General features: G+C 39.7%; 1 protein-coding gene across 1 annotated transcript; it reads left to right on the forward strand.

The window, feature by feature from the left end:
* Positions 1-2,915: 2,915 nt before the first annotated feature.
* slc2a9l2 (solute carrier family 2 member 9, like 2) lies at positions 2,916-88,738 on the forward strand (the record flags this gene model as incomplete). Its single annotated transcript, XM_079218757.1, has 12 exons — positions 2,916-2,945; positions 3,137-3,238; positions 9,371-9,531; positions 10,684-10,808; positions 12,451-12,596; positions 30,793-30,925; positions 42,595-42,782; positions 43,675-43,785; positions 48,189-48,290; positions 48,775-48,850; positions 72,384-72,511; positions 88,496-88,738. The coding sequence occupies 12 exons, from the start codon at positions 2,916-2,918 to the stop codon at positions 88,736-88,738; spliced, it is 1,545 nt and encodes a 514-aa protein (XP_079074883.1).
* Positions 88,739-128,779: the final 40,041 nt, after the last annotated feature.

Consider the following 128,779-nt stretch of genomic DNA (forward strand, 5'->3'; position numbering starts at 1 on the left):
CTCCTTCACCCTTCACCTTTGCTGTTCATATGCAAATCGAGCATTGGTTTGTATGAATATCAGAACATCATCTCACTATATTCTCAGTTTTTTGTAAGTATCAGAACACTGGCTAACATGCCGCTCGATAGTTTGTATGATATCAGAACATCGGTTAACTTACAACCCATATATATATATATATATATATATATATATATATTTTTTTTTAAATACCCCCCTCTATGCTAATGCTACATTTAAACACTCCCTCCCCACCATATGCTAATTTTAAAAACATACCTACTATTTTTTCCCCTCCTCCTGTTCCCTGGGTCCTGTTTTAACAGTATGTGGCCCCCATCACCCGGATCGTACCACTGGATGGATGAGATAGAAAAAAAGTGCTTCCGCCCCCACCCCTAGACCCCCTCCTGAGCCCTCACACCTACATGTGACTCACCGCCCCTCCCCCACGTGCCACCAACTTTGAAAAAAAAATAAAAAATGGGTTCCGTGTTTTTTATTTTTTATTTTATTTTAAATATGACGTAATTTGGTACGTTTAGCGCCATTTGGTACGTTGCGGCCACATGCGGTACTGTACCGTACCAATAGTATACTACTGACCCGTATGGGGCTAGCGCTCTTACGGTGGTGATAGTTTTACAAGTTTAATGAATGTATTTTGACCCAAGTGTTCAGATTTCCACATCAGCAATGTTTGTTTTACCATTTGAGTCTCAAAAGTACCCCGGCTGGTCATCCCATACCTGATACGAGCTGAAACAGTGATGCTTGAGGAGCCTCAAAAGTTGATGTTTGATGGGTAAATACCAACCCAATGCCTCCTACATCTATCCACGAAAGGCTCTTCATAGTACTTCTTTTTAACAGCACTGACTCCACGATCTTGGCGACGCTCTAACCTCCTGGCGCACACGATCACACCGTTTTCCAATTCTGTAAGATCACACTTCAAGACAACTCTTGGGAATCAATTATGATGCAAACACAGCGTGGGAAAAGAGACGCTGTTGCTTATGCCTTTTTAAGTGAAAAAAAAAAGCAAATGGAAAAGGGGATTGTACCGGGGGAGAGCTCCACTGGGACTCATATATAAAGTGCATATTAAAGGCGTACTTTTACCAGTGAGCTACAACGGACATGGGCAGAAACAACATTGATTTTGCAAACTTCCTACGTAGTATGGTATAACTCTCTAGGCCAGTGGTTCTTAACCTTATTGGAGGTACTGAACCCTGCAAGCTTCATCAGTGCATTCACCAAACCCTTCGTAATTGGAAAAAATAAATATGATTTCTTCAAAGCATAGGTATATATTTTGTTTGTGCACAAAATGAACTATGCATCAGTTGCATACAAAATCACTGTGTTCAAAGAACACAACCAACAAAACATGAATTTCACACAAAAACATAACTCAATGAATAGTTACTGCAAATTAATGTGACTTTTGCTGTTGCCTTTCAGATACAAGTTCAGTCCGACAGGTAACCAGCCGGCAGGGCAGGAAACCACATTCCACGAAAAAATCTTGTCTCTGAAGTCATCCACGAGTTTCTTCACATTGACTAAAAATACAAAATCTTTCTTTATCTCGTCGTCTTTCATATAGCGCACAAATACAACAAGCTGGCTTAGATTGGAAACGCCGGTGGTCTCGTTGAGTTGGAGGCTGAACTTTGCTGGGCTTGAAATCAGATCTGCAACTACTTGAGCAAAGATGTCAGCACTCGTGTGAACCGGGCTATACTGTGTGTGTGTCTTGACCCCTGCTGAACCCCTGAGAGTGACTCGCCGAACCCCTGGGGTTCGATCAAACCCAGGTTAAGAACCACTGCTGTAGGCGCTATCTATTGGGTGGGCTGCTTCTAAGTTTACTCACTGTTTGAAAAAGGTACACACTGTTAAAATAACTTCCAGCAGCCATGTTCTTCCACTTCACATTCAGCTCCTGCTTTTGCTCTGTTGGGCACATGCAGTCCTTTCACTCAAATGGTTCCTTTTACTTTGTAATCTAACAGATCAAATCAGATTGAATAGGCCATACACTGCATAGGACATCTGCTCAACCCTGCACAGAGCCTGCTCATATAGCTGGAAGTGCCTAATTTACTTCTTCAATGCGAGACAATTAATTACTTATCGCTGACAGCTGCAGCATCCCAAATTTGAAAAAGCGGACATGGAGAAACTTTAAATGAACTGCACCTTGATTTGCTTTGCTTCACTACATTTTTACTCATAACATTTTGTGCTCATTATGAAGCCTTAACTTTGAGTTCAAAGTGATGATATCAGACATTACCTGAAAGGCAAGCCTTTATCATATAAATTATACCGATTATTAATATTCATTATGCACAGAGGATGATCCCCAGTGATTCTGCTCTTCGCTTTACCTTTAATTAGTCATACCAGGCCACATTTGCAACCTGTATACAGGATATATTAAAATTGAGTGGAAATTAACAAGACTTTCAGGCTCCCCAGAGGATGAACCCATTACATTAATACTCCGCACCATCTTTTGGCCTAAATGTCAACTTTGCATACAGGATATTTCATAATCTAATTGGTTCAGTTTTATGAAATTACAGGAAGGTCATCCTCCCAAAGCGTTTACATGGCTTTGAGTTCTTGACATTGTAGCTTTTCCTGTTTTGTCTGTGTAGCAATATATTCTTGATGGTTTTTGTTCTGTCCGGCTCTTTAGAATTATGAGCTTTAATTAACTTATTGTGTGACTTTTATAATTTTAGTCTTGTTATTCATTTTTTGTACCGGCACTATTCAAAGCATCCTTACAATCCAATAATAGACCTATTTCTCGGCGCTATCATTCACTATCATTTATTTTTAATGACAACTACAGCATACTGTCCATTTAGTTCAGTTCTTGCTCTCCAAACATGTCACCCTATGTCAAACACAGCATGCATGTTGGGTAATCAGTGACACACTCGAGGGCAAAATGAAGGGAATAACCCAGCTTCGATACCTGGGCCTGTAAATATCCTCTGTTGAATTTCTGCAATTTTGGTCCGACTTCAATCAACAACTATGTGACTGCCGCCTGTTCTTGGCTATTTGTTTATCATGACCCTGTGTGTTGTGTGTGCTCCCTCTTTAGCAGCCAGTCACAGGATGTCTCTTGAGCGCAGCCTTCTTCGGTGCCCTGGGGTCGTCTTTCATTTACGGCTACAACCTCTCTGTGGTCAACGCTCCTGCTCTGGTGAGTCAAACCGCACCATTGATGTCTCTCCGTTTGTTAACACTGCAAGAAAATCAATAAACATTCATTTCAACTGTGCTTCACAGCACAAAAACCAGCACTAAACCCCATTGCAAAGTGCATTCAATGCTGTAGAGTCTGTGATGTCTATTTCTTGGGGAAAAACAAAATCTTCTGTTTGCCTACCACACAGTGTGACACACGATATGTATGGAGGGAGGGGTCCTGCTGGGTTAAAGGTTTCATAGTTTCTCCCGTTTTTTAAAGACACATTCAACAGAAGCCTGTTCTGAAACAAAAAGTTTAGATTAAAGTTTAGATTAAATGGTCGACCGCTCAATCGGAGATAGCCTGTTCATATTCTATGATATAGCTCAGTGCTTGTAACATTTTGTTATTATAAATTTAAAAAAAGATATTTTTTTGTGTTTGCGTTTTGATTCATTACAACATCTCTTGTGATCCTATCTTTAGTCTCAGGTTGGAGAAGAGGGAATGTAAAGTGAATGTGTTTACTGCATAGATCAGGCCTGGCCAACCCGCGGCTCCCGAGCCGCATGCGGCTCTTTGCCTGGTTTCATGCGGCTCTTGCGTTCATATCGAAGTTTGTGGGTTTTTTTAAAAAATTTTTAATCTTTTTATTGATTTTGCAAATACTTGACCACTGGTGTCGAACTCAAGGCGCGACGGCTTGAAAGCCATAAAATCGCGGACCCGTTTTCAGTCATTCGCGGACCCGTTTTCAGTCCGTCAGGACAGTCATTTTACATGGGAAAAAGAAAAAAAAAAATCCTGTGCTTTTATTTTGAAGGGATTTTTTAATGCGGCAGAGTGCAATTTATTCAATTTCAGTCATATTGATGTAATGTGTTGTAACTCTGTTGTTGTTCATTCTGGTCACATGACATATATTGCTTCTGTCCATCCGGGGAGAGGGATCCTCCTCTGTTGCTCTCCTGAAGGGTTCTTCCTGTTTTCCCTGTGAAATGGTTTTTACTATCTTTATTTGGGGAGTTTTTCCTGATCTGAATGTGAGGTCCCAGGACAGGATGTTATTTGTACAGATTGCACATTTTAATTTGTGATTTTGGGCTATATAAAATAAACTGAATTGAATTGAATATTCACACACTCCTCAATGCTGCGTTCACAACACACTTTACTTACGTGAGTTTACACATCGGACTATTTGTGATAGTTTGCTTCATTCCCCACCTTTTTTTTGTTATGTTCAAAAAGGCTGAAGTTATAACATTATTATGTGTGTTGTATTACCTTGTATCCTTAAGAAGCACTTTTGGTTTTTTAATTGAGTGTGAAAGGGAATATTTCTGTGTTTGGCATACTGTGATACTATCTCAGGTTCAAACGGTGCCATATTTTCATTAAATCAAATTGAGAAGTTGAAAATGTTCCTCGCTTTGGTCACGGCTTGTCATTCAGGGTGATGGTGGGTCCTGCAGCCAGATCAGTTGAACCACTGCATACACTCAAAATATTGGTAACTACACTACTTAACTAGACCTCAGTAACGCGCGTTCCTACGTTACTCAAGCCATTTTTACCAGTCCAAAAAGTTATCTTTTAGTGGCGCGCGAGTCACACGACACTTCCTGCATGAACAGTCTATCACAGAACTCGATCTGAGTGATTTGAGTGACGTAGCTGCTGGTGCGTAGAAGGAGGGAAGCGGGGAATGGAGGAGACGGAGACGGAGTGCCTGGATCCAACTGGGAGGTTCTATCCAGGTTCCCTAGGATTAAGGATATTGCAAAGCAATACAACACTCCAATACCATCAAGTGCACCTGTCTGTAATGACGTGGAGCTTCTAATGAGGACAAGACACGTCTGGTATGAACGGAATCACTTTACTGGTGAATTGCAGTATTACAACTGTTAAAGCATCGAGAACGCGCTCTTACACCCGACATGTTTATATTTTCCACACGTAACATCAACATTAGTTAGCGTCAACAAGCACGTATCATTGTACTTTATTGACCTGAATGTCCCCACCATACATAGCCTCTTGTTTCCTGTTGTTTGGATTTTAAAGTGAGGCATATTTCTTTGGTCAGACAGTGTGAACAGGGTTAATGTTCGTTCAAGTTAATGGCTGAGTTTTATGTGCCATTTGTTTTACATGTTTACAATACACTATGTGGAAAGGCTAGGAGATGCCCTTTATTGAAAATAAAGTGATGAAAGGGCCATGATGTTTGTCAATGTATCTTTGCGGTTAATTTGGACATTTGCTTAAAAAAATGGAAAGTAAAGTAACTAGTAGTGAAGTTACTTTTCAAATGCAGTAACTAGTAAAGTAATCTAGTTACAATTTTCAGAAGTAACTAGTAACTTGCAACTAGTTACTTTTTCTGTGTAACTACCCCAACACTGCCCCTGGCATAGATAGACCATGTTAGTACAGGGCCTCCTGGAGGAAAGACATCAGGCGGGAAGACAATTATGTGTCTTTAGCTAAATTGGAAGGGGGCATTTTCAATATGTTTTATATGACAGCATTCCTTCACTGAAACCCTGAGAGTGTAATTCAGTCACAGAGCAGTGGGGTTCATAAGAGGATGAAAGGGAGAGAGCAGAAACCTGGAAGATCTGACCTAGGATTCTGATTGGTAATTGTGTGAGCTTCAGGATCAGTCCAGCAAGGCTATGTTGCACACCATCATCACCAACTAAAGGTGAATGATCGAAAAATACAGGTTTGCTAGACACGCCCACTACTGAAATCCTAACCCTGGTCAGAACCTGGTCAGAACCGGCGCATCACTAGTACCTCTGTGCTAATACTGAGAAAACTAGTCTCAAGTGCCCTCGCTAGAGTGTCTCTTCTCTTTTGACTCTAACTTTTTATTATTTCTGAAAGGGGCCGATGATGGGCTCTTGTTTACAAAAATAAATACATCCATTTCCTTTCAGTAGGACCTGGTGTAGCAGAACCAACGTGCTTCACTGGAGATGAATGACCAACCTGCTAATGGGCGGTTCAAGCTTCACAATGCATTAATATCTAATATCTAACTCCATGCTGAGCTTGCAAAAAAGATCTGGAAATGTTTTTGTCTTAATTATGCTGAAATGTAAATAACCGACTGCAGGCTATGCTCTCATTTATCTGGAGTTCATCTGCATGTCCGTCCATCCAGGCACAGGGTCCTTCCTCAGTTGCTCTTTCTGAGGTTTCTTCTATTTTTGACCTTTTTTTTAAAGATTTTTTTTTTTTTGGAGGAGTTTTCCCCATGTATCTGAAGTGAGGGTTTAAGGACAGAGGCAGATTTGTGATATTGGGCGATAGAAATAAACTTGACTCGAGTAGAGAGGTTCACCAGAATACTAAAATGTAATACAATGATATAGCATTACATACAGAACACACTAAACAATAAACTATCTATGTTCCATTTGCCAAACAGTTGAATCAACCAGTTTAATAAAAATCCACTAAAATCACACAATCAATTATAAACCTGCATTCAGTTTTCCTAATGCACTTTTCCTCCAACGACGAGCCAATCTGAGAATTCTGTGAAGCTGCGATTTGTAAAGGAATATTAAAAGAACTGTTAAAAAAAGCATGGCCATAAAAGCCTATATGATAGATCTTAGACATTAAATATGTGATCAGACGGCAAACATCTACGGTACTCTTTTTAGCGTTGAAAGCGTCTTTTCTCGGGGTGAAAGCAAACACTTGCTATTCACATATTCCTCATTTTAAACTCCACTCCAAATCAGTGGGAAGGTCGTGGGGATTGCAGGTGATGGCTTCATGCAGTTACTTTCTTTTGAACCGTGTTTGTGAAATCTGATTTCTGTAGCTGGGTAGGGGATGTTAATGCGTACTAATTATTGGATGCCTGGTGTAGTGTCCGGAAGAACTTAGTCAAACAACTTGTCTCGTTCTCTGAATTTATTTTCCTTGATCACAAGTAGAGTAACAAATGCTGCAATCGCGATAGCAGGGAGTCGTCCAGTCAACACACAGGTTGACCGTCCAAAAACAACACCACAAACAGCCGGAAGTTCGGTTCTTTTAATATACGGTTTTCCGTCATGAACATCTAACATTTCTATTGGCTCTAACTTGTCTAAGAGGAGGAGAATCATGTTCTCATCTTTTCTCACAAGGCTGGAACGTGCAATGACCAGTCTGCGTCTCTAATGTCAATATACTGATAAACAGGTGTGAGTGTTGTGGTGCAAAGCGTGGAACCTTCAGGAACAGACAACCAGACTGTTCTCAAAGAAACTTCTCACAGAAAGTATTTGTTAAACTGACCTCACCACATACCTGAACTCTAATAGACATAAGAATAATGAAATGAGGAATATCTACAGAATATAACGATTTATATTATCAGGGACTAAGCCTGATTTACCCTGCCACATGCCTTTGCTTTAACCAAGTCTCTAATTAGCCTTTTCACATGTGCCAAAAACTTCATACAAGAAAAGTATTGTTGTGACAGCGGTGAAGAGGGATCAAAGGAAAGAAAAGTTCCTCACATTCAAACTCATTTAATCTAAAATGTGGCTTAAACTGATACTTGGCACTAAGTAGCATTCAAAAACATTTGCAGCAAGACAAACATGCTCTTATGACCCGGCCTGTCCTCTCTTTGTACTGTTGGCCCAAATGCGCCATCTAAAACACACCAAAACAGGAAGCAGCTTGAAAAGCACACAATAAATGAGACCAAACTTATGGAAAATTTAAAATGCTGACATAAAAACAAATCAACATGCGTTAAAAGCACGATTATTCTGACTTTTCAGTGTTGAGGGCAGCTCATGTAATGATAATAAGGTCTGCATATCAGATTATTTTGGCATGAGCAATATATTTCAATATTCAAATAGAAAATAAATGCAGAGCACCTATTCTATTTTTCCTAATGCATTGTTTTCTGATTTAGATTTTAATGCGGCATCAATAATCCATGTCACAATGTAAAACCCAAAAAATGTGGAGGCTGTTGGCTGAGCTCTTAACTGACTGAGCTTGTTGATTTGCACGCTGACAAAGTTTGTAATATTGATCTTTTTCCAAATAGAGAGAAGGGTTTAGTGAAAATGTAACCTGTTGTAGCCTCTTCGTTTCATACCAATAAAATAAATTATGACGGCACTTTCAGAAGTTGCATCAACCTTTTATGTTTACAAGGAACCTGTTTGAATCTGCTTTGGTGGTATGATGATTGATGCGATTTTCTTTTCATGGCCCTGAGCTGCCAAACAATAAATGGCATGGGTCTCAAATGTGAAACGCAAGATTAACGTCCTTTTGTGTTGTATGCCGTCACTCAGTTTGCCCTCTCATGTGCACGATTGTACATTACATATGAAAGAGAGTACTTGGATGTGGACAATATTTTTGGCTATTTTTGTGGAGAATGTCCATTGAACCAAATAAACAGTTCAACAGGAGTCAGGGAGGGGCTGACGGGTAAACACAGAGGAGCTGAATGAGGGAGAGGACAGGAGGGAGGGTCAACATTTTTGCATTGCATTGCGTATTAGAATATGTTTTTGAATAATGTTTTACTTTATTGTATATATCTATATCTAGATATATAGATGTAGATAGCTGCCCGTCTGTCCATCTGAGTGAGAGAGGGGGAGATGGGCCACAGGTTGGAACCCTGGCCGCGGTGGGTTTGGTAGATAACAGCATTTAATATAGTTTTCACATAATATATCCTTTTATTCAGGGGATAACTCTGTATATTATAGTGTATTACCAGTACATTGAAAAATTAAAACAGACATATTTAATAAGTCTGTTTTTGTACACTTGTGAACTAAAGTTGGAAATGTGCTCGTCAGATAAGATAAGATATTCATTTAAAAATGTGTGTGTGTGTATATATATATATATATATATATATATATATATATATATATATATATATATATATATATATATATATATATATATATATTTAAAACGGCAAAGGATTTAGATTGGTTTCGATCATTTCCCCAAGCCTTTTTTCCGTATTAAACACTTAATATATACACATTCTGTATTGCATGATGGCAGCGTCTTATGTTTTATGAGTTGCCATTCATTTAAAAGTTGTCTTTCTCCCATGTCTCTTTTGTATTGCAGTACATTAAAGCTTTCTACAACAAGACATGGATCGAGAGATACGGTGAGCCTCTTGCAGTGGAGACGGCCACCCTCCTCTGGTCCGTCACGGTGTCCATCTTTGCCATCGGAGGCCTTCTTGGAGCGCTGTCCGTCTCTGTAATCATCAAAGTGCTGGGAAGGTTCGTCGACTCACTTGCACTTCTCATCAAGTCTCGTTCAAGTAACACGGAAGTAACACAGAAGTAACAGTCGTGCGATGATTGGTTCAGGTTCATGTTCAGGTGTCGATTCTCCTGATTGTTTGTCTATTTGCAACTGCTTGGACGCAGTTGATATCTCCTCTGCCTTATGCTGTGATCTGTGATCATGCTGTCAGACTTTATTTTTTTCTGAGTAAAGGGGACGCTGGTCACAATGTACAAAAGCACAACATCCCAATCACAACAGCTTGTTTTTAGTCTCTCCACTGACTATTTAATCATGAAGTTGTTTGGCAATTCTTGCTGGTTCCTCACCAGAATTTCAACCAGCAGAACTGAGAGGAAACAAAAGAAAAGGAAAGGGATCAAGGGCTGGTGCTGTTAACGAGAGGTTCTAAAAGCACATCTGTGCGGTACATACACACACATTTCAATCAAATGTTTGTCTCTATGAATTACAATTATAATTGTGTTTTCTCAAAACCCATATATCTTCAATCTTAATAAGCGTCTTATTATATCTCAGGGTGAGGGAAAGATCATTGTTTGGGTTAAAATAAATACTACGTTAAGGTAAGTGAGCAACCATGATGATGCTGGGAACATGTAGGTTGCATTAATGCACCATGAGTTTGAGTCTCATGAGAAGAAGAAGAGGCTCAGATACAAACTGGCCTTTAGGTCTCCTTTTGTTATCCTCTATTTTTGTAAAGGCTATTTGTTTTGCTCCAAAACACTTTGTTGAAATGTCCTCTCTTAATGCCTTATTTATTAGGAAAGTATTTATGAGTATTTAATGTTGCCATTTCACATTTTTAACTTCCCCTGTTTTTTCATGATCCCTGTGTTGTTTATATTTGTTTTTGTTTTTATCTGTGGTGCTACATAAATACAGTTTATTATTATAGTAATTATTACAAACATGTTTCTTATTTTTATTTAGATTAACTAGCTGTGATTGGTTCTGCTATTTAGATATTACATTATAATATATTATATTATAATATTATATTAGTCAAAATGAGTGTGCTCATTTTGACTAATATGTGAATAAATAATCTTTGTACATTGTGTATGATACTTTTAACTCGTACCTATATATGTGTTGTTTCTCTCTCTTTTTGACATTAGAAAGGGAACCTTGCTGGTGAATAACAGCTTCGCTCTAATGGCTGCTCTGCTGCTGACCCTGGGGGAAAGGGCCCAATCTTTTGAGATGCTCATCATCGGTCGGCTCATAATCGGGGTTGACTGTGGTAAGTGTTTCATTCATTAATGGCAACAATTTTATAATGTAAAACAAGTACAGAGCATGGCAGAATACTGGATGGTTTTATTATCAACGTTGCACAAAAAAACTTTAACTGTGTGGGTGTAATTGGGCTCCTGAGAATGCAATACATCAAAGTTCCCAAAATGCAGATATGCATCTTTACCATACAACTTAACTAACTTTAAACTTCAGGTCACAGCTGAACAGATCGAGCAGCCTCCAAACATACAAACATATTTTACGTGTACCTGAACACCTCCTCTGAGAATCACTGTCAACTAGGCAGCTTCAAATGAAATCAAAAAACGTGGCTTTGTTCATGTGGAACATAAATGTGAAAGAGGCAAATCATGAAGATGAATACAGGCGTGTGGTAGAACGCCACCCGAAGGAAAAGACATATCTATAGGACTTGGCAGATATCAAGGGTGTGTTACGTGACAGCCCTAAGTGCACTGGTGATCAGTGAGCTGCCAGCGAGACTTTGATTACAGATCTAACTTTCCCTTCTGAGCAAATGTCTCCAATCATGGAGGAAGAGCTCAACAGTGCTCATTCATCCTTGTGATTGTGAGTTACGTGACCTGCAGAAACAAGTTTCCGGGAGATCAAATTGTGGCTACCAAAACATAGCCAGACAGCGGCTTGAATTAAACCTGCTGCTGGTAAAAAATGGTCATGTGTAAGTGAGAGACTTATTTTGCTGGTCTTGATAAGCATTTGACTCCTGACACACCAACCAAGTGCTACAGTACCTACATCCTCAATATGTCTGAGGTCTCAATGTCAAGGGGCTCAGACTCCAAGTGTCTTACCTAAAGAAATATACTTGATCACAATTTCAAAGCCGTGGAAATCAATGTGGGCGAGGGCTGGGCAATGCAGAGAAAATCAAATATTACAATATTTTTGCCTAAATATCTCAATATTGATTTTACAACAATATTGTCGGCTTGGCCATGGATGCTTTTACAAAATATATTGCATATATCACTAATTTAGATATAATGACCAAGTGGGTAAAGGCATTTAAAGTTCAGAAAGTTACATCTACTGTATTTAAAACCTTTTAAAACCAGGAAAAGACAACACATGGGCCATATTACAGTGTTACGATATCCAAAATCTAAGACAATATCTAGTCTCATCATGATATCGATCAGATATCGATATATTGCAAGCTCTAGTCTGAGGATTACATGTTCTACCAAAGCTGACCATTTCTAATGCACAGACCACAACACCATTAAAATCAGTCCAGCATTTCTCAAATCTTTCTGGATGTTGAATCCTGTCAGTGTGGGGTTTAGTCCGTTGGTATTCTGTGTGTCTGTCGAAAGACAACAAAGAGTGCGAGACAATTCAAACATTTTCAAGTTAAAAGAAACACAGAGATATGCTTTCTGCTTGCATGACAGCTCTCTCTCTCTCTCTCTCTCTCTCTCTCTCTCTCTCTCTCTCTCTCTCTCTCTTGTTTTATTGTTCTACTTGGTGGAGAGGGGAGTGGCATAATGTACAGTGAGACATGTCAGTGCCTGCCCTCTTGAGTTTTTATACATAACATTAAACATATAGGTCTTCCGTCCTTTTTATAGCATTTCAATATGTTGCTGTTGTTTCGACAGGTATAGCTCTCAGCGTCCTCCCCATGTACTTAGGAGAAATTACGCCGAGACATATCCGAGGTTCCATTGGCCAGTTCAACTCCATCCTCATCTGCTTTGGGGTGTTCACGGGACAAGTGCTGGGGCTGCCCGAGCTGCTGGGTCAGGTCAGTGCTGCTGAGACTGTATACCGCAGGACCATGTGGGAGTAATAGTTATGATGTTACCTATATGCCTGCATAGAGACATTTTGAAGGCTGGAGTTTAAATTAAGCTCTTCTATTACTGGAGCCTGGATGGAGCCCAGGAAAATATTTGACTTTGTATGTCATGAGAGAATTTTGTGCTTTTATGTCTTGACTTTAATAAGGTGCCAGCTTCTTACAGTATATGAGCTGCATCTTAAGGCTGTTGGTGGGCAATTCAAAAGGATTATTTATAATTCTAGCTACGTTGTGACATACTTCATCCAACCCATTTGTTGATGTATCCCCAGAAGTTTGTTTCCTCCTTTCCATAACATGAAAGTGATTAATTTAATAAATTCAGTTAGACTTGAAAATGAATAAATGTCATGCAGAGAAATATTTTTTAACGGTGGAAAGAATGTGTTGGAACAAAGGCAATGCTTTTACTTTTGCCTCTGTCTAGCAAATCAGAAAGGAATAACATTGTTCCACTCTATCCTGAATCAAATATGTTTGAACACACTGAAGAGCTGTAACATCCATTTAGACTTGGGTACATACATACATTCTGGTGCAGCAGCATTACGGCAGCTGACAAGAAGAGACTAAACAAGCTGGTAAAGAAGGCCAGCAGCGTGCTGGGGCGTCCTCTGGATACTGTAGAGGTAGTGGAGACAGGAGGATGATGGCTAAGCTTTCATCCCTGATGAACCACGCCTCCCACCCCATGCAAGACACTCTGGCAGCGCTGCACAGCTCCTTCAGTCACCAGCTGATTCATCCCCGGTGTCTGAGGGAGAGGTACCGCAAGTCCTTTCTTCCCGCTGCTGTCAGGCTGCACAACACACTGAGCTCTCATTAAAACATGAACACTTTGACACTTTTGGACACTTGGACAATTTATTCACTGTGGACACTTTAATTGCACTCACATGGTGCAATATAAATACATTTAAGTACTTTTACTGGCGCAATATAAATACATGTAAGTACTTTTAAATACTCTTATTCCGTCTGTATATTTAATTTAAAATTGCTACTGTACTCTTCTCTTACTGTTTTTACTACTTTTTTTTACTACTGTTTTACTACTGTTTATTGTTATCTTATTTATACTACTTGATTGTTTTTACTATGTAATAATAATAATAATACATTTTATTTATATAGCGCTTTTCCAGATGCTCAAAGATGCTTGACAGAGACAAAACAGAACAATACAAAACAAAAATATAGAAAGACAATGGAGCAAACAAAACAAACAATCCCAAAAAATAAAATAAGAAAAACTGGAGAAGCTGCAACGGAATTTGTCCTGCAGTGGAGGGTAGGGAGCAGGGGTTAGCAGGTGAAGGCGAGTTTGAAGAGGTGTGTTTTGAGGCTTGCTTAAATGACGATTGGGTGGGAGCCTGGCGGATGTGGATGGGGAGGGCGTTCCAGAGGGGAGGTGCAGCAGCTGAGAAGACCCTGTCACCCCAGGTTCGACGCTTGGTTTTGATGGTCTTCAGTGTTCAAATTGGCAGACCTGAGGCAACGGGTAGGGGCGTGAAGGGGGAGGAGGTCTGAAAGGTAGGGAGGGGGCAGATTGTTTAGGGCTTTGTAAGTGGTGAGTAAGATTTTAAAGTCAATCCTGTATTTGACCAGGAGCCAGTGGAGGTTGCGTAGGACCGGGGTGATGTGGTCATAGCGGCAGTTGGAGGTGAGCAGTCGAGCAGTCGATTCATACTTGAGCCCATACAGATTTATCTCATGCATTGAGAGAGGAGAATTTGGAGCGAACATTAAATCATGACATGAAAACACTACTTTGCTGTTCATTCATGTAGAGCCTGTAGCAATTTAAACTTTGTTGGTCAATCAAACCTCAAGGTCACAGGAGTCAAAATGATAAAAAAAACTTTAATGCAGTTTTAGGTAATAAAATAAACAGGAGAGGATTACAAGATAACAATGCCGATGGTGATATTAACACTTTCATGGCTTCATGACACCATACATTTAGAGTACTTTTGGTGTCCTTTAAATGTATCACTCAAATCATCAACGTTATAATTGGTGATAACATATATTGTAGTGTCACTGGTTGTCCCTAGGGCCGGCTAGGGTTGGGCAGTGCAAGAGAGCTGGAAGAACACACACACAGGCGATATAAATTAAAGTGAAGGTTTATTTTCCGTCCCACCGGCAACTTAGTGTGCTTTTCCTCCAAGTAGGTTTCGGTTCTCTTCCTGCTTGTTCAACTCCTTACTTGTGAACTTTTGGAGTCTGGACTTGGAGTCTGGACTTGGGAGTCCAGACTCTCAAAGACAGGAGAAAGCAGGACAGTCTTTCTGCAATTGGAACAGTAGCTGACTTGATGACGTCACCACCTCAGCTGTTGTTGTCATGAGTAACTCTGATTCTTCACTGTAAAGTATTTTTACAGTCAAACAAAATATGACAACCCTGCTCTTTTTGTACTGGTTTCACAGACATACACATATCATTGTATGTATATATATATATTGTGTGTGTATATATATATAAATAAACACACACACAGAGAGATACACATCTCATTATATATATTTTGTATTTATAAATATGTATTTTATATAAATACTTATATAGATATACATATAAATGTAGATATAATATGTTTATAAATGTGTTTTATATATACTTATATATTTATATAGATATACATATAATTATATATATTATATGTTTATAAATATGTATTATATATATATATATATATATATATATATATATATATAATTGCAAACAATTCGGTCAAAAGTAATAAGACACTGCTGTAGTTCAAAGTAAAAGTTAAATTAAAATCTTAAGTTATAAATCTTAACCTTTCCCTCAGTCAAACTGATTTAATGTGACTGTGAATAAATAATAATGATTGCTTGTTAAATCCTCGAAACAGAATTAAAACTCATGTTTAATCGATACGGAGACATCGGAGCCAGCGGATCATTTCAAAAAGTCCAGCCGAGATCAGGCTGCTCTCGGCGGGCAGCAGAGCGCTGACGGCCCGGTGCTGCGGGGCTCAGCGGTCCCGCGAGCAGGACCTCAACTCGTCGGCGTATCTTTTTAAGTCGGCCGATTCTTGAGAAAGCGACCACAGATTTGATGCTTAAACAACTAACTTCTCGCCTGAAAACATCATAAAATTAGACTTTGTGACTCGACAACGGTAGTATTCAGAGAATGTCAACTTTCAGTTATGAGTTTTCTCATCCGTCATTGTTCCCCGTTTGCTGGTCCGAAATGCATTCTGGGATATTGGCTCTCTCAAGTACGCTGAAGTCTGCTCTGATGCATCCCCGGTAAAATGGGCTGATCAAGTCACATCCGGGCATTTTCACCGTTCTTGGCGAGAAGCGGACTTTTGAATTGGAACAGTACTTGGGCCGCGACTGATGACTGAGACCCTCTACTCTTTATTAAGCTTCCCAGCCATGTCTCAATTAGCTGCCCTAAGCACCTGCAGCTGGGTGAACTGGATGAGGCTGTCTGGGAGATGTAGTGTCGACCACGACTGCCATTTTGTGGTGTGGGCACTTATCATGAGTGTGAATGTAGCGCCCCTCCACTACCTGTCCCCTTGTGATGCCACAATGTCCAGATAATAAGGTGATACACTTTTGGATTGGCATTGGATACTGGAAACTAAATCAGTTACTCTTAAAGGACTTATACTTCGTAGGGGCCTTCAGTGAAATATAGTGGCAGTTAACACAAGACATGTATCAATTCTCCCGACGTTTTGATGATAAATATGATACAGAAACATTTTACTCCCAGAAAGAGCTCCCATTTTTGATGATAAAAAATAAAAAATTAATCACAAAGCCCATAATACATATAAGTGTTTTCAAAGATATTTTTCTGAGAGGAACATTAACATTTTGTCAAACATTTAACTTCCAAAATCATCCAGTTTTGCTTTAAAAAATGAAACAGATACCTTTATGCATCCATAATTTACTCTCCAATGTCGCCATGCATATAATACAAATAGAGATAACTAATAAATAGTAGATATTGATGATGAGGAAATAATCTTGCATCTGCTGTCCAGTTTGGCACTTATTTGTGATTAAATTCAATGGTTAATTGTGAATCATACAAACAACAACAAAAACACTTTAGAAACTTTAATTTTAGGAAACTTAAGTGTAGCATCAAATAAAGATTCACAAATTGAAAACTTTGAATTGTGTAAAGGTACAGCTGAGTCTTGGGGGAAATTGGGATACAACGTGAATATACAGTTGGTTTATTTGGTGAATTTGGAGCCTGTGTCGTCGTTGTTCGCTGGCTTGTGTTCTTCCCGTTTGTCTTTTGCTGCTGATTACAACTCTGCTTGAGCACATTGTAAAAAGTACGATATTTACGTCTGAGATGTAGTGAAGTAAAAAGTACAAGGGAGTAAAAAGTATACGTACCTCGTAGATTTAGTGGAGTAAAAAGTACAATATGTACCTCATACATGTAGTGGAGTATAAAGTACAATATGTACCTTTATACCGCCACCTCACTTCTGTGTCGCGAGTATTATCCGGCGAGGATTGTAACCAATTAAATCAAGAGATACGATGGTGACTGGGCCCGTCCACTTACAGTCAAAAAGAAAATCCACTCGTGAGCTAGCCACAAAATATAGAAATATTTTGGAGTGATGTGAAAGCTGTTTGAGTTGCATTCAAGGGGCTTTGACAATTGTGCTCATGGATTTTTTAAAGTGATTTGCTGTCATACTGATATGATGCAAATGAGACGTTAAAATTAAAAAGCTTTTCCGCACAAGTTCCTTTCCATTTGTCCAATACAACCTGAGATGGCCGACGTCCTCCCACCAATTTGCACCTTAATTCTTGCAACTCTTGAGACTCTCATGTCTGCCATGTGATCTCAACAGCCTCATGTGACATCAAGGTGTGATTAGGTTTGAATGTCAAGGACCTTTCCATCTGTCACTAGAGCCGATGAAGCCTCATGGATAAGCGGCAGACCCCGCTCGCACTTAATGATTTCCCATCAATTTGTTTCTGGTGAAAATGAAGAGAGAGTGTGTGTCCTCATCAGCCACATCAGTTATACAATCATGTTGTTTTACCCTGCTCAGTATTTGATTTGTTCTATCTGTTCCTTGTTTCAATAAGATAGCATCACACCGTATTTACGCTGGAGGGAATAGGATCCACTCCCCCCCCCCTATCCGCCTTCTCACCTGAATGCCCACAACTTGCATTCTCATGGCAGCGATCCAGTCTTCACTCGACTATTCATGTGCTAGATGTTCAGTTTATCTTTTCGGGATGAAAACAGACGTTGTCTAATAAATCACCGGTTACTATGACATAGATAGATAACATTCTCAACATCAGCACGTTTGGTTTTGTTCTGTAATTAAATTGAACTTGTTGGTCGGAAGTCGGCTATAGTAGTAAAACCTACAATTAGATTGCTGTTCTTCAAGACACATTCACAGGAACACAAAGCACATTTTGTATACACTTACCTGTTCTCCCACGTTCCTCAATAATTTTTCAGAAACACAGATTCTCATTTACATCCAACTTACACTCGACACACCCTTACAATCACCCACAAGCACTTGTTTTAGAATAATTTATTTTAATTTCATTATTATTTTAATATTCTTACTTATTACTTTTTATATTATCTTAAAATATATTTTATTTCATCTTATCCCATTCCACTCACACAAAAACAATCATACACCAGCCACTAACCAAAATGGCAACCAAGCCTCTATCAAATGAGATGAAGAACATCTGGATCTCAGCCTTTACAACAGAGAAACCATGAAGTAAAGACTCAATGGAAACTTGAAAACTACAAACAAAAAGACCACAACAGCATAAAACATGACAGGAGCAACTACAAACACCAGAAAACCAAAAGCACCACCCAATCAACCCCCTAAGACCTGCGTCTGTACCACCACAAGCAGCTAGACAACACATCCAAAGCCATCCAAATAATCACCCTCAGTGAGCTAGATTTACTGCAGCTTGTCACACCATCAGGGGGAGCTACAGCACCACAGAAGAAGAGTCACAAACTACAAGAGACCAAATCACTAAAGGAAACACCAGCACTCTCGTCCACCCTCCACCAGCACAATGCAGCAGTAACCCCCAACTATACTGAACACACTCCACCAACTATTCACAGAAGTAAAAAGTACAATATGTACATCTGAGATGTAGTGGAGTAAAAAGTATGATATTTACGTCTGAGATGTAGTGGAGTAAAACGTATGATATTTACGTCTGAGATGTAGTGGAGTAAAAGTACAATATGTACCTCTTGGATGTAGTGATGTAGTGTTTAGTGGCGGATTGCAAACCTTCATACCGCCACCTCGTTTTTGTGTCTCGAGTAATATTTGGCGAGGATTGCAACCAATTAAATCAAGATACAATGGTGACTGGGTCCGTCCACTTACTGTCAAAAAGAAAATCCACTCGTGAGCTAGCCACGACATATAGAAATATTTTGGAGTGATGTGAAAGCTGTTGAAGTTGTATTCAAGGGGCCTTGACATTTGATACTGATATGATGCAAATGAGACATTACAAATAAAAAGCTAGTCCGCATGAGGAGGGGATGCATTCTGATATTCACCCACTCCATAAATTCCCTTCTCTCCCCCTGGAGACCCTGAAGAAATAAATGAAGAACTGGAAAAACAAGGCATCTCCATCAACAAAGCCCATTGCATAACCAGCAGAGCCGCTAGGTCTCCCTCAAGACGGTTTGAAAAGTCCAGTCCACTCAACATAGTTTCAACTGCAATTCAACCACATATCAATGCGATGCAAGAACCCGGTCACATGTCTCCGATGTTCAGGGAACTGCCCCCACAAACAATGCAATGAGGACAGAGCAGACTCGAAATGTGCCAACTGCACGTAGTTTTATCCTCCTTTTATGACACCCACCAACATAAGAGGAATAAGGAGAAACTAACGCAAAATGAAAAAAAATTAACTGAAAAACAGGTCAAAGTATAGTGTCCATTAAGCTGCGTAACACATTTAATCAAACAAGGCACAGATTACAGGGAAACCCTTCTTAGACCTCACAAAGGAAGAACTCACAAACACTAATTATATTACTAATATAATTAGTGTTTATGAGTTCTTACTAATATATGTTTTAAAATGTATCCACCACTCTTGTCCCAATGGAATACAGCCCTCTGAAAAGCTCATTAAAACCATCACCTATAACAAAACAACGTGTTAATAGGAGACTTGATGCACGAGGCTGTTAACTGTGACACTAAACAAATTAGCACTATTAGCAAATATTGGACGCATCCAGCCTCACTCTCTAAATAACGACGAACCTGCACACCTTCCACTCTGTCTACTCCACCAGGTACTGGACCTGCCACCGTCATCAGCAAAGCTCTCAGCCGCGCTGCAGAACTTCAATGTGGGCCACTCCCTCGGCAGCAACCACCTCCCCATCCTCGCTATACATTTGCCCTCACGCTCAAGCACATGCCACAACAACTACAAATACAAACCTGGAAAACTACACGAAGCACTTTGCCAAAACAAATCCCGGACATCGATCAGATCCCACACGACCACAACTCGATAGACCGCTTGACCTCGAAAAAAGGATCAATGCTCACCCTAATGGGAATAGTTCTTAAATAAGCGAAGCCAGTCACACTGACTGAAGCAATAACACGGCACTGCCGCTGAATACAAATGTTCTACATTCACATTCAATAATTCAACCTCTGTGGCGTCATCTTGTGTGCCTTGTGATTCACCTGTCTGCAGGTTGTTGTTAGAGCAACACCTGAGGGTGTTCCTGGGTTATTTAAGACCGGATGCAGCTGGCAGCTTTCTCTTCTCATGTGGCTGCTGCAGCTCCAGCTCCCCCTTTTGATTTGGTTACGTTGGTTTAGTTCTCATATGCACCTTTACATCGCCCCACACTTTCCCAACACACACACGACTGTCTACCGATTCCCGCACTCACTGTATATATTTAATTTGGCTTGACTTTGTCACTCTTTTGTTGAACCAGGTCATAATACACTTGTCACATAACAATCATGGTTTCAACTTGGGTGGGCTTGGAGCTCTTCCCCGGGCCGGTCCCTGCCAGCTGATGGAGTTTCTGGTGAACCTGCACGATTATGTTTGAGTTTGCCGGAATCCGACCCGGTGGCACCGATGACAAGCTTTTAGTAACTGTAAACAGACACAGTGTATCACCTGAAGTCATTCTCAAAGTTTACCAGACCTACATCAGATCAATCTTTGAATATGCAGCAGCAGCCATGACCTCAGCCATACAATACAGACTTTAGCCTGCTATAACTGGTGCAACGGTGCTCAAAACAATGACCAGTATGTGAGTGATTTATATATATATATATATATATATATATATATATATATATATATATATATATATATATATATATATATATATATATATATATATATATATATATATATATATATGTATATATATATATATATATATATATATATATATATATATATATATATATATATATATATATATGTGTGTGTGTGTGTGTGTGTGTGTGTGTGTGTGTGTGTGTGTGTATGTATGTATGTATGTGTGTATTTGTACTTATTTATTCCCCATTTATTCTTTTTCTATGATCAGCACCCAATACATCCCCAGATGTTCGGACACAGACATCATCCTCACAAAGAAAAGCATACAGAGAGCCATTCACAACCCAGTAATGAAGCAGCCAGTCCATGAAGCACCGGCACATCCCTCTGTACAATCCTCAAAATAAACAAAACACCACAAACTGTCAAAATCCCCCCACCAACAGTAACTGGTGGTGGGGGGTTTACATGTAACTTCATCGATTTACATTTCATATGCCCCATACAGCTAATGTATCATCCTTCTTATTCATCATTGTCTTTCTCTCTCCTCCCTCAATTGATATACGAACAAATTACAGAAATAAATGTGTATTTTCACTTTCAAGAAAAGTTAAGGAAGACATCCATACTGTTTGAAACCCAAAGTATGTCCTGAGCTGTGAATCCCCTCATTTATATGTATTTTAAAAGGATTTGACCAGGTTTTTCTCTCCTCTCTTCCTCCTGTCCTTTTGCGCTGACATTTACACATGGGCATAATGGCCGAGTTTCCTGCAAAGCAGGTACTCATTTTTAATTTATAAGTATTGGTTTGTCCCGTCCATCATTTCAACCTGCAGACCACCTTCATAAATATCAAATGGAGTCTTCATGCAGCCACGGTTATGAGTTCATGCATCACAGACAACTTTGATATTTTATGATAATGCCACCTTTGCTATTTGTTGGTTGAGACTCATTCCTCTCAGTGGAGGCATCTGTCAATGGGAGCTGGTCTCAGATGTCCCTCTTTGGTCCAAAATGGTAATAAGCTTTGACAAATGATAATAACTCTAACCTTCATGCTTAGCCACTGACCTATTCCCAGTAGGGAAACATGTTTATGACATTACAGCAGGAACAGACCTTTGTCATGGGACTCCCCCGAGACCTGAACTCAAATGCATCTTCCACCAGTAAGATTAGACTCAGAGGCCATTATGTGCCTTTATCTATGTATCCTCCATCAGACTTGTCTTTGGCTCCAGAGGGTTGTGTAAGTGGGCAAAACAAATCAATGGATGGTTATATGTTTGGATGGTCCCTGTAATTCAATTCATTTAAGATTGTTGTGACTTATCAGACAGGTATCAGAGTAGTAAGGTATTCTAAATGACTTTGATATTGCAGGATTGATTACTTCAAATGTCTCTATGGTAAATGTGAAGTTAGAGTAGTTGTCTTTCACAAAAAGACGTGAAACAGGCTGCTGTCCAGTGGGTTTTAGAGGTTTCTATTTCTGAAAGCTGCTGCCTGCTGTGGCTGAAAACGACACTGGAAGACTGAACATAAACAGAAAGTTGCACTAAAGGAGCTTCAAGTTCAAGTGATAGTTCTCAGTACGTTCATTGCTCTTTCACATCATCTCACTGTTTTCACATTGTCATTTTATACATTGTTTCTATAAAAAATATCAATTACAGATTTTAGTACACCATGTTAACCATAATCTAATGTTTATGCTCGTGGTAGTAGTACGCTCGTGGTTACAGACCAAAATGCATGCATATAGTACACTTGCTTCAGAGATTGTTGCATTACTAATCACTCTCGACCGGACTTCTACTTATAGGTTTTAAGGTTTAGATACATTGTACTGGCTTTCTATTTTAAGTCAAACTAAACGTCTCATATCATCTTTAATAAGTGCCCATTTTCTATCTAAACCATTATCTCTATGAAGCCTTTACAGAACTGAAGCTGCACGTTTAATCATTATCAGTTCTATAACGATCTTCAGTTAAGGCAGTTAACAGATATACAATAATTAAATAAATAATTAAACCTGTAATTTGCTTAATTCTAATTAAATCCCATTATTCTCTTAAAATAAAAATGTGGCCCAAATTCTTAACATTAGCATTTTTACAGTCTGTAATAATAATCTTACCTCCAGCCGTTATTAAAGGGAGCATGAAGGCAACACTAATCCATTGATTGCACTTTTTGGGGGATTATGCTTGCTATTTCACATGAAAAACTAATCATTAGGTTATTCATTTTAGTATTGACTTCTGGACAATAAAACAAAGGAGGAAGGGATATTGGTTTTTCACTCTTGACACTATTTTGTCATATAAAAGCCAAATAAAATGTATATATTTCTGGTTCATATCCATAACACCCCTTTACTTCTCTGCCTTGTAGGTTTATCGAGACAGATTCTTGTCAATTCTTGTTAATTTATTTCCCCATAACATTATAAAAAAGCTCTTTTAATTTCTTTAAACCAATAGTCAGATATTTTAAGTGGAATCGACGATATCATGAAAGACAATCTGGTGAACACATGTATTTTAAGTTTTGCCCGACAAAGATAGAGAAAGTTCCCCAACTATTAGGATCTTCTTAACTCAAAGAAAATCATATTAGCATATAACCAAACCACAGAACAACATGTAATGCCCTTTTTAAATAATAATAATTTACAGGCTTTAAAAAAAAAAACATTAAATAAACATTCACACGGAGACCAACTTGCTCTCTTCCTGTTTTCAACATATTAACAACAAACGCCATTGAAAATAAAAAGTTGCTTGCATTTGTTTGAGCATTCCTTGTTTCATTACCAGGTAATCTATGAAGTCAGATGTGTGCTGTGAACACCAAGAGCTTCAGCTCGCCATCTTTCACGAGACCGCTCGGCCAAAGTTTAACGCCCCTCTTGTCAGGTGTGAATCCTCGTGGAATACCAGTTCCCCAAACAACAATGAGCAACACTTTAATATTTTAAGAATAGGACAGCAGGGTCCAATTTCCTCTTTTGACAGAGCATCAGGAAAATAGGTTTAAAATGGAGGTGGCATTCATTACAGCTAAAGGCAGAGGGATGAGAGGCTTTTCTTCTGATCCCGGCAGATTTCCACCGATATATTCCAAAGGCTGAGATTCTGGTGACGTGAGGTTTTTACCAACGAGATCTGTGTTGTGTTCATACCTTCTACCAACATACAATAACTGCAGAGACATGTTTATCTCAGGTAATGGACCGACTAATGAGACTTGAAACAACCTTTCAAGGGAGAAGCAGAATATTTGTGCACCAAATCATTTGGCATGCGCTATGCATTGCTGGATGGATACAAAAAAAAAGTTGTTATTACCAACCACTTAATTTCACTTCCAGGATAAGATAACTTTTTTTCCCCCACCTTGTAATGCACCTTTTAATCCATCATGCATTAGTCTCAAACCACGTCACTGTGAGTGACAGCCAATTAAATCTCACTACCCTTTCTGAAAATGAAAAGATTTGTGATGCGCTGTTGCTGCCTGCACCAAACCTAGTAAATGTGCACACTGAGCAGTCTCATTTCTCACTTGGAGAATGGTCTGGTGAGGTACAGTAATTAAGACTGACCCACCACAGATAATGTTAACTTGTATAATTGGATACATCACAGATGTGGGCCACCTGACATTTCCATTAGCTCTATCTGAGAAGTTATCTGTTCACGATAACCTCCTCTCTTTGTGGTGGTTTTCCTGCAGCATCACCCCGAGCTTCATGAAGGGCACATTCTTCGCTGTCTCTCAACTCAAAACAAAAAGTTAAAACATGTTTCATCCTCTGCTTTTGTTCAATCACACAATGGCAATGCACAGCCTGCAGCCTCATGCATTCTCAGAGGAGATAATTGAAAGGGAAAATGGAATGCAGCATGAACCATTTGTCTGCTGCTTTACTGTAAACAAGTCTTACTTCAGGTCACAGCAGGGCTTTCTGAGCTGCTTTATCACTATGGAGGTTGAGATCAGGGCCCAGGAGGGAAAGCAGCTATTGGTAGACACCATAAGGCCTGCGTTTAGTTTCTAAATTGTGTGTGTGTGTAGCAGATAAGTCAAACCTGATTATTAGGCAATGTACGTCAATGTTCGATTGTGAACACCCTCCTGTCAATGTTCTTCATATACTTTAAATCTACCTATTGTAAACCCTCCTTGATTAAGCACACTCAACTGTATTTTATTTTGTTGTGACTTGCCTGTTAATAGAAATACTCAGTCTGTGAGTGCATTCAATATGAGCAAGCTCTATGATATCCATTCCATTATCTGAACCGCTTATCCTATTAGTGGGGGCTGGAGCCTGAACATTCACACCTCCAGTCAATTTAAAGTCTCCAATTAACCTAAGCTGCATGTCTGTGGACTGTGGAGAGAACCCACGCTGCCACGGGGAGAACGTGCAAACTCCACTCAGCAGGAGTGCCCAAACCGGGAATCGAACCCTGGCTCCTCTTGCTGTGAGGTGACCTATATTAGATTAGATTAGATTCAATTATTGTCATAGTACATACTTTTACATACATACATGAAATGTATTCTCTGCATTTGACCCATCCTTAGTATTAAGGAGCAGTGGGCAGCCCTGATCGGTACCCGGGGAGCAATTTAGGGTTGGGTGTCTTGCTCAGGGACATGTGACCCATGGGGAGGATGGGGATCAAGCCGGCGACCCTGTGGTTGCAGGACGACCACTCATCCCCATGAGCTACAGCCGCTATACCACCGTGCAGCCCGCTGTATGATATCCTACCACTAAATTATATAGAGGTAAAAAAAAAAGAGATTTCTTCTTGAACAGTGGACAGAAATCAATGCTTGTATAACATTAACTCAGATTTGTTCTGTCATAACAGCCTCTGAGAAGTCTAATTTAGGCGCCTACGCTCATCTCCTGCTGGGATAAGACCTATAGCTCAGTGCAGCATGCAAGCGTTAACATAGCTCACCCTCGACTTAGTGCACAGTGCAACGTGAAGAGAATGAAGAGATGGACTGTTTGTGGAAGCCTGTGTCATCAGTCACAGGCAAAAATACCTACTTCATAAATGTTTTAAGTATTACTAGAAATATCTTTGAAGGGCCTTAATGAGCAAGATAGTGCAACATAAATTCCTTTTCTTGAAAGTATCTATAAGCTTCTTTTTAAATTAGAGATCAGTAATAGACATGGAGGTAGAGGTCCACATGAAAATAGTCTCTCCGGTTCATGTAAAGCATTTTCTTAGAACCTAATTATGGTCCCTAATTGTACTTACTGTATGTACAGTATATGTACATACACCACAAATTTGTTCAGTGCACTGCGCCACTGGTTCTCCTGCTCTCAATAGGAAATTAATAGAAAGGTTGTGATGTGTTGTCAGATATGGTGGGAATGCGGCGTCATATCAAGCGTGGGAGTGTTGCCTAAATGGCCCATTTGTGGGACATCAAGTTTTGAACATTTTAATCGTGTAACTGTCGCCAAATATGTGTCTTCCGCAATATCTAATGTATACTTACGGCACAATCGTGCATTTGTTAAGAACCTTAAGCACCGATGCCAGAAGACTTACTTTTGGAGTTAATTTGCAACCCTGATGTTATATCTGGAGATCTAAATCCTGTTGGTGGTTGTCGGATGTGTAACATATAACACATTTTGAGTTTTGGGGTTGTAATGAATAGTGGTCAATTGAATTGTTTGATTAACTATTATGTTGTGAGATTATAATGTTGCTATTTTATCATTGCTGTAAAATCTCCATTATTTGAATGAATTCAGATCACTTCTAATCTTTATCGTTACCATTATTTATTCACTACAATTTCCCTATTATTGTGGTTGATCTCATTATGATACCGATAGCTAAACGTTTTTGCTAATACGTTTGCCATATCAATTCTATAGAATAACAATATTAATGTGATTTTTACATCTTTTTCTGTTGCCCTCAGGTGGCCAACTGCCAGTTCTATTAATTCAGATTTCTTTGAGGTCTTTACATTTTAATCAGTTGGACTGTATATGTACATAAAGTATGTAAAGGTATAAAGTCTGCAACACTTGTCCACTGAGGGGTGATGACACTTTAAGTCAAGTGTGTGCTACTGTGCAGTATAATGTACCATATATATATATATATATATATATATATATATATATATATATATATATATATATATAGCACACACTTGACTCATTAAAGTGTCATCACTTCTCGGTGGACAAGTGTTGCAGACTTTATACCTCGCGAGTGAGCAGATAATTCACAGCTCAGGCTGACAACACGGGTCGTTAAAAAGTTAATTATACTTTAAAAAAAGTTTTACAGTCTGATTAAAATGTTCCTAGCCATGTATTAAAGGTTATAGGCAACCAAATCCCCCAAAGAGTTCTTCTGAGTTGAGAGCTGACATTTTCTCTCCAAATGGCATCTCCCTTCCACAGTCTCTGCATAATTGTCTCCCTCCCGTTTGCACGGGCGCGATCACGGAGAGTGCTGAATAGTGGGTGTCCTGTCATCCTTCTTCAGGGCAATGCTTTGTATGAGCTGCATCAATACAGTCTCTGTGTTTTTGCAACGCATGAGTAAGAGATCCTTCACGGTATGTGGCGGTGGTGACCTTCATCGACACAGACTGGTCTTCACACTCTCCTAGGAGCTTTCTGACACTGTCAGATTTTTGACAGACAGAATTGCATTCCCGGAATACTTTGTATCAAGTCGGACATGCTGTTACAAACTAGAAAACCTTTTCAGTGAGAATCAGGCAACCAGTATTTTCCAGGAATGATGATTGTAAAATCTAGCGTTATCTTCCCTTGGCTGAAGGAAAAATACCATTTTTACAGCTTTTATAAATTTAGCAGGCTTTGACAAATATTTGGCCTCTGAGGCATTTTGTGAACAAATCACCTTGCAGTGGAAGTGAGACAACCTCGATGACTAACAGCTTCCCCACTAATGCACTTGTTTGTCTCTGCATCACTCTGTTACTCTGCAGCCATGTTGTCTGTCACTTCATAACATAGGCCTAGTTGTGATAACGAAGCTAAAACACAGCTTCTTGCATTCCTACTGTAAGTTTTACTGTATTGACCTTTTAATCCGTTGATCATGTTGTACTTCACCTGTCATGGCAGTGACTGGGAAAACAGCTAACTAAATTGTTTGAGTTCATCGTCTATGAAGGCAGGAGCGCCCTTGACCAAAGTAATTTCCAAGACAATAGGAAGGTGCCACTTAAAGAGCCCTGTGTTGTAAACATACTAGAAATCAATCTGTAATGAGTTACCTCACAATAATTAGGATTTTGTATTTTTGTAGTTTTCGGGAAAAAACTGAAACCACAACACTTTTTAACACTAATTAGTAATAGTGTTACTTAGAGCGATAGCCTCAAACAAAAACAAATTCACCATCTGCCACACAGCACAACATACTGTTATGGTGTATTTATCAGAATCAGAATCAGAAACCGTTTATTGCCAGGAATGTTTGCACAGACGAGGAATTTAGTTGGGCGGAAGGTGCATACATTAGACATTAGACGAGACAAACAACAATCAACGACAGCAACAGTGCAAAAAGTCTAAATAAGATGAGGATAAAGTGCTCAGACAACAGATAACATTAATGTAAGTGTATGTTAAAGTGACGTGTGTGTTTAAGTTAAAGTTAAGTGTATGTATTAAGTGTATTAAAGTTAAGTGTATGTGGCATGTTAAAGTGACGTGTGCGTTTAAATTGAAGTTAAAGTTAAGTGTATGTGGCATGAGTGTTTAAATATGAATTGTGCAGTGGAGTGACCGGTAGGAGGAGAGAAAGGAATAAAAATAAATGGTCCGTGAATAGTCCTGTGATAGTCAGTCAGTGGGGAACCCGGGCTCTATTGATGAGCCCGACTGCCGACGGGAAGAAACTGTTTGTGTGGCGTGAGGTCTTAGTCCTGATGGACCTCAACCTCCTGCCAGAGGGAAGGGACACGAACAGGTTGTATCCAGGGTGAGAGGGGTCAGCTGCGAGATGGTGTGTTGCGGAGCTCTATGGGGAGAGAGTTCCAAAGTGTGGGGGCTGTCACACTGAAGGCTCTGTCCCCAAAAGTTTTCATTTTTGTGTGAGGGATGGAGAGCTGACCCGTGCCTGAGGATCGAAGGTTCCGGGACTGTGTGTAAGGGTGGAGGAGGTTAGATAGATACTGAGGAGCCAGGGCATTGAGGGATTTGTAGGTGAGGAGGAGGATCTTGTAGGTGATGCGGGACTTGACCGGAAGCCAGTGGAGGTGGATGAGGGTGGGGGTGATGTGCTGCCAGGGCCTGGTGCGGGTGAGAACCCTGGCAGCCGAGTTTTGCACATACTGGAGCCTGTCCAGGGCTTTGCTGGGAACCCCGGACAGAACTCCATTGCAGTAGTCCAAACGGGAGGTGACGAAAGCGTGGATAAGGGTTTCTGCCACAGAGTCAGAGAGTGATTGCCGGAGACGTGAGATGTTTTTGAGGTGGAAGAAGGCGGATTTGGTGATGGACCTGATATGAGATTGGAATGATAGTGTTGGGTCCAGGATGACACCCAGGTTGCGGACTTCCAAGGATGGGGAGAAGGAACAGCCGTCAACGTCCAGGTGGAAATCTCCAACCTTCCGGAGCAGGGCCTTGGGAGCTACAACCATGAGCTCAGTTTTGTTGCTGTTGAGTTTTAGGAAGTTTGATGACATCCAGATTTTTATTGCATGTAGGCAGTTTACAAGTGACTGTGGGGGTAGCTGGGTGGATGGTTTGGTGCTGAGATATAGTTGTGTATCGTCAGCATAAGAATGAAAGCTGAGACCATGGTGGCGGATGATCTGACCAAGGGGAAGCATGTAGATGGTGAAGAGGAGGGGTCCCAGCACAGAGCCTTGAGGTACGCCATGGTTGACTAGGGCCGGGGTGGAACTGGAGTCTCTGATGGTGACAAACTGTTTTCTGTTTGTTTGCCTTCTTTGTGATGGAGCTGATGTTCAGCTCCCACTTGAGGTCCTGGGAAATGATGGAGCCCAGGAAGCGGAAGGACTCCACAGTGTCGACGGGGGAGTCACACAGGATGAGAGGGGCGGGTGGGGCTGCATTCTTTCTGAAGTCCACAACCATCTCCACTGTCTTCAGGGCGTTGAGCTCCAGGTTGTTCTGGCTGCACCAGGTCGCCAGGAGGTCAGTCTCCCACCTGTAGGCAGACTCGTCCCCACCAGCGATGAGTCCGATGAGGGTGGTGTCATCCGCGAACTTCAGGAGCTTTGACGGACTGGTGACTGGAGGTGCAGCTGTTGGTGTACAGGGAGAAGAGCAGCGGGGAAAGAACGCAGCCTTGGGGGGAACCGGTGCTGATGGTTCGAGAGCCTGAGACGTGTTTCACGTCATTTAATGCTACCTTTGACTCATGGATATGTTTACATTTTTCTTAAGTAAACATATGCATTAATAAATGCATCACTTGAAGACCATACGTTGTATACTTAGCTTACGTTATCTTAAGCTTATGCCCTATTTTCTACAAGCACTGTAACGTATTGCTATATTGCATTTAAATGATAATCAGCATTGTTTGCAGGAATTCTAAATCAGAGTATGCTGTGCATCCTCTTATTCCGTGGAGCATCAGTTTTATCTCACGTCTTTGTATATCATAAACCATGACTGCTACTTAAAAGTAATTCTTTTGTGGATGTTTTGACTGCAGGAAACCAGATGGTGCTACCTGTTTTCCTTCCTGGCGTTGCCGGCAATGCTGCAGCTGTGTGTGCTGCCCTTCCTCCCCGAGAGTCCTCGCTACCTGCTGATAGAGAGGAGGGATGAGGCCAGAGCAGAAAGAGGTATTGTATGCGCTCCAAAAATCACCTGTTCTCCCTCAAGAACATGGTTAAAATGCATCCAGGCGACCACGAGAAGCTTTCTTGACTCAAATACATTTGCGTTTCGAAAGCAACTTTCTATTCTGTACACCAATCATGTCCACGCCCTTCTGGAGCTTGAAAAAAAGTATCAAGGTACAAACACTAGGGCTGGACCGGAATATACGACTATTCAGATATTTGTTCATTGTGTAGGTATTTGCTTTTCAGTTTAGGGATTGGGATTACAAACATTGTGGCAACCCGGGGGACTTGAAGGCAAGATTCAGAGATAAAACGGGAGACTCAGAGACAGTAGTACTGTAACAAAAGTGTCCTTTAATAAATAGGTTAGGGTAAAGGGGGGGTGGGGTCAAACTCAACAAAAGATTCCTCCCGGTCGGGGGTCTTTGACCTTTGGTCTCACGTCGGTTCTGTGCTGTACGTCTGTGCTCTGTCTGCTCCGCCTTTCCACCTGGTTTGACCACAACATGCATAAAACACACCAAACCTTTAGGAAAATGTTTTTTTATACAATAACGATACAAACAACAATACCATAGTATCCTTAAAAATAAGTACATTTTAGATAAACTGAAAGACGCGTGTTGTACCTTCTATTTAGAACAAAATAATGTCCTTCTTCCAGAGTAATGTCATGGAGACGAGCCAAGTCAGAGCCCTCCTTGCTGTTGCTTATGTTGGAGCGCAACCCATGCGGGGCTCGTGCTGAAAGGGCTGAGCAGAAGCCTCTGGAGGCTGCATTACAGTCTGGCTCACAGCCAGGCACGGCCGTAGAGACGGTGTGAAATATGCGGAGGCAGCAGCCTCAAAACGCTGTCGTTTAGGGGGGAGGGCCCACAAACGTGACCTAGTGCTACGTCTACACTCTCACACACACAGAGGGATGAGGAGAGGACACTATATGGGAGTGTGTGCATCATAGGCATGGTGTTGAAAAATAGAAAAAAATGTATGAGGGAAGCCAGAGTGTGTGACAGAGTAATTGTGCTGCATGACATCAGCCCATGCTGCCTTCTTTGTAGTTAAATTGCTCCTATGATCAAACCCCGGGATAGCCTCATACATTAACATCGTAATCTGCAGGGTATTGATGTTGTTTACCAATACCACAGACTCATTGATAGCTTTCTCATTGCTTAGACTTGTGGTTTTTGCAGTATATCTCACAATTGATTTGGCTCAGTTTCCCCCAATATAATTTAAATGGGAGAAACCATTTCAGGATAGGTTTAGACAATGTTTCAAGTCTATTTTTAAAAAAAGAACACTGTCATTCTTCCTGTTCATTGGATATTGCTTTAATGGAGACCTTAGACATTGTGAATATATCTAGGGCTGCAACCAACGATTATTTTCACTGTTGATTAATCTGTCGTTTATTGTCGAGATTAATCTATTAGTTGTCTGGCTTGTATGAAATGTCAAAAAATAGTTGATCAGTGTTTTCCAAAGCCGATGACGCACTGATGTCTTTAAATATAGTTATATTCTTGTTGAAGAGGAGTAAAGAAACCAGAAAATATTCACATTTAAGAAGCTGGAATCAGATAATTTAGACTTTTGTTTTCTTACAAAAATACTCAAAGTAGTTGTCAATTAATTTACAAATTGACAACTTATCAATTAATTGACTCATCATTCCAGCTCTAAATATCTTCACCTCGCAAAGTATGCAACGTTTTGTTCCTCACACATATTTCCCTCAAAACGATCCAATGTCGACGTTGCATGTGTGAAAGGATTTTGGTGTGTGCTCTCAACTCTCAACTCATCTATATGCATCCTCTTGCCTAGCTCCTCTTGCTTAGCTCAAACTGCACGAGTTAACGAAGCATGTAGAATAAAGTGACATCAGATATGACTTTGATAGTTTTTTCTTGGTTTGAACTCTTTGATGTCTATACTTTACGAAAGGGCGCTCTCTGAAGGATTGGTTGCTCTGTTGTTTGTAATGCAAAACGAACTTGCTTGATTCTCAGCCTGAAACAAACCCATTGTGTAAAACAAACACAGTGTAATAAGTGTAAAACACAAAATCACAGATTAAGATCACAGCCCCCTAATACATTTACAATATTTAAAATGTAAGACAAAAGGAAAATAAAATGCAATTGTTTTTTCTTTTGATTACTGTCAAAATGTATTCAGTGGCAGTAGTTCTAAATTACAGCTTAATGTTAAATGCTTTGCAGCATTGCAGTATACCTGTGGCCTTCTCTATTTTAGATGATGAAAAGCAGCATTTTTAAATAAGGACTGAGTGGAGCTAAAAACGATAGGAACATATTCAGTTGTTAAATAAGGCCAGGAGACAACAAAATAACTTTATTGAAGAACAATCAATGAAAGCCATAACCAATATGGAACCAAGCAACACATCCATATTTCTTCTGCTCATGACTCACAGAGAGCTAATGGACACACTGTACCTGCACTTCTGAAAAAAGCAATAATCACTTCAGTTCAAGAAGAGAGAACAACAATTATAGTCTCGTAGCATTTACCTCAAGTATGATGACAAAAACATATTGTGACTCTACTGAAAACTGAGGCAGTTTGCTTAAATACAACGAAGAAGCGCTGATGATGCAGTTCATAGTATCACCCACCTAACCCACAATAAGACACATACACATTTACTTTTTATTGATTTTAGTTCAGCTTTTAACACATATTTAATACAGGATCAAATTAAACTTTATTTTATTATCAAATGGTATTTCTCTTTCCTAACTAACAGAGCCCAACATGTAAAGATAAATAATGCAATATCTGACCCTAAATCTGTTAGCAAGGGCCCAAGGGTGTGTTAGCGCTGCAGTTCCCTTCACATTATATACAAATAGGTGTGTGAGCAAAACTCCCCAAAATTACATTGTGAAATTCGCAGATGACAATGAACGATCCAGACACATCCCTATACCACTTTGAAAGCAAACACTCTGTGGACAACATGCTATGCTGTACAAGCCAAAGCCAATTGGTGACCATAGTCTAGTTGAAAAGCTTTGTTCTGGGCTACAACAGAGGATGTCTTTTTTGAGAAGGCTGATGTTAACAGTAAACTCATTCTGTTTCATCAAATTATTTGTACGTTGATATGGCATACAAGTATGATATGGTAAAAAGAAATTCCATTTCACTGGGGACTAATACTGTGATTTGATTATGTATTATCTGTGTTGATCACACCTGGTTTTATTATTCTTAACTATTGTCGACGTGTATATTTAAGCATGTTTATGCACGAGTTTGTGTATGATCTATGTTGTATCCGTGCATGTGGATTGTGATGCTTCCAAGTGTATTGTGTGATGCACAACCAGTTTCCCAGGGGCACAAGAAAGTATATCTTATCTTATCACACCCAAACAGGCAGAGGTGTCAAAAGTATTCGCATTCATTACTCAAGCAGAAGCATAGATACTAGGGTATCAACTCAAGCTTTTTACTTAAGTAAAAGTGTAAAAGTACTGGTTTAAAAGTATAAAAGTAAAAGTAATGTAAGGGGATTTTTTTTCTCTTTCCATTAAGGACAAACTCTTAAGCCACGTCTCAGGGGCCTATAGTGCACTACCCCACCTCCCCCCAAAACAATCATTTTTATAAAGGCCATAATGACTATAATGTTTTAAAATGTTATGTTGAAAAATGTGAGATGGACTAGGCTACCCGTTTCAGCTGCATATATGCCCATTGAAAATTTTCATATATGCCCATTTAAAGTACCATATGTGTACTGAGCATTAACATGCGTTTCATGGAGCGGAAGACATGATAACTAGTTGCCTATAAGTATTATAATAGTGCAAAATAGGCGGCGGCGACGACTCCGACACGAACACTTAAAGCTGTGGTTCTCAAACTTTTTCTGTAAATAACATAATTGTGTGACTCATCTGTGCTTTTATAAATAACATAATAAAGACAATTGCAATCACTTTCAAGTAAATCAGATTGCCCCATCAGACAATGTTTTGTGTAAGTTCTATCTGTGCAAAAAATAACTAATATTTAGTTACTACTAAATAGTTCATTGTGGAAAACAATAAGCTTTTAATTTTTTTTGCCAAACAAAACAGAATGAGTGCAGATATGTGAGCCATCACGTTCTATCAGTATTAGATCAGATTTGGATCAGATTTGATACGGCCTCTCTCAATTCATGCTCACTATTGAGCTTAGATCTGTTTTTTTATTTTGAGAAACGCAACAGCAGGAAAAGACTAGCTCATGGAGCTCACGGCGTCGCGTCAAATCGCGCATGCGCAAGTGTAACCTGTTAACGGCACACCGTAACCATTTACCCGAAAGTACAGGCATTTGTCCATGTATTTATTAATGACTTTGTTTTATATCCGTGTACTTTGTACTTTTGTAATATGTGAAGCCAGCAGCTCATTGTTGGTAGAAGACACGAGCACCGTGGCTCGTTTCACCTGGAGCAGGAGAGCCGCTCCGGGTTCAGAGAGCCGCTACGGTGCGAGGAGAACTCCGGTTGCTCCTCAGATGAGAGCTGCTGTTGCATCTTCACCATGGGAGCATTTAAAACGCAGATATAGCGGTCTACTTTTCACGCAACATATTTTTCGCAGCGCTCTGTCCGCTGGTGTGTGTGCTCAGTGCTCACCTGTGTGCGCGCGCACGTATCTGTGCGCAACGGGGCGGAGAGGTTTTGTGTGTGTTTTTGAACGATGACGGAGTGAAAACAAACCAAAATTAAATAGTAACGAGGCTATTTTTAAAATGTAGGGAGTAGAAAGTACAGATATTTGGGTGAAAATGTAAGGAGTTGAAGTTAAAAGTCGTCTGAAAAATAAATACTCCAGTAAAGTATAGATACCCAAAATTTCTGCTAAGTAAAGTAACAAAGTATTTGTACTTCGTTACTTGACACCTCTGCAAACAGGTGTTGGCCTCATAAATGCACAAATGCAAGTGAGGCATCGCCTGCCGCATGATATCCGTGCTGAATGCGAGGTGAGATCAACCACACACGTCTTTGATATTAGTTGACGACTAATCATGCGACTTCGCCGGTCAAAGTTCACCCAAATTGATCCTCACAAATGTGAAACGTTGTATTTCACATTTGCCTGCATATCATGGAAGGGGACAAGATGTGACCTCGTTCTGTGTCTGTGACCTCTGCTCAGGTTGGATGGAGCCATGATGAGATTTATGCAAGGTCACCAGATCCCATGTACCAATAATAGTGATAAAAGCCTAGTTTGTCTAGCCCTGAGCTAAGCATAAGTAGTACATGCCCCCACAGCCTTGAGAGGAGGTCTAATCAGTCTAATAGTTGATTATTAGCTGTATGGGTCTACCAGGGACGTGAACTTCCAAATGAAAAATCTAATGTTTGATGTTTTGAATAAAGACAAACTTTGTCGTAAAAAACTGAAGCTGGACGGCAGATTTGGGAACCAATATGTTGACAGAAAAAATGTAAACCATCAGGACAGCAAAACTCCTTCCAAGTTTAGCAAATTTGCTGTTATGTCCACATTGCATTCTCTTTTGAGCCCCTTCTTTTGGCAAGTGGCACTACCAAAAGTATGCCAAAATGATCTTTTAGCAGTTCCCGTATGCAATGTTCCTGCGGATCTACAGAAAGCTATCACCAGATACTGGAAAAAAAATGGATGAACCTGATCATTCTCAGGCAAGTTCTGAAGTTATGCTATAATAATCAAGCAGAATTATGGATGTTTATTTGACGGCCATTGGAGTAAATGGTACTCGCCCGAGTGTAAGTCACACTAAATGATCTCATGTGATTACCATAACGTATATATGATATCACAATCTTTGCCAAACCAAATTATTTTAGTTGCTAAAGTGTAACTATAACTTAATAGTTAAGTGAGCAAACATTGAAGGACCAATCTGCAGTACATGTTTTATGACTTTCAGATTCAGTTATTACGCTCTCCTCAAAAGACAAGGAAGTCTTGAAACCTATAAAATAATAATTTAAACAAGCCAATGTCCTTTAAGGATTTAAGCACATACTCTCAAGACTAACATTTCTAGATATCTGAGACTTAATGAGGTCTTGTTGAATGTTAAAAGGACACGAGAAGGCACCACATGGGGGAGAGGAATATCTCAAAATGAAAGTGTTAACGATGCATGTAGCAACATGTGACTTCAGATATGTTTTATCCCTGGGGGGCTTGAACTCTTAGATGTCTTGTCCATTCATCATAGAGAGGCTCTCTCTGAAGGTTTGGTTGCTTGTGTTCTTTGTAATGTGGAACATCCAATGTAATATTTCATAACATACATACAATCCACGATGAAATGTTGAAATACATTTGAACAATGAGTTTTATTCTGCAGTATTGATCGTTGTAAAACTTATATTGGATGTTTTTTTTTTCCTCACTATGTATGGATATACTGTAACTTCTTGGCAATACAAATGCATCCAAAATACTCTCTACATATATAAAATAGATTAATTAAGAAACAAACTGGGAAACATTTTATGTTTAATTTCATGACATTTAATAGAAGTTCATCAAATTGCTACCACTGCACACATAGCATGTGTGATGTCTTGGTGGCATCTGTGGGCTGGTCCCATACTGGCTCACCTCCATCACCAACTGGCCCTCCCACTGACATCACCGGCTCCAACTATATTCCATGCTTCACAGAATACATTACATTTACTCTAATACCTAAAGCCAATACTTGCTGACACTCGACGACTGATATTTATACTACTCCTCACGATCTGTATTCACACTCATGAGGTCTTTTGGGTTGCAGGGAGCACTCCTGAAGACCTTCTTTGACTCTGTGGTGGCATCAGCCATCTTTTATGGTGTGGTCTTCTGGAGCATCAGCATCACAGCAGCTGACAGAAGGAGACTGGACAAGCTGGTAAAGAAGGCCAGCAGTGTGCTGGGGTGTCCTCTGAATACGGTGGAGGTAGTGGAGACAGGAGGATGATGACGAAGCTCTCGTCCATGATGAACCACGCCTCCCACCCCATGCAAGACACTCTGGCAGTGCTGCACAGCTCCTTCAGTCACCGGCTGATTCATCCCCGGTGTCTGAGGGAGAGTCCTTTCTTCCCGTTGCGGTCAGGCTGCACAACCAGCTGAGCTCCCAGTAGACCACTTTGAACACTTTGACACTTGAAGACTTTGAACTGAACTTGGACACTTTATCATTCACCTGGTGCAATATCCATTACGTGCAATACGTTTACTACTTTAAGTACGTTTAAATACTTTTTTTATATACTTTTTCTATTCAGTCTGTATATTTAATATTCTTCTTCACTGTTTCTATTAATGTTTATTTATATTACTTGATTTTCTATTTTTATTATTCTTTTATTCACTTGTGAGCAATGCTGCAGTAATCCTGTAATTTCCCCATTGCGGGACTAATAAAGGATTATCTTATCTTATTTTATGCACCTTGGAGTGTTACAATAGCAGTATAATTTTATTCCATGTGTCCATCCAGGAAAATTGGTGGATCCAAATGTTATTAAAAAAAACAACATATGATTTAAATTCTTTGTAAACACCCCAAATAATCTTAAGCGTATGGGTATTTTTCCAAGTAGGCGATGTATTGACTGGGCAACGCGCCGTGTAATGAGTGGGCCGGTCTGACAGTAACTCCCGGGCCACTTTTTCACCCGACTCTGCCACTGTCTGTAGAGCTGTCGGATTCACCTGAAGATATTAACATGCTAACATTATCTGCCCCGAAATATAATAAGACATCAAGAATAACACATGATGATGACACCACATGGTCTTACCATTAAGAGCATTTTGATTCAGGTATGAATCAGATGTAAAATATCATCCACAAATGCTAGTTTGAATCACAGACCTATGAGCTTAATTTACAATACGGCTAGGAGACATGATTTATCAATTTTGGAAAGTTATCACACACGTATAAAACATTTTTTCTTGTAATGGCGTCTCTTTAAAAACTAACTAACTTTGAGCAGTGAAGGTAATCTTGAAACTTTGTTGTTAAAGTATTTGGAATTCAAGGACGGTGCTTGTACTTCTTGTAATGGAGCACTTTTATTTTTAGCTCACTCTCGTTTTGCCATCTGTCTTTGTTTATAGCTGCTCTCACCAAATAAATAATTCCAACCTTGAGTCTGCTCAACAAATTGGCATCAGGAAATGAGCTTTTGTCTCTTTCCGTCTCCTCTCTTGTCGCGTCCTATAGTGGCCCTGACTTCCACTTATAGGTTGAAGGTGAGGTAGTTTTGTAGACTAAAGGCGGCTTAATTTCAGGAGCCTTGACTTTACTGTATTGAATATTTCTGAAGAATACACGAGAATATGGCATGAGGTTTCACCTTCACAACACACCAATTCAATCATAACTCTTCATGCATTGCAGTATGTGCTTGTTTCTTGACCTTTTCCCTGATCTCTAGTTGTTGTCATAGTGGCTGAAGGTCGGATGCCAAGGTCACTGGTCTCTGACCTGCATTAAGTCTTGGGATATAATCTAGCTGTTTAATTTATTGTTTTCCTTTGGCAGTTTTCAAACATATACGACTCCCCGTGACATTTATTTTGCTTGTCACTCTCATCAAATGACCTTGCGAATGCTATGTGTTATCCTTCTTAAACATTTATAGAAACACTTCTTGATTGTGCAGACATTAATGGACCAGCCAGCTAAGTTAAAGGATACGTTTGGTGAGGTGTCACTTTGTTTATGTTGTTGGAACTACAAACACTCCACATGTGTGTTGGCCTGCCATCAAGTGCTAATGATAAGTAGTGTGCAAAGCGGTACATTTTCAAATCTCAGTGTCAGTGTATATAATCTATTAAAAACACACAGATAAGCAACACCTGAACACCGGTTGGAATATTCCTTCATTGCCATGAACATGGACACTGTAGTTTATTTTGAGTCAATCCCAAAAAAACTGTCCAGGTGCTCTCAACAACTCTTAACAAATGTGTATTTTCCCCGCAGCTGAAAATGGTCCCCACAAAATACACATGTACACCGACAGTACTAGCTAATGGACTTGGGACTTGCGCATTATTGTTTTGGTCTTCTAATAAGACTTGTTGACGACAATAAAAATATGGAAAATGCCGCACTTACTCTTAAAATTTAAGCCAAAATGCGTCCACGTTAACCTTCTTGTCAGCCACTTTAAGGCTCTCTTTAAATATTTAGCACCTGTTTCAATGAAGGTGTGTCTATTGCCGCAGTAATAATGTAGTGTATATTCTCGAGCAGCCTGTCAATCAGGCTGCTGTGCGTGCTGGGAGCGCTCAGACCACAACGGTGTCATGTGACAGAGCCCCGCTGTCCTCCTGTAGGGAAAATAAAAAAAGGTTACCACACATCAATAGCAGACTCATGTACATACTAATATTGATGATAATTAAGTCAGATCTCATGGCAGGCAACTTATTCATTGTAACTGAGGTTCATTTTCGGATGATGAGTCTTTTCTCTTTTCTTTTCTGTCCTTACTTTCCACTTGTATGGTGTTTACGTCACTGTAGATTATTTTTTAAATAATTATTAATTTCTTTATGTCTTACAAATGCACCATGCCAGCCTGGACACCTTGGACCAGCTTTAGTCTGTCAGACCTAACTGCCTCCTGAGTGGTCACTGTTCACACTCCCACGTCCAAATGACCTACTTCTAGTCCCTGTTGGGACGTAGAGATGTGCTATTCTGGATCATGTCTTTACCCTGTTCCCACCTTGAATTCTCACAACCCCAGAGATAGGCTAAAAGATTGTGAAGAGAGATGTTTCTTTTCAGCCCCCTATTCCCTCCTGTCCATTACATCCTAGTTGCACACGCTCAAACAACCTTCAACTGGCCGAGCTGCAAACGATGCAGACACAGATATAAAATGTGTATGTGTTTCTGTTGTTTTCTTCCTTTTGAATGAAAGAAAAACATGTATATTATAGCATATGCTCAACATGACGTAAGTGCATTAAGTTGTTGCACAACAAGTAGGGCAGAGGGTTTTAATGAAAGTCATTGTTTTCATCATGAAGTTTGCCAGAATATGATATTTAGGATATTCGAGTCTATGACAAATGGAGAGAATTTAGTCTGTTTCTGTTTGAGAACAATACGACATATTCGAGCATTTACTACTTTAAATCAGTGTGATTGAGAGGCCGAGTTTCATCTGCATTGCAGTGAAATGTAATATTATGTATCCCGGAGGAATCATTGAAATTGAGAACATGTTGAGCTCAGAACGTCACTAATCTGTTTGGATACACTTCGAGGTATCCTGTGAAGTTTTCTCGTTAACTATTAGTCATATTTACAGGAATTGTTCTCATCAACTTGACAAATGTGTTTAATGCAATTCCATTAAACAGTTGCAAAGCCAAATATATAATAAAAATCACAACATATATACACAACTGGGACTCACTCAAAACATTAGTGCCACAATAACGCACTAAAAGTGAGTTTTAAAAACAGCAAATATGTTCGCCACTCATCAGCTTGAAGCATGCAGATAAATAAAGTAAACATTTCCAATCGAAACCTCGGCAGATTTTTGTTTTTCCATAAAAATGATCTACCTCGAAGTTAATGTCTGAGTACTTTTAGTATGGACAGAATCACATACCACCTGGGGGGCGCTGCAATATTAATTTAATACTCATAATTACACTGACCTGGGAGGTGATTCACATTGAGACTGCATCACCCAATACTTACTTTATGGAGGCCAAAAAAGCCAAAGAAACAGGCTTCATTCACGGTTAGAATACAGATTACACATCAAAGACAGATTTCTACACATAGACCCTTAACCAATAGAAAACCAGGCTATTTTTAGACCTCTGCTCGAAAATAGCATACCCAAACTAAAAAGGGTGTATCTCTGCAACCACTAAGATTATTTGAATAATTTTGGTGTTATAATAAAAGGCTACATGTGTGAGATTTATGTTACTGGTTAAGAGTAAATGAAGATGACACACAGCAAAAATGAAAATGTTTCAGGTCCGCCTAGAAAAAAAGCACTTTCAGGATAATTATTTCTTTGAAATGATGCAGCAGTAAGGTCTAACTCTAACCCAAATCATAGCACAATATGTGAACATTCTCTCTGCAAAGGTTGACTTTGATAAAGTGAAGCAGAACACAGTTAAAGAGGGTTTAAAACAGAGAAAATTCAGGCAACGTCTCCAAAATTTGCATTGGGGCACATTTGCACACATTTGCGCATGTCTGTGACATTGGAATTTTCTCATGTACCAAACCATATATTTCACTTGTATATTAACTATGGTGTTCAATACATCCAAGTACAACAGTTTGGGGCTTTTTTTCTCATAAAACAAGCAATGATTTACAATTTTACATAACAATCTCTTAAAAGGTAAAACTCCAGACAACTGATATCAGCTTCGTCTGAGTGAGTGTTTCGATGTCTACAAATTGATCCTCTCTTGAGACTATACATCCTAATCTTCTTTGATCCCATCCCAGCATGATGGTTTTTATTTGTGGATTTGTTTAACTGTGTGTGTGTGTGTGTGTGTGTGTGTGTGTGTGTGTGTGTGTGTGTGTGTGTGTGTGTGTGTGTGTGTGTGTGTGTGTGTCAGCCTTCCAGAGGTTACTGGGGAAGAAAGATGTGTCCCAGGAGCTGGAGGAGGTCCATGCGGAGGCTCGGGCTCAGGACAACCTGCACACCGTCTCTGTGTTCCAGCTGCTGAGGAACCCAGTTGTTCGCTGGCAGCTCATCACCATCGTCATCAGCATGGCCTGCTATCAGCTCTGTGGCCTCAATGCTGTAAGATGCAGCGCTGATTTCCATTTCCTTAGATTGTCAGTGGAATCCTAGTGAGTCATTCTCAGGATTTCTTTTTTAAATTGAAGACCATTTACGCGATAAGCATGCTGCATATCAGCATCAGCCCTTTTTCAAGATGCTCTGTTACACCTCATCACATCTGAAAATTGTCAATCAGTTTTCGACTCCAGTGGAAAGATTCGTGCCACGGCAGGAAAGTGAAATGTGTTTACCTCCTACTTCAGTGACTCAGACGAGAGAAATATCTGTTTGGATTTCTTTTTACCAGACCGTGCAGAACACACCCAGTCTGACCCTCGCTCCCTGATTTCAGCAAGTGCTATTTCGAAACAGTACAACATACTTGAAGTGACAATTTGTTTGGCCATTTGAGGGAAGCAAAACAAGTTAAAAGCATTACACTGGCAAATTGTTTCCTTAAACAGCTGTTGTAAACAGTTTTCTATGAACACCTTCAGCAGACATGAAGCAACATTAGTATGTATTTGTAACTCCAGTGTTCACTTTTAAAAAGTCCCATCAGTGTCAGTGGATCAGGTGTAGCAGCTCAATGCAGAACCCCCTGAGTCTCTACATGCACAGGTGTGACCCCATATGTGTTGGTTTAGTTTTTTTGTTTGCAACGGTTATATTTAAAAACCACATTCTGCATATTCACATTTTTTTATTTTATGTTTTTTTGTTATGAAAGGTAAAAAGCGTAAATATATTCAACATAAATTAGAAGACTCCAGTAAATATTATGGTGTGAGACAGCTAAGAAATAGTCCTGCAAACAGTGTGACAGCATCAATCAGTGCTTCAGCCCATCAAAGTCCATAATGTCTAACAACAGCCTATATATATATTATATGTGTATTACTTTTCATAGATCTGGTACTACACCAGTGGGATTCTTCGGGAGGCAGGTTTTGCAGAGAACATTCTCCCCTATATTACCCTTAGCACCGGGGCCATAGAGACTTTGGCTGCCATCATCTCGGTGAGTATTGTTACTTTAAATCAAACATGTCGGATTTTGGGCATCAGGCTCTATATCACAAGGTATATTTTGTTCGACTTATCTTGGTAAGTTATCTGTTTCACAATGCAGGAATGTAAATCTGTACCACTCGTAGTTCACTTCTGTAAGATTCGTTTTAATCTGCTCTTTAGATCGAGTCATCCTCAACTGCCATTGCTCGACAACATGATATAAGTGATATATATTGCTGATCATAATAAGTCGCTCTTTAAATTTGATAATCTACGACTAATGTGTGTATTCCAGTCAAACCAGGCCCGGCGCCAGGCACTGATTTGCGGTGTGACCTTACGTTGCTTTGGGGGGGGCACTTTTTTTTTTACAGCCTATGGTAGCATAGTAGTTCAACTTTTCACCTATAATCGAACTCCGGCACAAAAAGGTGACAGACGGTATTATTTAGAATCTCACAAGCTAATAAATAGGCCAGCTGAGCAGGTAGCCTACCCAATAAAATTAGACATGAACCGTAGGCCTATGGCAATCAATCAACACAGCAATCAAGCAACACATAAGTCCAACAATATATTGTATTGAAAGATCAGTAGATAGCAGATTCAGCCACAACAAGACATTTAAAAAAATAGGCCTAAAAAGGTCTAAAATGATTAGGCTAACACATCCAGCAACAACATTAACAACAACAATAACGATAACAACACACTCAACAACAATACACTGTCCGGTGTTTGTCCGAAACAGAGCAGAGCGCAGCAATGACGAAAAGGGCCTACCAACAGCTAGCCTACAACAGAAATTAAGAAGACATTGCTTTGCATTTCATTTGTGGAGCATCGACTGTCTGCGATCAAAATGATTTTGCTCCTTTTTTCAGGAGAAATGTAAAAATCTGGCAAGTATTTGTCATTATTATATGTTATAAAGGCTTAAAATACTGTGTAAAAGGTTAAGAAATATATTTGAATTTGTATCCTATTTCTCTACTAAACAATTGAAAATTAACATGACCAAAGCTTTTGAGATTACAGAAATGAAATGCAACCTATTTTACATCTTCTCAAACTGTTTTGTTTGCATAGAGCATTCAATGTCCATGTTATAGGCTTTTATATGTGTCCATGTCCAGGCGTTTCAGAGATTTGTTCATCTCCCTGAAGCAGTTCCGGTCCAGCTGAAGACAGAACCCATTATTGCCCTCCTCAAACATCCAGGCAGGCTTTTAGAGGCAGCTAGTACAGTGTTTCCTCCCCAAAATGACTTTCTGCCTGTCCTTTTCCCACTGTCCTTTTTTGTGTTTGTGTGGACAGAAAAGTGGCCTTTAGTGAGGATTTTAGGTGGGCTAGCAAGTGGCAGAACTCTCAGAAACTATACTAATACTATTATTTACAACCACAACATATTATTTCCAAAGAAAACACCACTCAAAAGGCAGTGAAAAGCCAGTCAAACTCTCTTCCCTGCTCTCTGCTGCTGCTCTGCCCTGCTCTCTTCCACCCCTCCCCCACAGACAAACTCGCCGCCGTTTTTCTATACTATTACCGTAATGTACCACTTGACATTGGAAAGCTACGCTTCTTAGCGTTCAGAATCCGTTGGAATTACGTCGATGGCGTAAATATTCGAGGAGTCACGGTAATCTTAGTTTTGCATCATGTTTGCATATTACCTCCTGTGACAGCTCCTGTCGCCGGCGACAGAGAGTTGCGCTCTTTTTTTTACGTGTGATAAGTGACTGACAGGCTTGTCCGTCCAGGACGGGCCCAGCCGAGTCCGAGGGCGTACACTTTTCTACAGTCGACAGACACTTCACTTTTGTGCCCACTTTTTATCTTTATATACACACACACACACGCACACAGACACACCTTCAGAGACCGCAATAAGCTGTGGCTTCGCTGGTGGTTGGTGTATTATTGTGGGTGTACTTCTGTCTGTATCACTGTAGAGAAAAACATCCTATGCTTTCAGGGAGCAATGGAATTCCTGAAGATACACACACACGCACACGCACTCACACAGTGTAAATTCCAATGCTTTTAAAGGCAATCCATGTCATGACCTGCTGCCAACGTAAAACTGTTCAAAAAAAGAAGCACTTCTCCAACACCACACATACAAAAACACCTTAAGTTATTTTTTCCAACCCTGTTTCCCCTGCAGAAGCCCCTCGTTGCATGTCGTACAAATAACAGTGACCTCTTTTTCACACTTTGGTGAAATTCCACTGGAGTTTGAGGGCAATGTTATGAATACTTTAATGCTTTGAGGCCACAATGAAACAGCTGCTGTGGCGAGGGATTTGCTTGGCGCTCAGTCGGGAGCTTGGCCAGTAATGAATCTCATGTCCCACACTGCATCTATGACGTGCATCTAAATAGAGCGACACCTGGGTGTGAGAAATGCATGTGGGATTATTGAATAGCCACATGCAATATTGTATGAGTACATTTGTATTCCTTATACTGTTTGGTGCATTATGTATAGAGTTTGAAGGGTTAACCAAGCAAATGTGATGTGCTACCTCTTCCTTCAGCAATTCATCGCTTTCTATGTTTGTTACCATATGGCGCACACAGCATGATATAGAAAGCTGAGAAAATGCTCCTCAAATAGATTGTAACATGTTGATAACACATCTTCGTGTTTCTTCGTGGGGTAATTGAGAAAACAATTATTTGTGTTGTTAGAAGAGTAAGTGTCCGTTCACACTGAAAGTAACTCTTCATGAAAACAATGTGAGGCTGTGTTGGGGGCAGTGTTGGGGTAGTTACTCAGAAAAAGTAACTAGTTACAAGTTACTAGTTACTTCTGAAAATTGTAACTAGATTACTTTACTAGTTACTGCATTTAAAAAGTAACTACACTACTAGTTACTTTACTTTCCATTTTTTTAAGCAAATGTACACATTAGTCGTAAAGATACCTGGACAAACATCATGGCCCTTTCATCACTTTATTTTCAATCTTCAATAAAGGGCATCTCTTAGCCTTTCCACATAGTGTATTGTAAGCATGTAAAACAAAATGGCATATAAAACTCAGCCATTAACTTGAACGAACATTTACCCTGTTCACACTGTCTGACCAAAGAAATATGCCTCACTTTAAAATCCAAACAACAGGATGCTGAGCGGACTGATCGCTGTAGTTTCATACTAGAGTGAAGACGATCACAGATTAAACTCAAGTTGTATGTTAAATCTGTTAAATTATTCACCATCTGGTTAAAATATGTTCATTGTAGGTCTGAACTACAAAAGGACCACAAACTACTGTCTTCTAAGATTGTATCTGTTGTTTCCCTCAATAACTTGTATTATGTATGTCATTAAAATCAGAGAGCTGGAGAGAGGAAACACTTTTTACAACACGTAATGAAGAGAAACTATATTTATATTGTGGGTTATTTTATAATGATGTCACAATCAGACTCATTACGCCAGTAGAAATGGATCCTGCGCGTATAAGCAGGACACATCACAGTATATAAATACTCAATGCAGATTATTAAACGGTAACAGACGACAGAGAAAACATCTCCACTCTGACACTCATGATAACTGTGTCTTTATTAATGTAAGTAGTAGTTTAACACCATTAAATCAACTATTTTAAGTGCATTTTTATTGGAATGTTCGCTAAAAACTCTCCGGACAAACCTCCGTCAGCTGTTAAAGCGACTAACAGCTGATCAGATGTGATCTGCTGTCAGTCGGTTGCAGTCATCAGAAACCTACGTCGCTTCACGTGACGCTTCAGAGGAAAGGACGTCTCATGTCTATTAAAACATATTTCCTCGCGTCTTCTCTCCGCGCTTGGTTGAGGGAAACGGAGATGCAATTTAGAGACTTGGGACGTACCTGTGATAGACTGTTCATCAGGAAGTGTCGTGTGACTCGCGCGCCACTAAAAGAGAACTTTTCGGACTGGTAAAAATGTCTTGAGTAACGCAGGAACGCGCGTTACTGAGGTCTAGTAAAGTAGTGTAGTTACCAATATTTTGAGTGTAATGCGTTACTTTACTTCGTTACCTATAATAGTAATTACGTTACTGTAATCCGTTACTTTGTAACTCGTTACCCCCAACACTGGTTGGGGGCGCGTAGATTCAGGTCCCGGTGAGACTCTCAAATACGATCCAAGAAGTCCAGTTGGTGGAGCAGATTAATGTGTTTTAGACGGCATTATATGTAATATAGAAAGGATTTTACAACCCAACAACAATTAACACAACATGGCAAAAATATTTCAGCTTTTGTCCAATAGTTAGGATGTTTCAGTCTGGACAAAAGTGGGAGACTGACATTACCATCGCTAAAACAATTAGCTTCATAATCAAGCAGCCATTGTACAGAAACCCCTTGAGATTCTTCTAATCTTGTACTGCTTTGTCTTCCCAGGGCTTAGTGATAGAACAAATCGGGAGGAAGCCACTCCTTATCTTTGGGTTCTCTGCCATGGCCGTTTTCTTCAGCCTCCTCACTGTGTTCCTCAATTTCCAGGTGAGCCACCTTTCCTCTTCTCCACTAACCTCGCTATAGGCGCACTGCAGGCGAAAAGGTGTGTATCAATACACAAGGGTGTTCTGTGCTGCAGTCCAATTATACTGCGAGCAAATTACCATCCGGGCTCCAACTGAGAAAATTAGGTTGTTATACTGTACATCGCTTCTCCATGACGTATGCAATAAGCGTGAAATATGTGATATTTCTCACATTTTCAACAAAGATAACTTGCTTAATTAGCACTGATCAGTGGATCTTGCACAAGAAAATAAGAAATGTAAATTACAAATGTATGGATTTAATTTTCCTGGATTTATTTGGTGATGTCTGTTCAAACAAAAGCTGAATGAAATAAAGGATGTCGCTATTAATTATTAATTTCCCTGATATATTTATCATGTCGTATTCCTGCCGAGAGATTTTTGCTAACATAATGATTATGGCCATTGCAATATGACATCTCTCTCACTCTCTTATTTAGGACAGTCTGTCATGGATGCCCTACCTCAGTTACATCTGTATTCTGGCAGTGATTGCATCCTTTTGCTCTGGGCCAGGTAAAACCACTGACTCACATAACTGATTGAGATTTCTCCTTTTTTCTTCTTCTTCTCTCCGTTCTCAGTGCTGCACTTCACTTAAAACTACACTTGAAAGAGATTTAGTGAACACCATGCAGATTTTTATCAGATTGCGTCATTCACAGTTGGCTGTAATTCAGTGGTTGTTGAATAAGATATGTGACGGAAACAACTCTGGTCCTCACTTTTAAAACTGGCAGAGGAACACAGATCTGTATTTACAGTGTTTTTTAGACATGTTAGCATACTACATACAGTGTGTATATATATATATATATATATATATATATATATATATATATATATATACAGTATATGGCACGGCACTGCAGATGCACAGGGGACAGTGTGAGTACAGTGCGTCTCGGTGGTTGGTTGACTTTGAGTTTCAAGGTGAGGCAATCGCTGTCATCACACATATGCATCCATTCTGAATAATAATGTCTCCGGGGAGCGTTAATCCAATGAAGTGCCTCAGTGTATCAGGATGAGATGAGAACAATTCAGTGGAGAAAAGTGAGACTTATAACAACAATCACATGCAAAATGCTGCAGGAGACACATGTGATGTTCCTAACCATAGGGACCATGTCTTTTAATAAAGATAAGAAAAAGAAGACATAAAACATCACACAGTGCCACGAATGCCCCCTGCTACTGTGCAACAGCAGCTTTTAATCATCGGCGCCTTGCTCAGGTGTACTTCTGTGGTAATCGTTGAGGGAAGAGAGACATTTTCTTGTTTATTTCCACCTCACAGTGATGATTTATGGCCCATAGAAATAAATGAAGCCCCTCATTGCTTTGGGATGGTGAATGGCTGGGAGGGGAAGAGGAGAACATTCACATACTATAAGGGTTGATCCCAGTGGGGCTTTGAGCTTGTGAGCGGATAAATGCGGAGCCACAATTCCTCTGAAGGCAATTTACCATGGCCCAGATATATCAGAGTTTTACCAAAACTCAAAGATATTGCTTTCGACATGATGAATTAAAGGGCATAGTTACAGTATCTTTGTTTGGTATAGTGCTAAGTTATCAAATCAGACACTGACCATTTACTACATCTTCTGTGAAACACTTCCCTGGTAATTAGCCTCCTACCTGTAGATCTCCTGTACAGATGGAAGTCTGCATTTATACGTTTGGCTGATCCGACACACCTGTCAATAGCCTGGTTATTGAACTAAATAAACTGCCTTTTACTCCACCTACCTTTGTCCAGGTATCACAATGCACCTGCAATTGTGATACACTTTGAAGTCAGATTTAAGTTTATCATTCTATAGTGGATAGGTGTACTTTGTACGTAAGAAATCATAATCAAATGTGAATCTTACCGTATATTATCTTTTCTTGGGGTTCAGTATTGTGCTCTATAGGTCCGGCTATATACTTTGTGTTGTGGGGGTTTTCTCATATGGTTTTAGTGCCTTCGTATCCCCCTGGTTTGTATTATATTTAATTTCACCAAGTCTGTGCACCTTCTGTGCACCAGCCTGCTCCACCAAAACAAGTGAGAGGCTCGTATTATTTGTTTGTCTGTTGAACACGGCTGTCATGAGCAGTAGTGCCGTTGTCAAACTCGTGCACTGTCAGCAGAATACGTTCAACACCTTCACATCAAGAATGGTTCTCCAGTGATCACGACACAAAACTGGAGAGGATGGTAATATGATATTCCAGGAGTGCCTGTATAAAACTCAAACAAGGCACATCCAATGCCATATAAGAGCAGCCTGGTTACCACCCTCACAGTGCAGACTGCAGTGAGTGTGCTTGTGTGCATGCTTGTGTGGCTGCAAAACAGCCAATTAAAAAAAGGCCTCTCATAACTTAATGCAGTGTTTTTCAACCTTTTTTGAGCCGCGGCACATTTTCTACAATAAAAAAATCCCGCGGCACACCAACAACCCAAAAAGTTACAAAATGTCACATTGTAGCATAATACAGCATATATGGTAGGTAATTATTATTAATGTCCCATTGTAACATAATACAGCATATATGGTAGGTCATTATTGCGCTACCCACTGGCATGGAAGAGTATTCAGTGTTTCAAGTAAACCAGATTTCTCCATCAGACAAAAAAAGTGTTTTCACTTTGTTAGAAAAATTAAAATAAAGTTATGCAAAAAATAGCTAATATTTAGTTACTACTAAATAGCTTATTGTTGAAAACAATAAGCTATTTTTTGCAAAACAGAATGAGTGCAGATGTGTGAGCATCACGTTGTATCAGTATTAGTGGCTGCAGTGAGCTGCTTTCCTCTACAACTCTTTTATAAACGAGGTAGTAGATTTAATACGGACACTCAATTCATGCTCAATGTTGAGAGACACAACAGCAGAAAGCCGACTTCACGGAGATCTCATAAATATCGGCTTGTGGCAAAATGACAAGAATCGCCGAGTTGCGCATGCGCAAGCGTAACCTATTAACGGCGGACGGTGAACATTTAAAATCAGCATTTCCTCTTGCGCCCCACCTGTAATAAATACCGCCCCAGTTTGATCAATACTGACTTAAAGGAAATATGGTGTTCATTTATTTTATTGACTACCACAAAGTGTGCAGGCTTTGTTACTGCTGTGTGTTTTTTTGTGTGTGTTTTTTGGGCTTTTGAAGGATATTTCCAGAGCCTCTCGATATGCAAAGTCAGAAACGTCATTTATGGCGCTCCAGGCTGCAGCCTGTTGGATGTTTGTCTTGACCTGCAAACACATGAACTGTTGGGCTTTAAAAGTGAGAGTTCGTAGCTTAAAATAGTGAGAGCTGCAGCAGCAAATCCCATTGTGAAAAGCACGCAACATATCTTTTGCTGCTCTCTCTCTCTGTCCACTGTGTGCTCACCTGTGTGCAGCGCATCAGGGCGGAACTCCGCCGTGCGCGATACAGAGCAGGGAAGAGTTGTAACGCGACCAAGAAATTACCTGCTGTCTGTAGATAAGATCAATAACATACGGCCGTTTAGTTTGTTTAATAGCAGAACAAGGTGTAGACCTGTTCTATATTACTCTGCCAGCCACTATATTGCAGCTCAGACGCTCAACAATGGAAAATCATTTGCGGCAACTAAATAATATTTTTTTGCACCAATTAAGTAAAATTAGACATTTTCCCGCGGCACAGTGGTTGACAATCACTGACTTAATGACATAAATCAGATTTTTTTTTTGCAAATTACTTTACTAAATTTGAATAAATGATTCTGTTTACATGATGCTCACACACATTAATACACTGTGTACTGATGCATGGGTGTTTGGTTTACAGTACGAGTGCTGTATAGTCTGTTTTGCTCTCAATGCAGCGTTATCATATTTATATATAAATATATATATATATGTGTATATATATATATATACTAATTTTTTTTATTCTGTGAAGCTTCAATCAGGAGAGACTTGTTTCCGAGTTTAACAATAATTTATTACAATTGCATATATTTGAATAGTGCAAAGTCTTTGGCGATTGGACTCCATCCTCCTGGATTAGGATAAGCAAGGGGTAGTGATGCTGACATCTGCGAAGGCAGAATTCCCCCTGGAGTCCAGACACTGGTGGTGGTGTTGAAGAAGGGAGTTGCTGTAACCCGATGATGACTGGTGAGCAGGACTGATGCTGACGGAGGTGCTTGTGGTGGAGGAGGGTCGCATCGGGTTGCGCTGAAATGACAACTGACAGCAGCAGAGAGGAGAACCTATTTTAAAAGTTTGACAACAACGCTGTGATTGTCTTACGGAAACTGCGCCGACTCGGTTCATTCAACATACATGCCCCCAATCAGCTGATGGAATAATTGCTGTGAGACTTCGAGACTGAGCTTATGAAGACCGGAGAGTAAATATTGTCTTCCTTACTGAACGTACGCTTGAGCTTCATTTGGTGGGTGTACTGGAGTGTACTGGAGTTAGCACTGGACTTGTGGCTACTCCTTCACCTACTGAGGGATTATAGGGGAGAGTGGAAACCGTTCAGTGTTTCCCACAGGATCTGGTCAGACTTTGTCGGAAAGGAAAATGTGTACATTTAAGAATTAAGGGCATCAATCTGGTGCCAAATTAAAAGGCTAGATCTATGTTGTGCTCTAGCAGTGGTGGAGTGCAATGTACATATAGTACTGTACATAAGTAAAATTTTGAGGTACTGCACTTTACTTGAGTTTAAATGAAATGATTTCCACCTTTACCAGCTGCAACATTATGATGAACACATGAATGAATGCATCAAATTATAAATAACATAGCTTATGTTATTCTGAAATGGGCCCTTCTGCAAAGTACTTTTCCTTTACATCTTTTATGTTAATATATTTGTACTTTTAATTAAAGTTACTGTGAGGAACTTTCAACTGGTTATGAAATAGTCTGAAATTAATACAGATGCCTCTATATGACCTACACAAGTAAATGAGACCAACAGCAAGAAAATAATTTATTTATGGTTATTCTTTATGCTTGTGATCGGTGCCCCCGGGTTGGATTTCGTGTGAAATCAGATAAAGTCATGCAGGTTCAGCAGAAACAGTGACCAGCGTCTCTGAGACGGATCCGGCTTCACTTTGATCTGTAGTCAAAGCACCGGCAAGAGGAGGAGAGTTCTGAGCCCGGCAGCAGTGTCTCCTCCTCCTGCGAGGAGCAGAGCGTCACCTCGCTGCTCCGCCGGTCCCAGATGAGAGCCAACACCACGCTGCTGGAGGCCCATATTACTGGGCCCTCTAAAGGGCATGGGGGCACGGAAAAACCTTGACCAGGACTGCACGTAGCAGGCTGTCCAATACTGCTGCAGTAGAAAAAAGAGGCTCTCTGATGCTTGGAAATTACTGTTTTTGTCCACATAGACAACCAAAATCAACACAAAATAAAAGCTCCTTGTGATATCTTCATGTAACCTTTTGAATGCAGGACTTTTACTTGTAACACATATTTATATATAACGTAATAACAGTTTTGTGCACAATGTAATACGTTATTCATTATGAGAAAGTTATTACATGATGAACAAAAAAGTGGAGTCCTGGATTCAAAGCAACCTGACTGTCAAGAGAACATTTTCATCAATCAGTTGCAGATTGATGAAGCCTCCTAAAAGTGTGATCAAATTAAGGACTACAAGATATTGATTGACTTGGATAAATGAGAATGTTTATGGACATGATTGTGATTCCGAGCGTGTAAAACAATTCTTCCATGTGTAATGACCACGTTAGTTTACTGAGTTACGTCTTTTTGGCAGAAATGCTCCCTCAGATGTTTTTCTGGATGGGTGGATGGATGCTGTGCACCTGTCTGGTGTACGGGGTTTGAGACTCAGTGCCATATCAACGTAACTAGAAAAATAATGTATGGCACAGTTATTTCACATGCGAAGAATCACCCGGTATATTAAATTCAGCATCATCCAGCTTAACACGTTTTTCTTTCGCGTGGAAGAAACGTGGCAAACTACTGTATAAGTGCTGTTTTTGCCACGCACCGCACTTTTAATTGTTGCTGGAGGGCCAGGTGACAAATGTTTTGCAAATCTCTCACAGACAGATTTTCAGATGGTTTGAGTCAGATGATTGGCATGTGTAACCGCTCTCTGCTGAGCCAAATCCATTCTTCTGCCAAGCACCTGAGCCAGTGATGAGCATGTATGTCTGTTGGAGGTTAATTGGGTCCTTTCGCTGCTGGAGGCTGTACCTGGGAGTCACTATAGGTTCCTGGAGCCAACCATTTGTTTGCCTGTCACCAGAAAGACTGCAGTGCAAATGGTATGGAGATCAAACTTTTACGTTTTTAGACGTGGCAATAGTTACACTACGGTTGCAGAATAGTTCCATTCCTGTTTTTACATTTTCACAATTTAGTTGAACAACAATGTGCTTTCCAAATTTTCTCATACAGTTTTGTTTTAAAAGCTAATATTTAGACATTTTTTATTTTTGATCACTAAACCATTGAACTATTTTAAAACTGAAGATAACAAAACGAAAGTTCTTGGTTTGTTATTGAGGCTTCTTCTAGCAGGCTAACACTGTCATCTCATTAACTGAAAACTCTTGCTTTCTGGCTCTCCTGTTGAGTGAGTCAGATTCTGCGGCCTTGTCAAACCCGAGAAAACCACTCTACCAGAGCTGTTTCAAAACACTTATAATTATGGTGCCTATAAGAAAAATCAGCAAGACCAGAAACAACTGGTTTCTGCATTCTGGACAGGGAATGGGATGTTGAAGGAATCACACTTGACAGAATTCAATAAATATTGACCTTGAGAATCTTTGACGCTTGGATTTACCCGCAGTCCTCAGAGGGCTGTTTCTTCTATGCTGTCGATAAATAAATAGTATCAACACTGAGCATGTTGTCACTGTTCCCGTGTGGCACATAAGAGACCGATACCTCCCCAAAGATGCATTGATCTGTTTATTACATTGTGACCAGTTGCTTTCCCCTATATCAGTGGTATTCAATTACAATTCAACGAGGTCCATTTAGATTCTCATGCAAAGGTCCGAACATCACGATAATGTCTAAGATGTTGTCCCGTAAACAGTTTATTGAAGTAGCCAACAGTTGTATTTATCTCAACAATATGTATTGTCAGTGTTTAAATTGAACTGCAATAATTATAATCCAGTTCAGTTATCATTTACTAACACTTTATACATTATCTTATTAATCATCTATAAGTCCTTAATTAATACTTCATTTACAAGTGGGGAATCTAAAAGTACCCAAAGTATGAAAACCCAAGCTTATTAATCAAGAATGAAACATTTATAACTGTGTTCATGAATTGCATACTAATGAGTGTTCATGCTAAACAATGCTTTATAAATGATAAATTAAGTGTTTAATCATGCTAAATAGTGTGTAGTTATTATAAAGTGATACCAATTTGACTGAATTGCCTTGCAGCTCTAAATTTAGTTAATGCAGGTGTGAAGTGATGTCACCCAAAAAATACCACAAAATTGTATTCTTGTCATCTTTTAATGAGATATGTGTATGCAGGGACTTTATCTGTGGTTCTTGAAACCACTATTCCTCTCAGTTAACGTTATTTTTGGGCCGTGAATTCACGTGTTTGGATAACATCACGAGAGCGAGGCGGACACAGTTTTTAAAGTTTTCCAGGCGAAACTCGAACGAGCCTAACCTCACTCGCGTCAGGAAGTTTATCGGAATACCATATTGGTGATTGATTGGCTGAGTAGCATCATGTGGTATGATTTACAACTCATGTAATTGGTCGGTGTGTTTCCTGGACCACTGAACGTGTGCCGTAAAGGCCGTAACAATACAACAAACAACAAAGTTCTTGTTCTCGATATTTTGAAGATTGGAGCTGTAGTTTTCCTAATGTTAATGTCTCAGTGGCATCGGCATTGTGTAAATTCACAATAATTAACATCCTGTGAATGTTCTTCCCATTCATTAGGTGATTGTGTTTCATCAACATTATGTGGAATAGATGCAGTTAAAAACAGCTGCTTCTGAACGTTTGATACATCCAGCATGAGTTTGAGTCACAATTTTTACATGCAAATGTAGTCACAAAATATGATTGTTTCATAAACAAATTATATTTGATTCATACTGTCTGCAGTGTGATTCTGTGGCAGCCGTCTCGGCTTGCGTCTCACTCAACATTTGGTGCAGCTACATCATGCTTTATGGTCCTGCAGCTGTCTGTGACAGCAGTGACTCAGCTGCAGCAGCTGGTTGTACCTCCACAGTCTGAAATCCTGACATTTACATCTCAATCCTTGTTCTTCTTCTGGAGACATCATTTGCATGGCCAAAAAGGGGGGTGATGGGTGTTGATGATGTTGTATTTGTTATAGCTGAGTGAATGTCATACTAGCAGATTAAAGGTTTATCGGCGAAACAAAGAAGTTAAAACACTCACAGATAAGATTTGACACTGACATCGCTGCCAGTTTTTGTGTCTCACTCCACTTCAGCGAGCCCGCTTTGTGATCTTTTTTGCCAGCCTTTCTGTTCTGTTAAGGGAGGGGGATCAATGCAAGCTGATTTGATTTGAATGGCCCTCCCAGCCAAAGAAGACTATGTGTTATCATGATAAAGAGTCAATCACTCAAAAAAGGATGCGCTCATAAAGTGCTTTAAAAAGCACAGTGACAGCGCAGTCAGATAAAAGTATATTGTGGCCAAACATTCTTTGAGTTTATTACTCTGACAAGCACTCATTTCCTGATCCATAAGAGGAAAACGTTTTTGATTTAAACATAAAATGTCTATTTGATGCCAGGTTGTGTTTTGTTTTTTTGCTCTCGAGCACCTACAGTGTCTGTCGCATTCAACCTCCCACTCACTGCAGTGAATTGTGGGATACACAAAAGCATGGAAGCTTTTTTTTTTACAGCACTCTTGCTGGAAAGGAGTAAAAACTATACCGATAGTCAGACAATTACTTCCATGGGTTTATATGAATTGGAAATTCATTTAAATTAAATTTCAGAGAATTCATACTACAAAATGACATCAAAGAGCAAACATCTTAAGGCTGAGATGCTCTTCATGTTGTCAATAGATTGTGTTTACTGGATTTCTTGTTTGCTCCGACCACCTACCAAGCAATTTTACTCACAGCACACACAGTTGATACCTGCATTAATTATTAAAACCTTTGGACACACTGAGACAAAACACAGTTTCACACGTATTCCAGCTTTATAAAGATAGTTTGTGAAGCTGCGGTTCTCTTTACTTTAAAACAAAACTCAAAAAATACATTAAATCTGTCGCTTCAGCATCTTTCAGATCTCAGCCGGCGCTCTCCTAAATGGAGCTCCTGTGGGTGTTGTATAGTCTCACAAAGTCGATCAGAAGAGGAAAAGCAAAACCGGCCCCATGCTGTGTTTAAACACTCCTCTGAGAGGCCCGGCTCAACAACGTGCACAATGAATGTTCTGCTTCCAAAGCACACATGCACTTGCCATTTGTGATTAATATCTAAGAGATATTAGTATAAGCTCGGAATTCACATGCACAAGAAACACAAGATATGATAATATGTGTTCATTATAATTATAATTATAATGAATGCACTGTTACTTTCACGACGAATGCTTCACTTTAAGATCATTTATTGGTTTATAGGCAGGTGGCTGAAAAAGGAAGTCAACGGAGTTCAGTGCTTTTGGGCATCAGATAAACTGTTTCACACTGACTACATTCACCTGGTGTTTATGAATTTTATATATGAGACATAATGCAAATCATTTTATTTTGTGCGGTTTGTCGCTGACTGTAGTTGAAAATGAAAAGTAACAGAGCCTGTCACGAGATGCACGTTGTGCAGGGATAATTGTCGTTCCCTTATGGTAACGATATGGCTTGGTCCTCGCTGTTACAGGCAGATCTCAAGATACAAACGCTGCTCTGGTTTTGTTTTCCCTTTTCCTATTCTTGAATACATTTTCCCATCAAAATAGTTGCCCCGTGATTTATATAAAAGTAGTTGTGCACTAATAATACAACACTTTATTGCTTTTGACAATTAACTGATGTTTGAAGAAGCAGCTTAGCTATTCAAGGAAATGATTTACTGCTGCTTTTCCCTCATCAAAGAGTTGAGTCGTGCCATGGTGAGCATTTTCATTGAGCTCATAAAGCTGCCAGCAGTTTGTTGGGATCTGCAGTATTTGAGCATCTCTGGCACATTACAGTGAGCCGTTCATTAATAAAAAGCAACTTTAAGCTTATTCTTAATTTGTGTAGATCTCACATACACATATCTGATGCACTGTACAGTACATATACAGTCACGTGTACAAGTGGTGGCATGAAATGAAGTACATTTTCTACCACTGTATACTTCCACTACAATTCAGAAGGAAATATTGTACTTTTTACTACATTTATTTGATAGCTTTTGTTCCCAATTAAATTACTTAGCACCTTTGAAAAGTTTCTTTCATCCATTACTTCCCATTAGATCCCCCACCTAATGTGACACATCGTCTGCTGCTCTTTTTCTCTCCCCACTTCCCAGAGTGCATTGGGTTACTACTTGCAACACATGTCTGGCATTGAGTCGGCAGAGTCAGATAAACATACAGAGTTTACTACGTCTTCAGAGTAGGACTTGCTTCTTACACTCTCTCAGCTAGTAGTACAGTAGCTGTTTTTATTTAATCGCACGTATTATCGTTAATTCAATTGTAAAGGTATACGCCATTCTGAGACTATGAGGTGATAAGTATGAGTGGTGGTGTAAACTGCTTGAGCACACACTTACAAACACTTTTGAATGAGTGAGTTTTTGCTTAGAATGCATGCACTTTTTTGGAGTCATTGTAGTCACAGCATGGTGGAGCAGACGGTCGTGTCATGTAGTTCAACTAGGAAAGACCAGCCAGATAAAGAAAGGATCATTGTTTATTGTTAACAGATCATATGCGATGATAAAGTCTCAGAGTCTTTGGCGCTTGGACTCTACAGGGAGATTTTTAATTGAGAGCCGTCTGCCCCGATCAGCAACAAGATAAGTCCCCCGATGGAGTCCAAACCTGGTGGTGGTGATGATGATGAGGCTGATAGAATGATGAGTTGATGAAGCTGATGGATCTGTGAAGACTGGGCGGAGATGAAACATGAACAAACTGAAGGTAGAGAGACAGTCATGCTTAAAAAGAGACGGCAGCAAGATGATAGACTAACAATGTATTTGTTTCGTTGTGCTTATTGGATCGAGGAGACCAGCTGATCTACACAGCTGGTGTCATGATTGACGGCCATAGATCTTATAAATGGAAGGAATATAGTGAGTTACAAAGTGCTGACAGACCGGCCCGAGAGGATAAGACAGGAGTCGACTGAACAAGATGATTCAACTTTCATGTGGGATTGTGGAAACAAAATTGTTGGACAGCTGGACTTGCTGTTTGGAGAGTTATCAAGTACCGAGAGGAGAGGTGAGATGTGAACCCGCCCTGACAAGAGGGGCATCTGCTGCTATAGGAGCCACGAGCAAAATACACAGGGACAGAAGATATGAGAGGAACTCAAGCCAATGTCAAATTGAATGATGTGTGGCAGCCAGAAGATTAAGATTCAATTGGAAGAGAAAAAAAAGTGAAGGAAGAAGTAAAGGCTGATGTATTAAGACTTTGAGGGTTAAATGGTCTCTGAAGACCTGAATATATATGTGTGTGTGTATTCGCGTGTTTGGTGGCTCTAATCATCTTTGTGTATATCACCTCATTTGCTTTTGTTTTATAATTTCCTGACTATTTAATATTCCTGCCTTGTCGTACTGTACGCAGTTTGAATAATCTATAATTTAGAGTTATGAGTGAAATCATCAAGCGCCTATTTTAATGTGCACTTTGCCACATAGACATTTACTGTAAAAAACATGAATTTGTATCATAACTCCTTCTGTAATTCTTCGTTGTCCCTGTTTGATTGTATCCCACATAAAACTGGAGCCTCCTGAGGACCAGAGTCCTGATTGCCTCGTTTGCTGTCATTCTCATGGCCAATGTCTCCTTTGAGACTGGCTTATGTAATATTCCCCTTGTGTGTACAGACCCCTGAGATGTGTTTACTAAAAAGCAAGAAACAATGTTTTCCTCATCCACTTTTTAGAACTGTGACATTGATCTTCTGTCAGGAGCACGTCTTCTGCAGGGAAATATTTATTCTCCTTTGGGTCCTGAAACATTTGCTATGGAAGAGTAGATTTGAGACGTCCTCACTTTTGGATTCATCCCATGCACTCCTTAACCAGTGGAGCAAGTTTTTCATTTATTGGAAAACTGTATCAGTTTTACACAACATCTGAGTAAAGAACTGTGATCCCATGCTTCCCTGTAAACATTATATATCTCCTCTAGAAACGTACGATTTGGATTATACTGCAGGAGTTGTATCGGAGTTTTGATAGAGTTTGTCTGTCATCAAATGCGGTCTTGTTTACTTAAATTCATTAAGACTTTTCTAAGTTTTCTTCAGGAGGTCAAGGTAACACTGAATGAGTAATTTATATACAAATGGTCGTTTTGTGGGTGAAGTAGTCCTTTAACACATTGCCTTTTTATAGCTGCCTCTCAATACAGCCTTACTTTTAGGACATTTACAGTTTTCAGGGCTGATATCTGAAAGTACGAACATGAACCCGGGAGTGCAACTGAACTCCAAACCACAGCAATCCAGTTACGAGTTCACTGAGGTACTGAGAGTTGAATGGGTATGGGGTTGCATGATAATCTCCTGTTTAAATGGTTTTACTTGTACAGCACTTTTGTTCTCGTCTTCCAACCTCTCACAGCGCTTTGGCACTACTTGTCATCATTCACACTCATTCATACACTGATGGCCATTAGGACTAACTAACATTCATGCAAAACAGCTACGAGAGCAATTTTTGGTGTTAAGTGTTTGGGCAAGGACGCATCGACATGGACTAGCGGAGTCAGTGGTTTGAACCGCCGATCCTCTGATTGAAGGACGACCCTGCTCTACCACTGTATTTGTTCACGAAAACTGTGCACGTAAACAAAACGTGTACGTGGTGATGCCAGCTGGCCTGTCCACATCGTTGTTGCCTTTTAAGCTGTTATGAACAATGCCCTCCAAGGGATTCTCCAAATATTTGTTTTGGTTTATTCAAATGAAAGGTTTTCATGCTTATGGCAACATACTCAGCACGTGAAGTTATTGCTCAAAAAGTCTTGACAGTAACTATTTGTTCTTTGCAAACATCTACGTATACGATTCATTTCAATGCTCTCAGAGGAACGCTATAGTTTCACACAGAGTTTAAAGGCTTAACAGGCCTTTTGAAGAATGAATGTGCAGCATCATTATTCCCAAAGTTTCTACTGACTATCCCTGACCTGAAACACTCATTTATAGTGGAGGACGCTTCTGAGGGGGAACATTTAGTCCTTTGTGACTGCAAGCTCCACATGTGCTCAATTAAAGTCCTCCAAGCAGTGTCCTTCTGACTTCTCTGTGCCCAACCCCAGGAAATCTTGCTCTTATTGTTACTGGATTTTAATCCTGGGATTCCTCCCTACCGCAACAGTTTATTCTAATATCATCAGTGTTGCAGACAGGATCGTGAATGCTGCATATTTTATCCCGAAGCCTGAATGACCATCAGCAAGTTAAACACCCAGTGTGATTAATCATTGTGTTTTCTGTCTTCATGGACTGCCATGTGATATTTCTTTCTAATCAGTCTAATTAAAATATGACCTTGACACCCTGCAGTTTTCTGTCACAGACCTCAGAGAACTGCAGGGTGGACTGTGATCCAGCGGCTCAGGAGTTTAAGTGCTGCTGTTCATAGTCAGCAAGACCACTTCCAGTTTCTGGAAAAAAAGAGCAGGTACATCCTGTTAATGGGTCCGGCTATCAGCATGTTATATATGAGTATCTATTTAATAATACGATTATTGTGTATTGAATGTGGATGTGGATTTTTAAATCTGGAATGTGCTGCCCTCTCACATTTGGTATTTTCATTGGATTTTGGGTCGAGCACTCCACAGTGAATCTTAGCTCAGTAAGAAGGACATTTTTATCTCCGGCCCCCTTCCCGCCGTGGCATCGCCGTTGCATCTTCACATCTAGCTGCAGATGTAATGTTGTCGTTTACAATTTGGCTTTATCAACAATTGTATTCTGTTCGGAGAACACTCTTTTATGTTTAAAAGTTAATGCTGCAAACATATTTTATCCCAACCTCTCCAACTCCTGTATCTGTGCTCTGGAAAACCACACATGTGCAGGTAGTCCTGGCACTTAATGACGTCCACAAGGGCTTAGTGCTCTCAGTTTTGATTTCGCTATAAACTTCACCACTTTGACTGTACGTTTAGCCTAACCCCTTTTAGGCCTATTGAATCTATTATTAAGATCCACGGACCTGGCACCTTAGCACGACTTCCCCCGACATGTAAAGCTTTTAAAAGCATCCGTCTTTATTATAGATGTAGTATGTAGGCTAATAGCAGGTATCATGCTTCCTGTGCTTAATACACATTTCTAGTACTCATGTTGCAAATGCTTTTTTACAAAAAAAGGTCTCTCTTAAATAAATCTTCTATTTTCCAGGATTTTAGAGAAATCTATAAGAAAAAGAAGTTAAAAATGCTAGAGCTCTGTATTTTTCGATCCTTATTAAAAAGATCCAATAGCACATGACTCCTCCAAGTGTCAGTATGGATTTCTTTCCGTAGAAATGTGAAGAATCTTTCACCTTCTATGTCAACGTCTCAAGCATTAGTATGCACATCCTCCTGCACAGGACACAAAGATGTATACTGCCTTCTTTGAGTGCTTTGACACAATATCTATTGACACTCTCGCTTAGCCGATTAATAAAATGAAGCCTTCTTTGTGTGCTCTCAACATGCTGCCTTAGAGATTTCTAAAAGGAGTTTATAGATCAGTTAGTATTATCTCCATAATTAACACGTCATTATGACTCGGTTTCTTTTAATGTAATTGTTCAACCTCTTCTAAAAAAGAAAACTCTTTAGCCTGTAACATCCTGGATAATGTCAGATCAATATCCAACAGCCCTTTCTGTCAAAGGTGCTAGAAAAAGGTTTTGTTGGACAATGAATCGCTGTTTAAAGATATTTCAGTCTGGATTTCTGGCTAATCACAGTACAGAGACTGCACTCCTCAAAGGGATGAATGGCATGTTGGTTGCAGTCATTCCTACGCAGGTGACACTCAGTTATATCTCTCTTTTAAACACAATAATTTATATCAAATTAATACACTCGGCATCCTTGACCTCAAATGCTGGATGGCTCAGAACTTCCTGCAGCCAGATATTGTTAAGATTGAGGTCATTGTTATTGGCCCTGGCACAGTTGATGCTTATACTTCAAAACATACAACCAAGACCGTGACATACAGCAGTATACTGCGACGGAGAGAGCCTAAATTACCAGATGTATTGACATTGTGACTGTCACGAAGACCACCGACCCCCAGGCTAATTCAAAGCCTTGGAAGCTGGAATGAGAGGTCCGTAGGCTGCTGAGGACCAGGAACGCTACAGCCACCAGAGCTGGTGACACAGCTGAACTGAGCACAGCCAGAGCTAACCAACACCGAGCTTCTGTTTGCCAAAAAGACAGCCCGTCATTTCAAAGACAGTAGAGGCACACTGAGCCCGTGGCAGGGGATTCAGACCTTCACAGCAGGCCTATTACAGCAACGTGTCTCTGTGGAAGCAACTCAACAATTTCTTTGCACATTTTGAAGCTCTAAACAACACACTTGCACAGAGGACAACACTTCCTCTCAAAGACCTTTCCCCAGCGAGCATGAAGAAAACAGGAATGATAAATGCCTGCAAGGCTGCTGGTCCAGACAACATACTCGATTGTGTGTTTAAAGATGGTGCAGAAGAGGTCAAGGATGTCCTCACGGACATTTTCAAAAGCTTGTTGAATCTGTCTGTTGACCTTACTTGCTTCAAAGCCACCATTGTCATGCCCGCCCTGCCAATAAAATGCTGATGTGGGTCACCTCAGCAATGACAGGAGAAACTACAGGAATGGGATGAACCAACTGGCCATGTAATGTAAAGATAAACATTTGTTATTGATTTCAAGAGAGCCGACACCCCACACGGTACTGCTCAATATTTTGTATTATTGTGTATATCACTGAGGACCTCTTCTGGACAAATAACGCTGCATCACTGGCCCAGAAAGTCCATAAGCATCTTTACTTTCTCTGGAAATTAAGGAGAGCAAGAGCCCTGGCACCTATCATGTGCTCCTTCTACCGAGGCATCATGGAGAGCATTCTGACCAGCTGCATCACTGTGTGGTTTGGGAGATGCACAGCCTTCAGCTGCTAGTCCCTGCAGCACATAGTGAAGGCCACTAGGAAGATCACTGGTGCCTCACTCGCCTCCCTCTGGGACATTTACAACATCTGCCTAGCCTGCAAAGCAGCAGTCATGAGTGACCCCCATCCATCCCTCACACAGCCTCTTCAGTCTCCTGCCATCTGGGAGAAGATGCCGGAGCCTTAGGGCCTGTTTCACCAGACCTGGTAACAGCTTTAAACATCAAGCTGTCAGGATGCTGAACTCTCCTCCCTCTGCCTCTAAAAAGCCGGACTGTAATTTACCAATCGCCACACAGCACTAGCCCTCAGAACTTTCCTTATACATGCACACACACACACACACACACACACACACACACACACACACACACACACACACACACACACACACACACACACACACACGTCTTCATACTATTTGATTAATCTTGAAAATGTTGTACAATTTGGTTTTCATCTCAGTATTTTTTTTAACTGTATTTCGATCCTGTCTGAGACTTTGATCATAACCTCAACTTTAATAACGATTTATAACGTACACAGACTGGTGGTTCAATAGAAGAGTTGATTTTGCAGGAATGACACTATGTATCTGCTGAAAGTAAATACAGTGATAGCAGCAACACCCTAATATTTTGCGATTGAACCCGGCCTGTCAACACAGTTTCTCAAATGTTATGTGCCCCATTTATAATTTAGGGTATTTGAATGTATTGTATATCCATTCCTAACCTTCTCAGCCATTAAAAAGGATTGATGTTACACTGATCAACGAAACAGATGAGTTAGTTAAAACCGCTGTCAGAATCAATTGCAAGTGCAAAACGCAGTGGCCTCTGGTGCTGCCTTCTAATCGCTGTCCTGTCATCTGTGGCTCTCTGCCTGAGGCACAATGTATCAAGGCTCTGGCCCTGGTCGAGTTCGGGTGACCCCTGTGGAGTTGTGATGTCTCAAGAGGTCAAGCTGAAACAGAAAGCATGCGCATAATAATATTTTCTGTCTGATATTCTCTAATTATGTATGGGCTTTTAAATCTGGCACCACCAATAGTTATCCGTTATAGAAATTGTGTGTCCTTTAAAACTAGTTCTGATACATATACATACATCGTGTATATTTATTGAATGTCTTGATTTAAATCAGTAATGTATTTTTACCTTGTCGCTGCTGAATTGACTGAGTCGCCAAATTAATTTCGTTGTATTGAGGTCAGAACTTTGCACCAGCAAAGCAACATTTGTACGTGGGAGTTGTCTTGAACTTGCATGTCTTGTTTTGTATTGTGTGAATCGATGCATGCATTGCCCACCTGCTCGGTGTTGCGCATGCAGCATGAACATATTCTAATCTGAACATCTCCAGCTGTTTTAATGGATGATGCATTCACCAGTTTGACTTTGATTTGAATCCCTCCATCGGGAAAATAAATATAGTACGTACATGTCTCAGTGTAGGCATTTATGCATGTCGCTTTGGTCTAAATTAATCTATAAAAAAATAGACAACAGCAGCTATAACACTTCCCATCGTTTGTAGAACAAGTGGGCACATACATAGGCATATAGGCTTTTTAATTCCTTCAAAATACTGATCAATTATTGGTTAATAAGGAGTTTTGCACCAAAGCAGACGTTTCATTTAAATTGTTTCATTACGTTCAGTGCTTTGCTGTTGTGTTAAGTTGAAGGCAAGCCTGCAAACTTTCATCTCATGTGATTCAACACATGCTGTTTCCTCTGAGGCCAAGAGGATACGCTGGACAAATTACATACATGGTCTAATTAGTGGACAGTCCACAAACTGTCAAACCAGCAAGATGCATTTGGCTCGACATGGAACATGCTGTGTCAACAAGTGCATTGTGGGAAATATGACGAATACAGGATGCAGCTAGCATATCAGGCTTCTATTTCTAGCGGAGGCCTGATTGATCAGCGTTTATAAAGAAAACCCCATCATTTGAGTTATTGTATTCTCCTGCTTGCACACACAGGCTTCACACATCATTAGGTGCACAAGTCCCTGGAAAACACTATTTTGTACTGAGCGGATTATTTTCTGAACTGATCTAAAGCGAGCACTCACAAACCGAACACACACACACACACACACACACACACACACACACACACACACACACACACATACAAATTGGCCCCGTGGGCTAGCCGCCCCACCCTCCTCCCCGCAGCATGTGCGAAGCGGATTTGTCCTCTTCCGGCAGAACTGAGAGCTGTGTCGTTGTGGCTGCACCCAGAATATCTTCCTATGAGATTTCCTGTTTGCTGTTTGTCCCGCTCATTGATTAAGGTTGGATATCCTTCATCAGAGGGACTCCTAACAGCCGAGAGAAGCACGACAAAACACAAACATCTTCACTTGACTTGCAGTTTTGTAGTTAATTAATTATAATGTATTGTATTTGGTGTTCACAATGTAAAACAAATCAGATTAGAGCAGTACTATGTCAATAACAACTGCAGCTGACATTTCAACTTTTATTTTGTTGACAAAATTAGAGGAAAACATCAGCTGTTCAATGCAATATCTGTAAATATTGTGAGTGATTTTATGTTAATTAGAGGGAAACAAAAAGGAAAATCCTTGCAGGTAATTTTTAGGTAACTTGGGCTAATATCAGAAGCTCTTATGTTCAGTTCAATATTTGTATTACCAGCTGCTTCTGTCTATTTTGGTTGATTCTTGAATCTTAGGCTACAGTACTTTCTCACCAAGCCAGCTAAACTTGAAAATAAATCTCAGTTTTATATTTGGGTGAATCTGAAAGTTCTGCATGCTAATGATCAGTATGTGATCGGATTAGACAGAGCACATCTTTGTTGAAAAGTCTGTTCATCCTGCCCAACTTTGGATATCGAGATCCAATCACAATGCTCCGGAGACAATGAGAATGATTTTATTATCACCAGGTACCAGGTGTAAATCCAGATAGTGTGTCCAGATACAGATCACTTGATAATAACAGTCTAAATTGTGCCTTTGTGTGGAAGTAGAAAACGGAGCTTCTCCAAAACGTACTCTCGGCTGCTGTGCAGCTTGAGTTAAAAGGACTCTTTTCTGTTTCTTCTCACATTCTCTGTGATCAGAGGTTCAGCAAACCCAAGAGTCGTACACTGTCGGACACACACTTCCGACAGTATACAGTGGAAAAAGAAAATATTAGCCACTTGTACATATTGCTATTATATCACATATCTGCACTGCCTGTGACCATTCATTTAAATGATCGGTCTGTAATATGCCATGATTGCTATAGTGCAATCTGGCCAACACACACACACACACACACACACACACACACACACACACACACACACACACACACACACACACACACACACACACACACACACACACACACACACAGTCACTTGTAATCAGCTGGTCACATTTGTTTCACAGCAAGGCATCTTATACATATAATGAGATGGTTTATTATTGCAAGCAATTAAATGTAAGAGAATGATGAGGGGTGATGTGAGCCATAACTCCCTTCATTCAGCTCCAAATGAAAGGGCTTCTGTTGAAGCAACAAATAACCTGTTGTGTAGGTATAATGCAACATCCATAGATTTAGAAGATGTTTTTGTGCTTTTTTCAGATGGTAAAAGATAAATTGCTGAACTAACGCCTTAAGTCATTTATACAAAGAGGTTGATGTAATCAAACAGACTCCGCCTGGTCAATCAGTTAATAATCAGTTTACTTTTATTCGTGTCTCTTCTTCTTTATCTTGTTGTTTGTGCAGTTTCAAAAACATCACCGTTCACATGTAAATGCAAATTTTTAAATGCTATCAGTAAAATATTCAAGCAAAACATTTCACACCAACATAGACCCGTTATCTTGCTTTTTTGTTTTTTCTTGTTTGAATAATTTCTTACTGACTGAATCTTTTTTTTATTTTAGACATTAAACAGCTGCCATTATGTCCAAGTATAAAATAATGATTCTGCTTTTTTTGGGCACAAAGGAATAAATACCTCCAGTATCGCCATGACCTGCTGCTTATGCTGTTCTGACCTAAATTGCTCGATAACACGGCCTGTCATAAGCTATTGCATAAGTGTTCTGCTGAGTTCAGGGCTGTTTGACCTGCCAAACTCTAACAAAATAACCTGGGATGTTGAAATAAAAGTATCTAGTTTTTGAGACAAAAATTAAGTAATTATCAAAAGTAAATTCTAAATACAAATTTACGTGGATGAGGATTTTACTTTTAGAAATCTTTATACGACTACTTTAAGTCTGCAGTAGCAGCATTTTTCCTTTAACTGTACTCCTAACTTGAGAAATGTGTTCTACATTGCTCCCCAGTACTCTCCACTGAGTTTGCAATAGTCTGTCATGATGGATTACTATTATTACATTTGAACTCAGTGGGCCACGTTTGTTGATTTTTAAGCCTCCAAAGTTGATGTCATGGTCCACCAAAACATCCAAATGTCAACATCTGGGCCCTATTCCTCGTACATGGTTCAACAAAGTCGATCAAATGTCCTATTATCCAGCTTAAATTACCGAGATGATTGACGTCAGGCTATGTCGGTTCCTCAAATGCTGATCCGCCCTCAAACAGTCTCGTTAATTCGAACAAGACGTCAGTCATCTGGATAATTGTGCATGCACGCTCCTCTTCAAAAGGGAGGATAGTTGAGCACAGATTCCATGATCTTCTAACGCTACAATGGCAAATAAACTCAGAGGAACAGCCTCTTTTTTCTCAGCTGAGGAGCAGGAGATGATCATGAACGCATGTGAGGAAGTCAAGTCCATAATCATTGCAAAGTCTAAAGCTGCATTTACAGCCAATGCGTTGCAAATATCTGTGACGCGTTGGCTATGAAGACAGCATAACACTGCCCCCGCTGCAAGATATAAGCATCACAAAATATTAAGTTAAAGGTGTCAGTGTTGGGAAAATGTATCGGCTAATTTTAAGTGCCTCATCACCCCAATCAATCAGATTTATATTTCTTTAAATGTGCCTGCTGGCAGTAGTATACTAATTAATATATACTTATGGGGGTATATGTACTATATGCGCGTATGTATCATGTACTATATATGTGTATATACATGTATGTGTAGATTACCATATAACTAGGAGTTTGAATCTGTATGATCAGTATGTATCTATTATTCATAATCAGAAATTCAATCAATTGAAGCAGTGAAAAGGAATTGTGTGTGATTCTCTGTATTCTTATCATGAGTCCACCTTAATAATTTTCTCATATAATGATATGTACGGCGAACTAATAACACTGTCATATAATTATGAGTGCTTTAACACATTCATAAGTTTCTTAAGCGCTAAATAAACGTTACGAACAGCACGCCAAGCAGGGGCTTTCCCGATGTTCTCCGCATCGCAGACACTACATCCATGTACCACGTCCAAAAAAGCTCAACGCTATGATCAAGTCTGTGAGACACTCTGTGATCCAGTCTGCATACAGTATGTGAGACGGTCAATGCTCGGCTGCGCCATGTGGTTTTAAATGTACGGTTTGATGAGGTCTCGGCAGAATCGATAGCGCTCGTACAGGAAATCATCATGATTGCTTATCTCGAAGAACTCTCTCCCTATAAAACTAATATAACTAATATTGCTCTTTTATCAATGAGAAAGGGAGCTGCCTTTCTTGTCCAGTGGGAGTGGACATCTTATCCAGTGATTTTCAGTTAACCCTGCGCTGGAGCAGGTTAAGGGATTTGGATGTGTTGCTATGGTGATTTTTCCAAACTTGCTTCGTGGAACCGAAAAGCCTGACCTGTGTCATCTTATCCTGAAAAGTATCCAGCTAACTCGGTAAGCCAGGTACGAGGAATAGGGCCCTGCTCTCGGGGGTTTGGAAATGTTGGTTGCACATTGTACTCGGGGAAAGGCCCGAGGAATTTTTCACTTTCAACAAGTGGGCCACCATATTACAATATTTAAACTGTGGTTGCAGTATGTCAAGATATTAATGATAATGTTTCAGAATAGTGGAAAGAAAACCTCATAAAATAAATATTTAGGTGTTTGTTTTACTACACTTTTCAAAATGCACCAACAGTTGGCATTAGATGATTACAAATCATCATTTTTATTTATATTTTTTGAATTATCAGCAGAGATTTTAAGATTGAAGTAATTTTGCATATGCAAAAGTTGTGTATTAAGTTGCTTTTAAAGTTGTATTCTAAGAGTCAAAGAAAGTTTGAAAAGTGTTTATTTTCTTTTTACAAGTCAAACTCATAGACAACTAAGATTTCAATTCAGTGAAATAAATGTGGTGATTGTATCTCCGTAGTGGCCTGAAACGGTAATATGAGCTTTATCTGATGAACTGGATTATGTGTTGAGGGAATTGAATAGGACTATGGAATGTGGATTTAAAGGGCCAGACACGTACGACTATTCATTACACGAGGAGGGCGAGAAGAACACAAGATAATATCGAAGAGATTAAACATCACCTCCTATTTGAACTTGTTCACACCATCGTGCCTTGTATGAATATATATGATAATATGAACACAAAGCCTCTTCAATGACGCATAATGCATGATAAACATACTTTGTGTGTTTTTGAACATTTTTGATGATATATTTTCACTTCACTTATAATAACATTATAATGCAACACTGAATATAATGCATTAGAAAACGATCATAATAAAACAACTATGGGAATTATAATACTTTATGATTCTTGCAAAAAGAAATGTCAGTGTGTGACCAGTAATTATGAAGTATTATGATGCGTGGCCTTATATGTCATTATAAGTAGGGATGGGTAAAAATAAATAAGTACATACAAAACACGCTTCAAACTACAGCTTCAAACCTTTTAACTTCAAACTATAAAAATATATATTTAAAAAAAGAATAGACACCAGTCCAATCAGGTGGCCTGATGGGATCGTGTGCAACAGAACTCAGACACTGTTGGATCCTAAAACTGCTGCTTTACTGGACGACACGTCATCATTCATATCAACTGGAGAGATTTGTTCCATCAAGCTGAGGACGGACGTTCAAAAGCTCGTGCTCGTGTCTGCAGCGATCTCTGTGTGCGCGCACTGTGTGTGTGAGCGCTGGAAGCCCCGCCCCCTCGAGCCCCGCTCTGCATGCAGGCGGACAGAGAGCAGAGCAGCGAGAGCGCTCAGATCCGCGCTATTTTAACAACCGTTTTTAGCGTGCGGGCACCGCGCTACCTTTTTAGTATCTATATACCGTGCAACTTTACAGAGTAATGCAAAAAAAACAAAAGTATTTAAATCGGCTCAGGCACCGGAAGGAAGCACCGAAATCTGCGTTGCTTTTCGGTCCGGTAGGTACCGGACGTGTTGGAACCGGTGCTATACTGGCACCGGTTCTCGGTACCCAACCCTAATTATAAGGGACAATGCCATAAAGGGTATTAAGTTATATTTTATTAGTGCTTATAAGTATACAGTGCTAGAAGCATATTATGACACATAAGCAATATTAAGAGGTGTAATGTTCACCCTGCAGTAGGATTAAACAATGAACAATCTATTTACACTTCCTGTGGTATGTAAGCACAGAATACTTAACGCTCAGAGCTGTTGGTTTCTGTTATCAATCAGCGGGTTGTTATAACTAATGCTCTGCTTCCTTCTCTGTCAGGTGGCATCCCATTTATCTTGACCGGAGAACTGTTTGAACAGTCCTACCGGCCCGCCGCCTTCATGATCGCTGGCATCGTAAACTGGCTGTCCAACTTTGCCGTTGGCCTCCTGTTCCCATTCATTCAAGTGAGTTACCTCACCTAACTGTATGCACGTGTACACAATAGTTTTGGGGTCAGGTTTTAGAACGTCGATGTGAGTGACACTTTTCTAAAATAAAGCATTGCACACACACACACACACACACACACACACACACACACACACACACACACACACACACACACACACACAGTAAGTCATCTATGTTTGTCACTTCAGCCGTTGCCATTACAGATTAATCCTTACAGTGGCTGCCTGGTCTCCACCAGCATCCCCACCTCTCATTCGTCAACACACTTGCTATTTTTATTTTATATTTTAATTATATGAAACTATTGAGCTCTAATGGTTGTCTTTGGACAGTGACTAATGTTCAGGTTTTTCACTAATGCTATTATCTTAATGATCAGAGTGTTTCTGACGGAACATGTGTGGCATTTTTTGTTCCTTTTTAGCAAATTGAAAACCAACACTGGATTATACAAACAAGCTGTGACAGATGTTCTTCATTGATTCATACTTGTTCAACTAAATGTAATGGAAATTCGCTCTAGTCCTCTGAGCTTTGGTGAAATGTGCTTTTAAAGTCAGACCTGACTTAACAATACGAGATATGGAAATACTGCTTTGATTGCTGTGAGCCAGTGAGATCACCACCTTGGGTTGCAGAGCAGTGAGGCACAGCAGTGTGTTGTTGATGTTGGGCCTTTGCTTTAATAACTATACTGTGATTATAAAGCACAGCTTTTATTTCCCTTGTTAGTGTGGTGATCTGTGAGATTTTTACCACATAATTGCAATATATTGGCAGCGCAACATCCTGTAACGGGGATATCAAGTCTCTTTATAGGTTGGGCCATATTTGGGAATTAGAGTCAGGATGTCTTAGCCTCTTCTGCTTCAATTTATATATTTGTTATGCTTCAGATGTTTTTCAAGTTAGTTTCTTTCTTATGCAGATTGATTTCAGTACGTGACCTTGGTATTGGGTTGTGGGCTCTGTCAGAGCACCCAGCAGTACTGTAAAGATCCAGTGTGGGCACTGATTGTTGTGCTGCTGACATGCTGCTTTTGCTGCTCGGCCTTGTAAGCAAGGTGTTACTGGTGAAACGTGAGATGTGACAGGAAAGCTGACAAAGACACAGAAGCACTTTCAAAGCCCTATAGGTGCTGTAGTTGTTTGTTGCTATCGAAATAATAGAATTGTTCCTTTTTTTGGTTTAAGTAAGGATGCTTTAAGGTGTGTTTTTTCCAGCCAGTACAGACGTAAATAAGAAAATACACTGAGCAATAAAAAGCAGTGATGTTAAAACGGAAGTGGCTCTTTATTGTGGAATGCACACTTTCTGGTATTAAATCGCCAAAATGAGCATCTTTGAAGTGTCGAGGTAGAACAAGTCTTTATGGGGGCAAATTAGTCTTTAGAGTATTATAAGAACCTACAACCGTTTCAGATGGAAGGTAGTATTAGTGTCTGACCCTGGAATGTTTTTCCTGGAAACTACAGGTTCCTCTTTCAACCTCTAAAACCTGACTGTTGCTCCAGGCGGCTCCGCATCACTGCCTCCTCTCATTTTACCTCCTCTGTCTCTGACTTGCCTCTCCCTCTCTCTTTCTTTTGCTTCACAGTACTCTCGGACTCTTGCTTTCACACTTATATTTTTTAGTTTTTCACTTTACGATCTTTTTACTGAAGCCCCATCTTAATAAAACATAGTGTTTGTACAATTTAGATTACATTTAGAATTGGGTTTAAGGATATTGGTACCTCGGTAGGTATGAAAAGCTAATAAAAGTATAAGGGTAATGTGCACTAGTGCGGTGTAGATTAAATGTGTTGAGTTCGAGAGCTCATGAGCTCAGCAGTCTTATGGCCTGTGGGATGAAGCTGTCCCCGAGCCTGATGGTCCGGGACCGGATGCTGCGGTAGCGTCTGCCAAACGGCAGCAGGCAGAATAGTCTTTGACGATCCCATTTGCCTTCTTGCGGTCCTCTGGGTGTTTCGAGGTTTTCACTTTTCATTCAGACTGTTCACTCATAGGCTGTGTGTGAAATCCCTACCAGTTTACTTCATACTGCAATATGATTAATGTCTGCTATTTTATGTTCAAAATCTGTACGGAATTTATACTCACTGAAGTAAACTGACTATGTTTCACTGGGAAGATGCAAGTCCAGACTGCTCCCTGTCTCCTGTGGTTTTCCACAAGGGTCGGTCCTCGGCCCCCTCCTCTTCATTATCTATATGCTCCCCCTCGGCCGTGTCGTCAGCTGACACAGGATGTCCTTCCACTGTTATGCTGACAACACCCAGCTTTACATCAAAACTGCCCCTCTGCAGCCATGTCATGTCTCACCGCCTGTCTTGGGGAAATAAAAGCGTGGGTGAGCAACAACTTTCTCCAGTTAAACAACAGCAAAACCGACTCCCTCCTTGTTGGCACTCCACACCAGGTTCAGTCACCCTCCATAACTCATCTCACCTTTGACCGTCAGGTCCTACACCTCTCCTCCACAGTCACTAATCTGGGAGTTTGGTTTGACCCTCCCCTGACCTTTACTGACCATATCAAATACCTGTGCAAAACCTCCTTTTACGATCTCAAAAACATCTCCAAACTCCGCCCCACTTTAACCCTGTCAGATGCAGAGAAGCTCGTCCATGCCTTTATCTCCTCAAGACTGGACTACTGTAATTCACTGTTCACGGGGATCACTGGCAAGGACATCCAGAAACTACAATACATCCAAAACAGCGCTGCCAGTATCCTGAAGAGAGTCCGAAAATACACATAATACCCATTCTGCACTCACTACACTGGCTCCCTGTCTCATTCCGGATTGACTACAAAGTCCTACTACAGTCCTCACCCATAAATGCATAAATAGACATTCACCTCCCTACCTACAATAACTCAATACTCCCCAAACCTCCACCCGCACCCTCAGAACTACAAACCGCTCGCTCCTCCGGGTCCCCCACACCAAGCTCCGCACAATGGGCGACCGGGCCTTTTGCTCGGCAGCGCCAGAACTCTGGAACGGTCTCTCTGACCACCTAAGGGCAACTCAGACACTGAACTCTTTTAAGACTGTCCTAAAAACCTTTTTATTCAGGAAGGCATTTTTTTTTACTTGTGTTGATTCATTGTCAGCTATTATCTTTTGAATTTTTTTTTATTAGGGGTTGCTTTAACTATGTTTTTATTTGTTTTACTATATATTGGCTCTGTGGCACGCTGAGTTTCTTTTGAAAGAAAAGTGCCTTTAAAAATTAAGTCTATTATTATTATTATTATTATTATTATTATAGTTGTATCAGTTTTTGGGGTTTTATATATTTTTTAATATGAAAAACAAACAAATTCCCCATGAAATAAGAAAAAGTAATCCCACGTTATTCTTAATGCATCAACACTAATTATTATGAGTGGGTTCGGCGCTGTCCCGGGTGCTGAAATACACAAGAGTATTTTGATAGACAGACGGTCACAAAGCCAGGTATTTTATTTGATATGTTTCAGTCTTTTATTTATTTAATACTTTTTTATAGGACTATATATCACCAAATTTGTTTGTGTGTTCACATTGTGTAGCCGTTTTTGTGCCAATAAAAAGTTGGCTTACATTGAGCTGGCCTTTACCTTTTTGCACAGCAATTTCCGTAATGTATATTTTATTAGCCTTTCTTACCATGTTTGCACTTTGGGATTTTAATCCCACAGATGTCGAGCACTACATATTGGCAACGTCTCTTAAAAGGAAATTAGCTACTTAATTGTAATGCAAAAAAAGCTATAATATTTTATCACATTCTAATTAGATCATTTGTAATTGTGTATTTAAGTCCTATAAACTGATGTCTGAATACGAATGCACATTTAGTTTAATTTATTAAGGATAATTCAAATTGAACAGAAAAGGTGTCAAGAATCATCACTATACATGACCTATCTCTGTCATTTCCTTATGTCCTTAGCTTTTCTCGGGCCAGACCATAGTCAGTGATCAGATACTAAGCAACGCAAACACACTGAACAGACAGGAGCGGATTTACATTCTTCTTTAGAATATGGCTGAGATTAGTGGTGCACGCCCAGCTCCATTGACATGCAGAGATGGGAAGAACTCATCACAGTGGGCACTACAGCAGACTCAGCTTGAAGGAACATCCCGGACAGCTCTGGAACAAACTTGTGGACCAAGACAATCTGCAGTTTGCCGGTCAAGGCCAAAGGCAAGGCCTTCTTCAGCAACAACACTTTCTTTTGCACTTTCTCAAAATGATGTTGATTGAGGGTGTCCGACAACACCAAGGTCAGATAGCAGTTTGGTAACAGGGGGGGTTGGAGAACAGTATTTTGTTATGACCCACCTACATGGAGTAGCACATTTGTCATATCCCGTCAGAAGAACAACATACGAGAGCATAATTTGCATGCTGCTACAGCAATTATAAATGTGTGCCACTTTGTGCAGCATGTGTGAATACTTTGAATAGTGTCCATCATGCGAGTGGGCAGCTGATATAGCCCCTCCCAAGAGGTCTAACCACACAGTGAGAATGTTAAATGCATCTCTGTGCTGAATACGATCTGATTGAAGTTCCATTACAAAAATGCAATTGACCGCATAATCCCTTTCTATTATTACAAGCAGGTTCCGAGGTGTGCTTATCACCAGAGGACTTTGTTCACGGTTAATGCCCCGTGTTTTAATTGATGAAGATCTAAATCAGCAGATTTACTCTGTTGATACTCCCATTATTCCCACGACTTGTTAAAGACTGTCTCATGGGAGCAACACAAACAATTGCTCTTTTATGAGAGCTACTGTAAACAAAATTAGACAAGCTGGGAAAAAGGATAGACAAACTAGGGACTTTGTGTAAGTGAAGCCGACGCAATCAACAAGCAGCCCAGAGGATTTATATGATCTGCGTTGAAAATCTGTAGACAAGATAATGATCCAGATTATGTGCATTTGCTCGTTACGGAGGGGTTTTATTAGGCTGAAGAACAAGAGACGTTTGCTTGGGGAAAAAGTGCACTACAGCCTATATGTGAATTCTGTATTCATCGTCTCCTCCACGGCCTTGAGCTTCATTTTCCCTCTCTTTGGCCCAATCCCAATGCCCTCAACCTTCAACCCTCAGGGACGTATTAACTGACGTCGCCTGGGTAAATAGCTGTGAGTGCAAGGGTTTGAAATGGTACTACATGTTTGATAACACCAAATCATGTTCTTTTATTTGGGGTTGTTTACTGCCTGATTTGAACGAATTCCAGGCTCTTGCCCTACGAGGCGAGAGGTAATTGTTAAAAATCTGTGTACTCGTTTTGGTCAAAACAGACTCAATAACCTCTGATTTCATGCTTCATACTAATGTTTCTTTGTAAATTGAATATGCGAGGCTGAACCTGTGGGCGTCACAATGCTATGAATTGTGGGTATTGAAATCTAATTGAAACTTACAAACTGCAAGAGAGCCCTCAAGCACTCAACGATTTTACAGTGGAACAGCCCTAAACCCTCACGGACTACGCAGGAACACGCCAGAACATCATGGTAATGTCTAACTTGAGTTGTTGGGGAACTGCAGAGACAGGTGATAATTCATTACAATGAGATTTAGTCCCATATTGACATAGCCTAGCAGTTGTATCAACGTCTGCATGTAGTCAACGAGTGACTGTCAAATCAAACAAAGAAAGTTAAATCAAAGTACTTAATGTGAGAAGAATGAACTGACCTGAATTGTCCTGCAGCTTTGAATTCAGTTAATTCGGATGTAAAGTGATGTAAAGCCACGATATTATATTCTCATCTTCTAAAAAGAGAGAAAACTGTGTTTAGGGACTTTATCTTTGGTTATTGGAACCATCTCTGTTCCTCTCTCTGGTAACATCCTTATTGGGCGGTGAATAAATGTGTTAGAAATAGGAGGTTATTGCATTTTTACACTTATCTGTGCTTAAAAATAACCAGCTCTATTCCTCTCCCAGTTAACATCCTTATTGGGCAGTGAATAAATGTGTTAGGAATCTGGTCGATCGATCATACTGGGTAGTTAGATTGTTTTTTTCTGTGCCTTCATTTCAGATGTGAGTGGGTACATTTGTGCTTCGTCTCGTAGTGGAGCTTCACACTGCCTCTTTTAATAATCGCCACGGTCTCTGAACATATGAGACACACTGGTTCTGAACTGCCCAAGGGAAGAATGAACAAACAAGAGTCTGTTCATTCTTGGTTAAAGGTTTTTCTTTTTGGAGAACGCTATGTGAAATAACTTTGATTTTGATCTCTTCTCTCTAGAAAAGCTGCACTCGTGAAAATAAAAGCGCTTCGTCAAAATTAAATAATTCTCAATAATCTATTGGTTGTAGGTCCACCTACAAGGTCATCTGGGTCTGGACCCGAACCACCTATTAGTAACCCCTGCTCTAGACACTACATTTGTATTAATACCGTATAGTAAAAATAAGCTCTATCTATTTATAGAGTATACCATAGATAGACAAGTATAGAGGTTGTTATTGACTAGCAGGGAGGAGAAATCAATGTGAGACTTTTGTGTGAAAAGGTCACATCTGGATTTTTCTATGTGCTCATTTCCTCTAAGTGATGCATTCTTCTTCTTTCTGTTTCTCTGCAGTACACAAGGTCTTCAGCTAAGTGGTTCACTGAGTAGACTTTATCTGCTGTTTGAATTCTTTAACATGTCTCTAGATGTCTCTCTGTCTTTTTAACACACTCTCTCTACTTAGTAGTACTACTACTGAGTAGTTGTCTTACTGTAGGAATAGTTTGGTGTTTGAGCTGTCTGGTTTTGAATCGCACTGTGCTACTATAGAACTTGCACATGTATTGGTTTTATATGAATGTAAGCAGTGTGTGTGTGTGTGTGTGTGTGTGTGTGTGTGTGTGTGTGTGTGTGTGTGTGTGTGTGTGTGTGTGTGTGTGTGTGTGTGTGTGTGTGTGTGTCACGTTTGTGATTCACTCTTATTTTAGCTCTGTTTTTGGTACCTACCAACTCTTGAGGGAAATATCTGGCCCTTTAGTTTCTAAATGCTGCACTATGTTCACCAGCTGCTTACTTCGTCCATTTGACTTTTGCTCTGTGCAGGTGGAGTACAGTGTTTATTTTGCCTTGAAAAGCTTCCTGCTGTACTGCCAAAAATGATGCGGATGAGAGTGAATCACAACAGTAAAATTGAGGGCTGCAAAAGCAAATCATTGAATTAAATGATGCTAAAACACTTCATCAAACTGCAGAGACAGGTGATAATTCATTACTATGAATGACCAATTTCATATACAAATAGTTACAGGTGCAACCATTGTTAATATTCATTAATTTAGTGATTTAAAAAAATCTTGAAACCATCAAAAGAAAGTCAGAGAGAAACATTATTAAACTTGGCAGATTATATGTTTTTACAATAACCTATTCAATTTGATATTTCATTGTAAAAGAGAAGTTCTACTGTCGGCCTTATAATTGCTCTCTGTGCCAAGAACATTGTTTGGTTCAGTTTTTTATAGAGGCAGAACTTTGCCCTTGGTCATAATATCCCACTTGTCCCTCATAAGATCCTAATGGCATTTGACATTTCAATCTTCGTGAGTTGAAAAAATATAGATATGTTTGCTGAAGTCCATGCTCTTCTAAACCTGTGGTTTTCTCAACTTCTTAGAAGCACCTCTTTACTTTTTTGTTGTGGCCTTTGCAGAACGAGCCGGGGCTCGTCGGTTGCTGTTCACAAACTATACTTTACTCTTTGTGGAAGGAGCAGGTTGATAAGTTTGTCTTTAGGCATGATTGAATGAATACATACAGTAAGGTACACACATAATGTATTACATACCTGATTATAACTCCAACCTCGGGAACAGTAGATTGCTTTTTCTTTTTTAAAGCACCTTCAACATACCCTTCAAAACATTGGCTGACTTAAACTGAATGCAGGAAAACATGCAAGCTTCAAAGCTCTGAGAGGCAGAAGAGTTAATACTGGCAAATATATACCTGCATATGTCTCTGTTTAGTAATACCCTTTGAGTAATTGCATGTGACTTTCAATATATTTAGTACTGAGGCACCAGATATTATAGAATATATAATGCTTGAATATATTCAGATACTTGTTGGGTGCATTGGTGCACTCACCTGCTTATGTTAATCATACAAGCTTATAGATAGACTATGGTGTTATATTAAGCCTAATATGTATGTAATTATTCTGCTTGTATTTTCTCCTAAACCATTCTGACTGCTGGGAATTTGTTTAACCCAGAGGCTATTGCCGTTTTGTTTGCCTTATCTGCATTCTTAATCTTGAATTGCATTTTTTTACACTCCTCTGTGCCTAAAAATAGAGTCTGACCTCTAGTCATTGCAGCTGAATGCAGGCATTTAGCCTCGGCATTTATCAGGACTTTTGAAAGCAGGATTCAGTTTCACACTCTGCTGAGGATAAGCTCAAACGACATTAGCACTGGGTGTAACCTTGTTAAATTCTGAAAACAGAAGCAAGGACTTTGAAATTCATCAACAAATGACTACGCTGTATTCAACAATAAAGCTGATGTGAGGGACCTATGCAGGCTATTATAATTACATTATATTACTGTACACCTGTCTCAGTTACAGATGCATTTATGGGGTGAACACTTTCTCATTTCTGTTCTTGCAATTTTAAAAATTGTAGCTCATGTTATTAATGGAATACTTTTACTGCTGCAGCTACTATATCATATAGAAATGCTAAACCACCGTGAATGATGTTAGTTGCACCTTCTCGAACTACAGACACAGATTAAGATTACGACGTGGTTGTTGTAAACAAATCACTAAACGATGTCATTGAGTTAAGCGAGGGTGTGTGACAGGTCCACATTTCCCAGTTTATTCTAACAATAGAGTTTTGCAGGGAAGTAATGTTGTTGTTAGCATCACACTGGTTCCCTCGACAAAAAGCCAATGGGATTGTTCCATTGGATGTTGGATTAGTGAAAGTAAGATCTGTTGCCAACAAATTCTTATGAAACTCACACGTTTTGTTCAGCAAGATGATTTTTACAAATGAACACTTTTATGATTATTGAAGCGTGAATTCAATTGGCAGAAGGAAAACGCTTATGTCAGTCAATAAACAAACTACATCATCTTCACATGAGCGCGTCTTTACACAACAAAGCTGTAATGGCAGGCTTGTCATCAGGATGACGATTTTAGTCTCATTGAGCCACTTGTTAGCAACCGCCTTTTTAAAGACTTTATAAGCTTCACAATTCTCCAGAGGGAAGAATTGTATATCATACAAACAAAGCGTTAAAATCGCTCAAACTTGTGTTAATCAAAGACCTTATTTCAGGCATCAAACCAAAAACCCATTTACTTTGAGACGAGGGAACCCAAAGTACACAAATGCCAACTCATTTCCGGGTTTTCAAACTCATTCCTGAAGCAATCTATGTTCCAGCAAAAACACACACACACACACACACACACACACACACACACACACACACACACACACACACACACACACACACATGCATTGTTACTCGTACAGTAACGTGAAGGACATGTTCATAGAGAGTAATGCCGTGTTCACACCAAAACAGTTGCGAATTTTCGCAACGCCACTTCGCCTATATCGCGCCGCAGGTGAAAAATTCGCTCTATGTGGTTAATCCGTTTTATCGCAACCATCACTGGGGAAAGGGGGCGGGGCTTATCTCTGTGTCTTGAAAAAATTTACTATTGCCTTCATCCACCAGGTAAATAACCACTAGTTCTGCTTTATACTTGTTGAGGAAGTCCCACACACGTCGGAACATCAACCACCCCCGTGTCTGGGTTCATAACATTATCCGTAGTCACACACAGCTCCGACTCCTCCAGGACGAGTGTCTGAATGAAGCTGCTTCCAGCGCTCCTTCAGCAGACCAGCAGTTTCATTCAGTAACGGCAGGACGGCGGTGATGCCGGGCGGAGCTTCTATCTCCGTGTTTGTGAAAGCATTTACTATTTCCGCCATTCAGCATTGAATTAACCTCTAGTTCTGCTTTATACTTGTTGAGGAAGTCCCACACACGTCGGAACATCAACCGCCCCCGTGTCTGGGTTCATAACATTATCCGTAGTCGCACACAGCTCCGACTCCTCCAGGACGAGTGTCTGAGTGAAGCCGTTTCCAGCGCTCCTTCAGTGGGCCAGCAGTTTCATTCAGTAACGGCAGTGATGCCGGGTGGAGCTTCTCAACGCTGATTGGCTTTCGCAACTCCGCGTCATGCAAATTATTCGCTGGAGTTGAAATATTTGAACGCCGGCGAAAAAGCGGAAAAGCGGAGTTGCGAATATTCGCAACGCCGTTTCGCCTCTATCGCGACGCCCGGCGAAAAATCCGCTTTTTCGCAACCTAACGCGGCTGTGCATTGACTTAACATGTAATCTGGATGCGCGAATATTTCGCAACTGTTTTGGTGTGAACACGGCATAAGAGCGTGACAAAAGTCAGGACAGAAGTTTGGGGTTAAAGTGAATCTTTGCTTGCGGCATGCTGGACATTGTACGGATGTTGGGTTGACCTTCCGTCAAATGTCTTCTGCTTGTTTTCTCCTGGGCGCCGACAGACAAACCTAATTTTGTCCAGCCAGCTGCACCAGAGGGTCATGTGTGGGAGAAAAAAGAGAGACCTGAAATAGCTGAAAAGGGCATATCAAACACACGCAGGGCCATTTCTCAGAGGTTGTTATTCTAACAGGATCAGTCAATTGTCATAGATGAAACAGGGCACAAAAATATACCAAGAAAACCGATCCGCTTACCAGGAGCAACACATACCGGCACTCTCACCAGTATTCTGTATTTGATGGCTTAGCTGCCGATTAATCAGACGAGGAACAGATGTGTGTGTGTTATCCCGAAAGCGGAGGTGTCAAGATACAAACACTTACACTGTAAGGGTACCCTGGAGATTTCTTTAACCAATTGCTTGCACACGATGCTCTGACACAAGCATGTGATACTCATTTCTGTCGACCGGGCTATAACATGTACCAATTAAGGAGGAGACAAAGATCACAAGCCGCCGTTAACGGCAGGGGAAGGAGTGCGGGAGCTAAGCAGACAAGTGTGTGGAAGAGAGAAAGAGACGAAAAGTTATTTTTAGCCATCCAGTACCAAAGATATTGCAGTTGTCTTTGTAGATTGGGGTTTTGGCCCACTTTCTTCCATTAACACAGGATCACAGCAGAGACTCACTGGTTGCTGACTGGCACCTGAAACCAGCTCTGACCCCAGTTCAGACGTTTCACCGCTGCGTCTTCACATCCTTCCACCTCCATGACAAACCACCACTGAGCTGTAACTCTGGGTTCTGCAGGGGTTGGTTTAGAAACTTTTAAATTGCTTATTCATTGAGGCAAGTAAAATAAAAAATAATCAAATAATGAATAGCTGCTAGGCCACAGACATTGAAAGATTATAAAACAACGGGCCCCTGGACACAGACATGTACTGGTAAAAGCATCGTAGAGGGACAGACCCCTAACCCCGCCTTTGGGCCTCAGGCATAAATTATTTAAGTTGAACTAAAGCTCATGAAGTGATTTATTGCCGACCACTTTCAGAGGTTTTAATTCTCTTTGTCTCTTTCTACCGGCACAATGTAATGCATTGTTATGTTCATAGGGGTACATCTCAGGGGGCAATTTGCCATGAGACAGAAAGAAGAAGAAACATTGTTGAAGCTTTTGATGTTTTATTCCTGAATTGTCATTGGCTACTGTGATCTGCAGTTATTTTGACTTGTAAAAGGTTTTGTGCATTGTCGCGTCTCTCCTCCGACCAGAAGCTCTGTGCCACATTCTCTGTGTTGCTGCTTATAGACACTGTTGCTCTGTTTGGGATTGTCGCTCCACTTCAGGATGCTTCTTACTAAAAGCTTGGGGAAGCAGCCGTGTTAACAGTCGTGTAGACAATAAGCCATACATTAGTGTGAATTATCACACTTTATTCTCATTATCGGCACAGTTTGGAAAGGACTATTTATCCATTGAAGCAAATCAAAGGTGAAGGCAAAACCCCCCGTTTCCTATCCCAAGGTGAATATAAATGCATTTTTATTTTTTGTCAAAGTGGAGCATTGTAGTAATAGTCATATATATAATACAACATTGATTCTTGGCACAGTAATCTCTTGCATTGTTCCCATGAGGAAATCATGTTATTTGATCGCAGTGCAGCAGCTGCCCTCTTTTAACCACCATGGAGGCATATTTTGATATCATAGCACTCTGATGAATACCAATCCATCACGTGCAGCCCATTTCAGTTTGCCACACTAGCTTCATATTTCTACATAAATCTCTGAGACTGTCCTTTACTTGGTTTGGATCTGTGTTTTATTCTACAAATCTACATAATAAATACATAATAGAAAAAGAGGAATGTTGTGCCCAGCCTATGAGCAAACTTTAAGACAGAACTGATGGTACCTTTCACATGTCATGACAAATGAATGCCATTAATAAATTGATCAAAAGAAAGATGGGAACTGTGACAATCAAGTGCAAATGTCATTAGCCTTCACTCCACTTGATAATGCAGGCAGCGATCATTCATGAAAATGAACAAAGATGCATTATCAGAGGCATCTCAATTACTCTCACGTAGGACATCACAGGGCTATATATGTGGGATTCTTTCAGTTTTATCTGTCTCCATGACAAAGACGACCTTCTCTGAATCCATAAACTGTGACCTCTCAGAGGGTTGTCCTTTTGAGGAGAAATGGAGATTACATTGATTGATGAAACAATCCCCAGAACCGATTCTAAATCCTGTGGTGCGATTATTAACTACCGTTTACAACATTAAGAATGAGCTCCTCTTTATGTCTCTCAATAATTTATTGCTGTGAAATCACAAACCAACATTTTACAGCATGGCGTGACGCCCAGTGAAGTCATGAATCTCTGATAATTTTTTTTAATTTCAAATGAGGTTTGATTTTTTTTTAATAATTCATGAAAATAGTTGATGTTTTAGAGATGCATGTTTTTTTCAGAACACCAATGATATATGATGAATTTATTGGAATTATCCGTTGTGATGTAATGATAAGTGTGGAGGGTCATTGTGCTTCTCCAGTTACTTTAAAACTAAATGCAGTAGGCATACAAGTAATTTATTGAAACTATAAAATATAGAATGGAACAATAACAATAGGTGTTTGTTGATGATCCAAAAAAACAAATGAGCCATCGACCCAATCACATGCATTAGTATCCTGAGTTTGCATGTTATTTGTACACGTCGCTAATGAGTTCGGATTATAGGAGCTAAGTATGATCCATAACTTAAATTATTATATGTCTTTCCCATTTGACAGCATTGATGTATGACAACAGCCCAGGGTGTAATCTTATGTACAGCTCAGTCTCTTAAGCACCGCAGACACATGACTTTGAGTGTGCCTCCCACCGGGAAGATTCAACGCAATCAATAAAAGCCCCCGCAAATGCAAATAAGCCACCATCACCACAGCACACTGTGTACACCCTCATGACCGATGATGACTCACTATTGCCCCAGAAACCAGTACCCTGCACTAGCCTGACCTGTCCTAACCTAACTTGCATTGCTCCATCTTAGACTGTGTTGTTCTGCGGCGTATGTCCCAGGGGTCTCATTTATATAACAGTGCGTAGGCTCCACACTAAATGTTTGCATAAGTCCAAAAGAGGAAATGCATGTACGAAGAAAAAAAAAAAAGATTTATAAAACCTGTAAATGAGGGCACATCCCCGCCCTCTACACACCCACATACAACCATAAATGGTCAATACAAAGCACATTATGAATGTTGATGCATAAACATAAGCCTGCTGATCAGTGTTTTTTTACGGGGGAATCAGACTACCAATGGGAAGAACACTCGTTCCTTCCTAATTCTTCCATTGGTGTCCGAAAATCTACCGTGCAACATAAACATCACAAGTCTCACCGTAGTGTTTAGGTTTACAGCAATCAGACTAATTGCTTCCAAACTTATTGCAACATTAAATGCTAACCAATGAAGGAAGTTTTATTTATTTACTGATATTTTCTCATGGCATTATTATTAGAACTGATAATGAGGACTCGGAGTGATCGTACAAGCTGCTGTCACTGACTTTATTTCCAGACTTGGCTAATTTACACAGTCGTTATGTGTTGTTGGTGAAGATTTGCCAGGCGAGGCGACTGGAGAAGGCTGAGTGAGTGACTACTCCTCCGCTCCAGTGAGCTCTGGTAGTTGCATCGTAAAGATGTTTACAGTTTGTCTGTGTACAGCATGCTGCATCTGTCACTATGGAATAATCCTTGAATTACTTAATCAATAAAGTTGTGTTCACTGCAGCGATTTTACTCACAAAAAAACAAAAAAATGTTCGTACGCATGGGTCAAAATTCCGCACATTATCCTGTCAAGTTTGTTTTCATAGACCACTGATTTCCTGTCCTATATTTTCCTATCCCCTCCTGTTCCTTCCTGTTCTGTTCTATCCCATCCATTTCTAGATTGTCCGGTCCTGTCTGGTACTGTACTATTTCACCCAGTTCTGCACTGTTCTGTCTTGTCCCCTCCACACACATGGTTCCCCAGAACTGCAGGTGCCACCTCTTCTCTTTCTGTCACTCATGTGTTTGAACATGAGACATGAAATTACAATTCACGTTTGTGCTTGACCGCAGCCACTCAGTCTTCATGAGTCCTTGTGTGCAGGCCTAATTGTTTTTGTGTGGACCAAGCTGAACCCAGCTGAGCCACTATAGCAGATCAAAGGCTTATCCCTGCGTCAAAGATGGGGCGGTCTCATTCTCCTCAATCCACGGGGCTTGCTCAAATTTGATTAATGAAAGACGGAGTAGACACAGAAATGTCCCGTTTGTAGCATGGCTTGTGTCTTATGACAACTGGGAGAAGAAGGCATAGCTTTCGGAAGGAACTTGCTAACTTTGCAGATGAGCGTTACGTCACAGAGGCCACATGGAAACTGGGTCAGGGCCTTTCACGATGCTCTGTTTTTTTTGTTTTGGTGCTGTTATAAAATACACTCAACAGAGGAACACGGTGTCAGAGACTAACAGCAGTGATGATGTAACAGCCGAAATCAAAGCAGTAAGTAGTTCTTCATTGAGGTCATGGTTGTTTGGACACTGCATTTCTAATACCAGCTCCATAGCGCCACATTTGAGTTTTGTCCTCTCATGAGCAAGGTATTATAGCTCAGACACACACTGGTGGGGGTCAGCAAGTCCTCTCATGCAAAATCTCTTCCTCTTCATATCTCCCCCCCCCCCCCCCCCCCCCCCCCCCTCTCTCTCCCCTCCCACACACACAAACACACACACACACACACACACACACACACACACACACACACACACACACACACACACAAACAAACAAACCCTCTCTCCAACTCTAAATCTCCCTCTGGGTAATCAGTCAGTATGTATTTTTAAATCTGTCACTAATCTCTATTATTGGCATAACACACTGGACAAGGTTAGCGTTCAGACTTACATTGTTCCAAAGTCTGAGGCGGACATGTCCTCTGACTTGCACATACCCTCATACACCGGCCTGTAGGACCTTTTAAGTGGAGAATCGTGGGGATATTATGCCGTTCACAGCATGACACGCACAGATGACAAAGCAGATGCCGCAGACCACGTCTCTCTGGAGTTGCCAAGAGTTTAGGATGGCTGAAAAATGGCCAGATTTGAGGGAGAGCAGAAATCATCAAATGCTTTCAATGCTAAAATTGGAAAATCTAAATTCAGTTAATTTTACTCTTGAAGTTTTGGTCATTCTTGGTGCTTGATATTAACATTTTTAACATATTAACATTCCTTTTACAGAGTTATTTCTGAAAATGTATGCTGTATCTCGACACAGAAGAATCAAATCTGTCTAATTCCTAGTTCTGTGTTTTCTGTTTGTGCAGGAGAAGTTGCAATCGTTTGCCTTCTTGGTGTTCGTGGTGGTCTGTGTCTTTGGATCTATCTTCCTTCATGTTGTCCTCCCTGAGACCAAAAATAAAACATTCATGGATATTAGTCAGAGCTTTGCCAAGATCAACAAAATCCCTGTCCCCTCCCCCAGCCATGAAACGGAGCTGGTTCTGTCCAGTAAGCCTGGCACGAATGAAAAAGTGCAAGATGACGTCAAGATGGAGAGTTACTTCTAGCCGAACAAACCACAGAAATTGTGAAGAAGCATGGTTGAAATGTGTATTGTTGTATATAATTATTTACTGACTGGCCAATCAAACGATATCAATGATCAATGCCTTTGTTTCAATGCATTTTGGTGTTTTGTATGTGTTTTGTAAGACTGCAAAATCTAGGAATATTTGTGAACAGTAATACTTTTAGTTATAATTCATGTTCTCTTTACAAGTCAATGTATACAGTGTAAAACTTTCATGAATGGCATGAACCATAGGTTGTTGTGGTCCATCAACAGTTACAAAAGGGATAATAATGTGGCTTTAGGGGGTCTTACTTTAAACTTAAACCTGCATGAACAGATTTCTTTGGCCATCTCTCAAACTGTGGGGCGCGCCCCTCTACTGGGTCGATGAGGTATTACAGGTGGGGTGCCGGGGTCATTAATAAATACATGGTGAAATGTAATGTTGTAATGTAAATGTTTATGTTGCGTTAGTACAAACCCTATCACCGTCGACAGGAAGTAACATGCAAAATTCAAATGACCGTAACACTTCTAAAATGTATGCAATCGACGCAATTTTAACATATTCTGAACTTTAAGAAGCGGAGCTTTCTATTGGCACATTACGGTAATGGTAAAAAACAGTGGCGAGATTGCCTGTGGGGAGGGGTGGAAGTGAGCAGAGCAGGAGAGCAGCAGTGGAGAGAGTTTGAGTGGCCTTTGAGTGGCGTTTTCTTTGTAAACAATATGTTGGTGTTGAAAAATAATAGTTTTAGTATAGTTTCTGAGAGTTCTGCCAGTGCTGGCCCACTTAAACCCCCCACAAACAAAAAGAAGGACACTGGGAAAAGAACAGACATAAGGCCATCCTGGGGAGGAAACAGTGTACTCTCTTCCATAAAAGCACTCCCTGGATGTGTGAGGAGTGCAAGCTTGGGCTCAGCCTTCAGCTGGACAGGAACTGCTTCAGGGAGCTAAACAAATCTCTAGAATGCCTGGACATGGACACTGAATGCTCTAGGGAAAAACTTCTCTGTTTGAGAGGATGTAAAATAGATTAAATTGCATTTCTGTAATCTCAAAAGTTGTCTTCATGTTCATTTACAATTGTTTATGAAGAGAAACCTGATGAAAACTAAAATACGTTTCTTTACTTTTTTGTTATTACACAGTGTTTTAAGCCTTGATGACATAATAATGACACATACTTGCCATATTTTGAAAGACATTTCTCCTGAATAAAAAAGCTAAATAATTTATCCAAAGGACATTTTTGGAGACATATATTAATAAAAAAGACATAATTACAGGTGTAAAAGGGATTTTAACGAGTTAAGCCAAGATTTGCCGACTCGCCGATTCTTGGCGTTTTGCTAAAAGCCGATCTGAGAATGGCTTTTCTGCTGTTGCCTCTCGAAACAAAATACAGATATAAGCTCAACATTGAGCATGAATTGAGAGTGGCGGTATCAAGTCTGGAACCCTGTTTTAAAAATATTTGTAGTGGAAAGCAGGCTCATTGCAGCCACTAATACTGATACAACTTGATGACACACATCTGTTTGGCACAGGTTGCAAGTTATTGTTGTTTTAAAAAGATATTGTGTAATACTCTTTATTGCCAAATATTTGAACTTGTTTTGTTGCACTTTAGCAATTATTTCTAATTTTCAAAATATTAGTTATTTTTTCCACAGATAGAACTTTATTAGCATTGTTCTAACAAAATTATTTCACATTTTCTTTGTTTTTGTCTGATGGAGAAGTCTGGTTTACTGGAAAGTGATTGCAATTTTCTTTATTCTATTTTTTTTTAAAGCACAGATGGAGTCACAAAGAATTATTTCAATAAAATTTCATCGTGGACCATTTTGTTCCAAATTTGTTGGGGCGATGGGGACGAACATAGTATTACCTTGTGGAGAACAGTGGAGATACTACTAGTATTATTGAGGTACAGGGGTTCTCAACCTTAATGCCAAGTTCTAAAAAAAAAGCAGGACCACCTTTCCAAATAAATGACACAAAAAGCACAATCTAACCCTGAACCATCACTATCTGCTATTGTCAATCCAGATGGAATGTATTCATATTTCCTCACCACACACTTTGGTCTTGGAATTGATTAAACAAGCATGCAACGTCATCTTGGTCAGATTTAATCTTTGTCGTCATCTCAAAGCAGCTTCATAATGAGGGGGGGGCAGACATGTGTCTGATGAGAGACATATTTTGCCGGATTAAAACCCTAATGCTGATGTCTTGGGTAACTTTCCAATATAGACAACGAAAGAGAGAGAAAGAGAGAGAGAGAGCGAGAGAGAGAGAGAGAGAGACGCAGGAAAGCTGAGGGGGACAATTTCTTGGAGCCTCTCCAAAACTGAAAGGAGCCAAGGCTGCTTCCCACCAGATGGCTGGAGACAGCGAAGTAGGTGATCTGAGCAGAGGCAGACAAGCGTGGCATTGGATAGCAGTTACAGTTTGCTGAACAGTAGGGTGCACTGCACTTTTCAAAGTCCACTGCTGGGCGACCCAACTCCGCACCCTCTCGTATAGACACAGATACACAGGTATGTGTCATGCAGTGACAAATGGGTGTCCGTATATCTGCATTGATGAAGAGAGGTTTGGGAAATCTTAGTTTAATTCCTAATCATTACCCGGTGAAATAGAGCCACAGATTATATTTATTCAACTGGGAAGTGGGCAGGGAAGTGGGGAGAATAATAATGTGTGTAATAAAGTCTTCATAGTCTCTCATAGCTCTGTTCAAGCATGTTGCTCTCAAGGAGTCGTGTACTCTCAGCAGCGTAAATGAATAATTGACGGAAGGATTTGCTGGTGAGAGAGTAATTATAAGACCTAAAAGCACAAACATAAATACATAAATAAATACTTTATGTTTAATTAGATGCACTGTATGGAATAATGCTGTGTGATAAATGACTGTTTGTCCAACCTCTTTGATATCCTCTCAGGAAATGTTGTTAAATCCACTTCCCATTATGCAAAGTAAGAAGTGGGCGCAGAGGGAGACGCTGTGTAAATGTTGTGTAAATCTCTGCAATGATTCAGAAATGTAGTTTTAAATAAACACTTTTTGTATTGTTAAGTGGCATTCATAATTTGCTATGCTTATTCTTCAGAAAACTATTCCTTAAGACCTTTTAATATAATCACCAAGACCTTTCCTGGTTACAGGAGAGAGGGGGTTATTTACATTACAATACATTTAGCTGACACTTTTATCCAAAGTGATATACAATAAGTTCATTCAACTATGAGTACAAACTCAGAACAACAAGAATCAAGAAAGTACAATTTTTTCAAGAAAGCCAAACTACAACGTTTTTCAAGGTATAGTCGGAAAATATGTGTTTTTAGTTTGCGACGGAAGATTTAGAGACTTTGTTCTGCCCTGATGTCAATGGGGAGCTCATTCCACCATTGAGGAGCCAGGACAGCAAACAGTCTTTGAGTGTTTAGCTCGCAGTGACGGAGCTACAAACCGATTGGCAAAATCCGAGCGGAGTGAACGGGCTGGGGTGTAAGGTTTTGCCATGTCCTTGGACCAAATCTGTTCACAGCATGGTATACTCAAGTACCAATGTTTTCATTTTACAACCTCCCGGGTTTTAACAGGTCAGTTGAAAACCACAATTATTTTAAACCAAGGTTGCATGGTTGTTCACTTTATAAGTTCTTAGCAACCCTCCTTTGCTGTGATGAAACAATGACTGGTTCTGTCCGGTATCTCTGCTGGCCTAATTCCACCTTTACCCAGTGAGGATACTCTTAATGAAGTGTGTCCATCAGAGTGGAAAGTAGGCCACTAGAGCTGAAGAAACAAGTGTATTGTCTTTGTGATTCCTCAACCCACAGCCATTATCTGTTTGCTATGATCCAGATATACTCATTGATATTAAACTTTGGATTCGGGGGCCAACTATGGCAGATCAGTCAGTGCAGAGAAAGCTCCTCAAGGTGTGCAAAAGACAAACAATAGAACAGACAAAAACAATGTTCTACTTGGGTGGCCATAACCCATGAGAAGAAGCGTCTTTTTCTAACTCAGTATGGCAGATCAAAAAGTATTCTTTGGTCCCAGTGAAACTGTGGCTGTGACGGTGTTTATTGCATGCTTAGATGCAGTGATGAATGGGTCAATTTGTGCCCTCCCCTGCAGTCTGCCTCAGCACGTAAACTTGAATAGATTTGTCTTTACTATCTTCATTATGTAGAAGGATGGCTGTTTGAATTGGTCCCACGTTGTTCATGTCAAGTACAGAAGAGTCAGAATATGCACATGTTTTTTTCATCATGCAGTCTACAGGTTGCAAACATGATTAATAAGTGCATTGTATCTTTAACTTTTTCATCTGCATGCTGTCCAAAGTACATGCAAAATATTGTCTCAGCTATTCCTCTTCTGTCGATGTTTAGCTGCAACACACACACAAAAACGGTCTGTTCTTGCTCCATGCATGATTTTAACATGCGCGCAGCATGTATGGACTCCTCAACATCGCTGCCACTCTGTCATTCCTGCACCGACTGAGTTACCTCAGCAGTAGGGGATTAACCCACTTTGGTTTCTCCCCGACCAGCAGTAATCAGTTTATCATCCTAATTTCCGGTGTCAGATTTCTAACTTAATTTCGGTGTGTAAATCATCATTATGTAATTTCCGTCCTGATAATGTCCAGGATGCTACTATTTATAACATTGTCAGTGTATTTTTTTCTGCGCCACGATACATCTTTTGCGAGCACAGGTCTTGTTGGAAAGCAGCATTGACTTGCATCCCAGCCTCCCACACCTTCACCTTGGGGCACTTTGCTGTTTGTGTGGTATATTCATCTTCTGATCCTCTTTTGCAGACCGACCTGAGACTTGATCATTTGAACCCTGTCACCTGGCAGCGGGGCTTGCGGATATTCTTGATACTTTGAATTTCGAGTTTGTTGTGGTGACTGTAGCTTCAAGACCTGTGTTGACATTTGCACTTAATAAAACAGTGATTTGGCTAAAGGGCCCTTTAACTGGCAGTTCCATTAGAAGGCTGCTGTGCCCCTGAAGCATCCGCTTTCTCCTTCAGTCTCAGTGAGCGTGAGTATTTTAGACACCCTCAGGTAAATATTAAGACAGTAAATGTGTCTTGGATACACTGACTTTTATTTGTGTGTTAAAGGAATAATAAGGAGTCACATCGTCAGTTGCTGTTTGTGAAGACAGCATTTTTGGTATAAAAAAAAAGCGTAACCACGACTCCTAACTAAACTGTAAGTAGGTGCCGGGTTTTGATTGAATTACATAGTTTTTTAGGACATTTTTGCACTATTATATCTTTAAAATACAAGTCAGCATCTAACAGTGCTGGTAGCAGATGAGGAGAGCTTTTCTTTCTCCGGTTCAAGACAGTCGACCTGGTGTTGTCTATACAACGTTTCCCTTCATTGACAACTGTGATAGCATGAGAAACTTTCCAGTTGTCTATGTTCATCAAAAAGACTATTATCATCAGTAACGCAACAATGAACTGATTTGCTTTGGGATTTATTTCAGTGGAGTGAAAGCTCAGGCACTGTGTTAACGCCCTTCATCACTTCACACTGTGAGTCAGTGTGTTACAGTGAGAATAAATGACTTGCAGTCCAAAATGATCTCCCCAAATGTTTGGCACGACTACAATCAATTTACACAGTGGAGTCAATAAATTACAAACTCTAAAGATAATAGTCATCGTAGCACAGTTTGGAAATTTGCCACATATCAAAGGAGATACACGTTGGGATTTACCCAAAGGAACATGAAGAAATAAGAGTTATGTGCCATTACCCTGGATCTCTTAGAACAGCTGGAGCCCTTAAACAGCTGATGGAATCATTCCAGACCTCTGCATTGCCACCCACATATCCGATTTGTTCAGTGATTCAAATAGATCTGGTTGTCAGGATTCTGGGGCAGAGCAGAGACTCGAGAGCAGGGATAGACACTGGGAACGAGGTGAGGTAGAAGGTAAGGTCTTTTACTCAGCACAAAGGTCATACACTGGGGGTCAGTCCGTAGAGGCAAACAAGTCCGACAGGGAGCAGGCAAAAACCCAAAAACCGAGAGTAAGGCAGAGTCATAAACCATCGAAGCTAACAAGGGATAATACTGCTGGAAGGCAATGAACACACTGGGTAGGACAAAGACAATCTGGCACCGGAGCAGGGAAAGCAGGGGATAGGTATTTGTGGGGTTGGCAGAGAGGGAAAAAACCAGGGGCAGGTGTAGGGTATGGCCAATCAGGAGACACTCAGGAGACACACACATGGGACCAATGGGATGTTACACTGGAGTTGCACCTATTAATGGTGCACCTAAAACAGTTGTGGGCCACATTAAGAATGTCAGTGTCATCTACCTGCATAGCTAGCTACCTAGCTTTAAAACCAAGCTACAAAAACTGTTTTATTATATTGTCCTAAAATGTATGTTCACTCTTGTTCAGGTTCCAGCGAATGTTTTAATTTCCAATACAAAGTGACATACCAGATACCCCCTCCCTACAAGAAATGAGCTAATAGTAACAGAATGTATGAATGACGAATGAATTAAATTCTAAGTAATAGCAATTCAGTCTGATTATCTGAGTATTACACATCCTCTAGGTACACCGCTCTCCTAGCAGTCTATTTTCCCTCCATACGCCAAGTCCACAACATCTTGAATGACAAGGTGAGAGTACTCCATAAGCAAGCTATTTCACACAGACTTCACCCTCTAACAAGCTTTACAAGCTTAGAAAGGTGCCTGAGAACCAGACACCTTTACCCGCTACTGTGACACCGACACAGTATATTTTATAAGGCATGCACGGCCACCATTCAAACCCGGGGTGGAAAGGCAGGATCTGCTGCTCCAGTTCATGCCTGATTGACCTTGTACAGTACTGGAAAGGCAACTCAGTCAAGCAGCAATACGCCAACTCTCACATCACTGCGGCGGTAGAAGGAGGGGGTTGTCACGCTAATGAGCCACTCATGCTAATGAGCACGTTGCTAGTGGCCGACGACATCGCAGCTCTTATTGTACAGCACTCGAGCCCACTGGGCAGCAACAACGTTCAATACTCTTAGCGTGAATGAAGGGGCTCCTACAGGACAAAATACATAGACAGCCGTCCTCTAGAACCAAACATTTGCTTCACACAGTAAATAGAACGTTCAGCGCAGGCGCAGCACTATTGATAATGGCAAAATTTGACCGACGTTCAGTGCCAGTGCAGGAAATAATGTCCCCTTGATGCAGCAAAGTGGAAAGTAAAGGGTTGCTCATTTGCACAGTCGAAGGTCTGCATACTCAGTTGCGTTTTACACACTAGAATACCAAATGCATACTTCAGGACAGCAGGAGGAGGTTCACCTTTTCATTGACTGAACATCAGGAAAAAGTCAAAAGTAAGAACATGTTTTGTGACCAGAGTATGACCAAAGGTGGGTCATCTCTGCATGGACCTTTGCGGACATGGGCGGATGATGAACTTCATGTCTGACCCACCTATACCCTGGATGTGACATGGATCTAGCAAGCATGAATTGGGCTTAATTGTGTGGAGGTTGGAATCATGGATGGGCATTTAGCCTTCAGTTTGCCTTTATATTTAACATAACTTTAGTTTTCGTTGCCTAGAATACCTTAACCATATGTTATTTGCCGTAACTATGATTTGTACCATAATTACAATGGACTTCAACAGGTACACCTAACAGGTCAAGGCCAAGACCAAAACCTGTTTTAAGTATATCCTCTCCCCATGTTGCCCAGGACACTGTGGAGTGCATGAAGACGTGCAAGATACTTGCAGAGAGCCAATGTGCCACTCTCTGTTTGGGAAAGGGCTTGCCATCATTATAACAGATGAACAGCTGCTGTGAGCATCTCAGAGAGCCTGTGTGGCTCCACTTAGTATGCCAAGACATGCACAAGACATAGTGATGCAATTTCTCCTCTCTGTCCGTGGCGTAGTTTACCTGAAGGAAAAGGTATTGAGCTGAGCCGTCTCAAAAAAAAAAGAAAAACACATGATTTTTCAGGCGTAGAGCTGTTTGAACAAGACAATCAGTCAATCTTATTTTTCTTACAATATCATCTATTCTGCATTATAGGGAGAAATGGGTCACTGAGAACACGCTCTCTGGGTCGCCCACGTGCCTCAAAGGGACCAGCCTGTCAAGGTCAAGCTTATAAAGACCATGCCTGTGTGAAATAGACATAAATTGACGGTGAAAGAGACCGTGTGATAGAAATGGACTCTGCAGTTTGTCAATCAAACAAAACTGAATCACTTTTCTACATAACAAATTATATATGTATAGGGGCCGCGTGTAATAGATTACAAAAAGGATGTTTCATGTAGTGTCTATTTAAAAAGAAAATATTTCTAAGAGGAGACTGCAAAAAGTGTAAGACAACATGTAAACAGACAGCAGGAGCCACAACCAGAAACTCACAGGCTGTTGTCTCAATTGTGTTTTATGCAATAAAAACCGGAGGATCAGGTTGGAGTTTGAAATGACCAATTCTTATATTGTCTACTGTGGACATACAGTATCTATCGCTCTAATGACACAAATCATCTAGTGATCAATTGATTTAAGTTCAACTATCAATCAAAGTCAGAACCAACTGGAGCCCACGCCCTGACCTCGATAGCTAAAGTAGACGCATAAGACATTTAATTTCATTACATACATGGCTCGTGATGACCTTCACATCATGAATCCATATCCACAAACAGCTACATTACCGAGACCAACACGTAAGCAGCATACACAGGACAAAGAGCAGCAAAATGTGAAAAAAATGGCATTTAAACCAATTTAAAAAATTATTTAACAGAATTACAAAAAATACAAAGAGGCTACAGTTACACTGTGGCTCTGCAAGGCTGTTCACGACGTTCTGTGAGCGGATGAGGCATTCAGCACACAGGCATTCAGGCATGTGTGATGGATGGAAGAAGATCTCCTTCCAGGTTTTCTACAAGAAACCGTGTACAGTTCAGGCAACAAACCTACTCAGTGGAAATTATCATATTTTGGTTTAAAATAAACCCTTTCTGCCCTGGTAAACATGTCAACAAACATGTCAACAACTCCTGACTAACTTGGATAACTTGAGGCATCTAGTTTGCCTTGATTTCGGGCTTTTTTTTTTTATAGGATAACTTCTGATTTTGTTTTTATCTGGAACCTATTTCCCCATGTTTTTGTGTCTAAGTGACTAATAAGGACACGTTGAAGTCCAGTATTGAAGTAGCATTATGGGAAACAGGCTGCAATGTAATAGGTCGGGCTTAGTCCTCGTTTTTGGCTCAAGTGTTTCTATTTGTTTTATGTGTCATGTTATCTTTTGCCCTAAGACAATGTTGGAAACATGAGCTCAAGTAAGCAAGATGACTGCCTGTATAGTCAGAGTTTCTTGTGTTGGAGTACAAAAAGCATAATTACGTTATTTAAAATATTTTATCGCTGAATATTTTTGCAGTGTGGACTATACTTAGTATGACATACCAATTTCAAAAATGTTCAGAATTTAGTATACTTAATCTATCAATATCTATCATTACTTTTTTAACATTCTATTCCTTGACTCTTTATTACTTTTGTTCTATGCTATAAGCATGACCTTTTCCAACAGTATATACTTTAAACTTGTTGTGATGTTTTTTCACTACAAGTTACATGTAATACAATGAGATAAAAAATCTAAAATATATAAAATGTCCAAATAATCAAATGTAATGTCCCTGGCTGTGTTCTAGTCACTCAATAAAAAAGGCCAAAAATGATGCATACATATATAGATATTTATCTTTGTTTCCCTACTCTGTGAGTTTTTTCAGCATCGATCTTGGACTGAGTTGCTTCTACTCTCCAGCTGCTCCTCCACAGTTTTCTGAAGGATGGAAACAGAATAAAAAAACATTACAGACGTGCAAGCATTTGAGCATAAACATCATGTAATCTGACTGCTGCAGTTTCCCCCTCTGTATAGATAGTATTTCAGGTCCACTTCTTTTCATCCAGTCTGCTGTTCCTCACCCAACACAACACTTTAAACACAAAAAAAACATCCTCTCTTAGAATCAAATCACATTGTATACCAGAGGGGAAATAGAATATACTGGAAGTAGATGTCTCTCATTATTTGTCTCTCCTGCTGTGATCACAACATACTTTTTGCATCAACATATTGTTTGACAGCTTGTTCTGTAAAGATCCCAGAATAATCATGTATCATGTTGAGCTAATTAGCTCAACATGATACATGATAATAAACAATATTATGATCTTGAGCAAACTTTTTTTTACTAATTTCCTCTCTGGACAGAAACACAAATTTGATTTCTCTGATCTCATTTTGCTCAAATATTTGTTTTCCTTCTCAGTGCCATCTGCCAGTTGCAACAAGTAAATCTAGTTTCCACTTCTATGTTGTCTCAATCAGTCAACATTGTGAGTAAGAGTGTGATAACCATATGACTGAAAATAATTTGCATCGATGATTAATTAAGTTGTGTGAGGGATCGTTTCAGCCATAGGTGCTGATGAGTTGTGGCCCAGTGGAAGTTCATTTCTGATGGGAATTGAACTACCAGTGACCCTTCCCAACCTCAATGTCACCTCTCAAAACAAAAAAGCTTAACCCTTACATACTGTTCGGGCCAAATTTGATCCATTTTGACTTTTGAGAGCAGTAAAAAATACCCTAAACGTCTTTCTTTTAGCCTGAAATGTGATGACTTGATGAAAAGTGACCCAAAAAACCCCAAAATGAAAATATTATACATTTTTTACAGGCACACTGGGGTATTTTTTATGGGACAGTGGGGACAGAGTTTAGGGGGGACCTCGACATCCAGGTTCCTGCAGAGACATTTTAAAGGTACCTGAGCATGAATCATTATGGCTTTTATGTTTTTATGTCTTATGTAAAACAGAACATAATAATGTTTAATGGTAAATGTTTTTCTCCAAAAACGAATGTTGTAAAACTTAAAAAATACACTCTCCGTGCTCTCTGAAACATTTATTAAGGGTTAATCACATGTAATAATGATACATAGGCTATTTAGATATTCTAAATAGATCTGTAGTTAAAAATTAGGTATAGAGACTTTCAATGAGGGAATTATTGGTCTGGGACAAAATTCCCTCAATCTTCTTGTCAGTTTCTCCACACTCAGAACTCAGAGGAAACCTGGTGCTCACATCACTGACATCAAGGGTTTCTTCTTCAACACTACGATTCTATCACGATACTCACCTGCTTGATCACCTGTCAGAGCATCAGCTCATATCTTGACACTTAATCAAGTAGATAAAAAAGTATACTTTGAACATTTTGTCAATACTTAAGATTCTTAGATGGTAACTCCTTCAAGTCTCAATCTCAAAGTGTGACTATATCTTAATTTTCTGTTTTTTATATAGTATTTTTTTTTTTTTTTATATCTTTCACTCACACAGCTATCAAACTACTGAGGCACAATGATGGGTGAAAATGGGCAGTGTTGCACTTTTGAAAGAGCCAAACAATACTGGACCGCCCAGGCTTTGATGGATGAAGTGGATGTAAGTGTACTCTATGTGTCCTGTGCTGACTTTTAGATGTGCCTGATCTCAGTTTCCTCCTATTACTGCAATTTCTGGTGTGGAAATGGTGCATTTACCTCTGACATAGAAAGGTCATGTAATAGTCATATCACAGCAGACATTGGATGACACATACAGCACCACAATTGTACTTGTAAATCACTACTGGAATAATGTAAGTCTACTTTTAGATAGCAAAATTGCAGGACAAAGTTTGTTTGTATGTTTTTAGGTAAAATAGGGACCCCATCACACAGTATCTGTCTTCCTATTTTACTGTAAATGGCCTGCTCAGTAGAATTTTGAAATTTGAAAACTGTTTTAAGGTATATTTATTAAACATATCACACACGTGTTTTGTGTTTATGTAAAAAAAAATAGAAAGAATAGACAGTATAAACTGTAAAATGTGGTTTAGGCTTAGACCATTTCACAAATGTTTTGCCTTACAGTGAATTAAAACTAGGGAAGTAGAGATTATGAGATGCATAACATGCTCATGCTTCAGCTGGAGGTCTTAGATGTTTCTTATATAAAAATAGCCATCGGTCATAAAATAATTTTAACACTGAAGTATAAAGTGTGGAATATGTATGTAAATATATAGCATGTTTAAAATATTTGTAATATAAATCTTTAATTGCATCTGGACACATGCCTCAATAGTCCAATTTCTATCAAAACTTTGTGTTTTAACAGATTTTCCAGAAAATTGGCAAAATAAAAACTGTTTCATGCACATTATCATCCATTGTTGTGTAAATAGGGGGTGGGAACATGGGGGTGCTAACTCTCTAGCCAAGTGCAATTGAACCAATGGAGTAGACGAAGGTGTAACAAAATGACATCATTAATAGAGTGCTGGACAGATTGTAAATTATGAAATGTATGATTCTGGGCTATACAAAATAAACTGAATTGAATTGAATTTAAAAACCTAAATACTTTTTAAAAAGCATTGTAGAAAATGTGATAAATATATATCATTTCTGTTGGTGTCGTGCATTCATTTGAGGAACGTTCTCCTCGCTCCACACAGATTAGATGTTTTCGTCGACCGTTATTTACCAGAGAAAGACGGAATATTTTTTGTTCATGCACAAATTAAAAATGATATAAATAGGAAATCTGACACCGAAATGAATCGGTAAATATTTCAACTAACCTTGGAAATGCATAATTACTTTGCAGTAAATACAGCAATAAAAAAAATGCATTGCAAATCACAAACACTGTCGTCAAAGACAAATAATTACGAGAGCTGACCTCTCCTCATCTGGGATACACAGAGGGCTTTTAAAGCGTGTTGATTGACTGTCTGTGCAGTATAGAAGGGAAATGTAGCAGTAATAAAATATATATCTTTTAAAACATTCCGATGTATGCCATCAAGGGAAAAAGTAAACAAAACCATAATCCTAGAATGATGTCTCTTGCTCTGTTTTGTTTCTTACGCAGCCAGATGACCTACTTGTTTGACCTCACATTATTTTAGCACAAGCCCTTAATCATCACTTGACCTCATGTAACAAGTTTTAAGTCCTGATTCATATTTGTTGCTGTAAAAATACTTCACTGAGTCGCAGCGGTGGAAAACAGTGAAGAAGAGTAGAGTAGAAGAGTAGAAGAAGCTGAAACATTTGATTTAAAGGTGGAAATGACATGTTGTTTAGATCCATTTAAAGTATTTTGAACCATCTCGCACCACATCAAGAGATCCATGTTGTGTGTGTCATCGGGTTGTACCTTCTGAGTTTGTGCAGTGTGTGTGTGTGTGTGTGTGTGTGTGTGTGTGTGTGTGTGTGTGTGTGTGTGTGTGGCAGGTGGATTTTAAATACAGAAAAAGCCTGTTCATACAGCCAGTAGCTGCTGACACACTGCAGTAAGAAGTGGATTACACAGACATGACTCAGATGAGCACGGAAATAGAACATCACTACTCACCAAACCACATAAGGTTTTCAGTTCACAGAAACCCACGTAGACCAGTTTACTGTGACAATAATTAGAATGATCCATAGCTCAACTGTAAAATGATAAGCTCCACAGTGTTAGCGTTCAACCATTGTGTGTGGAGATCATTATGATTATTATATTCAACCCAATGATGTTCATTTGCTACACAGCTCATTTTCTTTATGTAAAAACCAAAAGCATAAAATACACTGGAAGTGAAAACGTGTTGTGACCAACATTTTAAGCAAATGGTTGCTTATCTGCTCATCCAGCACACACAAAGAAAATAGTTATGGTTTTGTCTACCTGATGATCTGATGAATGTAAGTCCGATATTCATGCTCCTTCTGAGGGTAGTATCAACATTTCTAGCTGCTAAATGTCTCACTATGTTCACTTTTTTGTGGGTTTGTCAGACAAGGGATACCTGTGACATGACTCACATGCAGTTATTTTATCCATTGTAATATAGAAATATTGAAAGTTATGTTGCAGCAACTGTATATATCTATTTTTATCAATGATTTAGGAATTCCTGAAAGAACAATGCAGCTATAGGCCCATCACTATCCCAGGATAGAAAATCAAAAGTGATGCAATGTAGATATCTGCAGTTTAAACCAGCGCACATCTCTTGACTTTGTCAAAACCAACAGACATCACACATTTGGTCCTAAAACGGACAAAAACTGATTTGGTCATTTGAATCGGTGTTTCAGCTAGTTGAGTGGAAGCCACTATAAACCCATCTATTTCTCTAATGAGCTATTTCTAACTTTCCGCAGGGCCTTTGAGAGCAGACACTTATTGTGTGTCACCAGTTCTACACAAACATATTCTTGTGGCACTGTGGGAGCTTAGGAAATGTTGATGAAACAAATTCTCAGTTTTTGAAACGTGCATATTGATATCAGATTTTTTTTATTGAACGCATAATCTGATACTGTTTTGCAGTGTGATTAGGCCTTATTGTCTTAAGCTGTGTTTTGGTGTTTTGTTTAGGTTTTTCTAAATTGTTCACTTGAAGATAGAAAATAAGATTAATGTTAAATCAACTCTCAATATGTAATACGAGCAAGCTCTTCAAATCTAATTGATGCTCAGCTGCCAAACACTATCAGCCTCACTCTGTGAAGATAAGCATCTTAAATGTAATAAACTAGTGACTGGTGGGCAATTGTTTCTGCAACTGCTGCTTTATGAAATGCTGCCCATCTTTATATTATTTAATTTACAACATTGCTTTATTGAAATGCTGCCCATAAAACAGACCTTTGAAATAAAGTGATTATTTTAAAAGACACACAATCTGCTTCTATGTGAAAGACATTCAAATCGTAAAGATTCACTGAAATAATCATGCACACACTCTATAGTTACTATTATAAGTATACAGTGATTCAGAGTCAGACAAAGGCATGTAGGTCAGTAAGTGGGTGTGTTAGGCTAATAGGAGAGAAAAACACTGTTTGTCTCTTGAAAAAGTTTCAACTGACACCATGCACCATCTGTACAGCTGCTGATTGCAGCAACCTACAAAACAGAAGGTTAATGTGGAACTGAGCCACATTTTTCCATCTAGGTCCACAAATAAACTGGCTGATGTTCAGTCACAGGGAGCCTTTTACTTTCACTCCCATCAGAAATCTTCAAATGCTTTCTTATCGTTAACCTCTGCAAATGATGTGCTTGTGTGCAAGATTTCCTTGGTTTTAAAGTATATTTAAGCAACAATGATCATAAATTGTCCAAGGCGAAGATATTCTTGATTTCAAGGTCCCTAATAGTATGAGATGAGCATTATTTGCCTGCTGGAGCAGCATCTGACTGGGAGCTCTCACAGTAATTACACTGGATTAGCCTTTGTCTACATGCTTAACCCCTTCCGTATGTGGCGTGACTAAAATTACAATAATTTAGTTCAATATTCTGTGCACTAATGAAAATGCACTCACTAGCCGGATTTGTGCAGCCTTCTGAATACTACAGAATGTATTGCATGTATTTGTAAAAAGATACATTGACACACAATTGCACCACAATGTATGAAATGAAAATATGAAAACGATGTGACAATTTGAATGGAAGAACTCGTAGTGACGTGAAGTATCACCTGAATCTGCAGATCTTACAGAGCTTTAATGTGTTTCATGTATTTCCATCAGCAGCTGGTAGAGACCAAAGAGATAACATACTTTGTGTAAGGACAACTGTTGGGCATCAGGAAGATTTTAAAAGACATTTTAGTGACAATTGCGAATGATACATAATTGTCTTGTGATTTTAGAGACTCTCAAAAATATTGCTATTGAGGCTTTCAGGGGCAATCACGTGGCCCGCGTTACAAGTTATTTTTTATTAAATCAACTTCCTCTCATGGATCAAATGTTTTCTTTCATTTCTGCGAGACCACAGCATTCATAGTGTGGGTCCTTTGTGTGGAGCGAGCTGGAAAACAAATGTTTTTGAAAAGCTAAACACCAACAAATATGGACTGAAGCAGAATATTTTGTTCATTAAAACATGTTGTGAAATTTAGAAATGATTACATACTGTAAATCCTTTTTTATTAACTGCCTCTGGAGTTTTTGGGAAATTGTTGGACAACAGAAGCCATCCTATGCAGCATCTATACGTATCTATACCAAGCTTTATGAATTGGGTTTACATGCTAAAAGAGAAAATCTAAAATCCAGATTTTTATTGTAAATCTTCTCATTTTCATCCCCAATGCGGTGCCATTATTCCTTTGATATTTCTGCAATAATACAATCTGGTTGAGGATTTTAAAACAGTGACTGGCAGCTCAACACCATATCAACAGACTGATTATGTGAAAATGTGCCTGGAAGAGGGGGATTTAACATGGATACATGAATGATACATGCATGATGAAGAGAATCGCAGCAGTTTGTTGTAACGTGGCAGCAGCTAAAGGAAAATGAGAAAAAAAAATCACAATATGCCTTTTTTATTTGGACTTGGTCAACACAGCAGCATCATGACAACAATAAATGAACTAAATTATTGTCATCTAACATAAAACACAATCACACAGTCCCAACAAGTCCCATTACTTGAAAACAAACTTGTTTTACACTAGCAATTACAGTGCAGTAGTCATCCAACATAATATTGAGAGAAAAAAAAGAGGAAAAAGCATATCTGCTTTTCAAACCCAAAGTCTAAGCTCTCATATCCAATCGGCGCAAGCTTTTCCACAGAAGCATGCTTGCTTTGTGTGGTAGTAAATATAACTTTCAATTTGCTGAAGGGGTTGCTTTCAAGGCAGGGACAACATCACCAAGATTGCTATTCTACTCTTTTTTGATTGTTTCATGAGTGCACTCCCATCACCTGCAGGGGTTACTTCAGGTGTTTTACTGCTACTGCTTGGTTTGGTATGACATGTGTATGCTGGTTAATGGTAGCTATTATTGGCACATTTCCAATAGATGCAGTTGTTTAACTCAGCGGTCCCCAACCACCAGGTCCCTTGGTACCGGGCCGCACAGACAGAATGAATTTGAATTTCAGTAAGGAAGACACTCTTTACTCTCCAGTTCATTCATAAGCTCAGTCTCTAAGTCTCACACCGATTACTCCATCAGCTGATTTGGGACGTGTATGTTATGGCCAATCACAGCGTTGGTAAACTTTTAATAGTTTCTCCTCTCTGCTGCTGTTAGTTGTCATTTCAGCTCAAACCGATGTGACCCTCCTCCACCCCAGGCACCTGCGTCAGCATCAGTCCTGCTCATCATTCATCATCAGGTTACAGCAACTCCCTTCTTCAACAACACCACCAGTGTCTGGACTCCAGGGGGGATTCAGATGTCAGCATCACTACCCCTTGCTTATCCTAATTCAGGATGGAGTCCAATTGCCAAAGACTTTGCACAATTCAAATATATGCAATTTTAATAAATTATTGTTAAACTCTGAAACAAGTCTCTCCTGATTGAAATGACCTGATGCATCCGTCTGTGCATCTAAGTCTCTTGACACATGTCAAGCGGTCACGTGATGCGTTACCCCAAAAATTAAACTTAATAGTCCGTTTCAGACAACAACTCTGCTGGTGTTCTTGATTAAAATCAAGGCAGAATAGCCTGAGATCGACAAAAAAGCTCTGAAAGCCTTGCTCCCATTTCCAACATCCTGTCTTTGTAAAGAGGGTTTCATAGTTACGGAGTAGACTGGACTAAAGGTTTAAGTTACGGAGTAGACTGGACTTAAGGTTATAAGTTATGGAGTAGACTGGACATAAAGGTTATAAGTTATGAGTAGACTGGACATAAAGGTTTTAAGTTATGGAGTAGACTGGACATAAAGGTTACAAGTTATGGAGTAGACTGAACATAAAGAACACTTGTCGGGTGAGAAACAACCTCAGGGCTCCCACTAATTCGGAGTAATGGTGAGTTGTATTTGTATGCACTTTATATTTGTTTTTATGCCGGTCGTATCATTTTATTACGTCATATTTATCGTCCACACCATGAAGCCCGGTCCGTGAAAATATTGTCTTACACGAAACCGGTCCGTGGTGCAAAAAAGGTTGGGGACCGCTGGTTTAACTGACATCACTGGACTTTATGACACTTCTATGTATGCTACCTCTGCACCAAAGCTTTCACATAAGCCATTATCCTAATAGGTACGTAGTCTCACTTTCAGGTACATTGTTGACCTCAAACATAAAGAAGGAAAATAAGAGTTTTGTATACAGCCATATTAGCACTAATGGGTACAAATTGCACTGCTGGAATAAACTTCTTTATTTTTCCACAAGGTAAAGAGTTCATTGTCCTGTTACTGCAAATACAATTCTAACATTAACTTGTGTGTCACGTTAGCTATGTGTGTGAGGTCAAATCCAATTATGAAGTCGTCTTTACCAAAACAACCCTGAGTGTCTATTGAGCATTAGTATTGCAGTGGCCTTTGCAGCCAGTCTCTTCTCAAATATTGTCAAGTGAACTGAGCAGTACATACACAGCGTGTCTCCGGGTGCACGGGCCAGTCGCTGCTGCTTTCTGACAGATTAATGGAAAACCGTTTTTATTTTCCAAACACTCTGCGGAGGGGCTGCACGCTGCACTGCCACATGAAGCAATTGAAAAGTGAAGGAATTCATTTTGACATGAGATAAGGCGTCTCCAGAGAGATCCTTACAGGCGCTGCACACCTCATTAACATTACCAGCATCTTTATGGATCTCGGCTGCAAAAACGCAATTGTATTAAATGTTGTATAGTGTTGCGCATTTAAAGGTGATGGGTAGTGTTATGCACTGAAGCTGCAGACTAAATGGCCGATTTGAAGACTTTCTTGCAGTTAGCCCCACTGGTCCATGCACAGCTATAATGAGAAGTGTCTATTCTCTTAACCCCAGAGAAACGCTGACACAAGCAGTTTTCCGGCCTCTCTGGGATTGTTTTGCCTCTAAAATGTGTGTTTTTTAAAACCTGGCCAAACCTGCTCTAAACTTTACTGACACTGATATACATTTTCATTGTAAACAGCTTGTATGAATACAGCAATAAAAAAGAAACAAATGTCTTCATATTCTCAAGGTGCACAATGTTGTTTTTTAAGTGTACAAGAGGAAATCTTTTTTTCTGGAAGGTCTTTTGTTGATGAATAATACATAGACTCTATTTCTTTGTTCTAAAGGACAGATAGCAGTAATTACACATGTATTTGCAGTGAACTGCAAAAAAGAATCAAACCTATTATCATCTCAAGACAAAAGACACTGTGTAATCATAACAAAAACTGTTATCTTTCTCTCAATTATAAAGACTCCAATGCAAATTACCTTCGCTCTATTGTGCTTTTTAGAACTTTTAGGACCTAATGAGTTTGATATTATAATAATAATAATGTTTCTTTATACTTTTACGAGGGAAATGTGCTTCTGATAACTTATGTCTGAATGAAAAATGAAAGATAAAAACAGAATTTATCAAGATTTGACAATTGTTTTTGAGTCAACAATCAGCCTCTTTTCTCATTGCAAAAATGTCATATTAGAGTGAAAACATTAACTGGCATAATAAAAGCAATGATGCTGACAAAGATCATATGAGTCACATTGTTGTCCCGCTCATGAAACCCATTCTCACAGAAGTATCTGATCGTTGTGCTTCTCCACTCATTCATTCAGACTTTGCATTTAATTTGTGAGTAGTCTGTATCTGCGGTCATTTAGCTGAAGTGCTTTGTGAAAAAAGGATTGCTTATCTCTTTATACAGAATCAATGTGATGCTTTGGCCTTTATGTGTAACCTTAACTATCATACCTTTAATAAATACAAAATTACTTTTCAAAAAGTAGCTTGAATAGACTAGTGTTTCCTTATTATTGCTATAAAAACCATGATGTTTGTATGGCACACAGGTACAGTCGAGTTCACTTGACTGTCTCCCACAATAGGTAGAAATGACCATTAAATAGCAAGCAATAACCAGAGAGGAGTTTCCACCAGAAGCATCATGTACGGCCCTTTTCATCTTGTGAGCTGTGTTCCTGTGCTGCTGATGCGTGTGTGTGTGTGTGTGTGTGTGTGTGTGTGTGTGTATTCATACAACACATTTTAATTGACAAAACAACTAAAACAGCTACATTAGAAGGAAATAATAATAATCATCATAATCATAATTATGATAATACGCATTTGAAAAAAAAGATATATAAAATGAAAAATAAGTTGCTTTGTTTGTCTAAATACATGTATGTGACATCTCAGTAGCGTACATATACATATTCTGATAGCCCATTGTCCTCTATGTAAATAACATGATTGTGCATTGCAGTGTTGAAGTTCTACACATTATTACAAAAGGAGACCATGGGGGAACAAAAATAGGAAATAGTGGATTATACCTGTGTTATTTAATAATTAACCAGCCATTAATAAGAGCACAAGGTAAACTCTCAAGGGATGAGCTGGATAACAAATGAACGCCGTCGGTGATCTATTTCTGAAAAAAAACAAGTGTGTCTTTAGAGTCCTCCATTTACTCCAATAACAAGTGAAAATGCAGTGAGAAAAGGAGGGACTAATTGAGCCTTTCTGAACCTGCCGAGTCCGATATACTCTCCCTGAGCTGAAATTGCTTGAGGTACGCGGAATTCATATTTGTCAAAGGAAGACTGACAGCTAGTTAGAGTTCAGCAGCTATACAATGTGGAAGAGAGAAGGCATCAACCTCTGACTACAAAGTATACGAATCCAGTCAGATGATTCCACCTCATCTTCAGTTGCTCTTTTTTCTTCTTTCTTAAATTGTATCATCTCAATGAAATAATCCCCCAATAAGGCAGCATCATTTTAATTTTGTACCGTGTGAGAATTTCTTTAAAGTCTCTATTTAAAATGTATTTAGCATTTAGCATAGATTAATTAAGTGAATTGTATCCTGCATCCAACAATAATGTCCATTCAGAAGTCAACATGTGATGTTGGTTTTTGGTGATCCAAAGAATAAATAGGGTATCTTTAAGTAAGCGGGAAGACGAGGTTGAAGGTGAAGACCTGTTGATCACAGGTCGGCATCCCAAAGGGAGTCCTGCAGCTCACTTTCTTCCCCACGTCTCCCTCTGTCTCAGCGAGCGCTCATCTGCATCACTCCCATGGCACAGAGTGATACCTGAGATTGAAGCTGTTTGAAGTTGTGCACCTTGACCTCGATTAAGTCCTCTGAGCACAGCGTGAAGGAAACTGTTACAGTCGAGTAGAATTTGCAGCGATGGGAAAAGATTGGTTTTCAGTGCTGAGAGGCTTTGCGTTGGCAGAGGGGAAAGATATCAGTTGGTGAAAGGCATGGTATGGCATGCAACATAAAATAACAGCTGCCAGGAGTTTGGTGTTCAATATGGATAAAAAATAAGCAATAACTTTAAAGATTTCTTTTTTTTTTAAGTAATATATTATTTCTCAAAGGGAGATGTTTTATTCAACAATAACAGACAGTATATATCCTTTAAAATAATAGTTTGACTTTTTTGAAAAGATGCTTATTTGCAGACAGTTATATAGAAATATTGATACCAGTCCCGTCCAGCAGAGTGGTATCAATCTTCTCATTTAACTCTCATCAAGGAAACAAATAGTGTAATTCCATACATCTTAAACAGGAACATGCAGTTCAAGAAAACGATGACAGCATAAAGTAAACAAACAATTTCTGGAGACTGGAAATTGGTGATAACACTCTGAAAAATAAGCCTTCAAATAACGAATACTCCCTTTTGCATCTTCCGATCTTCAGGTCTGTGGACCAAAAAGAAGCAGGTATCTAGGTCATCACTAAAATAATATCCATCCTGCAAAGGAGTAAAGTGTGAATATTGCACCTTTGGAACCACTGTGCAGTCATTTGCTTTGAGCACACTTAGGTTCTGCACAGGCTTTTCAGAGTTATTTAAAGGGACCCTTTACATGTTTTTCTCTCTCACTACAGCACCAGGAAACTGGATAGGGCAGGGAATTATGTGCTCTGAACATTTTGTCTTAGTGTACTGCATCAATGTGACAGCTCCTTGGGGTGCTGGAGGTTAGTGTGTGTCCTCCTTCTATCCACTGTAAGCCCTCGGCCCGGTGTAGTTGAAGGTCTTTTCATAATCGTTGTTTCCTGTTGGTTCTTGTCAGTCAAACTAACACAATCCATATTTTAACACTGCAGACGAGCCATTAAATCATTTATAGGGATCCTGATCTTTTGTGTCGGCACACTGTTGTGGGTGTGAAACACTGATTTGGCCTCTTTGGCCACCATTCAGTATGGTCTAGCTTAAAGATACACTTGCAGGCGTGCTTGTGGTCATTTTTGGGATCTGCACTTTCCTGGCTCTGATCCCACGTATGTATTTGGATAAAAAAGACAATTGACAAGTTGAAAATGACTATTGCTTGAGGCTACCAACATCAGACAGTAAACAGAGTACAACACAAAAGTGAAGGCAAACATGGCTTAAGAACAGCTTCAGTGTTCCTCTCTGGTCCTCCCAAAAGATATTCTCTCATTTATTGTTTGAAAGATGACCGAGTACTCTCCACCACCATCATAGGTGTTCATTTTAGCATTCACGAAAGCCCTCCCGAATCAAAGCTTAGCAAACGCATTGACAGGCCTGTCAAGCGTGGATTTTCCCGCGGCTTAATGCGATGTACATGGGGCTGTTGTTTGACCGATACTCAATATCCAAAGAGCTTGATTGGGGGTGTCTCCTTTTTGCTTATCCAGAGAAACAAGCGGAAAAATATGCTTGCGTTACTTCTAGCTTATATAGAGCTAATTGTTTTATGAGCTTTCATCTTGAAGTGCGTAAGAGAACTCTCTCACTGGACCGTCCATGCTTAGGATAACGTTAGCGCCTCTGTCATGCACATCGTTGGATTTGGGGAAGTTCACAGTAAATGCAGTCAAATTTGTTACCCGAGAAAGCGTCTGCCAAACTCATCTGTTCTCTCAAATCTTCATTTTTTTGGTAACATTTTAGTCGCAAACAAACAAAGTTATGTTATGTAGCGAAATAACAACCTGATCTCACATTTTTCTTTATACTTTTATGAGGGAAATGAGCAAGAAAAGAGAAGTGTGCTTCTGATAACTTATGTCACAAGATAGCAATATTTGACAATTATTTGGAGTCAACAATCAGCCTCTTTTCTCATTGCAATATATGTCATGTTAGACTGGAAACATTGACCACCGTTCACGCTACACCATCATAACAAAAGCAATGATGCTGACAAAGGTCATATGAGTCACATTGTTGTCCCGCTCATGAAACCCATTCCCACAGAAGTATCTGATCGTTGTGCTTCTCCACTCATTCATTCAGGCTTTACATTTAATTTGCGAGTAGTCTGTATCTACGGTCATTTAGCTTAAGTGCTTTGAGAAAAAAGGATTGCTTATCTATTTATACAGAATCAATTGGATGCTTTGGCCTTTATGTGTAACAGTAACTATCGTACCTTTAATAAATACAACATTACTTTAAAAAAAGTAACTTTGAGTAGGCTAGTATTTCCTTATTATTGCTATAAAAACCATGATGTTTGTATGGCAAATGGGTACAGTGACTGTACAGTGACTGTCTCCCACAATAGGTAGAAATGACCATTAAAGAGCAAGCGATAACCAGAGAGGAGTTTCCACCAGAGGCATCATGTACGGCCCTTTTCATCTTGTGAGCTGTGTTCCTGTGCTGCTGATGTGTGTGTGTGTGTGTGTGTGTGTGTGTGTGTGTGTGTGTGTGTGTGTGTGTGTGTGTGTGTGTCTCTGCAGGATGATAAGCCAGGGATTTAGGCCATGGTTTTCTAGGTTATACCTAAAAGCCACCTGTCCGTCTAAAACACAGTCGGATGATTTAAAATATTAGTACAGAAATAAGTGCTCATGTGACTAGAGAGGAAATCTCTCTTTTTCTCTTTCTCTCTCTCTCTCTCTCTCCCTCTCTCTCTCCCTGCCTCTCTCTCTCTCTCTCTCTCTGAATCAACCCAAAAAGCAAAATAACCCAGTCTGTCCAAAATAATAAGCCGGAGCTTTTTCCAACTGTCGATCAGATTTTCTGGAATAATTCTTTAAATTGTTCAGAGATGCAGGATTAACACCCACCAGGCACTTTTGGAAGAATGTATACTGAAAAACTGTAACTATTAGAGTGCCTAGGAATCCAGCCATCATCATCCTCCGGGTAAAGAGACGGAGCTTAACGTGGCGCCATGTGGAGGGATTTGCTTCATTAAGGGACTGCTGCCAGTCTCTGTGCCGGCACACAATGCAAATGTAAACTCGTTAACAATGAACTCTATCTTTTCATTTTTAGTGAAAGAGGGTTTACTTTATAGACTAGCGCTAATGATAGTCTTGAGTTTGGTATTGATTATATATTCAATACAAGGATCTCGATGGAAAAGTACGATCGATACAAAACAATTTGATAAAAGCAGCGAAACTCAGTGCTACAATTTCCTCACTCAAGCTGTCTCATTATGCCGCAACTTTGGGAAATTTGCATCAGTAGTCAAAGCATTACAACATGACAGAGGGAACTTAAAAGGGAGGAATTCCATTAGTGTCTTCATTTTTTTTTTAAATTGGATGTTATTGATGAATTTTTAATGTGGTGGTGGTCTCCCTAAAAAGTAACCAGATAATAAAGTATAAGTAGCAAAATATCAGTTGTTGAATCCAAAAACTAGACATTTTTCATGTCAACAGAATAACAGATGACGCGGTCAGAGTGGGAGTTTTGCCTTTTTATTTCTATGTTTTATTGCACTTTTGATTTATTATAGTCTTTTTGTGTGAGATGCTTATGTTATGCCCCTTTATTTATGCGCTTATGCTGGCACAATGCAGTGTATGCCGGCACATTACACCAGAACAAAGGCCAGCAACAGACACAATGCCCTCTGTCGCTTCACACAGGATTTACACACACAGGCACAGGCGCACACACACACGGTCACACAATGATCTAATATAATCCACAATCACAGTGAGTACGGAGGAACAATTATCTTTGTGAAAATGAACTGCTGGTGAAAGAATGGCAAAAAAACAAGTATTTTGTATTTTGTATTTTTATTAACAATAGCCCAATACGCTGGAAAAACAAGAGCACAAACACACATGACAAAATCAAACACACACACACACACACACACACACACACACACACACACACACACACACACACACACACACACACACACCCCAAGAGCTCAAGCACAATCAACGTGAACTGATTAAAATTGTATTCACACTCCTCTCATTTATTTTGCCTTGGTCTGTTTTTCACAGCACCGTGGACAATTGCTGACGCCGTCTCATCCACCCTCAGCACTGTAATAACCAGATGTCACTTGAATTCAACTGCAGTGATAACGTTACAATTTGTTTGCATAATTAATAGAAACTCCAGCCAACCAAGCTTCCCTACTGAAATCCACTGATAACATAAACATTTCAGTGAAATAAATCAGGTTTACTCACCATTCAGTTGTTTGGAAATTCTCCAGGATGGGAGGAATATTAATATTCCATTACAGGCCAAGAGGCATCACATGAATGTCAAGGTGAGTACACGGGCACTTCACATTCACACAGAATGGAGGGGATTTGGAGCTAGATTAAAGAGGGACAGGTGTGATTTGCACGGCTCCGTCTGAGCTCTGCATGCAGTGCAGCCGGGAGGATCTCTCAGAGCACAAAGAGCAAAAAGTGTCTCTGAGCGGGCAAGAAGGCTGTAATTGAAGTTCTCTCAAAGACATCGACTGTAGAGAGGCATCCCAAACAGCAGTCAATCACATGTGTGCAGTTTTCCTCTCCAAGTTTGTTCTGCTTGGTTGATTTGTGTATTTATTTTTGAGGTAGTACCTGTCCAAAGAGAAATGTTGTCCCTTAATTTAGCACCAGGGTTAATTGACTAGCTTTGGGAAACATTTCTACACACCTTGCACTTCTGTCTTTGTGTTTCTGCATAAAGTAAAGGGACAGAGTTATAACGTGTGGGAACTAGGTGACTATAATTGACTGTTTCTAGAGCAGCAATTATGCACTGCAAATTTTAGCCTGAATATTAGAACAGAGACTCTCTTAATTTGATCTGGCAGAAAGGACCGAGTCCAGGGCCGCTCCCTCAACTTTGTGTGACAGGTGTTGACTAATGTTAAATTTAGGTAAACATAAACAAAAACATTGTCAGCACAAAGAATGAGGTTTTCTGAGCAGTAAAGCTGATTATTGCTCAGACTTAGACATACCAACGCATTGAAAAGATGCTGTGATCAATTCTGCAGAAAGTCACTGTTCACTCTTACAATTGTCTTGTAGAGAAGAAGCTCGTTATCTGGTTCCACTGGTAGAAAAAAAAAGATATGCAAACCTACAATGAACTACAATAAAAAGCATTGAAAAGAAGAAAAATTAATGACAGACTGAAACGTCAGGTGCTTAAAAATGTCAAACAGAATATTTCTTAGGACAGAAATGACTCGTTTGTGAGCCTCTGTGTTGCCTGTAGGCTCTGATATATTTTAATCTGATGTTCTGGTGACGTCCTTTGAATGATGTGGCACTTCACTGACCCTCCAGACACTTCATCTGATGACAAGCTCTTATCTCTGTCAATACACTGCCCTAAAATAAAGAGATACGTAAAGAGGATATGAAGAGGCTGTGTCATCTGCACAAAAAAGTATGTGGTTTGACTGCCTCACACACACACTCACCCACACACGGTTGTTCTTCAGCCAGCATTGTCTTGTTTCTCAATTTCCATATTTCTTTTTTTAGTCATTCATGTGAGCCTCGCCCCACAGTTCTGATGACGTAAATCTGCTTTTGACTCATGATATCAACTCTGCCTCCTCCCTCACATTCTTTTTAAGTCTGAACATGTTCTCTATTGTCTCGTCCAGCCGACTCTGCCACATATCCTCAATGTTCGCGTCTCAGTCCTGGGCCACTATGTGGGTCAGGACTACTTACTCGAGCTGATCAGTTGTCTTGGACGCCACCTGATCTTTACAGTGGACATTTGGGAAATAATATGCTTGGGCGAGTGTAATTTGAGTGGAGCGTCCCCTGCACCCGGTTACCAGTAACCCTGTAAGACTGCAGGACGCACAGAAGAAATAACAGCAGAAAACAGAGTACTCCGGATCTTCCTGCTCTCCTTTGGCCTACTTTCAGTGAGACAGAAAGTGTCGTTGCCTCTTTGGTTCGGTTGTTTACGTAGGTTCGACGAGAGACGGAGACTTCAAAGCCATCGAAGAGGATGTTGCATGTGGTTACATCACAAATGTCGATATAAAACAAAGCACATATAGGCCTTACATTTGGGATTGAGAGCTGGCTCAAGGTTTGACAGAAGTTGATGCTGAATATTTCATCATCACAATTATACTTTTCATGAATGCCTACTTCTTCATTAGCATGCCCAACCCTTCAGGCTTTTTTTTGTATTAGTTTGTTATCAAACATGAACACATGTGAAGCAAACTCCCGTTAAGAAATCCTCAGAGTAGGAGAGCAGGATGGCTGGTTCTTGAACAGTATTCACAAGGTGCTGATACGAGCAATGCTCATGGTTGTCTACGCTGCTGAATCATCATATACTACAAAACACTGCTGTTTAAAACCGGGGGTTCATCAAAATACCTTCCTCACAAAAGCAGCAGCAAACAATAGACGTGACAAGAGTACATTGGATGAAAAGCAGCGTCGGCACTAAAGGAAGCAGTAAAGCTTCAACGTTTCAAACTTAGTTGCACTTTAAGATCCGGAGAGGAGTTGTGAGACACCCTCCGCAAAGACTGCACCAACCCCGAGAGACTGGAAACACAAAACATGTGGAAGGAAAAACCTGTGACCAGTCAGCTAGAGCCAAGAGGTGAGGTTTATTGCTCTTCTTGCTGACTGCTGTCGACTGATTTTTTAATATTTGTTATTATGAGTGATCAACTGGTATTGATTTTTGATTTTAAAAGTAACAACACTACACTGTGAGAACAATCCAATACAAACATGCATCAAAGGAAAAGTATACACGTATTAGTGACTACAATTATTTACTTTATCAAAAATAAAGATACTCATTATCAATGTTATGTTACTGGAACATCATTATTTCTATATTTACATGTCAGCAGTAATCTTGTCGTTGATCAAGGTGCAGCTAATTGGATATACTTTACTATACTTTTCTGGTGGTTTCATCTTAAAACAAGTAAAATATTCCCTCTGAAATGTAGTGAAGTAATAGTATATTGTGGAAAATCTAAAAAAAGTACAGTACTAGTCAAAGTAAATCTAATTAGTAAATTAATAAAGATTCTGAATCCATAGTTGTATCTTCTAATCAACAATGGTAGACTTTTTAAAAACGTTTTTTAAAGAAATATTTCAACAGCTTGAGATATTTATGCTAAAATAAGCCACCTGTGTTATTTCTGTAGCTTTTTAACAGACGGACAATCGAGTGGTGTCAATGTTCTCATCTGACTCTCTACAGAATATAATTAGACTACAATTCGTGGTGTTGTGATGCTGCAACTATTCCTTGGTGACTTATTGTAGTTACACTAGCAACTCCCTCTACAATATAAAGTTATATATATACAGACAGATTACATGATATCCAAAGTTTTACGACAGTAATCTTTATTCTGAACCTGAGCCCGAGCCATGCCGTCAGCGCAATCAATAAAGGAAAAAAAGTGAATAAGTCTATTTCCCAAAGTGTCTAACTACTCCTTTAAGACAGCACATATTCATGCAGTACACCGTGAGCTGACATAACACTCAACTTCATCAGTGGTGAATAATGTGCCAGGGCCATGAAATGTTCGCGATACCGTGATGCTAGTCCCACACACTACATTTAAATCATGCCTAGTTCCTTGGGACGGATGCTTGTGTTGTCGCCGATGCTCTGGAAAACATTAGTCACTGTTGTACAGTGGGTCAGTCTTCATCTAATTACAGGCTGCAGGAAACAAGATCTGTTCAGTGTTGACACAAACAGTGCATGCACGCTTGAATTGAAGCTCTCTCTCTTTCTCTCTCTCTCTCTCTCTCTCTCTCTCTATCTTACTTACACACACACACACACACACACACACACACACACACACACACACACACACACACACACACACACACACACATACACACACACACACACACACACACACACACACACACACACACACACACACACACACACACACACACACACAGAGGATGGTGTCATGTTAGTTCACTGTGCAGCCGAAGTGTGTTTCTGGGGAATTGCTACAGAGGACATGAGTTTCCCTAATTACAGTTTACATAGCAGGCAATGTCATACAGCCACTTAATGATTTTACTAAAGCAGAAAAAACTCTAAGCAAACTTAAAGAAAAAGTAGTTTTACCGTCAACCAGTGGGTTGGATTTAGTAAATGAGTCGGGACGTAGTAATTGATCGATCTCAACTGTAAGATAGAAAGGGGTTATCTTTGTTTGTGGGCCTTTGTTTGAGTTTTATAGCAGATTGTGGAACAAAAATCACTGAATATCAAAAACCCTGGTAAAGCATAAGAGATTGTTTCCCGTAGATCAAAGACAACACAATCCACAGGGGATTGAAATAATCAAAGTCTCAAAGATTATCAAAGTATCCAATGTCAAAGAAATGTACAAAGATATGGAAAAACAAGACACCTTGAATGCTTGGAGGATGCAGACAAAAAAAAGCTTTTGGAAAGCAAAAATAACTCAAACTGTCAGAAAGGCAGCATGTATGTGAACACGATATTGAAGTGTATCCGCTGGAAGAAGACATTTAAAGTATCACTTGCTGCTAAATCCACTCGGGAAAAATAGTCTGTTCTATTTCTCGGATGAGAAGATCTTGATCAATAACGTAAAGGTTCAGGGTCACATTGAAATTCAAGCTCCTGTTCAAGACAGGTTTCAGAGATTAATGCTGTATCACATGACAATCCGCTGATTTCCTGGGAGGCAAGTGTTTCTGGTACAAAACAACAGGCCAGTATTAAAAAGACAACTTGTTGCTTTTATATTCAGTTTTTTATTATGAAACAAATATATTAAGCGTCATACTCTGCAGCAGATTAGCTGTTTCCACCATGTGCTGTGTCTCTGTCCGGTCCCCTCTATGCTAACAAGCTAAGCTGTCTTGTGACCTCAGCTTCATATTAGAGACATGAGAGTGGCTTTGGTATTATTATCCAACTCTCAGTAGGAACAATAGTTTTCAAAATGTCGACATATTCCTTAAATACCGATGTACAGTACATTGGGACATTGTCACACTCTGCAGCAAGTCAGCTATTAAATCAGGAGGCCTGCGATCAATAAAAAAAGGATTTAACATAATATAAATGGCAAAACCAATCAGGCATTTCACTTCAAATAATTCAGAATGAATCTCATGCCAGAAATTGACAGCTGACCAGATATCCAGTATAGACAGATAGTTTAATTGATGGGAGAATAAAGAGTGAAATCCGCTTGACTTGTCAAATTTATTTATTTATAAAGAACAATTAAAAACAGCTAATGTTGACCGAATGTTGTGTGAGAAAAGCTGAATATGCAATATAAAGATAAATTAATGGACAAATGATGATGAGACTCACATTGACATGGCAGAAGACATGGCAGAGTATCTGACACTTGGAGTTGGATCAATGGTGGTGATGAAGAAATCAAAGATAGAATATAGTGCCGATTCGTACAATGATTTTTAAACAAAAAAATCTTGAGAGGGTGATCTTTTGTTCTGGTGAGAACGACTGACTCCCACGTACAGAGAGTTGAAGTAAAGAGATGCAAACGGTCTCTGGGTACCGAGATGAAACAAGTAGTATTATGTTTTCAACAGACCTACAATGGAAGAAGCGACAAGGTTTGTTTATTTGTCAAATGTTTAGGCAGAAAAACGCTTCGACCCTCAGGAAAGTAAAGTGAATAGATTTCTTGTCAAAAGCATTCACTGGTGAGGTTTCAGGTTTCACTCCTGTGTCGTGGGCGAGACAGGATAAAGATCTTGTGAATGAGGACAACAAATATTGACTGTTAGCTAAGCACGGTCCCTTACTTATTACAGCTTCATCTCTCAAGTGTTCCAATTTTGCACAAATGCCGTTTGCAACGTTAACATTGGCAGATTTACTACTTGAAATTCTACATATTGTGAAACATTGATGGGGTCCAAGATTTCCGTCCAGAGGCAGCAAAAGCAGGCAAGTTGTATGGAGGCGACTGCTGTAGCTATCTAATTAAGCTAAGGTTAGCTACATATCTTAGATTAAAACACCCTTTCTGGCTGACAAAGTTTACGGCAGTTTTACCAAAGCGGTCTTCAAAAGACATTTAATTCCTGTATACACAATATTGTGCTTAACGACTGAGACTAAACTCTAAAAAACTGTGGGTAGAAATAAACCCCTTTTAATATTTCAATAAAAACAATTGTTTAATATACAGTGTCAGCAACTAGCCCACCGTGGACAGACCCAGATGCACCTTTCCTGGCACCAGAGTTTCGCCTCTCTTCCCCGCCGGCCCCCTGCTGGGAGCCAACAGCGCTGCTGGAGGCTCAGCCTGTATTACTGGGTCCACTGGTGGGAAGGGAGGCAGAGAAGAACCAGAACCAGGACTTCCCGGAGCAGACTGTTAGATCCTGATGCAGTAGAATAAGACGTTTTCTAAAAGGACTCACACAGGCACCACCAAAATAAAATAAAAAATGTATTCCTTATTGTAGCTTTAAGTAAAAGTAGCAATACTACAGTATAGAAATACTCGGTAACAAATAAAAGTCCTGCATTAACAAAAAAGATAAGTATAGACATTTTGAAGAGTAGGCCTTTTTTTAGGCTAGTACAGCAAACATTACATGTATTGGATTTGAATTATTATAATATATTTCATACATGTTTGTTCTTGCGCATTTGGTTTTAGAAAGGCAAAGAAAAAACATCAAACTCTGTAAATGCCAAGTATTACTGTCTTAATTACATAAACAGATGTACTTCATATGTAGATATCTGTTTAAGTAATGTATATGTCTTCATTTTGCTGACGTCTGTCAGTCGTTTGTTTGTTATCTTTGAAAGCAGACTGTAATCCCCCAAAGCTAGTTTGACATGCAGCAGTTCCTGAAACTTGAGACCATCAGGTACTGCTGCGAGTGAAGGAGCCCTGAGAATTTTAATACGACACCATCCCTGCACATGCATTTCTATTTCTGATACAATTTTTTGCTGGTAGAATATTGAGACCAGTGCACTGACTGGAATTGTCGCACTCTAGTCTCAGTTAAAAATTTGTCATCAGAAATCCTTGTGTTTCTTTGTGAAACATAATCTCAAACAAATGTCAAAACTGAGCTGACTCTCATTTATTTGGTGCCTATTAACATCCTCGTTTTTGTATTTGTCTCTGAATAAAAGTCACGTTCAACATTATCTGACAAGATAGAACAATTTCTGAATCAATTGATTGTCTTTGATAAGTGGACGTGTGCGTTTGTTTCTGGTGCTCTTGGAGTGTTTTTGCTTCTGCCTTACATTTCTCGTTGTCACATTTATATAGTTAACATTACATCCACTTGGCAGCTTGATGGAAACACTGCACTGTGGCAAAGTAATATCAAGCTCCACTTTCCAAATAAATTCTTTGCACGGCTTAGTGTGCAATCTGTATCGTGGCACAGATGAGAAAGATGGAGCTTTTCGGAAAAGTGGAACGGTTCTTTCAAATCTTATTTCCATCTTATATCTTTTTATATTTTTTTTTTCCTTCACTGTTGCTTTTGACATATTCTTCTCTTATGTTACCCTGAAGCTGATTGTTTTCCCTGTAGAAGTAGAAGATCTATCAGAGCCTATTATTAATTTAAATCTCTAAATAATTCCATCAAGGATTTCCAGCAGAGCCACTTTATGTGTAATATGTGTGATATAATGTATTAATAGTATTAGATTGTTTAAATACTGATGTATCAAGCATAATTGTACTGTTGTAGCTGCTAGAGGTGGAGCTCGTTTTAACTTCTTTATATACAGTTAAGTAGTTTAGTCCAGCGGTTTCCATCCCTTCAAGGGTCACACCATAAATCTGAGATGATTGATGGGTCACGAAAGAGGGAAACAAATGTTTTGGAGGGAAGTATTGCAGAGTTGGACCTTAAACTGTTATTTAAATGAAAATATTTCAGAAGTCTAGATGAGAAGTCACTCTTTGGTGGAACTGTTCACCACTCAAACAAATTGTAAAGGAGTCACTCACTAGCCAATAAGATAGGGAATAACAGGGTTTAATCTTCAACCATGCAATGTACTTTACAAGTTAGGTATGTGTAAAATATTTATATGAAAGTAAAAAATAAGTACAATCAAAAACAGTAATGAATACCTTGAAATTGTATTCAAACAAGCTGTGAACATAACACTGAAATACTATCACCTTTAAATGTGATGTGACAAATTTATTAGCTGTTTTCTATAAGTACACATCCAGCAGACAAGGAGCAGCATTAGCATTCATTTGGATTCTCTCCTTCGAGCTCTGTTTTGATCAACTCCTTTTGGAAATATCTGTTTCTATAGCCTCAAAATGTTCCTTCGCTAATCCCTAACCACGTCTGTATGCTGTTCAGGACTGTGCAGGTTACGTGCACTGAGTTTTAGAAGCTTTTCCACTGAAAAGAGTGCTGCGAAAGCGTTGAGAGTGAACCCAAACTGATAAGTGTGTTACTGATGGGAACAGCAGTCGGTGATAATTCTCATCAAATCACACATAATTATTTAATCCATTTGTTGTCAGGAAAATATTGATTAGCCACTTTAAAAAGAGTGCTCAACCACTGCTTGCATTGTTCTTAAATGCACTTCTATAGCAGCAGAGTTGGAATATTTCATACGGGAAGGCAAGGAAAGGTAAGGAGGCAAATCAATCAGTCCCAGTTCCCTTGCATGCACCGTATTCAGCCGCATGCTTGGAGGTGCACGGAGAGCCCTGTTCCCTGTTTCCTGTGTCTCTAAATCTTTGGTGAGCTGACTGAAGGCCAGCAGCAGGCGAGCAGCACAGCCAGAGCTCCTGCCTCTGCTGCTGCATGAACCCTGCATCGCCTTTGACTGCCCTTATTCTCTCTGAGCAAACCAAGGCACACACTTGCACTCCCCCAACTCCCCACAGTCACACACACGCATAGATATCTGCTGCTGTGTCAGTCGACAGGGCTTGCAACCCGATTCCTCGGTTTCAGAAGACAGCAAAGCGCTCGCCACTGCCCACCTACCTGCCACTGATAAAACATGGCTGTCTCCCTGTGTCGTCACAGGTCACTCAATGAGACAGCACTGCACCACTGTGGCAAGCTTTTTAACATGTAATCAGCGGGGCTGACTGGTAGGGACTTATTTTTGATTATAGTGGAAATTACATTTTCACGTGTCAAAATTGTATTTCAGATATCTGAAATGCAATTCTAGATATCTGAAATTACATTGTTTGTAGTCATAATTCCAAGATGGAATATCAATAATTGAATTGTGACTGGTCAGAATTTAATTTTTAAAATCTAGAAGTCCCCTTCTGATATCTTTGGCTCTGGGTCTTGCTCAACCAGTCGGTGTTCATTTTGTAATAACGACCGACTCGCTGTAACTTACTCAGAATTGCAACCATCGACATTATGGATATGTCGACTTGGAAATATAGCCTGTCAAAATTGAATCATATATAGTTATTATATATATTATACAAAATATATGAAATCGACTTTGAATAGTCAATGGTAAAGTGTAATGAAGTTACAAATATCTACAATTAGCATTTCTACATGTAAGAAATTAATTGTGGATTTCAATAATTATCATTTTGACTTGTGACAAATTAATTGTAACTATCGTGTATAGTTACAACTACATTTGGGATATGTAAGCTTGGAATTCTAGCTAGTCAAAAAGCAATCGTTGATATCAAAAATTGCTCTGACCTCTACTATTAAATGCTAGAGGGCTTGCCACAGTACCACAGATTCCGTTACACACCGCCTCCACCCTCCGTCCTCCTCCACCACCTTGCTGCTGCTGCTTCAAAAGATGACACGGTCTGAGAAAGAGGGGATTTTCCAACAATGATTCCCCATTTAATTTGCTCCCTAGCTGAAGGACCAAATTCATTATTTATATTCAGCAACTATAAAAAATATAGTCTACTCTTTCTACCTGCTGCCTTTGTCATATTCCTAGAGGTGTTGCAAGGACTTTCAACACAGCCTGTCACTTTCTCTGACAATGAGGTTGGTTGAAGAACTGCACCTTTGTCCTCCAGAGACCAGTTTCAACTATTTGGTCTTCAGATAAGGACAGAGAAAGGAATTGTAGGGTATCTTTTTCCAACAATGCTAATTTGTTTGGGATTGAATTCCCCAAAGACGAGTGAGACAATTGTTTTCCACATTGCATAACATCTTCCACATTATTAAAGAAATTAGTTAACATGTGATTGTTTGCTTGTCTGCTGGATGGTATATCATATTGTGTAACTCGCCCTTCAAGACAAATGAAGAATTCAGTTATATAATGAAATTCCATCAAGCAATGTTGAGTTGTTTGTCAGTCGATCATAACTTCATAGCAATTAGCCGATCGCTATGGGGACCAGAGGAGACCGGATACAGTGTGATTGTCAACCTCCCGCATATAAATTGCATGCTCGGTTGAGTTGGTACCTGATACAACAATGACTTCTTCAAAAGTGGTCCTGTGGGACTGAATGGCAATTATAAACTGGCAGGAAAATATCTCAGATTATAATTGCATGCAGGCAGACACCATAGACGGCAGACTAATTAGCCTTTTGATTAGAAGACATCGATCTAAACAATCAGTGCCTGAATGGTGTTTGGAGAACATGATAATGGAGGTTTTTGACACGATGGCTGTTCCCGCAATCTCTCTATACATCTCTGAAGGATGAGCGTAGTCGTGTTCTTGTTGTTCTGATTCTTCATAATCGTTAGACGCCGTAAAGCTGAGGTCCAGCACAAAAGCTACTGAGACTCTCTTGCGGATGCACAGAATACAGAATGAAGACAACATGTAAAGCAGCATCTGTTCACCTCGTCACTGAGGGTCACATATTGAAGGAGACAGGGATTCTGAAGCTTCTGGAGACAAGACAAGCAGGGTTGAAAACTTGCCTATCCTTTATACAGGACTGCAATTATTATTATTATAATTATTAATTATTATTCTTGACAATAACCTGCTCTCTTCGTTCTGTGCTGGGTCAAACCCAAGCAGTATGAAAGATTAAAAAAGGTCAGCATGGCACTCCGTCCCAGCTTCTGCCAAATAAGCCATACATGAATAATAATTACTCTCAGTCGTGACATGAAGTCTTATGATGTGATAACGAATTAACAAAACAGAAATGTATTACATCAAAACATTTACACAAGTTGAACTCTTCCCCCTAATGTGCAGCATCATCCTTCAAGTTTAGGCTATTATTTAAACTTGAATGATTCATGTTAAATGTCTGTGGTGGCGGGAGCGTGGTTGAGCTTAGCTGTAGAGGGGTGTGGTTGTGGGTGCCTCAGGGGACGATGCATGGAAGAGGCCTGATTGGCCTCAGCTGTACTAATTGTGTTTGTTTCCAACATAAGCAGGGGTAGGCAAGATGCTCGAGAGAGACCGAGAGACCGAAGCAAGACGTTAGAGCCGGAACAAATAAAAACGGTTACGAACCCAGCAAACATCCTTACTGTTATCCACAAATGTTTCATCTATGGTCATTGAGCCATACAGGTCCATGCAGGCGCAGGAAGACGGTCTATTTGTCAAAGATATGCATGTTTTACTCTTTGGAATACATGGGGTTTTCAGCTTTCAGAAGCCCTAAACCAAACCAAACTGTTTGCTATGTCTTATCATGAAATATTTTAACAATAAAGTTGTAAAAATGTATTTGTATTTTGTACTTAAATAAAAGTTAAGTCAAGTTAAGTTAAAATATTTTTTTTTTTCTAAACTTGTAAACCGATAGTTCATTTATTAACTGCAGCCAAGCATAATCATTATGGAAACTACCATATTGTTTTACTAAATCAATGACCTTCCAAGACTCTCTCTGCAGAGCTCTGAGTTTGGTCTTTCCAAAGCAGCTGTAACAAAGTCTCAGTCCTCTCTGCTCATAAATCTACTCGCTCCATCATCACAGGGTGAAAGTAGACCCGTGAGAGACAACGACACAAACAATTCTGCACCAGAATAATAGATGTTATGATAATGAATCATGTTGCTTTACGGCAGTAATTGTTGTCACATTTGTCATCGTCTCATTTCAAGAAAACACCGTCATGTTTGTCTGCTTTCAACCCGAAGACAATGACCTGCCTGACAAAGTCACTCCCTTGGACAAGATGACAGCTGACCTCACACCTCTTTAGGATGCAGACATGCAGAGGCTACAACTGGAGAAGGCAATATACCAAGATGACCAAAAAAATAGGCATTTAGTGGATTAAAAACCAAGGAGGCATTTAGTTATGCTGCCATGGTCAATTTTCATTGATAAATAGCGTTTTCAAATCCCACCGTGACATGAAAGACTAATTTAATAGATCAATAACCAGTGCAAACGAAATCAAATGGCGATAACTGAGTTCATAATTAGAAATCGGTCTGGGTCGACAGAGCTGTTCAACTGTGCCACAAATGTGCACATGACTCCCATCATATGAACCTTTCTGCAGATTAAGCAATATGTTACACTGTCTGACTGATGGCAGGGAGGGGGGTGCTGAGTCACCATCCCCAGATGATTGAATTACAACCACGGGAAGTGTTAAACCTCTTTGTACTACAGGTATCCAGGCCCCCTCGCTCTTCTATATCTCTCATTGGTCAGCGGGGAGCATTTTATACCTCATGCAGTAAATGTTTTCATACTTCCTATAAATTGATATAACACTTGCCTCATTGCCTTCGCCCTCATGCAGAGTCTGTGCAGGTGATTTGCTCAGTGGTGCTTCTGATGGAACAATTTGGGCACACCATTTCCAGCCTCGGCTTTGTTCAATATTGTCTGTGTGATTACTTTTTATCTGATAGAATGTAATTGAATGTCCTGTTTGCGTTCATCAAAGAAAAAGACAACATTCTAGAACAACTTCCTTGCAATTATAATATATATATTCAGTACATCAAGCAACTATGACTTCACATCACATTATTTCCTGCTGAGCATCTCATGATTACGACTTGGCATCTCATAATTACATAAAAACAATCCCACTACTTTATCTCATATATGACAATGATATCTTGTAATTATGAAATGATTATCTGTCAGTTTTCTGTGTTATCTGAAGAGTTAGAAGTGTTGCAAGTGAAAGAGCCTCTTCACACAGATCAGAATATATTTTTGAGCTGAACGATCCCGACGATTAAAGATTCTGAAACTTTGATTTCAACAGAAGTAGATTAGCTGAGTTATGGATTGTTAAAAATAAAATAAAAAATCTAAATGAATAGTTATATAATACGAGCATGTGTTTTTTCTCCAAACTTTAGTTTAAATTGTTGCATATTTAGTCACAAATATTTAAGCTTGTTGAGAAACAAAAGGCAGAAACATAGGGACATAATTTCAGAAATTCAATTATTATTATATAAAAATTATTCCCTAATGCAAACAATATTCACCCACACAACTGTACAATATGTATATATATATATATATATATATATATATATATATATATATATATATTATAATATATTCCATTATTAAATAGCTAATGGGAAAAAGAAACGTAGATGTGAAAAAAAGAGGATGCAAGAAAGCAACAAATCCTCAAAACATTGTCTTTGAATATTTAGACATTCGCCATAAGCAGGACAGAGCAGAAGGTTTTATTCTGAAATGAGAGTATGTGCCACGGGCCGAACATGTGGACTGGACCAGTGCCCTTTGGGGAAAGAAACACCCGTCTTCCTCTCCATTCAAGCTCACTGAAAGTAACTCAACACTACAGACTGCGTCAGAGATAGGAAGCCAACGGGATGGCATGGAGAGGGCGAAAGAAGGAGTTTCAAAGCAAAACGTCTGATCTTCAAAGCTGACCTGCTCTGATACAGATCTATAACAACAACTTCAATCCATATGAAGTATCTTCTTTAACGATGCAGGTCGAAAGACCAAGCCTCAATCAGACAGTATTATTCATCACGAGGATAAAACATGCAATCATTAAAAAGACATAGTTGGAAAAAGTCACTTTGTAAAGTGACTTTTTGGAAGTGTAGGTGTGTGAGGTGGTGGGCGGGACACGCTAAAATAGCGAGGTTACTTCCAAGTAAGTCGTGGACTATCTGATAATATAGGTCAAGCCGGATTTACAGTAATTAAGGTGTTCATTTACTCAGCATTCATGCTGTTCGTAGGAGCTAGCAGCTGTGTTCCTCACCATGTTCACCTTTGCTCTTTTGAAAAGTGAAGGAAAGAGGAAGCCGAACTGCCTTTCTGCTTTTCCTCAGATGATTGAACCCATTTTCAGATATGGAAGAAGGAAGTGTGCACAGAATTGAGAAGAGATAGTGATACAAACACAGAATGTGTTTGTGTGTGAGTGGAATCCCCACACAGCCACATTGTGGGGATTCACCATCCTTGTGGGGACATGCATTTTACACAAATCATTGCATTTTAGGGTAAATTGTTTTAGGTCAGGACAAGGTTAGGTTTCGGTTAAACATTGACAGTATTGTATCGATACCAATGATCCAAGGACGTAGGTTTGCATATGGTCCTAGGCATAGGGACTAGTCATGACCAAAGTTTACACAATATATTTGCAAACTCACTCTTATTATTATCTGTAATGCTGCGTTCACACCG

Source organism: Taurulus bubalis, assembly GCF_910589615.1.
Source record: "Taurulus bubalis genome assembly, chromosome: 5".
NCBI lineage: Eukaryota > Metazoa > Chordata > Actinopteri > Perciformes > Cottidae > Taurulus > Taurulus bubalis.